Source organism: Sorex araneus, chromosome 3, assembly GCF_027595985.1.
Source record: "Sorex araneus isolate mSorAra2 chromosome 3, mSorAra2.pri, whole genome shotgun sequence".
NCBI classification, from domain to species: domain Eukaryota; kingdom Metazoa; phylum Chordata; class Mammalia; order Eulipotyphla; family Soricidae; genus Sorex; species Sorex araneus.
This window is the reverse complement of record NC_073304.1, coordinates 235,187,393-235,330,385: the sequence shown is the minus strand read 5'-3', so window position 1 is coordinate 235,330,385 and position 142,993 is coordinate 235,187,393. Positions and strand designations below refer to the sequence as shown.

At 52.0% G+C, this 142,993-nt stretch overlaps 1 protein-coding gene across 1 annotated transcript; it reads right to left on the bottom strand.

Moving 5' to 3' along the window:
• Nucleotides 1-1,371: 1,371 nt before the first annotated feature.
• On the bottom strand, nt 1,372-5,562 carry LOC101544060 (CMRF35-like molecule 1). Its single transcript, XM_055132286.1, has 6 exons — nt 5,507-5,562; nt 4,711-4,949; nt 4,297-4,420; nt 3,377-3,483; nt 2,533-2,660; nt 1,372-1,533 (listed from the first exon to the last, which is right to left on the bottom strand). The coding sequence occupies exons 1-6, from the start codon at nt 5,560-5,562 to the stop codon at nt 1,372-1,374; spliced, it is 816 nt and encodes a 271-aa protein (XP_054988261.1).
• Between the last annotated feature and the right edge of the window lie 137,431 nt (nt 5,563-142,993).

Genomic DNA, 142,993 nt, shown 5'->3' with positions numbered 1-142,993 from the left:
TTCTAGCCTGGAAACAGCTGCCCCACGCCCTCTCCCGTCCATCAGTCCCAACCCCCTAGCATCCCTCCCTGTGGCTCCACTCGGCCCCGTTTCTCTGACTCTGCAGAAACTCAGAGGCTCCAGGACGCCCCCAGCTCCTTGTTCCAGCTCCCTGGGGTGTTCGTGACAGACACTCTTGGGGGCTGAGGATCCTCAGGGGAAGAAACCCGGGGCTGATGTGTGAGCCTGAGCTGCCCCCCAGTGCCAGCCCCCAGCCCCCAACTGCTGACCTCCCTGGGGAGGTCCCAGGCCCGGAGGCCCCAGGTGTGGGTTAGTCGGGGCTCCCCCGTTGTTCTCAGGAACCGAGGTCCCTCCTAGCAGCACTTGGTCCTGCAGTACTCAGGGCTGACCCCTGGCTTTGTGCTCAGGGGTCACTTCTGGTGGGATCTGGGGCCCCTGTGCAGTGCTGGGTTGGACTGGGCTCGGCCATGTGTCCGGTGAGCGCCTCGTCCCTGTGCCCCCTCTCCGGCCCTCCTTGAGGTCTCTGTGACTGTTTTCTACATGGAGGGTGACTGGAGCATGACGAGTCTCAGGAATCTGGAGTCCCCATATTCCGAGTGGCGGGGTCCCCCTTAGAGAAGGATCCTGGGTCCTGGGTACAAAGTGAAGGCTTGGTGGAGGGGCAGCTGGGGGAGGGGCTGAGCCCCTGCAGGAGCGAGGGTGCCGGGTCAGCAGCTGGGGAAAAGCCCGTCTCTGTTACCATCAACCCACAATGACCTCTGAGGAGGGAGGGACAGAGGCTGGTGCAGCCTGGATGGGGGCATGGAACCCCAGAGGGACGTTCACACCCCTCCCTCACCGGCTTCTTCTCATGTCCCATGCCCCGTGGGCCCTTTTAAGCCAGAGACCCCCCTTTCCTCAGCGGCGAGAGGGGAAGCTGGGCGGACTCAGCAGGAAGTGAGGCAACTCAGAGGGGGTACAGGTGCTGGCCGTGTTTTGGATGGGGTGTCCTGTCATCTTCAGGATGAGCCTGGCCCCTTCTGCAGCCTGACCTGGGGCGCCAGGCAAAAGTGAGGACCCCACCTAGCAGGTTCATTCCTACCTGCAAAGCACAGAGGTCTCGGGGCTGACGACTTGTAATTGTGCACGTGCCTGCTTAACACTGAGTTGGGCCCTGCACAGATATCTGGGGGCCATTACTCAGCGATGCACCCAGGCAGAAGGACCGTTAGCCGCTGTCAATCTCAGTCTCACCCAATCAGCACCTTGGGGACAAGAACGGCCTCCCAAGTGGTGGGCGGGAGGTGGGGAGTGGGAAGGAACTCCGCCTCCCATCTAACTCCTGGACCCCAGAGCGGGGTCACTCTGGGGGCACGGGCCAGAGATGGGGTCTCAGAGCCCATCTCTGGGCTTCCTGATGCTGCTGTACTCGGTGGCCACCTCGGGGCTCCTGACGGCTCTGGGGTCCTCACCGAAGTCTGCGTTGGTGTAGATGGGCTCCGGGTCATGGGGGCTCAGAGACAGGTGCGCGTAGCTGACCTCCTCCTGGGCATCCTGGACGGACGGGCAGTGCTGAGGGTCTTCTGAAGAGCACCCCGATCCTCTGCCCCTCCCCTTGCTCTGCCAGGCACCCCCGTCTCTCCCAGGATCCCGCCACAAGGCTGTCGGGTCCCCAAGCTCCCACCACACAAGGGCCTTGTATGACTGAGTGCAGGGCTCAGTGCTGAAGTCGGCGGGGGTTACTATCTTGGACCTCACGTCCACGGAGACCGCTGGGCCCAGCACCTATTACCTCCCTCGCCTGCTCAACCCAATCCCACTCCTTCCCGCCCTTTCCAGATCTCACATCCCGTGCTCCATCTCGGGACTCCAAGACCAGGAACGGGAGCTGGGAAAGGGCCAGGCGGAGGCTGCGTGTGACCCCAGGACTCTTACCTGTTCTGAAGGGACCCAGGAGGCTGAAATGCAACAAAGGAACATTAGAAACGAGCTCTGGGTCTGGAATGCTGAGGGTTGGAGCGGCTGCCTGGCACTCAGAAGTCCCGGGTTAATTCCCTGCACTGTGGCATCCCCTAGACACGGCCAGGGGCCCTGGGGACCCCAGCACTGATGGACCCAAACAGCCCTGGGCTGAGTGTCTGGAAGTGGCCCTGGGGCCCTGTCAGCAGGGAAGGAAGGAAGGAATGAAGGAAGGAAAGAGGGAAGAAGGGGGAAAGGAAGAGAAATCTGTCCAGAATCCAGGATCCTCTCTGGTTCCTGTTTCTTCTGCCTTGAACCAGCCCCACCCACCCCCGCCCCCAGCTCTCCCAGGCTTCAGACAGAAAGGACAGAGATGACTCCTGGCTTCATCTTCTGAGTCACTGACCTGAGTGCAGAATGTTCTTGCTGGACCTTGGGTCAGGGGCAGACTCATGGGGAAGGTGAGAAGCATTCGGGGACCCTCCAATTCAGGTTCCCGGCGCAGGCCAGGCCCCTGACATGAGGTGAGGTGGGTCACGGGGTGTGCATCTGTGCACATGCCACTTACATGCATACATGTGTGCACAGCCTTGCGTGCTCTGTGGTCATGTATATGATCATGCATATGGGCGTGAGGTCAAACAGGAAGTACACGGGGCCAGATTGGACACTGGCTGTGGCTGGAAGCCGAGGCCCCTTCACAGAGCAGAGCTGCTCCTGGCCTGAGGGTGAGAGTGCACAGGCAGAAAAGCTCCAGGGAGGAGCCGCAGATCCTGTTCTCACGAGTGTGCGTGAGGTGCGTGAACGTTTGTGTGTGTACAAATGTGTGAGTGTGTGCATTTGTGTGAATGTATGTGTTTGTGTGTGCACATGTGTGTGTGCACAGGCTTGTGTACATGTGTGTACACATGTGTGTTTATGTATGATGTGTGAATGTGTATGTGTGTGCACATGCCTGTAAGTACTGCAAGTATGTGCATGTGTGTATGATATGTGTGCCTGTATGTGCATGTGTGTGTTTGTATGTGTGTGCATGTGTGTACACGTGTGCTTGTATGTGCATGTGTATACATGTGTGTGCACGTGCACTCACTCGTGTGTGTGCATATGTTTGTGTATGCATGTATGTGTGTGTGTGCACTCACTCAGTGTGTTTGTGTGTGTCCTGAACTCCGTGTCATCTGATCCATCCTTGGCCACCAGCAGCCGACAGGAGGTGCTGTGGGCATGTGCTGGCGCCTGCAAGGCTGCCTGAGAACCAGGCAGAAACCAGAGCGGAAGTGGGGGGGAGAGCCGGGCCGCGTCTCCACGGCCAATGGTGGCTCTGCCACCTTCTCCCATGCTGGCCTTAGGGCGGGACCCCCAGCCCTGGGGAGTCACTGTCTGATGGCTGCGGCCCCTGCTGCCATCAGACCCACACACCCACCCCCGCTCTCACCTGTCCTCTGTCGCTTCAGCTTCCTCCAAGCAAGGAGGGCGGCCGCCAGCAGGAGAAGCAGGAACACAGCAGAGATGACGGGGAGGAGCAGGGAGACAGGGAAGCCCCTGGAAACAAGACAGATCCCTCGCACCTGAGCCCCCGGGGCAGGGCCGTAGCCCCCGCTTGGCTGCAGCAGACCCCCCTGCTGGTCAAGGCCAGGACTCTGCTGCCCAAGAGCCCCCCCCCCAAAGATTGTGAAGACGCAGAGGACAGGAGGGGAGGCCAGAGAGAAAATAGGGGAGGGGGGATGAAGGGATGGGAGAGGAGGGGACGGGAGAAGATTGAAAAGGAGTGGTGAGATGAGGAGGGAAAAGTAGAAGGGGAGAGGAGGAAGAGGAGGGAAGCAATGAAGGAGAGGATAGGACTTAAGCGTGAGGGGGGAGAGGAGCAAAGACAGGCATGGTGGGTGCCCACGGCAACTCAGACAGCACATGACAGGCTCCTCTCTGCAGTGCTCCCACCCTGAGAGAAGGGTCCTCCCCCAGGAGCTCAGACTGTCGGCTACTCTTGTGAGACCTCTGGTGCTGCAAACGGGTCTAGCGGAGAGACCTGGGATCCCAACCCAGCGCCAGGGGTGGTCCTTGGAGAGGACACAGGAACGGGGCAGGAATGGAGACAGGGCATGGCGGTGAGGAATTTCGGCAGGGAGACAGCCGGGAAAAGGGCCAGAGACGCGGTCTCTCCTGGGGCCCAGAGGGTGCCTCCCAGCACACCCACGCCTTGGTTTCAAATTCGGGGTAGCTGGGACTGAGGGGGAACTGAGGGGCACCAGCTGGGCCCCTAGAGGAATCTCAGGGTCCAGAGACAAGTCCTGGGGGTCCCCATGGAGCAGTGGGCCCAGAGGGACTTGGCGAGAGCAAAGTATGTGTCCGGCTCACGTGGTGTTGGAGAGGGCCCTGGTCACCCTCGGGGCGTCTGTGGTCTCTTCTGTGGTGACCGCTGTCGTGGCTGCATTGGTGGTTGTGGTGGTCGTGGTGGACACGGTGGTAATGGTGGTCTGGGCTGGGGTTGGAGTTGGACAGAGAGACCAGATCACAGGGGGCTCCGGCTGCCTGGCCAGCCCCGAGCTGGGCAGAGAGCACTGAGCCCAGAGAGAGTGGGAACATCCAGGGTGGGGGAGCCCCAGAGCATCGCAGAAAAGCCCCACCCCCACCCCAGTGCTCAAATAGGCATGAGGCCAGGACTCAGCCCCGGGACAATTCACTCAAAGGGACCGACGAGGACAGGAGAGGGACCTGGGGAGAAGCCAGAGCAGGGCCCGGGGGACTCGTGACACAGACATGGTCACCTACCTGGTATGATGATCACATTGACCGGGAACACCAGATATGGTCCTGCTGTCTCAATCAAACACCAGTATGTCCCCGCGTCATCGTGCCGCAGCTGCTCCATGGTCACGGTGAACCTGCGCTGACTCTGGTCGTCCCTGATGGTCACCCGGTCCTTCCTCACCTCCTGCTCTGTTCCAGAGGGTTTTACCTGGTTCGAACAGCCACTCTGGGCTGCCCCTCGGCACCACGACTTCTGGTACCTCTCATTCCCGGGGGCATAGTGACAGGTCACGGCCAAGGAGCCTCCAATGTGTCCTGTCACTTGTTTCGGTCCCCTGAGAGCAGCTGAGCCTGGAGACAAACGCACGAGCCTGTCACCTCCTAGTGCTCCAGCGCCACCACGGGCACAGGGACTCGCCCCTTCCCTCCCCACCCAGGGACACTCCCCTCCCCAGTCCCCCCTTGTGTCTTCCCCGGATCCCCCAGAGCCCCATATGGGCCTCAGAGACTCAACACCATGACCCTGAGCAGTGAAGGCCCCTGCCTGGCAGTCCAGACCCACTGCACACGGACCCTTCAGCCTGTCCCTTAGCAGCCCCGCGGGACTGGGCTGGCAGGGCCTGGGCCCTGTCTCTGAAGGATGAAGGATGTTGTGGGACGGGTGGTGGGTGACAGATGACGCTTTTGCTCCAGTGACAGGAGCCCCAGCGGCTGCAGCCACACCTCCCTGGGATTGGCGGCTCTTCCCAGTGGTCACAGTGGTCTTTCCTGGGTTGGTGTTAAACCGTCTGCACAGACACTCTTGAAGCCCCCCCACCATGGCTCAGTGCCCACTGCGCCCTGTGCTGTGGAATCCGCCTCCATCAGGGCCATGGTTTCCAGGAACTGCTTTGGCCCCCAGGGGAATCCTCTGTGTGTGTCACTCGGGATGTCCCGGCTCCCTCTGTCCATCTTGATGCTGACCCGTCCCTCCTACAGCGCAGGTGTTATGGGTGCAGAAGCGTCTCCTCCTCTGAAGCTCTTTCTCTCTCTGACTTGTCTGAAGATTCAGTGCCATGGAAATCTTTCCTTTCCAGAATGTTCTGCGGACAGCAGGTCTTGAGACCCTTGTCAGTTGCGGGGCAGCCCTTCCACACAGCCTCTGTCCCTTGCAGGATGTGGGCCCTGCGGGTCCAGGTCATTCTGCTATGCGGGAGTGGCCGGAACTGGGCACTGTGTGGGTTTGTCCACTGGAAACTGAACCAGAAAAGACAACAGTAGCGGAGACGTCAATCTCCCGGCCACGTCATGGGCAAGAACTGGCCCAGCGCCAAGTACTTAAAAGAACATGACTGGTCCGAGCTGAGAATTTGGGGGGCCTCTCCTCTCAGAATAGGGGACGTGAAGATTCCCAGCAGCCCCTCTGACCCATGAACCCCTCCCACCCAGCTCCAGAGCTGACCTGATCAAGCTGACCAGAAATCATATCGTTTCAGAGCTGAAGCTTCTGGACCTCAGAATTCCACAGTGTTGTCGGCCTGCAGGGTCCCAGAGAGGCTGATGGGAAAGTTGCCCAGAAGCCCCAGCTCAGGGGCCTGATCAGTAACCAGAGGCTCAGCCAGCAGCAACCAGCCCGTCACAGCCTTGGATGGTGGCTTTACTAACCTTAGTGTGAGGGGACAATCGTCACAAAGTGACTCCTACCCATCTGAGGTTTGCTCGTTCTTTTGCCTTTGTGTCATAATAAATAATATAAAGTAAATCACTCATGCCTGAAAGGGGCAGACTGGGATGTGGGTGGGAAGCTGGGGACACTGGTGGAGGGCAGGCCACACTGGTGGTGGGTTGGTGTTGGAACATTGAATGCTGAAACAAATGTATTAGGAACCACTTGGTAAATCATGGTGGTATTACTTGTATCACTTGTAGTCCCGTTGATCTTCGATTTGCTCGAGCGGGTGCCAGTAACATCTCCATTTGTCCCTGTCGCGAGCTAGTGTAGCCCAATGATATTTGTTCGTTCGGGGAACAGAAAGAGCCTCAAATCGTTCATTCAGAGATTTGACGAAGAAATCTGACCATCTAGTTGGTGGGCAGCCACGAGGTCTTCTGACGTCCCATGGAATCCAGTCGGTAACAGCTCTAGTCCAGCGGTCATCTCTGAATCGCATTAAATGACCGGCCCATCTGATTTTTGATGCCTTGGCAAATGAGACAGCATCCCTTATTTCTGACCATCGACGGAGGTCAGAACTCCGGATTATTTCTCTCACTTGAGTGAGACATGATATTCCCAGCATAGCTTTTTCGATTTCTCTTTGGGATACCCTAATAGCATTCTCATCCTCAGAGGCCCAGTTCTCTGAGGCATATGTTAGTGCAGGAAGAATGGTGAAATCGAAAAGATGTGCCTGGAGTCGGAGGTTCTTCGTTCTCCCAACCACCTCTTCGACACTCTTGAATGCATTCCATGCTGCTCTCTTCCTCCTGCACAGTTCTGGCACCAAGTCATTCCTCATGTTGATTTCTCGACCCAGGTACACATAGTGCTGCATTCGGAGATGTTCGTTCCATTGAGAGCAAATGGAGCTTCAGGGACCAGTTCGTTTTTCATGAACATCGTCTTGTTGAGATTCAGCTGCAATCCGACCTTTCCACACTCATGGTCGAAGTCGGCCAGCATTTGTGCTGCTTGGCTAATGTTTGGTGTTATAAGAATGATGTCATCAGCGAAGCGGAGGTGGTGGTATTGCCAACCATCTATCTTCACTCCCATTCCTTCCCATTACAGTCGTCGCATGATGTTCTCAAGGGCGGCACTGAGGAGTTTCAGTGAAATGGTATCACCTTGCCGCACCCCTCTCTTTACATCAATGATCACTTCCTTGTAGAATGGTGAGATCCTGGTGGTGAATCCACAGTACAGCTCTCGGAGGATTTTGATATACTGAGTTTGAACGCCCTGTTTGGCCAGGGCTTCGATGACCACCTCAGTCTCAACAGAATCAAAAGCCTTCTTTAAGTCAATGAACATTAGACAGAGCAGCATCTTGAACTCTCGCGAAACTTCAATGAGTTTGGTCACTGTGTGGATATGGTCTATCGTGCTGAATCCTCTTTGGAACCCGGCTTGCTAGCATGGTTGTCCTTTGTCTAATGTTCTGCCTATTCTATTCAGAATGACATGAGTGAACAACTTGTAGATGACAGACAACAGGCAGATTGGGCAATAGTTGCGGATGTTGTGGATGTCTCCCTTCTTGTACAACAGAATGGTCCTACTGGTTTTCAACTGGGACAGAACCTTGCATTCAGACAGGTAGTGTGTGAAGAGTTGAGGCAGTGTATTGATGAGTACTGGTGGCAGATTATTCAGGTGTTCAGGTCTGACCTTGTCCGGACCAGGTGCTGTTCGAGTCTTTACCAGTGAAATGGCGTGTCGGATTTCAGAAGGGAGAACATTGGGAACGACATATCCATCCTGCAGAATTTGGTATGTGGGCAGGTGGACATGGCTGTCAAAGAGATCCGAGTAGAAGTCGTGAATAATTTTCTCCATTGCCTTTCTGGAGGATGTGATAGATCCATTGGGACATCGAAGGGCAGTCATCTTGGTCTTGTAGTTGGAGAAGGACAGGCAGGCATTGCGAATACTTTTCCCGGCTTCTGCTGCACTGGCCAACACCGCTGCTTTTCTCTCTTTGAGGTCTTCTTTTATAGCATCTCTGCACAGCTTTGTGAGCTCAGACATTAGGTTGTGGTTGCCTGAGGCTCACGCCAAACCACCTGAAGGGTGGCGGTGTCTGGGTAGTGCATCATGGTGGTGTAGTAAAAAATTTTTTTTTCTTAGAATTTAAATATCAGGGCTGGAGCAATAGCACAGCGGGGAGGGCATTTGCCTTGCACGCGGCCGACCCAGATTTGATTCCATGCTTCCCATATGGTCCCCTGAGCACAGCCAGGGGTAATTCCTGAGTGCAGAGCTAGGAGTAATTTCGTGCGTGACCCAAAAAGAAAAAAAATTTAAACTACATATACACTTTATTTTAAGATTTTAAAAATGAATGGGTACTAGGCATTTGAGGGGCCACTCAGTCAGCACATGCACCCAGTGGTCAGAACATATCTATCCCTGAGAAAGTCACTCTGTCATTCCCTTCCTCTGTCTTTGTCAAGCTTGGCATTAGAGCTGCTCATTTGCAGCATCCAAAGAAGACGTCCACATAGGCTGGGAGGGCAGATGTCCAGAGAACGGAGGAGTCATTGTTTCCTTAGACCCTTCAGGATTATCCCAGAGCTCTCGGACAAGCTCTTTCTTGCTATCGCTCAACATGGAACCCCGGACCTCATGTCAAGGCAAGTGACATCACTGGCCTCATACCAATTCTTTATTGGGCCAAATTGCTTGATAAGGTCAGTATTTATATTTTCCTATGAATATTAGTACAAAGTGTTTTAGTTGCTGTTAATCCTGGATCTATTGGACTGCTATTGCCTCCCAAGTGTTATCTATTTTATGGAGTATTATTATTGTTACTTGGGCAGGTTATTTTGGGACCACACTCAACTGCACTCAGGGCTTGCTCCTGGCTCTGTGCTCAGGGATCCCTCCTGGCAGGGCTCAGGGAATCACAGGTGGTGCAGAGATTGAACAGAGCCAAGAGTGTTCAAGGTGAGAAACTTACCTGCTGTAACATCTCTCTAGACCTACGTAGACACTTATAAACATAAAATTTTTTAAAACATAACTTGAATAATATTTATAATGAAACTTCTGATCTATTGTAATTCTACATTCTTACTACTTGTACTGATATTATTTTAATCAAAGATTTCTTTCTTTTTTACCTCTTCATACATTCAAGCTGTTTTGAGATTCAGTTGGTAGTATTATCTTTTATCATCTAAACTATTGATTTCTTTCTAATTTAGATTGATTTCTTTTATTTCTTTAAGAATATCTCCTGGGGGGTCCGGAGCGATAGCACAGCGGGTAGGGCGTTTGCCTTGCACGCGGCCGACCCAGGTTCGATCCCCGGCATCCCATATGGTCCCCCCAAGCACCGCCAGGAGTAATTCCTGAGTGCAAAGCCAGGAGTAACCCCTGAGCATCGCTGGGCGTGACCCAAAAAGCAAAATAAATAAATAAATAATTAATTAAAAAAAAAAGAATATCTCCTGGGACCAGTGATGTAGATCGGGGATCATGTTGGCCTTGTATACATCCCACTTGGGTTTGATTCCTGATATCCCACATGGTCCTCCAGCTCTGCCAGGAGTGATTCCTGAGTGAGGAACCCGGAGTAAGCCCTGATAATAGCTGGGTATGATCCACAAAGCCCAGAATGAATGAATGAATAAATAAATAAATAAATAATTTTTTAAAAGAGTAAGCTTTGAGCACCACCATATATGGACGGACGGGAAAAAAAAACAAAAACAAAAAGCCAAAAGCATAAAAAAAGAATTTGTTTATTCCTACTTTTAAAAACTGAGATATCTTTTGCAAAGCACCCAGCACTGCTCAGGGCTTACTCTTGTTCTGTGCTCAGGATTCACTTCTGGTGCTGCTGGGAACATATGGGGTGCCAGGGATCAATCGAAGATTGGCAGTGTGCAGGACAAACACCCTACCTGCTGTGCTATTGCTTCAGACCCTATAACACAGGTATTGTAAGGTTTCTAGGTCATGTGCTAACTTTATTTAAAAGAATTTATTTTTAAATTAAGCTTTGACTTTTACAAACCAGTTTGGATAGGCAAGATTTCCTTCTTTTTTCCCTCCTTCCCTCGAAATTTCCCCCTTCCCTCCGAAAATTCCCCCCCTTCCTTCCTTCCTTCCTTCCTTCCTTCCTTCCTTCCTTCCTTCCTTCCTTCCTTCCTTCCTTCCTTCCTTCCTTCCTCCCTCCCTCCCTTCCTTCCTTCTTTCCTTCCTTCCTTCTTTCATTCCTTCCTTCCTTCCATCCTTCCTTCCCTCCCTCCTTCCATCCTTCCTTCCTTTCTTCCATTATTTTTTCTTTCCTTCCTTCTTTTTCTAATTTATTTATTGCTATGAACCAAATAGTAACCCCAGAACCTCACACATTCAAGGCAAGTACTCTATCACTAAGCTAACCTTCCAAACCTTGGTGTTTTAACTTAAAAATACAAGGCTTTAAACTTTTATATTGTCTATATTTTATATTATCAAATGATAGCAGGTTTTTAAGGGACCTCAAATTAAAACAACTGTAGACCATTTTCATTTCATGTGACTGATTTTCAGATATATTGTTCTTTTTGATATTTAGCTCAAAAGTTTCATGAAATTTGACTAGATACAAATATAATATCAGGACATACCAATAGTAAAAAGTGGAAATGCAAAGATCAGAGTTAAGACATGAATGAATAAAATAAGAAATATTATTGATTCCCCTAATAAAGAGCAAATGATGAAATAATATTATGATTGGGAGGTTCCCACAAACCAACAGCACTACCAGAGACTGTCACCTCAGCACTGAGCCTCAGAGACCCCCCCAACACACCACACACACACACACACACACACACACACAAACACGCACTTTAATTCAACGCTGTGGTTTACAGAGTCGCTCATGAAGATGTGTTTCAAGCATTCAATATTCCAACCCCAACCCCACCACCACTGGCACCTTCCTTCCACCATTGTCTCCATTTACCCAACCAACCCCCAATCCTGTCCCCGCAAAATTTATTTTATATCACTTATTATCTATTAATGTCTAAGAGAATGATAAAAAAAAATTGCCTTAGAAGAAACTTAGTGATTTTTTTGTATCTCATCATGAGATTATTAAGTCCTAGTCTGAGGTTTTACTAAAGTGTTTTTACAAGTTAAAAACAGGTGTTAATGCTTTTGCTAATCAAGAGTGGTTGGGTTCTCATGTCCTCCCATCCTATCTGTGTGTTCCTGCTGAATTGTCAGTGTTGTAGAGTTGGAAGATGTCATGCGGTCTCAAATGTGGCTGCTCACCCAGAAAATCCAGTTTATAACTGGTCAGTCCATCCTGAGTTATATTTTTGCCTGCTGAGCCAAGCTGGTGGTGGAGGTGTTTCTTGGGCTCAGCTGACCAAAATTCTGGAAGTACAGGGAGGTGTGTGTGTGAGGGGATCGCAACACATACACACACACGCCCATCCCTACTGTGAGAAGGCCCACAGTTCTCAGCCTCTGAGGCCTGAGAACCCGAGACTTCTTCCAGGTGATGGTCACCTCACAGAATCTTAACTTGCCCACTCAGGCACACGGGTCTCTGGGGCTGACACCTCAGGCCTTCTCTGAACTTAGATGGATGACCCCCCCACCCAGGTCCTTCAGGCAGCACATCCATGAGCCACCTCAGCTGCCATGTTAGCGCAGCTACCAGAGCCACCTCAGCTTTTCCCAGCCCTTGACCTTCCGCCTGCCCCACCTGCTCCCGGTGGGAGCTCCCTGACTTTCCAGCTCTTTCCCTGCTTTCTGTTCTGAGCCTCGCCCCATCCTTCCAGGACCCCCATCACTGCCCCAGTACAGAGAATCTTGAAGAGTAGTCGTTGGTCTGGGCTCTATCTCTGCTGCTCCATACAAACGGACCAGGGGGTGCTCATCGTCCACCTGGCCACCATCTGGGGGTCAGGAGCTCTACCTCAGGTGGATCCCTGTACAGCCCCTGCAGCTCACTCTTTCTGGGTCCACTGCAGTAAGACCATCCCACCCTCCACAAGACCTAGACTCTCCATGGAAAGGGGGGTGAGCACAGCAGGAGCGAGGCAGATCCCTTCTCCCAGGCCAGGCCCAACTCACCTGAGAGGCTGCAGAGGAGAAACAGGAGCTCGAGTGACCGCATCCTCTCACCCGGGGCTGGGGTGTGGACATAGCTTGTGGACAGACGGAGCCCCTCACCTTTCCTCCTTCGGTTCTCTCTCTCTCTCTCTCATGCTCACTCATGCTTCCTCCTCAGCTACTCCCCGCCCCTGAAGTGTCAGAGAAGGTGGTTTGGGTGGGGGTAGGGAAGGAGCAAGGCCAGATCAGGACCCACTTTTCAGAAATGGCCCCCATGGCCCCTTGAGGGCTCACAAATTGTAACTTAGGGCTCATCCTGAGGCTGGGGAATTTGCAGACCTACCTTTTGTTCAGTTGTCCTTGCTGGGGACCGGGGATCCTGCCACGGCGGACCCTGACAAAGTGCCTGACATCCGGGTTCCAGAGGATCCTCTCTTTGGTTTTGGTTTTGTATTTTCTTTGCTTTTGGCCACACCTGACAGTGCTCAGGCTTATTCCTGGCTATGAGCTGAGGGATCACTCCTGGCGGTCTCGGGGAACATATGGTTTACCAGGAATGGACTATGAGTCAGCTACGTTCAATGCAAGAATATCACTGCTGGATTATCGCTCTGGCCCATGGGAGCCAAGGTTTGGGGTCCAGGCAGTCACAGCGCATAAGCCGGGGTACTTGCCCATGAGTGGAAGAGAGAGATCCGGTGTCAAATGCTCACTGCAGGGAATGGCGTCCCATGATTGGAGTCTTCGTTTGGACACTGTCCATGGGAGGCGTGTCCATGTCAGGAATATGCCTAATGGGCCCCTTTTAGAGCAAACCCATGCTCTGTGTATTGAATCCCCCAAAACTAGTCAGGGTCCTTCCTGGAGAGGCAGAGTGCCGTCCCAAAACTGTCTTCCCACGGTGGTGGGGCACAGCCGGCTGCCAGGAACGGGGTTTCTCCTGTTTGGTCCCAAGCAATGGCTCCCCACAGCCTTTGCCCTTTGGGGGACAGAGACACGAGAGGGATGTGAGCCCCTCAGGCCTCAGCATGACTAGCTCAGTTTGTGGCGGGTTGCAGAGACCCGCAGAGGGGCCGGGGCCTCCCACAGGATGTGGCCAGTGCGTCTACGCTTGACTCATGTCAGAGCCTGCTGTGAGGCCTGTTCTGTCCCCAAGTTCAGTAGCCTCTCACTTGGGGTTGGTGTGCGAGCCTGGGGAAGGGAGAGGCGAGGCTGGGAGAGCGGGTCTGCTCTTGTCCCAGCAGACGGGGGTCTCAGCACATCTGCGCTGCTCAGATCCCTCTCCCACCCCATCACCCTGTGGTTGGCCCAGGAACAGAGAATGACTGCAGGGTTGGGGCTGTGGGACCCTCCCAGAACTGGGTGCCTGACTCCAGGGCCCCTGTGCTCACAGGAATCTTTTTCCAAGAGTTCCTGACTCAACACAATCCTGCCCAAGCAGGGGTCCCCCGGGGCTTCTTGTCCACAATGAGAAAGATGGGGTTGGGTGGATCCTCTGAGCGCCATACACTCTCAGCCCTGGTGCGGGTGTTTGAGTGTGAATATGTGTGAGTGTGTGTGTGTATATGTGTTTGCATGTGTGGTGAGAGTGTGCTCTGTGTGTGTCTGTGTTTGCATGCTTGCGTGTATTGAGTGTGTGTATTGGTGTGTTCTTATGAAGTCCTGTGCTATCTGTTGTATATGGGCATGTGTAGGAGTGTGTGCACACATGTGTAGGGAGTGTGTTGCATGTTTTGGGAGCCCGTGTTTAGTGTGTGTAGTTGTGTGAGTATGCCTAGTGCTCACGCATGCATGTATGTGATTGTGTGAGTGAAGGAGGCAGGACATTCAATCACTGCTGATTCAGGAGAACAGCCTGGACCTGGGGTGCAGCCGAAGAGGGGGAGCTCACGGTCACCTCACATGTTCAGCTCAGTCCTAGGGAGCTTATTCCCCACTCCTCACTCAGGAAGGCACATCCAGCCCCGGGAAACTGGGCTGAGGGGCAGTTGCTGAGAGCCGGATCTGCGTTTCCACAGGAACCGGTCCCTGGACCAGAGATTGAGAAATAGATGCTGAGAATTGGGCATCTGGACTGAGTGAGGTGAGGTTGAGGAAACTTCTGAGGGGAACGTGTGTGAAAAAAGCGTCTGAAACACTGTGCGTGTGTGGTGTTCATGTGTTTGTGGTGTGAGCTGTGTCCCTGGCATGATCTCAGGAGTTTTCACATTGCTGTGTCGTGAGGTTGTGTGATTGTCACACGACACAATATAATATTTGTGCTATGATTTCAGGTTCGAGTGTGGCGTGAGGCATGTATGAGTGTGGTGTGACTTGAGTGTGTTTTTTTCTTATGGTGTAAGATGTATGTTGCATGACATGTTTGGTGTCAGGAAGTCGTGGTCTGTAGCAAGGAGTGTACATCTGAAATGCGGTGTGAGGGGTATGTGTATATAAGTGTGTGAGATGAGTTTTGTCTAGTGTCGGTGTGTTTCTTTGGTGTGAGGTGTATGAGTTTCTGGTATAAGGTGTGCATGTCTCTGGTTTGAGCTGTTTGTATGTCTGAGATAGTAACAGAAATGTGTCTGTGGTGTGATTTGTGTGCGCTGTGAGGTTTGTGTGTGCACATGTTTGTGGTGTGAGGTGTATGTGTGTCTTTGTTGTACGGTATATATGTGTCTGTGGTGTGAGGGGTGTGTGTGTTTATGTGTGTCAGAGATAGTATCATGTGAGGGTTTGGGGTCTTCATCTGCTACTACTCCGTGGGGCCCTGAGACAAATACTCAGGAATCTTCATGATTTACCTTTTTTTTTTTTTTTTGGGGTCACACCCAGCGATGCTCAGGGGTTACTCCTGGCTCTGTACTCAGGAATCACTCCTGGTTGTGGTTGGTGGATCCTATGGGATGCTGGGGATCAAACCCAGATTGGACACAAGGCAATGACCCTCCCTGCTGTAGTATCGCTTCGCCCCCATGATTTACATTTATTAAGAAGCCAAAACAGGGAGCTGGCAGGTAGTCCAATGGGCAGGGCACACGCTCTGCATGCAGGAACCCCAGGGTCACCTCAGGCTCACATGATCCATGAACAAGACCCACAGTGAGTCCTGTGTCTGACCTCCAAGATGAGCACCGACTGAAGGAGTCAGCAAGCACTGCTGGGTGTGGACCCAAACCCAACCCCCAGACAGGCAGAGAACGCTGGGCGCCCCAGTTGTCTAGTGTGTTCCCTGATGATACTCAGGGAAGCTCATTGCGGCCCCCAAAGGAGAAGACGCAGGGATCCTCCCCAGTCCTCTTGCTCCCCAGGAACCCCAGCATCCCATGTCAGTCCCTGAACAGAGAGCTCTTCAGGATGGCAGGACAGTCATTCCAGGTCCCGAGCTGGGCAAGAAAATGTGCGGAGAACAGACACAGCTACTCTCCACAGAAGGCCCAGCAGACAAGGGATCGCGGATGCCCAATGGGTCCTGTCTGTGGAAACTCCTTGGAGAACATGGAAACAGGCTCTAACGGAAGCTCGTCGTGACTCGTGACCTCCTAGATCTGAGACCAGGCAAACAGCTTGGGGCTGGCACCTAACACGTCCCTCAGCGGGTCTTGGGGAAAGGAGGTTCACAGGTTCGAGAGATGGAAGAGGCCTTAAGGCACTTGTTGGCATGCGGCTGACCTGGGTTCAATCCCCGGCATCCCAAGGGAACCCCCGAGCCTTCCAGGAGTGACCCCTGAGCACAGAGCCAGAGGAAGCCCTGAGCACTGCCGGGTGTGGCCACAAAACCAAACCCCAAACTAAGCACCAGGGTAAGAGTCTGTTCAGGGCTAAATGAAGGCGGTGACACCACTGGAACCTGGACAAGGGCTGGACTCATCTGCCCCGGCATGTCCTGCATTACTGTCCAGCCCTGTTGCTCACGAGAGGAGGGGACATTCTCTCCGCATTATCTGGAAGGCCAGTGGGAGCCAGTGCACAGATGGACAAGAAGGCACAGTCCAGTCGGGTGTAGCTGAGGGACAGGCTGGGTGGGGTCACCTCGAGCCCCCCTTTCCACAGAGGCTGCTTTTCCCGGGTGCTGTTTCTCTGGGGGCTGCAGACTTGTTCTGGGGGAAGAGGCCAAACGTTCTCTTCTCTGCGTCCTGCGTGGGGGCCTCCTCCTTCACCCCGTCTCTGAGCACTGCATCCCCCAGTAGGATAATATAGACTCAGGTAGTTTAGCTTTATTGAATTGTTCCCATCACAGTGCTTCCATTCCTCTGTGTTTATTTGTAACTTCTTTCTTTGTGTTCTGTTGACTTGTAAATATTGTTTTTCTCTTCTTGAGTCTTTTGCATACTTATTCAGAGCCATGACCTTTTGTATGGGCACAGGAAGACTTGTAGCAAATGCTATGCTTTGTAACCTGGGAGTCATTTGGCTCTACATGATATTTTCCTCCTAGGCATCTGTGTTTTTAACCTAAGCCTCAGCTGCCCTTACTTCCTAGCACCCCCTAAAACAGGGTCCCGACGAGGGACGTGACGGACTAAGGGCAAGCGGTGAGTTGTGTGCTACCCTGGCATCGAGATGGGCCTGGCCAAAGTGCCTAATGCTTAACTATAAGTTAAGAGCTTGGTCATGGACAAATGCTGTCATGATCCATAAGTAACGACGAGACTAGGAACCTGCTAGGGATAGGAAAAACGAATCTGGCCTGAGCTCTGTAGTCTGAGATCCAGATGACCCCAGGAGAGCAATTCTATAATCTTAATGCATCTCTTACTCTGTCGATACAAAATGATTAATATTATGAATGCTTATATGTTTTCTGGACGAGGAGAGGAGAAACACACTCATGGGACTCTGCCCTTCGGTGGATTGTCCTGCTGAAGGAGAATCTGTCCTAGAAGCTGTGGGGTCCCATCCTGTCCCGCAGGGAGGACCCCTCGTGGGGCTAAGGAGGGGACGTAACCGAATGAACAGACGCAGAGCCAGAAGGAGGAGGAGGAGAGAGAGAGTTTATTCATAGCAGTTACAATACTTATACCTCTTGGTGGGAGGGGGGTGGTATGCATGCTTGGACCCCCATAGGAACAGTAGTAGAATGTTGATCAGGCATGGCCTTTGGCTAGTGAGACAAATGGTGAAATGATAAGATCACAGGAATCCCAAGCAGCCTCCGCTTGACTAGACGATAAGAGCCAAGCTCTGTAAGATGGCTCCCTACATCTCCCCCTGTTTTGTTTTAAATTAAATGTGGTCAGGGGAGGCATTGTCCGGTATCCCTTGTGACACAAACATGAAAGCACGAAAGTACACATCTCAAGGGGGGAGATGCGGGCGACACATGTGCTCGGCCACATGGCACAAGCAGTACATGGACTCAGGTAGCATATGCGCGCACTTCCTTTGTTCAAGGTGGCCTTTATAGGGTTTCTTCAACCTGCCCCCATGTGGAGCTTCTTCCCAGGTAAAAGTCCGTTGCTAAGGAGGTTACCAGGGAGGTTGGGAGTGGTGATGGTCTTCTTTAGGCTGGATCACATTTTAATCAGATTAAGGGAGAGGTTGACGGAATTTGAGGAACTTCATGGGGAGGGGTCCAACCTCCTCAGGGTCCGCTGAAGGTCTTATCAGGTCTGTTTTCTGTATCCACAAGGTGGGTCAGTCTCAGGATTCTCCTTCCCAGAGACTTTATTAATCTGTTTCATTGCCAAGGGCCTTTCCCTATCTACCTGCCTACATCATATTCCCCCCTAGAGATTTCACCACCTTAAATCTTTAAGGGGAAAATGGTCGGTGATCCATCTTCTGAAGCTGCTTCATGCTGACAGAGGGGCGCAGACCCTGCCTGCACAAGGGGTAAAACCTCAAGCTACCTTAGTTTTAGTGGACCCCAGGCAATGAACTGGTTGGGTTCCTGAAGTTATCTGAAAGAAAAGATCAGATCAATTAGACCGAGGGATGGCACTTTGAAATGATTAGACTCTGGAGATGTGGAAGGTCCTTTCTGACCTAGTAAGGACAAAATAGTTTGCTGTCTTAGGAAACATAAGAGTTAAAGCAACAGAACCCAAAGCAACATAATGCCATACCCATTTCTGTCATAAAAACAATGGAAAAGAATAACTGCTCCACCCATGGTTGATAGAAAATGACTTCCTATGTCCAGATTTTTCTAGTGGCCTAGAAGCACCACACCACTTCTCAGGTTGGAAAAGCTACCTATCCACTGAAGCTGTCATTTGGAAGCAGTAGATATTTATACCTAGAATATGAGCATTTGATCATTTACATGATGTCAAGCTGCCAATCCTCTTCTTGGTAAATTCCTTGATGCTGAACAAGTGTTAGGAAAGGAAGCCCAGAATTTCCACTAGATTCATTAATGAAACAGAAAGCATAGTACTGAGTTCCTTCCCATGAAAGATGGCTTTCAGACTAGTGATAGCAAGTTCAACATTGAGTCCCAAAGACTAGGCTGCTTACTTTACAGTCAGCAAAACACATTTTACCTGAATTACCCAGAAGGGATACCTTTTAGATCAAGATTAGAATACATTTACTAGATCACTCTGTAGAATTTTAATCTGATTCTTTAAAAGGCAAGTTACAGAAACATGGTTTTCTCTCCACCTTCATTTTAAAATTTGCCTGATGCCTTATACACCTGACTTGTTCTTTTGCATAAACACAGCAAGATTGGAGAACTCTCCATTTGGGGTACCCCATTATTTACTGAGAAGTCCTGGGGGTTGGCTAAAGACAGGAGGCACACCAATAACGGCATTAATCTTATGTGGCACGTCAGAGTTACCCAGGCAGGCCTGGCCATAAATGTCCCACGATGAACTGGATGGTCTCGAGCTTTCAGGTTGAACTGGAGGTGGCCTTTTCCGTAGATGCATCCTGACAGAAAGGAGTCCATCCCCTCCCTTTTTCAGGGCTGGGAGGGATCCTGGTTTCCAGAGTTTTTCTTGATGCTGAGTAGGCCCAGATTGTGTCAGTCACACAGATTCCCGGATTCCTCATTTCCATAGCAGTGATGATTTCCATTCTTTCCTTAAGCCAACTGGCCTCTAGGGTCTCCCTGAGGTTTGTAGGGTACTTGAAACAGTACCTGTTAAATACCTGCTCCTGTCATTTAGACCAATCCCTTGACTCTTTCCCTGAAAGAGGGCTTTGGGGTCCCATAATTGATTTTCCTGTCTGCATGAGGGGTAGACCCTATACAGAGAGGAAAGACTTTTGTCTGGATTTATGCAAACCAACATAGTGCCATGAAGCGTCAAAAACATACCGAAGGTACAAAGAAGAGAAAAACATTTCACTTTACTCACAGTGAGATACAACACACCCATTTGTTGTGGGTCCTAGTCAAAGACGCTAAAATCTGTAGAGAAAAAGGTGTACAATTTAACATCATATTTAACCCATTCAATCCCATGTTGAAAACGTTGACTTCCCATTGATAAGAGCACTATACTGGGAGTCCAGTGTACAGTTAAACATGTCTAATTCATTTCATCTCATTTGAAAAACCCTCGATTTCTCGCAACTTTTGAAGAATTCAATTATCTAAGAGCACTGTAACAGGAGTCCAGACAATCCATCCAATATCTTTTCCATAGATCCTACCAAAAAACATACTAGAACAATTCTGCATGTGATTTAAAGAGTTTCTTAAAACAGTGATCAGTTTCTTTCCTTCAAACGCAACCTCAAACCTTCTACACATTCCTTTATATTCATTCTGTCCTGTACCTTTCCTTCAACCCATTTCAAAATCAACTTCACTTTAACAGGACTACTTTCCTTTTTCCAACTGATGATATCTGCATCCATTATCTTTCTGACTTAAGACATACATCTATATTCCTTATAGTCATCCCACAAATTTAAACTCTTATTTTACTAAACTCAGTACAACATGATTTCCCAAATTTGGACACTAATTATCAATCATCTCATTTAACACGACAAAACTGCTCTGCCATACCATTTCAAAAGCATTGTCAGTTCTATAGATATTCAAAAAGGTTTAGAAAGTTCTTACAACATATATTCACTTGGCAAAAGTTCACTTCACATTAGAAATTAACCAGGAGACATCTTAGAATTCTGATTTCTAGGAAAACACAAATATAAAGATTAAAACACTCATAGATTACCATAAAACATTAAGGATCTCACACTTGCGTACAAAGTTCTCTGATGGTCCGAGCTAGGTATGATACCTGGTGACAAAGCTTTGCAATGAATAAAGTTATCAGAATTATAACATGCATTTTCATGTACTGGACAGACTGACTTAACAATAGTCAGTAAAAGTTCCCACATCTCAAACTTTAACCAAGGCCCAATACTATGGCTTTAGACTATCAGGCTGACACCTGAGATTAATCTATTATAATTCTTTGCTAAGTATCAATAGAAATTTTAGTTACTGAGTCTCAGATCAAATAAAACACTTGTAGAATAAATTTGCAACCAATTTTATAACTCTAGAAAAACATATTTTAACTAAACCATTACTCTTCGAACCTGTTTTTAACCACAACTATTTCAGCTCACATTCTAACAATCCAATATAGATGCATATGTACATTTACACAACAGCATAAGACCTTTAAACCATCAATTTTTATGAAACATGAGTAAATCTTCTTTGGCTTAAGTTCAATAGTTTTCGTACCTTAGTTAGTTCAAATCACAAGCTTTCTAACTTTATCAATTCCACAATACAAATATGCTTTCAAACACAGAAAAAGCCCTTTGGGTATTTATATATATATATATATTTTTTAACCAAACTTTGATAATAGCATAGAAAGAAAAGCATTTGGACTGTCTAATGTTTATGGAAACACAAGTAAACTTTGTTTATTTTGAGGGTTTCTGTACCTCTGTTGCTTGAAAAACAGCTAAATTCCTCATTAAAATTGGCTGAGGCTTATAAGATAAAGCCTTGTACTCTCTGAATTCTTATTTCACTTTTAGTTTTCTGGCTCTAGCTCTGTAGCTTTTTCTAGATAGTACAGCTACTGGAATTCAAAAGAATTTCAACTGTTAATAACTATTAATGTTCTTCCAATAAGAAATTTAGACTAAAAATTTCAATTTCATTGTAGGCGCCACATTCTAATTAGAAATCTTTGTTTAAACCTGGTCTAACAGGTTCCAAAATCACATAGATCCTTTAAATTGCTGAACTGCATATCACTCTGATCTCTTGAGACGATCCTGTTTTCCCCAGGCCTAATTTTTACCACTGATTTTCACTCTGGCTCCAGCACTCAAGTGTTCCACATAGAGAGACAGACAGACAAACAAACAGACAGACAATAAGTTCACTAAAAACACCACACGTACATGTGCACACATCTGCAGTTGATCTATCGATCTGGCCCTTCAGAAACGGCAAGGAAAAAACTGATAGACTGAGAAAGGAAGGAACAAGTCCCCAGGGCAAAGTTAAGCCCTGTCAGCCGATTGGGAACATTGCTCCCCGTTTCTCTGCCTGACCAGCCCGTTTCCTGCTTGTTAAAAATGGGTCAAGAAAGCGCTTTTGTTGATATAAGCCGGCAAAACCTTTTCAAAATTGTTGAAACCTAAGGTGGTCAGATGCTAGCATTTTTCTTTCTTGGTCAAGACTAGTTCTGAGGCAGGGAACTAGTGACTTCTTATCAGATTTGGGGATAGGCTACCTTAGTGATATACTTTTATTTCCTGATATTATTAAACACTTAACCACATGATCTTGCATTTTCCTGCCTTCTCTGCTGATAATAATAAGCAGAACTAAGAGAAAGATAATGAGACAATTACACACACACTAAAGGCACACGCACAAAGCACACTCCTGCACTCGCTCGGACTGGTCCTTCTTTCACGAGGGTGCGCACCCACTCACCACATTCACACTGAAATTCCTGAACCTGCCCTACGGACGTCCACATTATCTTTGGTCTTATCCCCCTGACAATGGGGTTGCTCCAATGTACATTGGGCTCTTTCTAATTAGAAGCTAGCAAACTAAAGGCAAAGCGGGGGTGATCATCAGGATGCAAGGGAATTGAGAAAAAGCAGTCTTTTAAATCAAGTACTGTCTTATACATTTCTGAAGGAATGGTTGCTGGGGACGGCAGTCCAGGTTGAAGCGCCCCAAAAATGACTATGGTTTTATTTACTGCTCGTAGATCCTGTAGCAGTCGCCAACTGCCGTTTTTCTTTTTAAAGTCTTGGAGGCGCCTCCACTTGGGAGGGCTCAGGTAGGAAAGCAGGATGGTCAGAGTCTATAGTAGTAGAATTTGAGGAGTCAGTTCCGTGCATGGGGGTGGCCTCATCCCCACAGACTGAGGGAGCCTTGGAAACAGAGGATAAGCAGGCCATAAAGCAAGAAGAGAAAAGAAAGGGTCACTGGTAGGCTGTTTCTACCAACTCGACAGAAATGAAAACACAGGACAAAGGGGTTCAAGCCTTCCACCAGTAGCTGCTTCACTGGTAGGCTGTTTCTGCCAACTCGACAGAAATGAAAACACAGGACAAAGGGATTCGACCTTCCACCAGTGACTGTCTACACTGGGAGGTAGTTTCTGCCAACTCGACAGAAATGAAAACACAAAAGACACAAGAAGGGGGCGGGGGGGATGGGGACACTCATAACAAACCACTCAGATGTATGTCTGGCCGGTGAGGAACTTAGCCATAGTGGATCAGCCTGAGAGGTGACTTGCGGCCGGTGTCTAAACCAGCACCACCCTAGACCATATGTTCCTCGTGGAATCGCAGACAGCCCAATCGGACTCCGTAACCTTAAAGGGATCTTAAGGATGCCAAGTCGTGGAGCCACAGACTTAGTACAAGGACGAGGACGTCCAAGACTGCACAATCACTCACACATACACACAAGACAAGGGAATTCAAGCCTTTCCGCCAGTGACCGTCTCGTCCTTAACACGAGACTGTATTCGAGCCCGGTCCCATACCAGGGTGTGCGCCAAGAGAGAGGCGACCCTCAGAGACACTCACTTTTCCGTGAATTCGTCGGCCGACGTGAACTTGACCGGGAGTTCGGTGGTCCCCTAGTGCCCCACGCTGGGCGCCAGATGTGGGGTCCCATCCTGTCCCGCAGGGAGGACCCCTCGTGGGGCTAAGGAGGGGACGTAACCGAATGAACAGACGCAGAGCCAGAAGGAGGAGGAGAGAGAGAGAGAGAGTTTATTCATAGCAGTTACAATACTTATACCTCTTGGTGGGAGGGGGGTGGTATGCATGCTTGGACCCCCATAGGAACAGTAGTTGAATGTTGATCAGGCATGGCCTTTGGCTAGTGAGACAAATGGTGAAATGATAAGATCACAGGAATCCCAAGCAGCCTCCGCTTGACTAGACGATAAGAGCCAAGCTCTGTAAGATGGCTCCCTACAAGAAGCAGCATCCCCTGAAGGAAAGAATTTACCCCTATTGATTGTGACCACACCTATGGTAAGCCCTAACCCTCATGCTGGGGGGATTTAACTAGGTTGGAAGAGTGGGTTGGGGGGCAAGATCCAGAGCCGGGAGAGAAGCGGGGAGAGACAGGCGAATGAAATAAACTACAACTGATCGAGCAACCTGTTTGGCCTTCTTCTTTCCTTCGTCTGCCCTTGGCCAACACCCACACACAGCGGCTCCAGACCACTGAACACGGGCTGTGAGACAGAGCCACCCAGAGAGCCTGTGAACACATGCCTCTGGCGTGCTTAGTTTTTTGCATCCCCCCTCGAGCAGGACCTAGAAATGCTCAGTTCCTGTCAGCTGTGGGCAGACAGTGTTTCGTGGGGGTGCGGACCAGTCCCTGTAGGTGGGGACCTGGGCTCTGTCTGGGACCCTGATTTCTGGGGCACCTCAATGCTCCGTCTTGGGGGTTCATTGTCCATTTCCTAGTACCCCTCTGAGGCCAGCTTGACCAGACGACGGCCCCCATCATGACCAGAAACTGAGATATTTTTTGCAAAGCTCACAGCCCTGCTCAGAGTTTACTCCTGGTCTGTGCTCAGGATTCACTTCTGGTGGTTCAGAGAACATATGGGGTGCCACGGATCAAACCAGGGTTGGCAGTGCACAAGCAAAGCAGCCTACCTGCTGTACTATTGCTTCAGACTCTATAACACAGGTATTGTAAGGTTGCCAGGTCATATGCTAATTTTAACAAGATTTTATTTTTGAATTCAGCTTTGGCTTTTACACCAGGTTTGGGTATGCAGGATTTCCTTCCTTCCTTCCTTCCTTCCTTCCTTCCTTCCTTCCTTCCTTCCTTCCTTCCTTCCTTCCTTCCTTCCTTCCTTCCTTCCTTCCATTATTTTTTATTTTCTTCTTTCTTTTTCTCATTCCTTTATTGCTATGAACTAAATAGTAATCCCAGGACCTCACACATTCAAGGCAAGTACTCCATCACTAAGTGAATTCCCAAACCTTGCAGTCTTTTTTTTTTGCAGTCTGAAGTTAGTACTTTATAAGAACATCAGAGAAGAGATGCCATACTCTTTGGATTCAAAGACCCTCTCCAGCAAGTAAGTAATGAAATTTATACGTAACATTGGTCCCAGGGTCCTGTCTCCATGGTTTCCTTAGGCAGAGATTAGACTGTCCAACACGAAGTGAAGAAGTTGGTCTGACATCTGAACTCAGTGAGAGCAAAGTTGAAAAATGGTTTTGTTTACTCAGATTCTCTTGAGTTCAAGCATTCCTCTGAAACACTGTTTTGAGAGGTTCCTTGGTTGAACGAGGAGGGTGTAAAAGCCTGTGCTGAGTGCCCGGGATAACCAGGAGTACTCTTCTCTGCCCTGGACTCTCTCCAGCCCATGGGTCTTTCATTTTTTACTTTTTTTTTTAATTGAATCACCGTGAGAACAGTTACAAAGCTTTCAGGATTAAGTCTCAGTCATACAATGATCAAACACCCATCCCTTCACCAGTGCACATGTTTCACCACCAAAAACCCCAGTATACCCCCCCTTCCACCATCACCCTGCCTGTGTGGCAGATGATTTTCACTTTACTCTCTCTTTACTTTGATTACATTTAATTTTTAACAGAAAACCCACTATTATTATTTGAAAATTTCCCCCAACAATCAGACCTGCTGAAAAGGCATCATTAGATCATTTGTTTTCTTTTTTTATTTAAATTTTATTGAATCACCATGTGGAGGGTTACATAGTTCTCAGGATTATGTCAGTTATACAATACTCAAACACCCTTCCCTTCACCAGTGCCCATATTCCATCACCAACCACCCCATTATACCTCCTGCCCCCTCCCACCCCCCCAGTCCCTGCCCTTGTAAGTGATAAGTTTCACTTCGTTTACGCTTTATCTTGGTTACATTCCATGTTTCAACACATAACTCACTATTGTTGCTAGGGTTTCCCCCCAAAAAAGAAAAGACAGTCCTACTGTCAAGGAAGCATTTGATAGCTCTCCATTGCTGAGAATGTAGAGATATTAAGTCCCGCTGTTTGTTACATAACTTTTCTATTTTTCCCCTCTCGTCCCGCGCCACCGAGTTCACGCCTGTTTAGTAATCACCACGCTGCCTGACAACGGGAAAAAAACCGAAAAAGATGGTTATTTCCCGTCATCAGCCGGCGTGGAGCTCTGGCTTAGTTGATAGTCTGGTAGAATGTCTGTAAGCAATTTCTGGAACCAAAAGTAATACACTGGTATCGGCCCCGGCTCGAGATTCCACCAGCGTCCCGCTGTTCCACGTACATAATAATTTATTCCCTTGTATCCCATTCCCACGCCACCAGGTCCCTGTCAGCTTAATGGACATCATACTATGTTTAACGCCACGCCGCGTTTCTTCCTGAGAAAGAAGGATATTTCTTCTCAGCCGGCGTGGGGATATTGCTTAGTTCAGTCTATAGAGATGGCTACCACTTTGATTGCCTTCAATATTTCAGCAAAAGACTTACTATTCTTGTTAGGATCTCCCACCAAAGTCCGACCCGTTAAAAAGGAACCATTTCATATTGGTGATGATTAAATGACATTAGGTTGCGCGGCCATGGCAGTGCCCTCGCAGCTTTGAATTTCTGTATAAAGTCCAGGGAAAGTACAGCCAGAAATTACACATCACTACAAACTTTAACCCTATTATGGTCCCCCCAAAGTCCAACCCGTTACAAAGGAACCATTTCATATTGCTGATGATTAGATGACATTAGGTCGCATGGCCGCGGCAGCGGCTGCGCGGTTTTGGGTTTCTGTATAAAGTCCAGGGAAAATTCTGCCTAAAATTCTATCGCTACAATCTTTTACCCTTCAACAAAAAACTCAGTACTATTGTTTGGAGTTTCGCCCCACGGTAAGCCCTGCTAAAAAGGAACATTTACACGTTGCTGACAATCAGGAGATATTAGGTCGCGTGGCTGCGATAGGAGCCACTCGGTTTTGGATTTCTATATGAAGTCCAGGGAAAATTCTTTTGGTAATTGCATCACTCGCTGGCGGCGCCTGGGCCATTAGCTCCGAGCACACCGTTTGGAGGCATTTTGGGGGCGCTGCTCGTGTCCAAAGTGGTTCAGTTGCCTCCGGGGTCGATCTCGCGTGGCGGCAGAAAGGAGCGTACCCACATGGCTCTGTGCCTAAATATTGGCACAGGGCGGATCTGGAAGTCCCGCCCCATCGGCTTTCCCGGGCTTCCTGCATAGTCTAAAAACCGGCTGTTGCCTCCCTGCATTCAAAAAGAAAGAGTTGAGAGAGAAAAAACCATACCCCGCTGGCGGCGCCTGGGCCAGTAGCTCCGAGCACACAGTTTGGAGGCATTTTGGGGGCGCTGCTCGTGTCCAAAGTGGTTCAGTTGCCTCCAGGGTCAATCTCGCGCGGCGGCAGAAAAGATCATTTGTTTTCTATTGCTGATACTGAAGAGCATATGATGTCGCACGGCCGCAATAGCGGCCACACAGTTTTGGGATTCTGGTATTTTAGTAATTAAGTCCAGAGGCATTTATGCCAGCAGCTGCTGCATTCCAAGATTGGTTTGTGTGTCTGGATCATGGCTGTTAGGGGCAGAGGAGCTGTTCGTGGGCTGCCACTCAGGGTCTCATTGGGTGGGGAGCAGTGTCAGTTCTGCCCCCCTCATCACTAGGTTTCCCTCGTGCCCCATCACTGCAAGCTCCTATCTCTCTGTCCAATTGGCTCTGAAAGGTGGCAGTTACCATGTTGCCATAAAGGGGAAAAGGCCGAGGGACAAAAATCCTTCCCCTCCCTGGGCTGCATGGGGCCGTAGCTTAGTTCACAGTCCAGGAGTATATCTGCCAGCAGCGGCTGCATTCTGAGATTGGTTTGTGTGCCTCTAGGATCATGGCCATTCAGGGGCGGAGGAGACGTTCCTGAGCATTTTTTGTATATCACAAAAGGTCATATGTGGCCCCGTGGTTTGGAGAAATAGTCCTGGTCCCCACATATTGGAGCCATGTTAGTAAAAGCTCGGTGTTACCGGGATTCCATATGGAGCAGGTAGGGAGACTGAACCTTCTCCATCTGGGGCACCCTGGTGTTATCGGCTAGGTTTAGGGTCCAGATCATTCTCCAGCCGGGGTTATGTCTTTATACTTTTATATTATCTATATTTTATATTATCAAATGATAGTAGGTTTTTAAGGGACCTCAAATTAAAATGAGTTTAGATCATTTTTATTTCATTGAATGATTGTCATATGCATTGTTCTTTTTTGTATTTAGCTCAATATTTTTATGAAATTTGACTAGATATAAATATAATATCAGGACACACCAATACAAAAAAGTGGAAATGCAAAGAACAGAGTTAAGACCTGAATGAATAAAATAAGAAATACTATTGATTCTCCAGATAAAAAGTGAATGATGAAATAATATTGAGATTGGGAGTTTCCCACAAACCTCAGCACTGAGCCTCAGAGACACCCCCCCATATGCACTTTTCTTCAACATGTGATTTGCAGAGTAGCTCATGAAGATTGTTCTGGACATTAAATATTCCAACACCAACCCCACTTCACTACCACCTTCCTTCCACCATTGTCTCCATTTTCCAAACCAACCCCCAAGCCTGTCCCCACAAAATTTATTTTTATATTACCCATTACTCTCTAACAAAATGATAAAAAATATTCTCTTAGAAGAAAATTAGTGAAATTTTTTTGTATCTCATCATGAGAATATTAAGTCCTAGTCTGATGTTGTATTAAAATGTTTTTACAAGTTAAGCTCGGGTGTTAATACTTTTGCTAATCAAGATTGGTTGGTTCTCCTGACCTCCCATCCTATCTGTGTGCTACTGCTGAATTGTCAGTGTTGTAGAGTTAGAAGATGTCATGCGGCCTCGAATGGGGCAGCTCGCCCAGAAAATCCAATTTATAACTGGTCAGTCCATCCGGAGTTAAATTTTTGACTGCTGAGCTAGGCTGGTGGCTGGAGTGGTTCTTGGGCATAGCTGCGGAGACTTCTGGAAGTACAGGGAGGTGTGTGGGGGTCGCCCATCCCGACTGTGAGGAGGCCCAGAGCTCTCAGCCTCAGGGGACTGAGAACCTGAGACTTCTTCCAAGTGAAGGTCTCCTCACAGAGTCTTAACCTGCCCAGACCCTCAGGCACACGGGTCCCAGGGGCTGACACCTCAGGCCTTCTCTAAACCTGGATGGGTGACCCCCCACCCCCGCGTCCTTCCAGAACACCTGGTAGCCACACCCATGAGGCTCCTGAGCCACCATGTTAGCGCAGCTACCGGAGCCACCTGAGCCATTCCCAGCCCTTGGCCCTCCCGCCTGCCCCACCTGCTCCCGGTGCACAGTCAGGCTCCCTGAGTGACCAGCACTTTCAGGGGACAGAGAGGCGGGGGGAGTGGACGTTGTTCTCTGTGCTATTTCTGCTGCTCTCCTTGACCTGGAGTGACGTGAGCCCCTCAGGCCTCAGCAGGATGAGCTCAGTCTGTGGCGGGTTGCAGAGACCCGCAGAGGGGCCGTGGTCCACCCACAGGATGTGGCCAGCACGTCTGCACTTGATTCATGTCAGAGCCTACCGTGAGGCCTGTTCTGTCCCCAAGACCAGTGGCCTCTCACTTGGGGTTTGTGTGCCACCCTGGGATAGAGACAGGCGAGGCTTGGGACGTGGTGTCCCCTTCTGCTCTTGTCCCAGCAAACAGGCGTCTTACCACACACTTAACTGAATCACAGTGGGATATAGAGTTACAAAGCTGATGGTGGTCAGGTTTCAGTGATACAGTGTTCCAACACCCGTCCCTCCATCAATGTACACTTCATGCCAACTGTGTCCCTTTCTCTCTCAGCTGTCCTGAAGCCCCCACTCCAGATTCCGGCCCACACCCCCCTGGTCCTTCTCTCCCTTTGTCTCCTTGACCTCCTCCGTGTCTCCTCCCTGGAGAACTGGCTGCTTCTCACCTCCTAACAATCTTCCTTCAGGCCTGTGTCTGTCCAGGGGCTCTCCCGAGCATGAGACCTTCTAGCCTGGACACAGCTGCCCCACGCCCTCTCACGTCCATCAGTCCCGACCCCCTTGCATCCCTCCCTGTAGCTCCCACTTGCCCCGTTTCTCTGACTCTGCAGAAGCTCAGAGGCTCCAGGACACCCTTGTTCCGGCTCCTTGTTCCGGCTCCCTGGAGCATTCGTGACAGATGGTCTTTGGACTGGGGCTCCTCGGGGGCAGAAACCCGGGGCTGATGTGTGGGCCTGAACTGCCCCCCAGTGATGGACCCCAGCCCCCACCTGCTGACCTCCCTCGGGAGGTCCCCGGCCCAGAGACCCCAAGTGTGGGTTGGTCGGGGCTCCCCAATTTTCCTCAGGAGCCGGGGTCACTCCTAGCAGCACTTGATCCTGCAGTACTCAGGGCTGACCCCTGGCTCTGTGCTCAGGGGTCACTCCCGGTGGGGCCCCGGGGCCCCTGTGGAGTGATGGGGTGGACTGGGCTCGGCCATGTGCCCGGTGAGCGCCTCGTCCCTATGCCACCTTGCCAGCCCTCGCTGGGGTCTCTGTGACTGTTTTCTACATGGAGGGTGACTGGAGAGTGACGAATCTCAGGAGTCTCCCTCAGAGAAGGATCCTGGGTCTTGGGTAGTAAGTGAAGGCTTGGTGGAGGGGCAGCTGGGGGAGGGACTGAGCCCCTGAAGGAGCGAGGGAGCCGGGGCAGCAGCTGGGGACAAGCCCATCTCTGTTCACATAAGCACACGTTGACCTCTGAGGAGGGAGGGACAGAGGCTGGGGCAGCCTGGATGGGGGCAGGGAGCCCTAGAGGGATGCTCATACCTCCCTCACCAGCTCCTCCCATCTTCCCCGTTCTGTGCACCCTCTTGAGTCAGAGATCCCCCCTTTCCTCAGCGGAGAGAGAGGAAGTGGGGCGGACACAGCAGGAAGTGAGGTAACTCAGGGGGGTTCAGGTGCTGGCTGTGTTTCTGGTGGGGTGTCCTCTTGTCTCCAGGATGGGCCCAGCCTCTTCTGCAGCGTGTCCTGGGGGCCAGGCAGAGGTGAGGACCCCGTCCAGCAGGTTCATCCCCACCTCCAAAGCACAGAGGTCTCAGGGCTGGGTGACTCAGTGGTCGGGCACGTGCCTGTGTAACACTGAGTGGGGCCCCGCACTGAGGTCTGGGGGGCCGTTACTGAGCGACATGCCTGGGCAGAAGAAGGATTGTGCGCCGCTGTCAATTTCAGTTTCACCCAATCAGTGCCTCGAGGACCAGACGGTCTCCCAAGTGGTGGCGGGAGGAGAGGAGCAGGGAGAAGTTCCCCCACCTAACTCCCGGACCCCAGGGCAGGGTCACACTGGGGGCCCAGGCTGAAGAGGGGGTCTCAGAGCCCAGCCCTGGGCTTCCTGATGCTGCTGTACTCGGTGGCCACCTCGGGGGTCCTGCCGGCTCTGGAGTCCTCGCCAGAGTCCGCGTTGGCACAGTTGGGCTCCCGGTCATGGGGGCTCAGAGACAGATGCGCGTAGCTGACCTCCTCCTGGGCATCCTGGAGGGACGGACAGTGCTGAGGGGCTTCTGAAGAGCACCCCGATCCTCTGCCCCTCCCCTTGCTCTGCCAGGCACCCCCGTCTCTCCCAGGATCCCGCCACAAGGCTGTCGGGTCCCCAAACCCCCACCGCACAAGGGTCTCGTATGACTGAGTGCAGGGCTCAGTGCTGAAGTCGGGGCGGGGCTGTCTCAGACCCCATGTAATGGAGACCGCTGGGCCCAGCACCTGCTACCTCCCTCACCTGCCCACCCAGTCCCACTCCTTCCTGCCCTTCCCAGACCCCCCACCCCATGCTCCATCTCAGGGCTCCGAGACCAGGAGCGGGAGCTGGGAAAGGGACAGGCGGAGGCTGGGTGTGACCCCAGGACTCTTACCGGCTCTGGGGGGGCCCCGGGGGCTGAAAGGCAACAAAGGAACATTAGAAACATGCCCCGGGTCGGGAATGCTCGGGGCTGCAGTGGCCACCTGGCACTCAGGTGTCCCGGGCTAACTCCCTGCATTGCGTCGTCCCCCAGATATGACTGGGGGGCCCTGGGGGACCCAAGCACTGATAGACCCAAACACCTTGGGCTAAGTCTCACCGGAAGTTTCCCTGGGGACCGGTCAGCAGGGAAAGAAGGAAGGAATGAGGGAAGAAGGGAGGAAGGAAGAGAAATCTGTCCAGAATCCAGAATCTTCGCTGGTTCCTCTTTCTTCTGCCTTGAACCAGCCCCACCCCCTGCCCCCAGCTCTCCCAGGCTTCAGACAGAACGGATGCAGATGACCCCTGGTTTCATCTTCTGAGTCACTGACCTGAGTGCAGAATGTTCTTGGCTGGACCTTGGGTCAGGGGCAGACTCATGGGGAAGGTGAGAAGCAGACGGGGACCCTCCAATTCAGGTTCCCGGCGCAGGCCAGGCCCCTGACATGAGGTGAGGTGGGTCACAGAGTGTGCATCTGTGCACATGCCACCTACATGCATACATGTGTGCACAGCCTTGCTTGCTCTGTGGTCATGTATCTGATCATGCATAGGGGTGTGAGGTCACACAGGAAGGACATGGGGCCAGATTGGACACTGGGTGTGGCTGGAAGCTGAGGCCCCTTCACAGAGCAGAGCAGCTTCTGGCCCGAGGGTGAGAGTGCACAGGCAGAAAAGCTCCAAGGTTGAGTCGCATACCCTATTCTCACAAGTGGCGTGAGGTGTGTGAATATTTGTGTGTGTGCAAATGTGTGAGTTTATGCATGTGTATGAATGTATGTGTTTGTGTGTGTACATGTGTGTGAGTGTTTACACATGTGTGATTCTGTGCATGAACCTGTGCACATGTGTATACTGTACACATGTGTGCTTATGTATGGTGTGTGAATGTGTATGTGTGTGCACATGTCTGCGAGTGTGTGCATGTGTATGTGATTGATATGTGCGCCTGTGTCCAATTTGTGCATGAATTTGCATGTGTGCATGTATATACATGTATGCTTGCATGTGCGTGTATGGGCACATGTGTGTACATGTGTGTGCATGTGCAGTCACTCTTGTGTGTACATGTGCTTGTGTGTACATGTATGCATGTGTGTGCGCTCACTTATTGTGTTTGTGTGCGTTCTGAGCTCCGTGTCATCCTGGTCCCTTTTTGGCCACCAGCAGCTAATAGGAGGGTACAGTGGGCACGTTCTGGCACCTGCCAAGCCGCCCAAGAACCAGGCAGAAACCAGAACAGAAGTGGGGAAGAGAGCCGGGTAGCATCTCCAAGGCCACCTGCGGCTCTGCTACCTCCCGAACTGGCCTTAGGGCGGTGCCCCCAGCCCTGGGGAGTCGATCTCTGATGGCTCCGGCCCCTGCTGCCATCAGACCCACACACCCACCCCCGCTCTCACCTGTCCTCTGTCGCTTCAGCTTCCTCCAAGCAAGGAGGGCGGCCGCCAGCAGCAGAAGTGGGAACACAGAAGAGATGACGGGGAGAAGCAGGGGGACAGGGAAGCCCCTGGAAACAAGACAGACCCTCACACTGAGCCCCCCAGGACAGGGCCATGCTCCCCGTCTGGCTGCAGCAAACCTGCATTCCGGTCACTGCCAGGCCTCTGCTGCCCAGGAGCCCCCCAAAGACGCAGCAGAGGGGTGGGGGGAGGGGAAGAAAGTGAGAAGGAAGGGAGGAGAAGGGAAAGGAGATGAGGAGAGAGACAGGAAAGGAGAGAAAAGGAAAGGACAGGAGGGGAGGCCAGAGAGAAAATAGAGGAGGGGGAGGAAGGGATGGGAGAGGAGGGGACGGGAGAGGATTGAAAAGGAGTGGTGAGGTGAGGAGGGAAAAACAGAAGGGGAGAGGAGGAGGAGGAGGGAAGTGGTGAGGCAGAGGACAGGACTGAAGCGTGAGGGGGGAGAAGAGCAAAGACAGGCATGGTGAGTGCCCCACAGCATCTCAGACAGCACATGACAGGCTCCTCCCTGCAGTGCTCCCACCCTTGAGAGAAGGGTCCTCCCACAGCGGCTCAGACTGTCTGCTACTCTTAGACCTCTGGTGCTGCCAACGGGTCCAGTGGAGAGAACTGGCCCAGCACCAGGGGTGGTCCTTGGAGAGAACACAGGAATGGGGCAGGACAGGAGACATGGTGGAGGGGGGGTGAGAAATGTCAGCAGGGAGGGATCCAGGAGCAGGGCCGGAAACGTGGTCTCCCAGGGGGCCGAGAGGGTGCCTCCCACCCCACCCATGCCTTGGTTTCAGATTCAAAGTCGCTGGTGCTGAGGGAGAAGTGGGACCCCAGCTGGGCACCTAGAGGAACCTGAGGATCCAGAGGCAAGTTTTGAGGGTCCCCCATGGCGCAGCGGGCCCAGAGGGACATGGCAGAAAACATAGTATGTGTCTGGCTCATGTGGTGTTGGAGAGGGCCCTGGTCACACTTGGGGTGTCTGTGGTCTCTTCTGTGGTGGCCGCTGTCATGGGTGCGTTGGGGGTTGTGGTAGGTACGTTGGTGGTTGTGGTGGTCGTGGTGGACACAGTGGTGGTGGTCTTCAGGGCTGGGGTTGGAGTTGGACAGAGAGACCAGGTCACAGGCGACTCCCGCTGCCCAGCCAGCCCCGAGCTGGGCGGAGAGCGCTGAGCCCAGAGAGGGTGGGAACACCCAGGCTGTGGGGAGCCTCCGAGTATCGCAGAGGAGCCCCACCCCAGAGCCCACATGGGCGTGAGGCCAGGACTCAGCCCCAGGACAATCCCCTCAAAGTGGCTGACAAGGACAGGAGAGGGACCTGGGGAGAAGCCAGAGCAGGGCCCGGGGGACTCATGACACTGACATGGTCACCTCCTGGGTTGACGATCACAGTGACCGGGAACACCAGATATGGTCCTGCTGTCTCAATCCTACACCAGTATGTCCCCGCGTCATCGTGCTTCAGTCTCTCCATGGTCACGGTGAACCTGCGCTGACTCTGCTCGTCCCTGATGGTCACCCGGTCCTTCCTCACCACCTGCTCAGTTCCAGAGGTTTTTACCTGGTTCCAACAGCCATTCTGGTCCAACCCTTGGCACCATGACTTCCAGTACCTCTCATACCCGGCGTCATACTGACAGGTCACGGCCAAGGAGCTTCCAACGTGTCCTGCCACTTGTTTAGGTCCCCTGAGAACAGCAGAGCCTGGAGACAAACGCACGAGCCTGTCACCTCCTAGTGCCGGCTGCGCCACCACGGGCACAGGGACTCGCCCCTTCCCTCCCCACCCAGGGACACTCCCCTCCCCAGTTCCCCCCTTCTGTCTTCTCTGGAACCACGAGGACCACAAATGGGCCTCAGAGACTCAACACCATGACCCTGAGCAGTGACGGCCCCACCCGGTGGCCCAGACCCACTGCACATGGACGCTTCAGCCTGTCCCTTAGCAGCTTGTGAGACTGGGCTGGCAGGGCCTGGGCCGCTGACTCTGAAGGGTGAAGGATGAAGGGTGACGGGTGGTGGTAAGGGATTTGGGGTGACAGATGACGCTTTTGCTCCAGTGACAAGAGCCCCAGGGGCTGCAGCTACACTGCCCTTGGTGGTGGCAGCTCTTCCCAGTGGTCATGGTGGTCTTTTCTGGGTTGGTGATAAATCGTCTGCACAGACACCCTTGAAGCCCCCCATGACTCAGTGCCCACTGCCCCATGTGCTGTGGAATCCGCCTCCCCTAGAGCCAGGGTTTCCTGGGAACTACTTTGACCCCCAGGGGAATCCTCTGTGTGTGTCACTCCGAGTGTCCCGAATCCCTCTGTCCATCTTGATGTCGACCTGTCCCTCCGTCAGCGTGGGCGTTATGGGTGAAGAGGTATCACCTCCTCCGAAGCCCTTTCTCTCTATGACTTGTCTGAAGATTGAGGGCTGCGGAAATCTTTTCTTTCCAGATTGTTCTGCGGACAGCGGGTCCTAAGACCCTTCCACACAGCCTCTATCCCTGGAAGGATGTGGGTCCTGCGGGTCCAGGTCATTCCACTATGCGGGAGTAGCCGGAAGCTGGGCACTGTGTGGGTTTGTCCACTGGAAACTGAACCAGAAAAGACAACAGTAGCGGAGACGTCAATTTCCAGGTCACGTCATGGGCAGAGAACTGACCCAGCGCCATGTCTTTAAAAGAACATGACTGGTCCGAGCTGAGAATTTGGGGGGCTTCTCAGAATGGGGTGTGTGAAGATTCTCAGCAGCCCCTCTGACCCCCGACCCCCTCCCACCCAGCTCCAGAGCTGACCTCATCAAGCTGACCAGAAATCATATCGTTTCTCACCCCTTTTGGAAAACAATATGGACGATTCTCAAAAAATTAGAAACTGAGCTTCCATTTGACCCAGCAATACCACTCCTGGGAATATATCCCGGAGAGACAAAAAGGTATAGTAGAAAAGACATCTGGATTTCTATGTTTATTGCAGCACTGTTTACTGTAGGATATCATTGGTTTGTCCTTTCTCCCTTGCCACAGAGTTTGGGCTTATCTGGTAATAATCTCTAAATATTCTAGACTACATTGGTATGGCCTGCTCTCCCTTGCCACTAGGAGCTTAGGTATACCAGTCACACCCATAAAAATGCTCCTGAGTCACTCCCATTCCTTTGTTTATCTGTAACCACTTCTACCAGTTTATCAACTCTTCCCCTAATCAGATTCTGTTAATTTGTAAGGCCAGACGTTGCTAGGACAGTGAACTTGTATTGTAAGTTAATATTGCCTTTCTCTTCTCCTTATGTCTTTTGGATAGCTTACTTTTAAAAAATGTCCTTTTTGTATGGACAAAGAAAGACAGTTGTTTATATGTTTTGGTAACATGGGATTTAATTGCCTTCAAATATTATTCACTCCCCGCATCTGCTTTCTCAACTTAAGCCTCAGCTGCTTTTACTTCCTAGCACCCCCAAAATCAGGGTCCCGATGATGGACGGGATGGACCCAGGGCAAGCGGTGAGTTATGTGCTACCCTGGCATCGAGATGGGCCTGGCCAAAGTGCCTAATGCTTAATTATATGTTAAGAGCTTGGTCATGGACATGTCATGTCATGATCCGAAAATAACGACGAGACTAGGGCCCTGCTATGGATAGGAAAGACTAATCTGGCCTGAGCACTATAGTCTGAGATCGAGATGACCCCAGGAGAGCAATTCTATAAGCTTAATACATCTCTTGCTATGTCCATACAAAATGATTAATATTATGAATGCTTACATGTTAGTTGGACAAGGAGAGGAGAAACACACTCATGGGATTCCGCTCTTGGGCCTGTCGTCCTGCTGAAAGAGAATCTGTCCTAGAAGAAGCATCCCCTGAGGGAAAGAACTTTACCCCGTATTGATTGTGACCATACCTATGTGTAACCCCCAACCCCTCATGCTGGGGGATTTAACTAGGCTGTGAGAGGGGGCTGGGGCCCAGTCCCAGTGCCAGTCCCAGTGCCAGATCTGGAGAAGCTAGATCGAGATCCAGACCCAGGGGAGAAGGAGAATGAAGTAGGATGGGGGAGGAAGAAGCAGGAGGAGAATTAGAGGAGAATGGAGATGGGAATGGAATAAACTGCAACTGAGACCAACCAGCCTGGCTCCGTTTCTTCCTTCCTTCGCCTGCCTCATCATCACCATCAACCTCCCCGGGGTGGGGGAAGCGGCTGGAGACTACCGAACGTGAGCGCAGGAGAGACAGAGCTCCCCTGCCCTGTGCCCAGTGCCCCCGGTGTGGTGCTCCACATGGCCCTCCTAGCCTTTCCTTTTCTTTTTTGTGTTTTTACACAGTTTACAATAGCCACAATCTGGAAAAAACCAGACTGCCCCCAAACAGATGACTGGTTAAAGAAACTCTGGTACATATACACAATGGAATACTATGCAGCTGTCAGAAAACATGAAGTCATGAAATTTGCATATAAGTGGATCAATATGGAAAGTATCATGTTGAGTGAAATGAGTCAGAAAGAAAGAGACAGACATTGAAAGATTGCACTCATCTGTGGAATATAAAGTAGCAGAGAGGTACAAGCTTGCAATGATGCAATTTCTGGTAGAAACTTCTCTGGACTTAGTTACTAAAATACAGAAATCCAAAACCGTGCAGCCGCTAGTGCGACCGCTCAACCTCATATCTCTTCATTCTCAGCAATGGAAAACAAGTTATCAAATGCTTCCTTTTCAGCAGGTCCGACGTTGGGGAGGAGAAACTCCAAACAATAATAGTGAGTTTTTTGTTGAAATATTGAATGTAATGAAAGTAAAGTGAAATTTATCAGTTACACAGGCGGGGTGGGGGGCTGGGGAGGTGGGGGGTGGGGGGAGGTATACTGTGATTCTTAGTGGTGGAATATGTGCACTGGTGAAGGGATGGGTGTTCAAGCGTTGTATAACTGAGACTTAAAGCTCAAAGCTTTGTAACATTCACATGGTGATTCAATAAAAGAATAAATCAAAAAAGAAGAAATCATATCGTTTCAGAGTGGAAGCTTCTGGACCTCAGAATCCCACAGCGCTGTCAGCTCACAGGGTCCCAGTGAGGCTGATGGGAAAGTTGCCCAGAAGCCCCCAGCTCGGGTCCTGATCAGTAACTAGAGGCTCAGTCAGCAGCAACCAGCCCGGCAGAGACTTGGATGGCGGCTTTACTAACCCCAGTGTGAGGGGACAATCGCCACAAAGTGACTCCTCCCCAACTAAGATCTGCTCATTCCTCTTGCTTTTGTTCCACATAAATGATACAAGTAAATTTACTAATGCCTGCAAGGGGCAGGCTGGGGTGGTGGGTGGGAAACTTGGGGACACTAGTGGAGGGCAGGTCACACTGGTGGGGGGTTGGTGTTGGAACATTGAATGCTGAAACAAATGTATTAGGAACTACTTGGTAAATCATGGTGGTATAGTAAAAATTTTTTTAATAAGTATTTAAATATCAGGGCTGGAGCGATAGCACAGCTAGTAGGGTGTTTGCCTTGCACGAGGCCGACCCAGGTTTGATTCCCAGCATCCCAGCTGGTCCCCTGAGCACCGCCAGGGGTAACTCTTGAGTGCAGAGCTAGGAGTGATTTCGTGCATTGCCAGGTGTGACTCAAAAAAAAAATTAAACTATATAAACACTTTATTTTAAATTTTAAAAATGAATGGGTCACTAGGCATTTGAGGGGCCACTCTGTCAGCACATGCACCCAATGGTCAGACCCCACTCCAGATCTGTTTCTGAGTGAGTCACCCCGTCATTACCTTCCTCTGCCTTTAAAAAGCTTGGCATTAGAGCTGCTCATTTGCAGCATCCAAAGAAGACGTTCGCAGAGGCCGGGAGAGCAGATGTCCAGAGAACGGAGGAGTCATTGTTTCCTTAGACCCTTCAGGATTATCCCAGAGCTCTCAGACAAGCTCTTTCTTGCTATCGCTCGCCATGGAACCCCGGACCTCACATCAAGGCAAATGACATCACTGGCCTCATACCAATTCTTACTGGGCCAAATTCCTTGATTAGGTCATTATTTATATTTTCTCATGAATATTAGTACAAAGTGTTTTAGTTGCTGTTAATCCTGGGTCTATTGGATTGCTACTGCCTCCCACAGTGTTCTCTATTTTACGGAGTATTATTATTGTTACTTGGGGAGGTTATTTTGGGACCACACTCCACTGCACTCAGGGCTTACTCCTGGCTCTGTGCTCAGGGATCCCTCCTGACAGGGCTCAGGGAATCACAGGTGGTGCGGAGAGTGAACAGAGCCAAGAGATATTACCCTCTGTAATATCTCTTTAGACCGTTGTAGACACTTATAAACACAAAAATTTTAAAACATAACTTGAATATTATAATGAAAACTTCTGATCTATTGTAATACTACATTTTTACTACTTATACTGATATTATTTTAATCAAAGATTTCTTTCTTTTTTACCTCTTCATGCCTTCAAGCTGTTTTGAGATTCAGTTGGTAGTACTCTCTTTTATCATCTAAACTATTAATTTCTATCTCATTTAGATTGATTTCTTTTATTTCTTTAAGAATATCTCGTGGGGGGCTGGAGCAATAGCACAGCGGGTAGGGCGTTTGCCTTGCACGCGGCCGACCCGGGTTCGAATCCCAGCATCCCATATGGTTCCCCAAGCACTGCCAAGAGTAATTCCTGAGTGCATGAGCCAGGAGTAACCCCTGTGCATCGCCGGGTGTGACCCAAAATAACAAAAAATAATATCTCCTGGGGCCAGAGTGATGTAGAGCGGGGAACATATTGGCCTTGTACGCAGCCAACTTGGGTTTGATTCCCAGCATCCCATATGGTCCTCTAGCACTACCAGGAGTGATTCCTGAGTGAGGAGCCAGGAGTAAGCCCTGAAAATCGCTGGGTATGATCCACAAAGCCAAGAATAAATGAATAAATAAATACATTTTTTTAAAAAGTAAACTTTGAGCACAACCATATGTGACCAGAGAAAAATAAAACAAAAAGTCAAAAGTGAAAAACAAAAGAGAACTTGTTTATTCCTACTTTTAAAAACAGATATCTTTTGCAAATCACCCAGCACTGCTCAGGGCTTACTCCTGGTCTTTGCTCAGGATTCACTTCTGGTGCTTCTGGGAACATATGGGGTGCCAGGGATCAATCCAGGGTTAGCAGTGTGTAGGACAAACACCCTACCTCTTGTACTATTGCTTCAGACCCTATAACACTTGTTATAGTGTATTGTAAGGTTGCTAGGTCATGTGCTAACTTTATTTAACAAGAAGTTGTTTTTAATTCAGCTTTGCCTTTTATAAACCAGTTTGGATAGGCAAGATTTCCTTCTTTTCTCCCTCCTTCCCTCTGAAATTTTATCCTTCCCTTCGTAATTCCTTCTTTCCTTCCTTCCTTCCTTCCTTCCTTCCTTCCTTCCTTCCTTTCTTCCTTCCTTCCTTCCTTCCTTCCTTCCTTCCTTCCTTCCTTCTTTCCTTCCTTCCTTCCTTCCTTCCTTCCTTCCTTCCTTCCTTCCTTCCTTCCTTCCTTTCTTCCTTCCTTCCTTCCTTCCTTCCTTCCATTATTATTTTCTTTCCTTCCTTCTTTTTCTAATTCATTAATTTCTCTGAACCAAATAGTAATCCCAGGACCTCACACATTCAGGGCAAGTGCTCTATCACTAAGCTAACTTCCCAAACCTTGGTGTTTTAATTTAAAAAAACAAGTCTTTATACTTTTATATCATCTATATTTTACATTATCAAATGATAGCAGGTTTTTAAGGGACCTCAAATTAAAACAACTGTAGACCATTTTCATTTCATGTGACTGATTTTCAGACTCATTGTTCTTTTTGATATTTAGCTCAATAGTTTCATGAAATTTGACTAGATATAAATATAATATCAGGACATACCAATAGTAAAAAGTGGAAATGCAAAGATCAGAGTTAAGACATAAATGAATAAAATAAGAAATATTATTGATTCTCCTAGTAAAGAGCAAAGGATGAAATAATATTATGATGGGGAGGCTCCCACAAACTAATGGCACCACCAGAGTCTGTCACCTCAGCATTGAGCCTCAGAGCTCCCCCCCCAACACATCACACACACACAAACATGCACTTTACTTCAGCGCTGTGGTTTACAGAGTCGCTCATGAAGATTTGTTTCAAGCATTCAATATTCCAACCCCAACCCCACCACCGCTGGCACCTTCCCTCCACCATCGTCTCCATTTTCCCAACTAACCCCCAAGCCTGTCCCGGCAAAATATATTTTATATCACTTATTACCCTTTAATGTCTAACAGAATGATAAAAAAAAGTCCCTTAGAAGAAAATTAGTGAAATTTTTTGTATCTCATCATGAGGATATTAAGTTGTAGTCTGAGGTTGTACTAAAGTGTTTTTACAAGTTAAGAACAGGTGTTAATGCTTTTGCTAATCAATATTGGTTGGATTCTCATGCCCTCCCATCCTATCTGTGTGTTCCTGCTGAACTGTTAGTGTTGTAGAGTCGGAAGATTTCATGCGGCCTTGAATGTGGCGGCTCATCCAGAAAATCCAGTTTGTAACTGGTCAGTCCATTCTGAGTTAAATTTTTGACTGCTGAGCCAAGCTGATATTGGAGGTGGTTCTTGGGCTCAGATGACCAAACTTCTGAAAATACAGGGAGGTGTGTGTGTGAGGGGGTCGCCACATGCACACACTCCCATCCCGATTGTGAGAAGGCCCACAGCTCTCAGTCTCAGAGAGATGAGAACCTGAGACTTCTTCCGGGTGAAGGTCACCTCACAGAATCTTAACCTGCCCAAATCCCCAGGCACATGAGTCCCGGGGCTGACATCTCAGGCCTTTTCTGAAACTGGAAAGGGTGACCCCCCCACCCACCTCTTTCTGGAAGCACACACACGAGCCACCTCAGCTGCCATGTTAGCTCAGCTACCAGAGCCCCTCAGCTGTTCCCAACCCCTGGCCTTCCACCTGCCCTACCTGCTCCCGGTGGGGAGCTCCCTGACTTTCCTGCTCTTTCCCTGCTTTCCTTTCTGAGCCCCGCCCCATCCTTCATGGCCCCCCATCACTGTCCAGGTACAGAGAGGCTTGAAGAGTGGATGTTGGTCAGGGCCCTGTCTTCTCTGCTCCCTCTGAACCAACCCGGGGGTGTTCAGTGTCCACCTGGCCACCTGCTTGGCATCAGGAGCTCTGCCCCAGGTGGATCCCTGCGCAGCCCCCACAGCTCACCCTTCATGGGTCCACTGCACTAAGACTGTGTCACCCTCCACAAGACCTAGACACTCCATGGATAGGGAGGTGAGCACAGCAGGACCGAAGCAGGGCCCTTCTCCCAGGGCAGGCCTGACTCACCTGAGAGGCTGCAGAGAAGAAGTGTGAGTAGCCGCATCCTCTTACCGGGGCCTGGGTGTGGACACAGCCTGTGGACAGACAAAGTCCCTCACCTTCCCTCCTTCCATTATCTCTCTCTCTCTCTCTCTCTCTCTCTCTCTCTCTCTCTCTCTCTCTCTCATGCTTCCTCCTCAGCTACTCCCCTCCCCTGAAGTGTCAGAGAGGTGGCTGGGGCGGGGGTGGGGAAGAGCAAGGCCAGACCAGGACACACTTTTCAGAAATGGCCCCTATGGCCCCTTGAGGGCTCCCAAATTGTAACTCAGGGCTCATCCTAGGACTGGGGAATTCGCAGACCCTCCTTCTGTTCATTTGTCCTTTCTGGAGGCTGGGGATCCTGCCATGGTGGGCTCTGACACAGTGTCCGACACCCGGGTTCCAGGGGAGCCTCTTCTTGGTTTAAATTTTGTATTTTCTTTGCTTTTGGCCAAACCTGACAGTGCTCAGGCTTATTCCTGGCTATGAGCCCAGGGATCACTCCCGGGTGGCTCGGGGAAAATATGGTTTACCAGGGATGGACTATGGGTCAGTCACGTGCAAGGCAAGAATGTTACCTGCTGGATTATCACTCTAGCCCATGGGAGCAATGTTTGGGGTCCAGACAGTCACAGTGCATAAGCCGGTGTACTAGCCCTTGAATGGAAGAGAGAGATCCAGTGTCAAATTCTCGCCCACAGAATGGGGTCTCACGGTTGGAGTCCCAGCTTGGACACTGTCCATGGGAGGCATGTCCATGCCAGGAATATGCCCAACAGACCCCTTTATAGAGCGAGCCCGTGCTCTGTGTACTGAGTCCCCTGAAACTAGTCAGGGTCCTTCCTGGAGAGGCAGCGTCCCGTCCTATGCCCAAAGCTGTCTTCCTGCCCTGGTGGGGCACAGCGGGCTGCCAGGAATGGGGGTTTCTCCTGTTTGGTCCCAAGCATGAGCCCCCCAAAGCCTGTGCCCTTTGGGGGACAGAGTCCCCGGAGGGGTGTGAGCCCCTCAGGCCTCAGCAAGACTAGCTCAGTCTGTGGCGGGTTGCAGAGTTCGCAGAGGGGCCGGGGCCTCCCACAGGATGTGGCCAGTGCGTCTGCGCTTGACTCATGTCAGAGCCTGTCGTGAGGCCTGTTCTGTCCCCAAGGCCAGTAGCCTCTCACGGGGGGTTGATGTGTGAGCCTGGGGAAGTGAGAGGCGAGGCTGGGAGCGCGGGTCTGCTCTTGTCCCTTCAGACGGGGGTCACACCACACCTGGGCTGTGCAGATCCCTTGTCCCACCCCATCACCCTGTGGTTGGTCCAGGAACAGAGAATGACTGCAGGGTTGGGGCGGTGAGACCCTCCCAGAGCTGGGGGCCTGACCCAGGTCCCGTGCGCTCACAGGAATCCTTGTCCCAAGGGTCCCTGACTTGACACAATTCTGCCCAGGCAGGGGTCCCGCGGGGCTTCTGGTCCACAACGGGAAAGATGGGGTTGGATGGATCCTCTGAGCGCCATACACTCTCAGCCCTGGTGCGGGTGTTTGAGTGTGAATATATGTGAGTGTGTGTGTGTGTGTGTGTGTGCATATGTGGTGAGAGTGTGCTCTGTGTGTGTCTGTGTTTGCATGCTTGCGTGTATTGAGTGTGTGTGCTGGTGTGTGCTTATGAAGTCCTGTGCTATGTGTTGTATGTGGGCACGTGTGGAAGTGTGTTCACACATGCATAGGGAGTGTGTTGCATGTCTTGGGGGCAGGGTTGTGATCCCGTGTTTAGTGTGTGTAGTTCTGTGAGTATGCCTAGTGCTCACGCATGCATGTATGTGTTTGTGTAAGTGAAGGATGCAGGACATGCACCCTCTGCCGATGCAGGAGAACAGCTTGGACCTGGGGGTGTAGCCCAAAAGGGGGAGCTCACGGTCACCTCACATGTTCAGCTCAGTCCTAGGGAGCTTATTCCCCACTGTCCACACCTCTTCTGTCTCGTATAATGACCATGCCAGAAAACAAAGTGATTGGTGTATGTACACACATGTGTCTGCACCTGTGTGATGTATGTGCATGAATGGGTATGTGCAATATTTGTATGCAGGTGAATGTGTGTCAGGGCATGCAAGTGCAGGTGTGTGTCTGCCTTTTGGGTTCAGGTGTATGTGTGTATGCTGCTGTGTATGCTGTTGTATGATGCAGGTGCGAATGTGTGCAGGTTTGTGTCTGCCTGCTGGTGTGTTTAAGTGTGTGTAGGTATATGTTTGCAAATTTTTGAGTGTGCATGTATGTATTTTGCAAGTGTTTGTGTGCAGTGTATGTGCGCAGCTGTGTACATGTGTGTATGTGTGTGCAGGTGTGTGTGTTCATGTGCATATAGGTGTGTGCAGCTGTGTGTACATGTGTGCGGGTGTGTGTGCATGTGTGTACATCTGCGTAGGTGTTGTGTAGGTATGCATGAATCCAGGTATGTTTGAAGATATGTGTGTGCGTGTGTCTGTGTGCAGGTGTGTATGTAGGTATGTGTTCAGGTGTGTGTGTACAGGAGCATGTGCCCACATGTGTGCATGCGCCTCTGTGAATTCAGTTGGAACCATTCCCCAGCCCCTCGGGTCCCTCCTGTGCACCTCTCACCCTCTCTCTGCTCCCTTGCAAACCTTCCTGGTGGGGGACGTCAGTGTGGGGAAGACGTCGCTCTTGGTTCAGTTCCACCAGGGCAAGTTCCTCCCGGGCTCCTCCTTGGCAACCGGGGCATCACCTTCATAGTAAGTGACACCAGCTGGGCCGCATGAGCCCCAGGGCTCTGCTGGGCGAGGGCAGGAAACTGGACTTGCGGACAAAGGCCACCTGCCAGGACAGCGGACTATGGGGAAGGGAGGAGGGACTGGGGCTTTCCAGGACCTTCATTCGAGGTGAGTTTTCTCAGGTAAACAAGAGGCCGTGATGTCTCGGGATAAAGAGGGTGTGGTGGGCAGGCTGGTGGCAGGAGCTGCACCCTCAGAGCACCCTCATCTGGGACTGTCATCACCCCCCAGGCTCTTCTCCTGCTTCCTTGTCTCCTGGGGCTCTACCCTGGTGGAATACGACTGAAACCTGAATATCAGAGCCGTGTCCATGCGGGCTGCTCAGGACTGTGTCCAGGGGAGGAACCTGAGAGGCCGAGGCAAGCAGAACATTCTAGACACAGCTATGGCCCCTGGGGGCTGGCCAGGGCCCAGCGGCACTTCAGCCCATGCCAGGACCCAACTAAGAGGCAGCTCCCGGAGGGACATTTCCTGGCCTGCAGACACAGCCCAGAATCCTCTGGTCTCTGCCCCTGCCCCGGACTGTCTCTGCCTTTGTACCTTGCCCTTGGGGGGCAGAAGCAATCTCCCTGAACCCTCCAGGACAATCCACAGGAGCCTCCTAGGGCTGGGAGTTTGAACAAGGACCCCAGTCATGTCTGGGTCCCAGCAAGCACAGTGAGGCCCCACTGGGGCCAGGTGGTGCCCCTGATCGGGGAGATGGGAGAGGGGACTCCCAGGCTCTGGGCATGCCCGTGAGTCCCAGAGAGGAAGGGGAAGGCTCAGGATGACAGGGTCCCTGGAAAACAGGGAGGGGAGGCAGTCAGGTTGAGGGCGGGGCCTGGAGTCAGGCCCCCAGAGATTGTCCCTGAAGCTGAAGGCAGGAGCAGTGTGGTATTGGGGGTAGTGTGTCTCAGGGTATCAGCCAGGCCACCTTAGCCCTGAGTGAAGCTCTCCTCACACCTCTAGCCTGTTGAGGTAGAGTGAGGTGTGTGGGCGGGTGTAACCCTCAGGCTCACAGATTCACAGGTGGGGCTGGGGCCCCATTTCCATGCTGGCCGGCCCTGTAGCCAGAGTTCCCATGCTGACCTGGGTGGGCCCCAACGCTGGGGCGGGCCCTGACACCTGGGCTGTGGCCCCTGCGGGCCCATCTCGCAGGCTGAGCAGGCTGAGGGTGGGTTAATCCCGGGCCTCCAGAAGCCCTTCACCCAGCAGCCCCCCAGCCCAGCCTCTGGGAGAAGCGCTTCCGGCCCAGGGCTCCCAGTGTCTCTCAGCCGCGCCCTCACCCTGGCCTCTGTGTGGGTGGAAAGTTTGCTGGTTGCAGGCACCCCGGGGCTCACACAGTCACTGAGCCTGTCAGCTTCTCCCCCCACCCCCACCCTCAGGTCTACTCGCAGCTTTCTGCCTTGCTTTTCCCAGGTCTCGCTCCTGAAGGGTGAAAAGAACCCGGGTCAGCGACTCTGGCCCATGTGTCGCTTTCTTTCTGAGGACTCACACTGCTGACATTTGTGTGGGGCAGGTCCTCCACTCAGGAAGGCACATCCAGCCCCAGAAAACTGGGCGGAGGGACAGAGAGCTGAGAGCTGAGATCCAGCTGAGAGCTGGATCTGCTTTTCCATAGGAACTGGTCCCCAGTCCACAGGTTGGGAAAGAGGTGCTCAGAATTGGGCATCTGGACTGAGTGAGGTGAGGTCGAGGACATGTCTGAGGGGAACGTGTGTGAGGAGAGCATCTGAGGCACTGTGTGTGTGTGTGTGTGTGTGTGTGTGTGGTGTTCATGTGTTTGTGGTGTGAGCTGTGTCTCTGGGCATGATCTTGGGAGTTTTCACTTTGCTGTGCCGTGAGGTCTGTGTGATGGTCACACGACACAAAATTATATTTGTGCTATGATTTCAGGTTCAAGTGTGGTGTGAAGCATGTATTTGTGTGATTTTACTGGAATGTGTGTTTTTCTTATGGTGTGAAATGTGTGTTGTACGATGTGTTTGGTGTCAAGAAGTCGTGGCCTGTGGTAAGGACTATGCACCTGAGATGCGGTATGAAGAGTGTGCGTGTGTGTTTGTGTGTGTGAGTGTGTGTGAGATGAGTTTTGTGTAATGTCGATGTGTATATTTGGTGTGAGGTGTATGAATCTCTGATACAAGGTGTGTCTGTGTCTGCAACATAGTCTGAAGTGTGCATGTTTGGGGCTTGAGGCATGTGTGTGTGGTACAAGAGTGTGCGTGTGTCTGGTCTGAGCTGTTTGTGTGTCTGAGATAGTAACAGAAATGTCTATGTGATGTGACTTGTGTGCGCTGTGATGTATGTGTGTGCACATGTTTGTGGTGTGAGGTGTATTATGTCTTTTTTGTAAGGTATGTGTGTGTATGTGGTGTGAGGGCTGTGTGTGTTTGTGTGTGTCTGAGATAGTATCACGTGAGGGTTTGGGGTCTTCATCTGCTACCCCTCCATGGGGCCCAGAGACAAATCCTCAGGAATCTTCATGATTTACCTTTTTTTTAAATTTTGAGGTCACACCCAGCGATACTCAGGGATTACTCCTGGCTCTGCAGTCAGGAATCATTCCTGGTGGTGGTCAGTGGATCCTATGGAATATCGGGGATCAAACCCAATTGGACGCAAGGCAATGGCCCTCCCTGATGTACTACCGCACTGCTCCCATGATTTACATTTATCAATAAGCCAAAATGGGGAGCTGGCAGGGGCTCCAATGAGGAGAGCACATGTTCTGCACGTGGGAACCTCAGGGTCAACCCCAGCTCACTTGATCCATGAACAAGTCCAGGAGTGAGTCCTGAGCCTGACCTCCAAGATGAGCACTGACCAAAAGAGTCTGAAAGCACTGCTGGGTGTGGACCCAATCCCCAGACAGGCAGAGAGCACTGGGCGCCACAGTTGTCTGAGTGCGTTCCCTGACGAGACTCATAAATGCTCACAGCGGTCCCCAAGGAACAGACGCAGGGAACCCCCCCAGTCCCTTGCTCCCCAGGAACCCCAGCATCCTGTGTCAGCCCCCGAACAGAGAGCTCTCTCAGGATGGCAGGATGGTCATTCCAGGTCCCGGGCTGGGCAGGAAAAGGTGCTGACGACAGACACAGCTACTCTCCACAGAAGGTCCAGCGGACGAGGGAGCGCAGATGCCCAATGGGTCCTGTCTGTGGAAACTCTCCTTGGGGACATTTAAACAGGCTCTAACGGAAGCTCGTCGTGACTAGTGACCTCCTAGATCTGACACCAGGCAAACAGCTTGGGGCTGACACCTAACACGTCCCTCAGCGGGCCCGGGGAAGGAGGTTCATGAGCTGGAGAGACAGAACAGGGCTTAAGGCACCTGTTTGCATGTGACTGACCTGGGTTAGATCCCTAGCACCCCATGGGATCCCCCGAGCCTTCCAGGAGTGAGCCCTGAGCACAGAGGCAGAGGAAGCCCCGAATTCTGCCGGATGTGGCCACAAAACTAAAACCAAAACTAAACATCAGGGAAAGAGTCTGTTCAGGGCTAAAGGAAGTAGATGAACCTGCTGGAACCTGGACAAGGGCTGGACTCATCTGCCCCAGCGTGTCCTGTATTTACTGTCCAGCCCTGTTGCTCATGAGAGGAGGGGACATTCTCTCTGCAAGTTCTGAAGGCCAGTGGGAGCCAGTTCACAGACGGATGAGAAGTTCAGTCGGGTGTAGCTGAGGGACAGGCTGGGTGGGTCACCTCGAGCCCCCACTTTCACAGAGGCTGTTTTCCCCAGGTGCTGTTTCCTCTGGAAGCTGCGGACTTGTTCCGGGGAAGAGGCCAGACGTTCTCTTCTCTGCATCCTGCGTGGGGGCCTCCTGCTCCTTCACCCATCTCTGACCACTGCCTCCCCCCTCGAGCAGGACCTAGAAATGCTCAGTTTCTGTCAGCTGTGGGCACAGAGTGTTTTGTGGGGTGCTCTGCCTGGCACCCTGATTTCTGTGGCCTCTCAATGCTCTGTGTTGGAGATTCTCTGTCTGTTTCCTAGGACCCCTCTGAGAGCAGCTTGACCAGACGACGGCCCCCATCAGGACCAACAGCAGAGGCACCTTCAGGAAGACCGGGAGCAGGAAGTGGATGCTGCTGAGCAGGGACCTGAGGGGGGACAGTTACAAGAAGTGAGGTCTCTTCCAGGCCCCTCTCTCAAGACCCTGGGCCCCATCACTTGTGTGAGGGTTCCTGAATGTCCCCCAGGACAGCCCCTGGGCCTCAGTCACCCAGGCCCTGCTCAGCCCAATGAACCCATCAGGTAGGAGCATTGATGACCTCTGACCCCCGAGACCCCGGATCTGGCCAGATGTTTTTCCCATGGCCAGAGACCCTCCTGGAGCCTCCAGAGCTGACCCAGAAGAGGAAGAAGGTCTTAGCTCACCTTTTCTGAGTGATTGGTAGGAGGAAATCGCAGAACAAAGACATGTGGAAGGCAACCTAATGATTCTTAGGGGGATCAGATCTCCTGATGGTGTCACCATATCCATAGCCTCAGCAGGAGAGGCTGGTCCTCTCTGCTTCTAGAAGCCTCTGAGTGGCAGAGGCTGGGGGCACCAAGCCTGGAGTCAGTGCCTGCTCTGGGGAATGGGGGTCAGCAGGGATGGCAAGGACAGGAGCTTGGGGCCGAGAGTGCCCCATGGCTGCTGGGCCACCAGCATCGAGAAATAGGACGCCCAAATATCTATGGAGAGGATGGGAGGGGAATGAAAAGAGGAGGGGAGGGGAGGGCAGAGGAGCAAAGAGGAGGGGAAGGGAGAGGAGGGAATGGGGGAGAACAGGATAGGACGGGGGAGGAGACTAGAACGATAAGGGAGACAATTGAAAAGCAGAAGAGAGGTGAGGAAAGAAAAAGAGAAGGGGAGAGGAGGAGGGAGAGGGGAGAAGATAGGACTGGAAGGTAGGGGAGAGGAGGAAAGACCAGCATGGTGGGTGCCCATGGTAGCTCAGACAGCACGTGACTGGCTCCTCCTCGCAGTGCTCCCTCCCTTGAGAGAAGTGACCTCCCCCAGTAGCTGAGATCGTGGGCACCTATTGTGGGACCTTGGGGACTCAGTGCTGCGAACAGGTCTGGGTGGATGGTCCTGGGCTTCAGGCCCTGAGCTAGGGGTGGTCCTTGGAGAGGATACAGGCATGGGGCAGGACAGGAGACAGGATTTTGGTGGGAGGTCTGACAGCAGGGACAGAACCGGGTCAAAGCTGGAGATGCGGTCTCCCGTGGGGCCCAGAAGGTGTCTCCCACCCCACTCACAACTTGGTTTCAGATTCGGGGTCGCTGGTGCTGAGGGTAAAGTGGGGAACACCACCTGGGCCCTTAGAGGAGCCTGAGGGTCCAGAGACAAGTCCTGGGGGTCCCCATGGAGCAGTGGGCCCATAAGGACACGCAGAGACAAGAACATGAGGCTGGCTTACTTGGTGTTGCAGAGGGCCCTAGTCATATTCGGGGCATCTTCGGTCTCTTCTGTGGTGGCCGCTGTCGTGGGTTCGTTGGTGGTTGTGGTGGTCGTGGTGGACACGGTGGTGGTGGTCGGGGCGGGGTTGGAGTTGGACAGAGAGACCAGGTCACAGGGGGCTCCCGCTGCCCGGCCAGCCCCGAGCTGGGCAGAGAGCGCTGAGCCAAGAGAGGGTGGGGGCACCTGGGGTGGGGGGAGTCCCTCAGCATCACAGAGAAGCCCTGACCCCAATATAGTGCCCACATGGTAGTTAGGCCAGGACTCAGAACCCAGGACAATCACCTCAAAGTGACCAACAAGGACAAGAGAGGGACTGGGAGGAAGCCCGAGCAGGGCCTGGGGCCTCATGACACTGACATTGTCACTGACCTGGTCTGACGATCACAATGACTGGGAACACCAGATATGATCCTGCTGTCTCAATCTCACACCAGTATGTCCCCGAGTCATCGTGCTTCAGTCTCTCCATGGTCACGGTGAACCTGCGCTGACTCTGGTCATCCCTGATGGTCACCCGGTCCTTCCTCACCTCCTGCTCTGTTCCAGAGGTTTTTACCCGGTTCCAACAGCCACTCTGGGCCACCTCTTGGCACCACGACTTCTGGTCCCTCTCATACCCGGCATCATACTGACAGGTCACAGCCAAGGAGCCTCCAATGTGTCCTGCCACTTGTTTCGGTCCCCTGAGAGCAGCTGAGCCTGGAGACAAACGCACGAGCCTGTCACCTCCTAGTGCTGGCTACGCCACCATGGGCACAGGGACTCGCCCCTTCCCTCCCCGCCCAGGGACACTCCCCTCCCCAGTCCCCCCATCTGTCTTCCCTGGAAGCCTCAGGACCACATATGGGCCTCAGAGACTCAACACCACGAGCCTGAGCAGTGACAGCCCCTGCCCGGTGGCCCTGACCCACTGCACACAGATGCTTCAGCCTGTCCCTTAGCAGCCCCGCGGGACTGGGCTGGCAGGGCCTGGGCCCCTGTCTCTGAAGGATGAAGGATGGAGGGGGATGAGTGGTGGGTGACAGATGACGCTTTTGCTCCAGTGACAGGAGCGCCAGCAACTGTACCACACCTCCCTGGGGTTGGTGGCTCTTCCCAGAGGTCAAGGTGGTCTTCCCTGGCTTGGTGATAAACTGTCTGCACACAAACTTGAAGCCCCCCTTGGCTCAGTGCCCACTGCCCGTATGATGTGGAATCTGCCTCCCCCAGGGCCATAGTTTCCAAGAACTGCTTTGACCCCCAGAGGAATCCTCTGTGTGTGTCACTCGGGATGTCCCGGCTCTCTCTGTCCATCTTAATGCCGACCCGTCCCTCCGTCAGCGTAGGTGTTATGGGTGCAGAAACGTCTCCTCCTCTGAAGCCCTTTCTCACTCTGACTTGTCTGAAGATTCAGGACCGTGGAAATCTTTCCTTTCCAGAATGATCTGCAAACAACTAGTCCTAAGACCATTATTGGCTGCGAGGCATTGCTGGGGACATCACCTCGGGCTGTGAGGACCCCACAGAGACAGGACCCTTCCACACAGCCTCTGTCCCTTGCAGGATATGGACCTGTGGGTCCAGGTCATTCCACTATGCGCGAGTGGCTGGAAGCTGGGCACTGTGTGGGTCTGTCCACTGGAAACTGAACCAGAAAAGACAACAGTAGCGGAGACGTCAATCTCCTGGCCATGTCATGGGCAGAGAACTGGCCCAGCGCCAAGTCTTTGAAAACACATGACTGGTCTGAGCTGAGAATTTAGAGGGCTTCTCAGGATGGGGGCATGAAGATTCCCAGCAGCCCCTCTGACCCCCAGGCCCTCCCACCCAGATCCAGAGCTGACCTGATCAAGCTGACCAGAAATCATATCGTTCCAGAGTTGAAGCTTCTGGACCTCAGAATCCCACAGCGCTGTCAGCCTGCAGGGTCCCAGCGAGGCTGATGGGAAAGTTGCCCAGAAGCCCCCAGCTCAGGGGCCTGATCAGTAACTAGAGGCTCAGCCAGCAGCAACCAACCAGCAGAGCCTTGGATGGCGACATTACAAACCCCAGTGTGAGGGGACAATTGCCACAAAGTCACTCCTGTCCATCTAAGGTTTCCTCATTCCTTTTGCTTTTGTTTTATAATAAATTATATAACGTAAATTTATTCATGCGACAAGAGGCAGGCTGGGGTGGTGGGTGGGAAACTGGGGGACACTGGTGGAGGGCAGGTCACACTGGTGGGGGGTTGGTGTTGGAACATTGAATGCTGAAACAAATGTATTAGGAACTACTTGATAAATCATGGTGGGATAGTAAAAAAAATTTAATAAAGAATTAAATTACAGGGCGGGAGTGATAGTACAGCGGGTAGGGTGTTTGCCTTGCACGCGGCCAACCTGGGTTCGATTTGCAGCATCCCATATGGTCCCCTGAGCCCACCAGGTGTAACTCCTGAGTGCAGAGCTTGGAGTGACCTCCATGCATTGACAGGGGTTATGCAAAAAGAAAAAAATTAAAATACATATACATTTTATTTTAAGATTTAAAAAATGAATGTGTCACTAGGCATTCGAGGGGCCACTCTGTCAGCACATGCACTCAATGGTCAGACCCTGCTCCAGATCTGACCCCGGTGAGTCACCCTACATGCCCTTTCTGTCTTTGTCAAGCTTGGCATTAGAGCTGCTCATTTGCAGCATCCAAAGAAGACGTCCACATAGGCGGGGATAGCAGATGTGCAGAGAACGGAGGAGTCGTTGTTTCCTTAGACCCTTCAGGATTATCCCAGAGCTCTCAGACAAACTCTTTCTTGCTATCGCTCGCCATGGAACCCCGGACCTCATGTCAAGGCAAGTGACATCATTGGCCTCATACCAATTCTGTACTGGGCCAAATTCCTTGATTATGTCAGTATTTATATTTTCTCATGAATATTAGTATGAAGTGTTTTAGTTGCTGTTGATCCTGGGTCTATTGGACTGCTACTGCCTCCCACAGTGTTATCTATTTTAATGTGTATTGTTATTGCTATTTGTGGAGGTTATTTTGGGACCACACTCCACTGCACTCAGGGCTTACTCCTGATTCTGTGCTCAGGGATCCCTCCTGGTAGGGCTCAGGGAATCACAGGTGTGCGGAGAGTGAACAGAGCCAAGAGTGTTCAAGCTGAGAAACTTACCTGTTGTAATATCTCTCTAGACCTTTGTAGAGGCATATTAGCATGAAATTTTTAAAACAAAATTTGAATATTATTTATAATGAAAACTTCTGATCTATTATAATTCTACATTTTTACTACTTATACCGATTTTATTTTAATCAAAGATTTCTTTCTTTTTCGCCTCTTCCTGGACTCAAGCTGTTTTGAGATTCAGTTAGCAGTACTCTCTTTTATAATCTAAACTATTAATTTCTGTCTCTTTTATATTGATTTCTTTTATTTCTTTAAGAATATCTTCTGGGACTAGAGTGATGTAGAGTGGGGAGCATGCTGGCCTTGTATGCAGCCCTCTTGGGTTTGATTCCCAGCATCCCATATGGTCCTCCGCCACTGCCAGGAGTGATTCCTGAGTGCGGAGCCAGCAGTAACTCCTGAGAATCACTGGTAATGATCCACAAGACCAAGAATAAATAAATAAATAAATTCTTAAAAAGAGTAAACTTTGAGTACAACCATATGCGGCCAGAGAAGAAACAAACAAAAAGCCAAGAGCCAAAAGCAAAAGATCCCTTGATTATTTCTACTTTTAAAACTGAGATATCTTTTGCAAAGCGCTCAGCACTGCTCAGAGCTGGTCTTTGCTCAGGATTCACTTCTGGTGCTGTTGGGAACTTATGGGGTGCCAGGGATCAATCAAGGCTTGGTAGTATGCAGGACAAACACCCTACCTGCTGTACTATTGCTTCAGACCCTATAACACAGGTATTGTAAGGTTGCCAGGTCATGTGCTAACTTTATTTAACAAGAATTTATTTTTAAATTCAGCTTTGGCTTTTACAAACCAGTTTGGATACGCAAGCTTCCCTTCTTCCTTCCTCCCTCCTTCCCTCCTTCCATTGTAATTCCCTCCGTCCTTCCCTCCTTCCTTCTCTCCTTCCTTCCCTCCCTCCATCCTTCCTTCCTTCCTTCCTTCCTTCCTTCCTTCCTTCCTTCCTTCCTTCCTTCCTTCCTTCCTTCCTTCCTTCCTTCCTTCCATTCTTTTTTCTTTCCTTCCTTACTTTTCTCATTCATTTAATGCTATGAACCAAATTATAATCCCAGGACCTCATGAATTCAAGGCAAGTACTCTAGCACTAAGCTAACTTCCCAAACCTTGGTGATTTTATTTAAAAATATGCAAGTCTTTATACTTTTATATGTCTATATTTATATTATCAAATAATAGCAGGATTTTAAGGGTCCTCAAATTAAACGTTAGGCCATTTTCATTCCATGTGAATGATTTTCAGATTCATTGCTCTTCTTGACATTTAGCTCAATAGTTTCATGGCATTTGACTAGATAAAAATATACTATCAAGACATACCAATACAAAAATGTGAAATGCAAAGATCAGAGTTAATACCTGAATGAATAAAATAAGAAATATTATTGATTCTCCTAATAAAGAGCAAATGATGAAATAGTTTTATGATTGGGAGTTTTCCACAAACCAAAGCTACCATCAGAGTCTGTCACCTCAACACTGAGCTTCAGATCCCCCCTCACCCCCCACACTTTACTTCAATGCTGTGGTTTACAGAGTCACTCATGAAGATTTGTTTCAAGCATTCAATATTCCAACCTCAACCCCCCCCACCACTGGAACCTTCCCCCCACCATTGTCTTCATTTTCCAAACCAACCCCAAAGCCTTTCTCCACAAAATTTATTTTATATCACTTATTACTCATTAATGTCTAACAGAATGCTAAAAAATATTCCCTTGGAAGAGAATTAGTGTCTTTTTTAATATCTCATTATGAGATTAAGTTGTAGTCTGAGGTTGTACTAAGTGGTTTTACAAGTTAAGATCTGGTGTTAATGCTTTTGCTAATCAATGTTGGCTGGGTTCTCATGCCCTCCCATCTTATCTGTGTGTTCCTGCTGAATTGTCAGTGTTGTAGAGTCGGAAGATTTCATGCGGCCTAGAATGTGGCCGCTCGCTGAGAAAATCCACTTTATAACTGGTCGAATTATCCAGAGTTAAATTTTTGACTGCTGAGCTAAGCTGGTGGTGGAGGTGGTTCTTGGGCTCAGCTGACCAAACTTCTGGAAGTACAGGGTGTAGGGAGCCATCTTACAGGGCTTGGCTCTTATCGTCTAGTCAAGCGGAGGCTGCTTGGGATTCCTGTGATCTTATCATTTCACCACTTGTCTCACTAGCCAACGGCCATGCCTGATCAACATTTTACTATTGTTCCTGTGGGGGTCCAAGCATGCATACCACCCCCTCCCACCAAGAGGTATAAGTATTGTAACTGCTGTGAATAAACTCTCTCTCTCTCTCCTCCTCCTTCTGGCTCTGCGTCTCTTCGTTTGGTTGTGTCCCCTCCTTAGCCCCACGAAGGGTCCTCCCTGCGGGACAGGATGATGCCCGCAGGGGGGACCCCACAACAGGGAGGTGTGTGTGAGGGGGTGGGATCGCCACACACACATGCCCACCTGAACTGTGAGAAGGCCCACAGTTCTCAGCCTCAACTAACTGAGAACATGAGACTTTTTCCGGGTGAAGGTCACCTCACAGAATCTTAACATGCCCAAACGTTCAGGCACACGGGTCCCTGGGGCTGACAATCAGGCCTTCTCTGAATCTGGCTGGGTGACACCCACACACGTCCTTCCGGAAGCCCTGGCATCAACACCCACGAGCCACCTCAGCCGCCAAGTTAGCGCAGCTACCAGAGCCACCTCAGCCGTTTCCAGCCCTTGGCCCTTCCGCCTGCCCCACCTGCTCACTGACTTTCCAGCTCTTTCCGTGCTTTCCTTCTTGCCACCCGCTCCCTCCTTCCAGGACCCCATCACCGTCCAGGTACAGAGAGACGGGAAGGGTGGACGTTGGTCTGGGCGCTGTCTACGCTGCTCTCTCTGAATCAGCCAGAGGTGCTCACTGTCCACCTGGCCACCTGCTGGGGTCAGGGGCTCTGCCCCAGGTGGATCCTTGGACAGCCCCCGCAGCTCACCCTTTCTGGGTCCACTGCACTAAGACTGCGCCACCCTCCACAAGACCTAGACTCTCCATGGATAGGGGGGTGAGCACAGCAGGACAGAGGCAGGGCCCTTCTCCCAGGGCAGGCCCAACTCACCTGAGAGGCTGCAGAGTAGATGCAGGAGCACAAGTGGTCGCATCCTCTCACCCGGGGCTGGGGTGTGGAAATAGCCTGTGGACAGACGGAGTCCCTCACCTTCCCTCCTTCCGTTCTCTCTCTCCTTAGCTTGAGCTTGCTTCCTCCTCAGCTACTCCCCGCCCCGGAAGTGTCAGAGAAGGTGATTGGGGCGGGGGTGGGGAAGGAGCAAGCCCAGACCAGGACACACTTTTCAGAAATGGCCCCTATGGCCCCTTGAGGGCTCCCAAATTGTAACTCAGGGCTTGTCCTGAGGCTGGGGGATACTCAGACCCTCCTTCTGTTCAGTTGTCCTTGCTGGGGGGCGGGGATCCCACCATGTTGCCTGACACCCGGGTTCCAGGGGGTGGAATTAAAAACCTTTATTGGTTTTGGTTTTGTATTTTCTTTGCTTTTGGCCACACTTGACAGTGCTCAGGTTTATTCCTGGCTCTGAGCTGAGGGATCACTCCTGGCGGGTTAGGGAACCACATGGTTTGCCAGGGTGAAATATGGGCCAGTCGCACAAGGCAAGAATCTCACCTGCTTTACTATTGCTCTGGCTCATGGGAGCAATGTTTGGGGTTCAGGCAGTCACAGTGCATAAGCCGGGGTACCTGCCCATAAGTGGAAGAGAGAGATCCGGTGTCAAATTCTCACCGCAGGGAATGGGGTCCCACGATTGAAGTGCCAGATTGGACACTGTCCCTGGAAGGCGTGTCCATGCCAGGAATATGCCCAACAGGCCCGTTTTTTAGAGTGAGCCCGTGCTCTGTGTACTGAATCCCCAAAACTAGTCAGGGTCCTTCCTGGAGAGGCAGCGTCCCGTCCTATTCCCCGAAACTGTCTTCCCACCCTGGTAGGGCACAGTGGGCTGCCAGGAATGGAGTTTTCTCCTGTTTGGTCCCAAACATGAGTCTCCTACAGCCTGTGCCATTTTGGGGGACAGAGACCCCGGAGAGGTGTGAGCCCCTCAGACCTCAATAAGACTAGCTCAGTCTGTGGCGGGTTGCAGAGACCCGCAGAGGGGCCGTGGACCTCCCACAGGATGTGGCCAGTGCGTCTGCGCTTGACTCATGTCAGAGCCTGTTGTGAGGCCTGTTCTGTCCCCAAGGCCAGTAGCCTCTCACTTGGGGTTGGTGTGCGAGCCTGGGGAAGGGAGAGGCGAGGCTGGGAGCGCGGGTCTGCTCTTGTCCCAGCAGACGGGGGTCTCACCACACCTGCGCTCTTCAGATCCCTCATCCCACCCCATCACCCTGGGGTTGGTCCAGGAACAGAAAATGACTGCAGGGTTGGGGCGGTGAGACCCTGCTGTCCCCACCCACTGCAGTCTGACCCTGGGGAGGGGCTATCTCCCCGGGCACTCCAGGACTATCCACGGGGATCTCCTAGGGCTGGTCTTGAGCAGGGCCCCAGTCATGTCTGGATCCCAGCAAGCACAGTCTGTGAGGCCCCACTGGGGACAGGCGGTGTTCCGATGAGGGAGACAAGAGAAGGGACCCCAGGCTCTGGGCAGGCCCGTGAGGTCCCAGAGAGGAAGGGGAGGGCTCAGGATCACAGGGTCCCTGGAAAACAGGGAGGGGAGCCTGTCAGGGTGAGGGCGGGGCCTGGAGTCTGGGCCCCCAGAGATGGTCCCTGAGGCCCCAAGCAGGAACAGGAGGGTATTGGGGGGAGTGTGGCTCAGGGTCTCAGCCCAAGCCTCCCAGCCCTGAGTGAAACTCTCCTCACACCTCTAGCCTGTTGCAAGCACCCCGGGGCTCACACAGTCACTGTGCCAGTTTCTCCCCCCTCAGGTTTCCCTGTGGCGTCCTGCCTCGCTTTCCCCAAGTCTCGCTCCTGAAGGATGCAAAGAACCCGGGTCAGTGCCTCTGGCCCATCTGTCCCATCCTCCCTGAGGCCTCACACTGCTGACATTTGTGTGGGGGGTCCCCCACTCAGGAAGGCACATCCAGCCCCGGGAAACTGGGCTGAGGGGCAGATGCTGAGAGCCGGATCTGCGTTTCCACAGGAACCGGTCCCTAGATCACAGGTTGGGAAAAAGATGCTGAGAATTGGGCATCTGGACTGAGAGAGGCGAGGTCGAGGACACCTCTGAGGGGAACGTGTGTGAAGAGAGCGTCTGAGGCACTGTGTGTGTGTGGTGTTCATGTGTTTGTGGTGTGAGCTGTGTTTCTGGGCATGATCTCGGGAGTTTTCACTTTGCTGTGCTTGAGGTCTGTGCGATTGTCACATGACACAATATTATATTTGTGCTATGATTTCAGGTTCGAGTGTGGCGTGAGGCATGTATGTGTGTGGTGTGACTTGAGTGTGTGTTTTACTTATTGTGTGAGATGTGTGTAGTATGACGTGTTTGGTGTCAGGAAGTCATGGTCTGTAGCAAGGACTGTGCACCTGAGATGCAGTGTGAGGGGTGTGTGTGTGTGAGTGTGTGATATGAGTTTTGTCTAGTGTCGGTGTGTTTCTTTGGTGTGAGGTGTATGAGTTTCTGGTATAAGGTGTGCGTGTCTCTGGTCTGAGCTGCTTGTGTGTCTGAGATAGTAGCAGAAATGTCTCTGTGGTGTGATTGTGTGTGCACTGTGAGGTTTGTGTGTGCACATGTTTGTGGTGTGAGGTGTATGTATGTCTTTGTTGTACGGCATGTGTGTCTGTGGTGTGAGGGTGTATGTATTTATGTGTGTTTGAGATAGTACCAGGTGAGGGTTTGGGTCTTCATCTGCTACCCCTCCGTGGGGCCCTGAGACTAATACTCAGGAATCTTCGTGATTTACCTTTTTTTAAAAAAAAATTTGGGGGTCACACCCAGCGATGCTCAGGGGTTACTCCTGACTCTGCACTCAGGAATCACTCCTGGTTGTGGCCGGTGGATACTATGGGATGCCAGGGATCAAATCCAGGTTGGAAGCAATGCAATGACCCTCCCTGCTGTAGTATCGCTTCGCCCCCATGATTTACATTTATTAAGAAGCCAAAAGAAGGATTTGGCAGGTGTTCCAATGGGCGGGGTATATGCTCTGCATGCAGGAACCCCTCGGGCTCACATGATCCATGCACAATCCCGTAGTGAGTCCTCTGCCTGACCTCCAAGATGAGCACTGACTGAAGGAGTCAGCAAGCACTGCTGGGTGTACACCCAAACCCAACCCCCACAGGCAGGGAGCGCTAGGCGCCACAGTTGTCTGAGTGTGTTCCCTGACGAGACTCAGGGAAGCTCACAGTGGACCCCAAAGGAGCAGATGCAGGGACCCCCCAGTCCTCTTGCTCCCCAGGAACCCCAGCATCCCGTGTCAGCCCCCGACAGAGAGCTCTCCCAGGATGGCAGGACGGTCATTCCAGGTCCCGGGCTGGGCAGGAAAATGTGCGGAGAAGAGACACAGCTACTCTCCACAGAAGGTCCAGCGGACAAGGGATCACGGATGCCCAATGGGTCCTGTCTGTGGAAACTCCCCTTGGGGACATGGAAACAGGCTCTAACGGAAGCTCCTCGTGACTGGTGACCTCCTAGATCTGAGACCAGGCAAACAGCTTGGGGCTGGCACCTAACACGTCCCTCAGTGGGTCTCGGGGAAAGGAGGTTCAGGGGCTGGGGAGATAGAACAGGGCTTAAGGCACTTGTTCGCATGCGGCTGACCCAGGCTCGATCCCTAGCACCCCATGGGATCCCCCAAGCCTTCCAGGAGTGACCCCTGAGCACAGAGCCAGAGGAAGCCCCAATACTGCCAAGTGTGGCCACGAAACCAAAAGCAAAACTAAACACCAGGGAAAGAGTCTGTTCAGGGCTAAATGAAGGAGGTGAGACCACTGGAACCTGGACAAGGGCTGGACTCATCTGCTCCGGCATGTCCTGCATTTACTGTCCAGCCCTGTTGCTCACGGGAGGAGGAGACATTCTCTCCCAAAGATCTGGAAGACCAGTGGGAGCCAGTTCACAGATGGACAAGAAGGCACAGTTCAGTCGGGTGTAGCTGAGGGACAGGCTGGGTGGGGTCACCTCGAGCCCCCCCCCCCTTTCCACAGAGGCTGCTTTTCCCGGTGCTGTTTCCTCTGGAGGCTGCAGACTTGTTCTGGGGGAAGAGGGCAAACGTTCTCTTCTCTGCATCCTGCGTGGGGGCCTCCTCCTTCACCCTGTCTCTGACCACTGCGTCCCCCTGTAGTATAACATCGCCTCAGGTAGTTTAAATTTATTGGATTGTTCCCATCACAGTGCTCCCATTCCTCTGTGTTTATTTGTAACTTCTTTCTTTGTGTTCTGTTGACTTGTAAATATTGTTTTTCTCTTCCCCTTGAGTCTTTTGCATATTTATTCAGAGCCATGTCCTTTTGTATGGACACAGGAAGACTTAGCAAATGCTATACTTTTTTAACCTAGGAGTCATTTGACTCTACGTGATATTTTCCTCCTGGGCATCTGTTCTCTCGACCTAAGCCTCAGCTGCCCTTACTTCCTAGCACCCCCAAAAGCAAGGTTCCGACGAGGGACGAGACGGACTAAGTGTAAGCCGTGAGTTATGTGCTACCCTGGTATCGAGATGGGCCTGGCCAAAGGTATAATGCTTAACTATAAGTTAAGAGCTTGGTCATGGACAAAGCTGTCATGACCCAAAATCAACAATGATACTAGGACCCTGCTAGGGATTGGAAAGACTAATCTGGCCTGAGCACTGTAGTCTGAGATTGAGATGGCCCCAGGAGAGCAATTCTATAAGCTTAATGCATCTCTTACTCTGTCTATACAAAATGATTAATATTATGAATGCTTATATGTTTGCTGGATGAGGAGAGGAGAGGAGAAACACACTCATGGGTCTCTGCCCTTGGGTGGATTGTCCTGCTGAAGGAGAATCTGTCCTAGAAGCATCATCCCCTGAGGGAAAGAAATTTACCCCTATTGATTGTGACCACACCTATGTGTAAGCCCCAACCCCCTCATGCTGGGGGATTTAACTGGACTGGAAGAGTGGGTTGGGGGGGCGAGATCCAGAGCCGGGAGAGAAGAGACTAGAGAGACAGGAGAATGAAATAAACTACAACTGATCGAGCAACCGGTTTAACCTTCTTTCCTTCATCAGCCCTTGGCCAACAGCCACACACAGCAGCTCCAGAGCACCGAACATGGGAGGTGAGGCAGAGCTGCCCTGCAGCCCACGAACACACGCCCATCGGCGTGCATATTTTTTTACATCCCCCGTCAAGCAGGACCTGGAAATGCTCAGTTCCTGTCAGCTGTGAGCAGACAGTGTTCAGTGGGGTGAGGACCAGGCCCTGCAGGGTGGGGACCTGGGCTCTGTCTGGCACCCTGATTTCTGGGGCCCCTCAATGCTCTGTGTTGGGGGTCCTCTGTCCGTTTCATAGGGCCTCTCTGAGGCCAGCTTGCCCAGACGAAGGCCCCCATCAGGACCAGCAGCAGGGGCACCTTCAGGAAGACCGGGAGCAGGAAGTGGATGCAGCTGAGCAGGGACCTGAGGGTGGACAGTGACAAGAATTGAGGCCTCTCCTAGGCTCCTCCCCAAGACCCTGGGCCCCAAGACCTGTGTGAGGGCACCTCTGTGTACCCCAAGATAGTCCCTGGGCCTTAGTCACCCGGGCCCTGCTCAGCCCAATGAACCCATCAGGTGGGAGCACTGATGGCCTCTGAGCCAAAAGACCCCCGTAGCTGGCCAGATGTTTCCCCCTTGGCCAGAGATACTCATGGGGCCTCCAGGCCTGACCCAGAAGAGGAAGAAGGTCTCAACTAACCTTTACTGAGTGATTGGGAGGAGGAAACCTCAGAACAAGGACATGTGGGAGGGGACCTGAGGGTTCTGAGGGGGATCAGGGTCTCCTCATGGGGTCACCATGTCCAGGGTCACCATGTCCAGGTCCTGAGCAGGAGGGGCCGGGCCTCTCTGCTTCTAGCAGCCTCAGAGTGCCAGAAGCTGGGGGCACCAAGCCTGGAGTCAGTGCCTGCTTTGGGAATGGGGGTAAGCAGAGATGGCAAGGACAGGAGTTCGGGGATTGTGAGTACCCCATGGCTGCTGGGCCACCAGCAGTGAGAAATAGGATGCCCCAATATCCAAGGAGAGGTTGGGAGGGGAAAGAAGAGAGGAGGGAAGGGGAGGGCAGAGGAGCAGAGAGGAGGGGAAGGGAGAGGAGGGGAGGGGAAAACAGGATAGGAAGAGAGAGGAGAGTAGGAGGATAGGGGAGAGGATTGAAAAGGAGAGGAGAGGTGAGCAAAGAAAAAGAGTAGGGGAGAGGAGGAGGAGGAGGGAAGGGGGAAGAAGATAGGACTGGAGGGTAGGGGAGAGGAGCAAATGCCAGCATGGTGGGTGCCCACGGTAGCTCAGACAGCACGTGACAGGCTCCTCCCACAGTGCTCCCACCTATGAGAGAAGTGAAATCTCCCAGCAGCTCAGATCATCGACACTCATTGTGGGACCTTGGGACTCAATGTTCCGAACAAGTCTAGGTGGAGGGTCCTGAGCTTTATGCCCTGAGCCAGGGGTGGCCCTTGGAGAGGACACAGGCATGGGGCAGGACATGAGACAGGGGGTGGGTGGGAGGGCTGGTGGCAGACACAGAGCCTGGTCAGGCTAGAATAGCAGTCTCCTGTGGGGCCCAGAGGGTGTCTCCCACCCCACCCACCGCATGATTTAAGATTTGGGGTCGCTGAGACTGAAGGGGAAGTGGGGGACACCAGAAGGACCCTTAGAGGAGCCTGAGGGTCCAGAGACATGTCCTGGGGGTCCCCATGGAGCAGTGGGCACAGAGGGACACGGCAGAGAGCAGAGTATATGGCCAACTCACGTGGTGTTGGAGAGGGCCCTGGTCACACTCAGGTTATCTGTGGTCTCTTCTGTGGTGGCCACCGTCGTGGGTGCATTGGAGGTTGTGGTGGCCATGGTGGATACAGTGGTGGTGGTCGGGGCTGGGGTTGGAGTTGGACAGAGAGACCAGGTCACTGGGGGCTCCGGCTGCCGGCCAGCCCCGAGCTGGGCAGAGAGCACTGAGCCCAGAAAGAGTGGGAACATCCAGCGTGGGGGGAGCCCCAGAGCATCGCAGAAAAGGCCCTCCCCCACCCCAGTGCCCACATGGGCTTGAGGCCAGGACTCAGCCCCGGGACAATTCACTCAAAGGGACCGACGAGGACAGGAGAGGGACCTGGGGAGAAGCCAGAGCAGGGCCCGGGGGACTCGTGAAACTGACATGGTCACCTACCTGGGGTGATGATCACAATGACCGGGAACACCAGATATGGTCCTGCTGTCTCAATCCCACACCAGTATGTCCCCGCGTCATCGTGCCGCAGCTGCTCCATGGTCACGGTGAACATGCGCTGACTCTGGTCGTCCCTGATGGTCACCCGGTCCTTCCTCACCTCCTGCTCTGTTCCAGAGGTCTTTACCCGGTTCCAACAGCCACTCTGGGCTGACCCTCGACACCACGACTTCCGGTACCTCTCATACCCGGCGTCATACTGACAGGTCACGGCCAAGGAGCCTCCAACGAGTCCTGTCACTCGATGTTTCAGCGCCCTGAGAGCAGCTGAGCCTGGAGACAAACGCACGAGCCTGTCAACTCCAAGTGCTGGCTGCGCCACCACGGGCACAGGGACTCACCCCTTCCCTCCCCGCCCAGGGACACTCCCCTCCCCAGTCCCCCCTTCTGTCTTCTCTGGAAGCCCCAGTACCACATATGGGCCTGAGAGACTCAACACCATGACCCTGAGCAGTGATGGCCCCTCCCTGGTGGCCCTGACCCGCTGCATATGGATGCTTCAGCCTGTCCCTTAGCAGCCCCATGGGACTGGGCTGGCGGGGCCCATGCCCTGTCTCTGAAGGGTGAAGGATGGAGGATGACAGTTGGTGGGTCACGGATGATGCTTTTGCTCCAGCGACAGGAACCCCAGCGGCTGCAGCTACAGTGTTGGAATATAGCTCTAAATATGTTAGACCTGACTTTGGTTTGTCCTTTCTCCCCTTGCCACTAGGAGCTTAGGTATATCAGTCATGCCCATCAAAGTGCTCCGGAGTCACTCCCATTCCTTTGTTTATCTGTAATTACTTCTACCAGTTTATCTGCTCTTCCTCTAATCAAATTCTGTTTATTTGTAAGGTCAGACCTTGCTAGGACAGTGTATTTGTATTGTAAGTTAATATTGTCTTTCTCCTCTCTTATGTCTTTTGAATAGTTTACTTTAAAACAATATCCTTTTTGCATGGACAAATAAAGACATTTATTAATATGCTTTGGTAACATGGGATTTAATTGGCTTCATATATTATTCATTCCTGGGCATCTGCTTTCTGGACTTAAGCCTCAGCTGCCCTTGCTTCCTAGCACCCCCAAAAGCAGGGTCCCAACGAGAGACAGGACGGACCCAGGGCAAGCGGTGAGTTATGCACTACCCTGGCATCGAGATGGGCCTGGTCAAAGCACCTAATGCTTAACTATATGTTAAGAGCTTGGTCATGGGCATGTCATGTCATATGAATAAGCCCCAGCCCGCTGCATCCAGAGCTGGATGCGGGGGGATTTAAAGTGTCTATATGAGGGGGCTGGGGGCGATTTTCAGGGCAGATTCAGGAGAAGCAGAGAGAGAGACGGGAGTGTATAGAGAGAAGATTGGAATAACCGGCGATTGAAACCAACCATCTTGCCTCCATTCCTTCATTTGCCCTGTGCCTAGCTCGGTGCGGTGAGGCGCTCCTCCAGCCCCTGTTCTTTTTCTTTTTGTGTTTTTACACACACAGTACCCTGGGGTTGTCGGTTCTTCCCAGTGGTCACGGTGCTCTTTTCTGGGTTGGTGATAAACTGCCTGCACAGTAACTCTGAAGCCCCCCATGGCTCAGTGCCCACTGCCCCGTGTGCGGTGGAATCCGCCTCCCCCAGGGCCGTGGTTTCCAGGAACTGCTTTGGCCCCCAGGGGAATCCTCTGTGTGTGTCACTCGAGATGTCCCGGCTCCCTCTGTCCGCCTTGATGATGACCCATCCCTCTGTTACCGCAGGTGTTATGGGTAAAGAGGTATCTCCACCTCCGAAGAACTTTTTCTCTCTGACTTGTCTGAAGATTCAGGGCCGCGGAAATCTTTCCTTTCCAGAATGTTCGCAGATAGCGGGTCCTGAGACCCTTGTCGGCTGTGAGGTAGTGCTGGGGACACCACCTCTGGCCGTGAGGACCCCACAGAGACAGGCCCCTTCCACACAGACTCTGTCCCTTATAGGATGTGGGCTGTGGGGGTCCAGGTCATTCCAGTATGCGGGAGTGGCCATAACTGGGCACTGTGAGGGTTTGTCCACTGGAAACTGAACCAGAAAAGACAACAGTAGCGAAGACGTCAACCTCCCGGCCACGTCATGGGCAGAGAACTGGCCCAGCGCCAAGTCTTTAAAAGAACATGACTGGTTCGAGCTGGGAATTTGGGGGTCTTCTCAGGATGGGGGCATGAAGATTCCCAGCAGTCCCTCTCACCCCCAACCTTCTCTCAGCCATCTCCAGAGCTGACCTCATCAAGCTGACTAGAAACCATATCGTTTCAGAGCTGAAGCTTCTGGACCTCAGAATTCCACAGCGCTGTCGGCTCACAGGGTCCCAGTGAGGATGATGGAAAAGTTGCCCAGAAGCCCCAGCTCAGGGGCCTGATCAGTAACTATAGGCTCAGTCAGCAGCAACCAGCCCGCAATAGCCTCGGATGGCGGCTTTACTAACCCGAGTGTGAGGAGACAATCACCACAAAGTCACTCCTACACATCTAAGATTTGCCTATTCCTTTTGCCTTAGTGTCATAATCAATTATATAACGTAAATTTACTAATGCCTGCAAGGGGCAGGCTGGGATGGTGGGTGGGAAACTGGGGGACACTGGTGGAGGGCAGGTCACACTGGTGGGGGGGTTGGTGTTGGAACATTGAATGCTGAAACAGATGTATTAGGAACGACTTGGTAAATCATGTGATATAGTGTAGGATGACATTGCTGTGTCATCCCTTGCCACAAGGAGCTTAGGTTTATGCCGGTCACACCCATCAAGGTGCTCCCAAATCACTCCCATTCCTTTGTTTATCTGTAACCACTACTCTATGCTCTCTTCCCCAGTTAATCAGCTTTTCCCCCAATGAAACTGTTAATTTGTAAGGTCAGATCTTTCTAGGACACTGAACTTATATAGTAAGTTAATACTGCCTTCCTCCTCGCATTATGTCTTTTGAATTTACTTTAAAGCAATGTCCTTTTCGTATAGACACAAAAAGACAATATTATGCTTTAGTAACTTGGGATTTAATTGGCTTCGAATATTATTCATTCCCGGGCATCTGCTTTCTCCACTTACCCTCAGTTCTTAGCACCCCAAAAGCAGGGTGCCGATGAGGGACGGGACAGACCCAGGGCAAGCGGTGAGTTATGTACTACCCTGGCATCGAGATGGGCCTGGCTAAAATGCTGTCATGATCTAAAAGCAGCAATGATATTAGGACCCTGCTAGGGATAGGAAAGACTAATCTGGCCTGAGCACTGTAGTTGGAGATTGAGATGGCCCCAGCAGAGCAATTCTATAAGCCTAATGCATTTCTTACTGTGTCCATACAAAATGATTAAATATTATGAATGTTTATATATTTTCTGGCCAAGGAGAGGAGAAACACACTCATGGGACTCTGCCCTGTCCTAGAAGCAGCATCCCCTGAGGAAAAGAACTTCAACCCTGTTGATTGTGACCACACCTGTGTGTGAGCCACAACCCCCTCATGCTGGGGGGATTTAACTAGGCTGGGTTAGGAGTTAAGAGTGGGTTAGGGGGCGAGATCCAGGGAGAGATCCAGAGCCGGGAGAGAAGCCGAGAGAGAGACAGGAGAATGGAATAAACAGCAACTGATGGATCAACCGGCTTGGCCCTCATTTCCTCTTCCGTCTGCCCAATGGCCTGGGCTGCTCCGGCTGGGCGAGCGGCCCGGGATGACACCCCAAAACCCGGGGGTGGCCGGCGGGAAGAGCTGTCGGGGCTCTCCCCCCGTCGCCCCCTGGCAGATGTTTCTTACAGTATAGTAAAAATTTTTTAATAAAAATTTAAATTACAGGGCTGGAGCGATAGCACAGCGGGTAGGGCGTTTGCCTTGCATGCGGCCGACCCGGATTTGATTCCCAGCATCCCATATGGTCCCCTGAGCACCGCCAGGAGTAACTCCTGAGTGCAGAGCTAGGAGTGACCTCCATGCATTTCCAGGTGTGACAACCAAAAAAATTTAAATTACATTTTATTTTAAGATTTTAAAAATGAATGTGTCACTAGGCATTCGAGGGGCCACTCTGTCAGCACATGCACTCAATGGTCAGACCCCACTCCAGACCTGTTCCTGAGTGAGTCACCTCGTCATTCCCTTCCTCTGTCTTTGTCAAGCTGGGCATTAGAGCTGCTCATTTTGCAGCATCCTAAGAAGACGTCTGCATAGGCTGGGAGAGCAGATATCCAGAGAACGAAGGAGTCGTTGTTTCCTTAAACCCTTCAGGATTATCCCAGAACTCTCAGACAAGGTCTTTCTTGCTATCGATTGACATGGAACCCCGGACCTCATGTCAAGGCAAGTGACATCACTGGCCTCATACCAATTCTTTACTGGGCCAAATTCCTTGATAAGGTCAGTATTTATATTTTCCTATGAATATTAGTACGAAGTGTTTTAGTTGCGGTTGATCCTGGGTCTATTTCACGGCTACTGCCTCCCCCAGTGTTATCTTTTTTATGGAGTATTATTATTGTTTTTTGGGGAGGTTATTTTGGAACCATGATCAACTGTACTCAGGGCTTACTCTTGACTCTGTGCTCAGGTTTCCCTTCAGGCAGGGCTCAGTAAATCACAGGTGGTGCAGAGATCGAACAGAGCCAACAGTGTTCAAGGGGAGCAACGTACCCGCTGTAATAATCTCTTTAGACCTTTGTAGACACTTATTAACACAAAATTTTTAAAACATAACTTGTATATTATTTATAATGAAAACTTTTAATCTATTGTATTTCTACATTTTTACTACTTGTACTGATTTTATTTTAATCAAAGATTTCTTTCTTTTTTACCTCTTCATGGATTCAAGCTGTTTTGAGATACAGTTGGTAGCACTCTCTTTTATAATCCACACTATTAATTTCTGTCTCATTTAGATTGATTTCTTTTATTTCTTTAAGAATATCTCCTGGAACCAGAGTGATGTAGAGCGGGGAATATGTTGGCCTTATATGCAGCCAACTTGGGTTTGATACCCGGCATCCCATATGGTCCTTCAGCACTGCCAGGAGTGATTCCTGAGTGTGGATCCTGGAGTAAGCCCTGAGTATCACTGGGTATGACCCACAAAGCCTAGAATAAATAAATAAATAAATTTTTAAAAAGAGTACATTTTGAGCACAACCATGTGTGGACAGAGGGAAAAAAAAAGCCGAAACCCAAAAAGAAAAAAGAGAGAACTTGTTTATTCCTACTTTTAAAAACTGAGGTGTCTTTTGCAAATCACCCAGCACTGCTCAGGGCTTATGACTGGTCTGTGCTCAGGGTTCACTTCTGGTGGTGCTGGGAACATATGAGGTGCCAGGGATCAATCAAGGGTTAGCAGTGTGCAGGACAAACACCCACCTGTACTATTGCTTCAGACCCTATAACATAGTTATTGTAAGGTTTCCAGGTTATGTGCTAACTTTTTTAGCAAGAATTTATTTTTAAATTCAGCTTTGGCTCTTAAAACTAGTTTGAATATGAAAGATTTCCTTCTTTTTTCCTTCCGTCACTCCTTAACTTCCTCCTTCCCTACCTAATTCTATTCCTTCCTTCCTTCCTTCCTTCCTTCCTTCCTTCCTTCCTTCCTTCCTTCCTTCCTTGCTTTCTTCCTTCCTCAATTCATTCCTTTCTTCCTTCCACATTTTTTTCTTTCCTTCCTTCTTTTTCTCATTCATTTGTTTATATGAAACAAATTGTAACCCCAGGACCACACCTTCAGGGCAAGTATTCTATCACTAAGCTAACTTACCAAACCTTCGTGTTTTTATTAAAAAAGGAAGTCTTTATACTTTTATATTGTCTATATTTTATATTATCAAATGATAGCAGGTTTTTAAGGACCTCAAATTAAAATGACTGTAGACCATTTTCATTTCATGTGAATGATTTTCAGATGCATTGTTCTTTTTGATATTTAGCTCCAATAGTTCTATGAAATTTGACTAGATACAAATATAACATCAGGACATACCAATACAAAAAAGTGGAAACGCAAAGAACAGAGATAAGACCTGAATGGATAAAATAAGAAATATTATTGATTCTCCTAATAAAGAGCAAATGATGAAATAATATTAAGCCTCAGGGAAATTAGAACCCGAGACTTCTTCCAGGTGAAAGTCCCAAACCCAAACCCTCAGGCACACGGGTCCCTGGGGCTGACACCTCAGGCCTTCTCTGAACCTGGATGGGCGACCCCCCCCCTCACACACACACACACTTCCTTCCGGCAGCACACCCCACGAGCCACCTCAGCCGCCATGTTAGCACAGCTACCAGAGCCACCTCAGCTGTTCCCTGCCCTTGGCCTTCCACCAGCCCCACCTGCTCCCAGTGGGGAGCTCCCTCACTTTTTAGCACTTTCCCTGCTTTCCTTCCTGCACCCCGCCCCATCCTTCCAGACCCCCACCACCGTCCAGATACAGAGAGGCAGAGGAGTGGACGTTGGTCTCTGCACTGTATCTTCTGCTCCCTCCGAACTGACCCGGGGGTGCTCACTGTCCACCTAGCCACCTGCTGGGCGCCAGGAGCTCTGCCCCAGGTGGATCCCTGCACAGCCCCCGAAGCTCACCCTTTCTGGGTCCACTGCACTAAGACTGTCCCACCCTCAACAAGACCTAGACTCTCCATAGATAGGGGGGTGAGCACAGCAGGACCGAGGCAGGGCCCTTCTCCCAGGGCAGGCCCGACTCACCTGAGAGGCAGCAGAGAAGAAGCAGGAGCATGAGTGACCGCATCCTCCCACCAGAGTCCAAGGTGTGGACATAGCCTGTACAGACAGAGTCCCTCACCTTCCCTCCTTCCGTGTTCTCTCTCTCTCTCTCTCTCGCTCGCTCGTGCTTCCTCCTCAGCCTCTCCCCGCCCCTGAAGTGTCAGAGCAGGTGGCTGGGGTGGGGGTGGGGAAAGAGCAAGGCCAGACCAGGACGCACTTTTCAGAAATGGCTCCGTAGGGCTCCCAAATTGTGACTCAAGGCTCGTCCTGCGGCTGCGGAATTCACAGACCCTCCTGTTTAGTTGTCCCTGCTGGGGGCCGGGGATCCTGCCATGGTGAGCCCTGACAGAGTGCCTGACACCCAGGTTCCAGGGGAGCCCATGTTTGGTTTTGGTTTTGTATTTTCTTTGCTTTTGGACACCCTGCCAGTGCTCAGGCTTATTCCTGGCTATGAGCTGAGGGATCACTCCTGGCGGTCTCAGGTAACACATGGTTTACCAGGGATGGACTATGGGTCAGCCGCGTGCAAGGCAAGAATCTCACCTGCTGTACTATCGCTCTGGCCCATGGGAGCCAATGGTTGGGGTCCAGCAGTCACAGTGCATAAGCCGGGGTACCTGCCCGTGAGTGGAAGTGAGAGATCCGGTGTCAAATGCTCACTGAGGGAATGGGGTCCCACGGTTGGACTCCCCGTTTGGGCACTGTCCATGGGAGGCGTGTCCATGCCAGGAATATGCCCAACGGGTATCTTTTAGAGTGAGCCCGTGCTCTGTGTACTGAATCCCCCAAAACTAGTCAGGGTCCTTCCTGGAGAGGCAGCGTCCCGTCCTATGCCCCAAAGCTGTCTTCCCGCCCTGGTGGGGCACAGTCGGCTGCCAGGAACGGGATATTCTCCTGTTTGGTCCCAAGCATGAGCCTCCTACAGCCTGTGCCCTTTGGGGGACAGAGACCCCGAGGGGTGTGAGCCCCTCAGGCCTCAGCAAGACTAGCTCAGTCTGTGATGGGTTGCAGAGACCCGCAGAGGGGCCGGGGCCTCCCACAGGATGTGGCCAGTGCGTCTGCGCTTGACTCATGTCAGAGCCTGTCGTGAGGCCTGTTCTGTCCCCAAGGCCAGTAGCCTCTCACTTGGGGTTGGTGTGCGAGCCTGGGGAAGGGAGAGGCGAGGCTGGGAGAGCGGGTCTGCTCTTGTCCCAGCAGACAGGGGTCTCACCACACCTGTGCTCTTTAGATCCTTCATCCCACCCCATCACCCTGGGGTCAGCCAGGAACAGAGAATGACTGAAGAGTGGTGGCGGTGAAACGCTCCTAGAGCTGGGGCCTGAATCTGGGGCCCGTGAGCCCACAGGAATCCTTGTCCCAAGGGTTCCTGACTTGACACCATGCTGCCCAGGCAGGGGTCCCGTGGGGCTTCTGGTCCACAACGGGAAAGATGGGGTTGTATGGATCCCCTGAGCGCCATACACTCTCAGTCCTGGTGCGGGTGTTTGAGTGCCAATAAGTGTGAATGTGTGAATGTGTGTGTGTGTGCGTGCATGTGTGGTGAGAGTGTGCTCTGTGTGTGTCTGTGTTTGCATGCTTGCGTGTATTGAGTGTGTGTGTTGGTGTTTGCTTATAAAGTCCTGTTCTATGTGTTGTGTGTGGGCATGTGTGGAGAGTGTGCACACATGTGAAGGTAGTGTGTTGCATGTTTTGGGAGCAGGGCTGTGAGCCCATATTTAGTGTGTGTAGTTGTGTAACTATGCCTAGTGCTCATGCATGCATGTGTGTGTTTGTGTGAGTGAAGGATGCAGGACATGCACCCACTGCCGATGCAGGAGAACAGCCTGGTCCTGGGGTGTAGCCGGAGAGGGGGAGCTCACGGTCACCTCACAGGTTTAGCTCAGTCCAAGGGAGCTTTCCCCCCATCCCCCACACCTCTTCTGCCTCGTATAATGGCCGTGACAGGAAACAAAGTGTTTGGTGTATGCACGCACATGTGTCTGCACCTATGTGATGTATGTGCATGAATGGGTGTGTGCATTATGTGTAAGCGGTGAATGTGTGTCAGGGCATGCAAGTGCAGGTGTGTGTCTGCCTGTGTGGGTGCAGGTGCATGTGTGTACGCTGCTGTGTAGGCTGTTGTGTGATGCAGGTGCAATTGTGTGCAGGTGTATGTCTGTCTGCTGGTGTGTTTAAGTGTGTGTGTAGGTATATGTTTGCAAATTTTTGAGTGTGCAGGTGTGATTTTTGCAAACATTTGTGTGCAGGTGTATGTGCGCAGGGTGAACATGTTTATATGTGTGTGCAGGTATGTGTACATGTGCATTTAGTGTGTGCAGCTGTGTGTCCATGTGTGTAGGTATGTGCATGTGCATACATGTGTGTAGGTGTGTGTGTGCAGGTATGTGTGCATGCAGGTATGTTTGCAGGTGTGTGTTTGCATGTGTCTGTGTGCAGGTGTGTGTGTAGGTATGTGTTCAGGTGTGTGTTGCAGGAGCATGTGCCCACATGTGTGCAATTGATCTGTGTGCTCAGTTGGAACCCCTCCCCAGCCCCTCAGGCCCCCTTTTTCACACCTCTCACCCTCTCTCTGCTCCCTCCAATCCTTCCTGGTGGGGGACAGCAGTGTGGGGAAGACATCACTGTTGTTTCAGTTCCACCAGGGAAAGTTCCTCCTAAGCTCCGTCTTGGCCACCGGGGCATCATCTCCATAGTAAGTGACACCAGCCGGGCCACACGAACCCTGGGGTTCTGCTGTGTGCAGGCAGGAAACTGGACTGGTGGACGAAGGCCACCTGCCAGGACAGCGGGCTATGGGGAAGAGAGGAGGGACTGGGGCTGTCCAGGACTTTCATTCGAGGTGTGTTTCAGCAGGTAAACGAGAGACCGTGATGTCGGGATAAAGAGGTGTCATGGGCAGGCTGGTGGCAGGATCTGAGCCCTCAGGGCACCCACACCTTGGACAGTCATCCCCCTCACACCCTGCACAGTCTCTCCTCCTGCTTCCTTGTCTCCTGGGGCTCTCCCTGGTGGACACGACTGAAACCTCCTGAATATCAGAGCCATGTCCACGCAGGCTGCTCAGGACTGTGTCCAAGGGAGGAGCCTGAGAGACCGAGGCAAGCAGAACATTCTGGACATATCTCTCAGCTATGCCCCCTGGGGGCCGGCTAGGGCCCAGCTCCACTTCAGCCCTTGCCAGGACCCAGTTGAGAGGCAGCTCACGGCGGGATATTTCCCAGCCTGCAGACACAGCCCAGAACCCTCCTGGTCTCTGCCCCTGCCCCGGACTATCCCACCCCTGCAGCTTGGCCCTGGGGAGGGGCCTATCTCCCCGAGCCTCAAGGACTGTCCACAGGGGCCTCCTAGGGCTGGGGGTTGAGCAAGGGCCCCAGTCATGTCTGGGTCCCAGCAAGCACAGGCCCGTGAAGCACCACTTGGGGACAGGCGGTGCCCCAATGGGGTTAGATGGGAGGGGGACGCCCAGGCTCCGGGGCGTGCCCATAGGGTCCCAGTGAGGAAGGCGAGGGCTCAGGATGACAGGGTCCCTGGAGAATAGGGAGAGGGTGGGGCCTGGAGTCTGGGCCCCCAGATATGGTCCCTGAGGCCCAAGGCATGAGCAGAAGGGTATTGGGGGGAGAGTGGCTCAGGGTCTCAGCCCAGGCCCCCCAGCCCTGAGTGAAGCTCTCCTCACACCTCTAGCCTGTCAGAGGTAGAGTGAAGTGTGTGGGCGGGTGTAACCCTCAGGCTCATAGATGCACGGGTGGGGGTGGGGCCCCCATTTCCATGCTGGCCTGTTGCCAGAGTTCCCAGGCAGGCCTGGGAGGCCACAACCCTGGGGAGGGCCCAGAGTCCTGGACTGTGGCTCCTGTGGGCCCAGCTTACAGGCTAAGGAGGCTGAGGGGAAGGTTAATCCCTGGCCTCCAGAAGCCCCTCACCCAGCAGCCCCCAGGCCCAGCCTTCTGGGAGAAGCATTTCCGGTCCAGGGCTTCCAGCGCCTCTCAGCCGCTCCCTCACATTGTCCACTGTGTGGGTGGAGAGTTTGCTGGCTGCCGGCACCCCAGGATTCACACAGTCACTGTGCAGGTCAGCCTCTCCCCCCTCAGGTCTCGCCGCAGCTTCCTGCCTCGCTTTCCCCAGGTCTCGCTCCTGAAAGGTGCAAAGAACCCGGGTCAGCGACTCTGGCCCATCTGTCGCTCCTCCCTGAGGACTCACACTGTTGACATTTGTGTGGGGGGTCCCCCACTCAGGAAGGCACATCCAGCCCCGGGAACCTGGGGTGTGGGGCAGATGCTGAGAGCCCGATCTGCATCTCCACAGGAACTGGTCCCCAGACGACAGGTTGGGAAATAGGTGCTGAGAATTGGGCATCTGGACTGAGAGAGGCGAGGTCGAGGACATGACTAAGGAGAAGGTGTGTGTAGAGAGCATCTGAGGCATTGTGTGTGTGTGTGGTGTTCATGTGTTTGTGGTGTGAGCTGTGTTTCTGGGCATGATCTCGGGAGTTTTCACTTTGCTGTGCCGTGAGGTCTGTGTGATTGTCACACGACACAAAATTATATTTGTGCTATGATTTCAGGTTCGAGTGTGGCGTAAGGCATTTATGTGTGTGGTGACTGTAGTGTGTGCTTTTCTTATGGTGTGAGATGTGTGTTGTATGACGTCTTTGGTGTCAGGAAGTCGTGGTCTGTGGTGAGGACTGTGCACCTGAGATGCAGTGTGAAGGGTGTGTGTGTGTGTGTGTGTGTGTGTGTGTGTGTGTGAGTGTGTGAGAAGTGTTTGTGTAGTGTCAGTGTGTTTCTTTGGTGTGAGGTGTATGAGTCTGCTATAAGGTGTGTCTGTGTTTGCAACATAGTCTGAATTGTGAGTGTCTGTGGCCTGAGGCATATATGTGTGTGTGGTACAAGGGTGTCTGTGTCTCTGGTCTGAGCTGTGTGTGTCTGAGATAGTAACAGAAAGGTCTCTGTGGTGTGACTGTGTGTGCACTATGAGGTATGTGTGCACATGTTTGTGGTGTGAGGTGTGTGTATGTATGTCTTTGTTGTAAGGTATGTGTGTGTCTCTGGTGTGAAGGGTGTTGTGTTTGTGTGTGTCTGAGATAGTATCAATGAGGGTTTGGGGTCTTCATCTGCTACTCCTCCATAGTGCCCTGAGACAAATACTCCGGAATCTTCATGATTTACCTTTTGTTTCTTTTTTTGGATTTTGGGATCACACCCAGCGATGCTCAGGGGTTACTCCTGGATCTGCACGGAGGAATCATTCCTGGTGGTGGTCAGTGGACCCTATGGGATGCCGGGGATCAAACCCAGATTGGACGCAAGGCAATGGCCCTCCCTGCTGTACTATCATCAGGCCCCCATGATTTACATTTGTTAAGAAGCCAAAATAGGAAACTGGCTTGTGGTCCAATGGGCGGGACACACGCTCTCAGTGTGGGAACCCCAGGGTCAACCCTGGCTCACATGATCCATGAATAAGTCCAGGATTGAGTCCTGAGCCTGACCTCCAAGATGAGCACTGACTGAAGGAGTCTGCAAGCACTGCTGGGTGTGGACCCAAACCCAACCCACAGTCAGGCAGAGAGCACTGTGTGCCACAGTTGTCTGAGTGTGTTCACTAACGAGACTCAGGGAAGCTCACAGCGGCCCCCCCAAGGAGCAGATGCAGGGACCCTTCCCAGTCCTCTTGCTCCCCAGAAACCCCAGCAACCCGTGTCAGCCCCCGAACAGAGAGCTCTCCCAGGATGGCAGGATGGTCATTCCAGGTCCCGGGCTGGGCAGGAAAAGGTTCGGAGAACAGACACAGCTACTCTTCACAGAAGGTCCAGCGGACGAGGGAGCGCGGATACCCAATGGGTCCTGTCTGTGGAAACTCTCCTTGGGGACATGGAAATAGGCTCTAACGGAAGCTTGTCATGACTAGTGACCTCCTAGATCTGAAAAGAGGCAAATAGTTTGGGGCTGGCACCTAACATGTCCCTCAGTGGGTCTTGGGGAAAGGAGGTTTCGGGGCTAGAGAGACAGAACAGGCTTAAGGCACTTGTTTGAATGTGGCTGACCTGGGTTCAATTCCTAGCACCCAAGGGATCCCCCGAGCCTTCCAGGAGTGACCCCTGAGCGCAGAGCCAGAGGAAGCCCCGAATACTGCCGGGTGTGGCCACAAAACCAAAACCAAAACTAAACACCAGGGAAAGAGTCTCTTCAGGTCTAAATGAAGGCTGTGAGACCGCCGGAACCTGGACAAGGGCTGGACTCATCTGCCCGCATATCCTGCATTTACTGTCCAGCCCTGTTGCTCATGGGAAGAGGGGACATTCTCTTCGCATTCTGGAAGGCCATCGGGAGCCAGTTCACAGACAGATGAGAAGGCACAGTTCAGTTGGGCGTAGCTGAGGGACAGGCTGGGTGGGGTCACCTTGAGACCCCTTTCCACAGAGGCTGCTTTTCCCAGGTGCTGTTTCCTCAGGAGGCTACGGACTTGTTCTGGGTGAAGACGCCAGACGTTCTCTTCTATGCGTTCTGTGTGGGAGCCTCCTGTTACTTCACCCCATCTCTGACCACTGTGTCTGCCCTCAAGAAGAACCTGGAAATGCTCAGTTCCTGTCAGCTGTGGGCAATCATTGTTTCTTTGGGTGAGAACCAGGTCCTGCAGGGTGGGGACCCAGGCTCTGCCTGGCTTCCTGATTTTTGCGGCCTCTCAATGCTCTGTGTTAGGGATTCTCTGTCCATTTCCTAGGGCCCCTCTGAGACCAGCTTGCCCAGACGACGGCCCCCATCAGGAACAGCAGCAGGGGCACCTTCAGGAAGACCGGGAACAGGAGGTGGATGCTGCTGAGCAAGGACCTGAGGGGGGACAGTGACAAAATATGAGGTACCTTCCAGGCCCCTCTCCCATACCCTGGGCCCCAAGACCTGTGTGAGGGCACCTGAGTGTCCCCCAGGACAGCCCCTGGGCCTCAATCACCCGGGCCCTGCTCAGCCCAATGAACTCATCCGGTGTGAGCACTGATGACCTCTGAGCCCCAAGACCCATGTAGCTGGTCAGATGTTTCCTCCATGGCCAAAGATACTTATGGAGCCTCCAGGGCTGACCCGGAAGAGGAAGCAGGTCTCAGCTCACCTTTTCTGAGTGATTGGGGGGAGGAAACCTCAGAACAAGGATATGTGGCAGGGGACCTGAGTGTTCTGAGGGGAATCAGGGTCTCCTCATGGGGTGACCATGTCCAGGGCCTGAGCAGGAGGGGCCGGGCCTCTCTGCTTCTAGAATCCTCAGAGTGGCAGGGGCTGGGAGCACCAAGCCTGGAGTCAGTGCCTGTTCTGAAGAGTGGGGGTCAGCAGGGATGGCAAGGACAGGAGCTCGGGGATTGTGAGTGCCCCACAGCTGCTAGGCCACCAGCAGAACAAATAGGATGCCCCAATATCCAAGGAGATGATGGGAGGGGAAAGAAAAGAGGAGGGGAAGGAGGGCAGAGGAGCGAAGAGGAGGAGAAGGGAGAGGAGAGTAGGAGGATAGGGGAGAGGAATTAAAAGGAGAGGAGAAGTGAGGAAAGAAAAAGAGAAGGGGAGAGGAAGAGGAGGAGGGAGGGCAGGAGAAGATAGGACTGGAAGGTAGGGGAGAGGAGCAAAGACCAGCATGGTGGGTGTCCATGGTATCTCAGACAGCACGCGATAGGCTCCTCTTGTAGTGCTCCCACCCTTGAGAGAAGTGTGCTCCCCCAGCAGCTCAGACTATCGGCACCTACTGTGGGACCTGGGGATTCAGTGCTGCCAACAGGTCTAGGTGGAGGGTCCTGGGCTTCAGACCCTGATCCAGGGATGGTCCTTGGGGAGAACACGGACATGGGGCAAGAATGGAGACTGGGGGTTGGGGGAGGGATGACGCAGACGCAGAGCCAAGTCGGGCTGGAGACGCGGTCTCTCGTGGGGCAGAAAGAGTGCCTTGGTTTCAGATTTGGGTCGCTGGGACTAAGGAGGAAGGGGGACACCAGCTGGGACCCTAGAGGAGTCTGAAGGTCGAGAGATAAGTCCTGGGAGTCCCCAAGGATCAGTGGGCCCAGAGGGACGTGGCAGAGAGCAGAGTATGCGGCCAGCTCACGTGGTGTTGGAGAGGGCCCTGGTCACCCTCAGGGCCGTCTGTGGTCTCTTCTGTGGTCGCCACCATTGCGGGTGAGTTGGTGTTTGTGGTGGTCATGGTGGACAGGGTGGTGGTCTTCGGGGCTGGGGTTGGAATTGGACAGAGAGACCAGGTCACAGGCGGCTCCCACTGCCCGTCCATCCCCAAGCTGTGCAGAGAGCACTGAGCCCAGAGATGGCGGGGGAACCTGGGAAGAAGGGAGCCCCCGAGCATCGCAGAGAAGCCCCTCTCCCACCAAAGTGCCCACATGGGCGTGAGGCCAGGACTCAGCCCCAGGACAATCTCATCAAAGTGAGCAGCAAAGACAGGAGAGGGACCCTCGGAGAAGCCAGAGCAAGGCCTAGGGGACTTGTGACACTGACATGGTGGTCGTTGGGGCTGGGGTTGGAGTTGGACAGAGAGAGACCAGGTCACAGGCGGCTCCCACTGCCCAGCCAGCCCCGAGCTGGGCGGAGAGCGCTGAGCCCAGAGAGGGTGGGAACACCCAGGCTGGGGGGAGCCCCGAGCATCGCAGAGGAGCCCCACCCCAGTGCCCACATGGGCATGAGGCCAGGACTCAGCCCCAGGAAAATCCCCTCAAAGTGACTGAAGAGGACAGGAGAGGGACTGGGGAGAAGCCAGAGCAGGGCCCGGGGGACTCGTGACACTGACATGGTCACCTACCTGGGTTGACGATCACAGTGACCGGGAACACCAGATATGGTCCTGCTGTCTCAAACCCACACCAGTATGTCCCCGCGTCATCGTGCTTCAGCCTCTCCATGGTCACGGTGAACCTGCGCTGACTCTGGTCATCCCTGATGGTCACCCGGTCCTTCCTCACCACCTGCTCTGTTCCAGAGGTTTTTACCAGGTTCGAACAGCCACTCTGGGCTGCCCCTCGACACCACCACTTCCGGTACCTCTCATACCCGGCGTCATACTGACAGGTCACGGCCAAGGAGCCTCCAACGTGTCCTATCACTTGTTTTGGTCCCCTGAGAGCAGCTGAGCCTGGAGACAAACGCACGAGCCTGTCACCTCCTAGTGCTCCAGCGCCACCACGGGCACAGGGACTCGCCCCTAACCTCTCCACCCAGGGACACTCCCCTCCCCAGGACCTCCCCCCCCTCTGTCTTCCCAGGAACCATGAGGACCATATAGGGGCCTCAGAGATTCAACACCGTGACCCTGAGTAGTGACGGCCCCTGCCTGGCAGCCCAGACCTGCTGCACACGGACGCTTCAGCCTGTCCCTTAGCAGCCCCGCGGGACTGGGCTGGCGGGGCCTGGGCCCCTGTCTCTGAAGGATGAAGGATGGAGGGTGATGGGTGGTGAGTGACAGATGATGCTTTTGTTCCAGTTACAGGAGCCCCAGTGGCTGCAGCCACACCTCCCTGGGGTTGGTGGCTCTTCCCAGTGGTCAAGGTGGTCTTTCCTGAGGTGGTGATAAACCATCTGCACAGACATTTGAAACCCCCCATGGCTCGGTGCCCACTTAACCGTGTGCTGTGGAATCCGCCTCCCCCAGGGCGGTGGTTTCCTGGGAACTGCTTTGCCCCCCAGGGGAATCCTCTGTGTGTGTCATTCGGGTTGTCCTGGCTCCCTCTGTCCATCTTGATGCCGACCCGACCCCCTGTCAGTGCAGGTGTTACAGGTGCAGAAGCATCTCTTCGAAGTCCTTTCTCTCTCTGACTTGTCTGAAGATTCAGGACCTTGGAAATCTTTCCTTTCCAGAATGATCTTCAGACAGTGCGTCCTGAGACCCTTGTCGGCTGGGGGGCATTGCTGGGGACACCACCTGGGCTGTGAAGACCCCACAGAGACAGGCCCTTTCACACAGCCTCTGTCCCTTATAGGATGTGGGCCCTGCGGGTCCACGTCATTCCAACATGCGGGAGTGGCTGGAAGCTGGGCACTGTGTAGGTTTGTCCACTGGAAACTGAACCAGAAAAGACAACAGTAGCGGAGATGTCAATCTTCAGGTCACGTCATGGGCAGAGAACTGGCCCAGCGCCAAGTCTTTGAAAGAACGTGACTGGTCCGAGCTGAGAATTTGGGGGGCTTCTCAGGATGGGGGCATGAAGATTCCCAGCAGTCCTTCTAAACCCAAACCACTCCCACCCAGCTCCAGAGCTGACCTCATTAAGCTGACCAGAAATCATATAGTCCAGAGCTGAAGCTTCTGTACCTCAGAATCCCACAGCGCTATCGGCCTGCAGGGTCCCACAGAGGCTGATGGGAAAGTTACCCAGAAGCCCCCAGCTCAGGGGCCTGCTCAGAAACTAGAGGCTCAGTCAGAGCCTCGGATGGCGACTTTACTAACCCCAGTGTGAGGGGAAAATTGCCACAGTCACTCCTGTCCATCTAAGGTTTGCTCATTCCTTTTGCCTTTGTGTTATAATAAATTATATAAAGTAAATTTATTCATGCCACAAGAGGCAGGCTGGGGTGGTGGGTGGGAAACGGGGGGACACTGGTGGAGGGCAGGTCACACTGGTGGGGGGTTGGTGTTGGAACATTGAATGCTGAAACAAATGCTTTAGGAACTACTTGGTAAATCATGGTGGGATAGTAAAAAAAATTTAATAAAAAATTAAATTACAGGGCTGGAGTGATAGCACAGCAGGTAGGGTGTTTGCCTTGCACGCGGCCAACCTGGGTTCGATTCCCAGCATCCCATATGGTCCCCATTCAGGTGTAACTCCTGAATATTAGTATGAAGTGTTTTAGTTGCTGTTGATCCTGGGTCTATTGGACTGCTACTGCCTCCCACAGTGTTATCTATTTTAATGTGTATTGTTATTGCTATCTGTGGAGGTTATTTTGGGACCACACTCCACTGCACTCAGGGCTTACTCCTGACTCTGTGCTCAGGGATCCCTCCTGGTAGGGCTCAGGGAATCACAGGTGTGCGGAGAGTGAACAGAGCCAAGAGTGTTCAAGCTGAGAAACTTACCTGCTGTAACATCTCTCTAGACCTTTGTAGAGGCATATTAGCATGAAATTTTTAAAACATAACTTGAATATTATTTATAATAAAAACTTCTGATCTATTGTAATTCTACATTTTTACTACTTTTACTGATTTTATTTAAATCAAATATATCTTTCTTTTTCCTGGATTCAAGGTGTTTTGAGATTCAGTTGGTAGTACTCTCTTTTATAATCTAAACTATTAATTTCTGTCTCACTTAGATTCATTTCTTTTATTTCTTTAAGAATATCTCCTGGGACCAGAGTGATGTAGAGCGGGGAGCATGCTGGCCTTGTATGCATCCCTCTTGGGTTTGATTCCCAGCATCCCATATGGTCCTCCAGCACTGCCAGGAGTGATTCCTGAGTGCGGAGCCAGAAGTAAATCCTGAGAACCACTGGGAATGATCCACAAAACCAAGAATAAATAAATAAATAAATAAATAAATTTTAAAAAAGAGTAAACTTTGAGCACAACCATATGTGGCCAGAGAAGAAAAAAACAAAAAGCAAAAAGCAAAAAACAAAAGAGAACTTGTTTATTCCTAGTTTTAAAAACTGAGATATCTTTTGCAAAGCACCCAGCACTGCTCAGGGCTTACTCCTGGTCTTTGCTCAGGATTCACTTCTGGTGCTGCTGGAAACATATGGGGTGCCAGGGATCAATCAAGGCTTGGCAGTGTGCAGGACAAACACCCTACCTGCTGTACTATTGCTCCAGACACTATAACACAGGTATTGTAAGGTTGCCAGGTCATGTGCTAACATTATTTAACAAGAATTTAATTTTAAATTCAGCTTTGGCTTTTACAAACCAGTTTGGATACACAAGCTTTCCTAAATCCTTCCTCCTTCCTTCCCTCCTTCCATTGTAATTCCCTCCTTCCTTGCCTCCTTCCTTGCTTCCTTCCTTCTTTCCTTCCTTCCTTCCTTACTTCCTTCCATTCTTTTTTCTCTCCTTCCTTACTTTTCTCATTCATTTATTGCTATGAACCAAATTATAATCCCAGGACCTCATACATTCAAAGCAACTACTCTATCACTAAGCTAACTTCCCAAACCTTGGTGCTTTTATTTAAAAATATGCAATTCTTTATACTTTTATATGTCTATATTTATATTATCAAATAATAGCAGGTTTTTAAGAGTCCTCAAATTAAAACGTTAGGCTATTTTCATTTCATGTGAATGATTTTCAGATGCATTGTTCTTCTTGATATTTAGCTCAATAGTTTCATGGCATTTGACTAGATAAAAATATACTATCAAGACATACCAATACAAAAAAATGAAATGCAAAGATCAGAGTTAATAACTTAATGAATAAAATAAGAAATATTGTTGATTCTCCTAATAAAGAGCAAATGATGAAATAGTATTACGATTGGGAGTTTTCCAAAAACCAAAGCCACCACCAGAGTCTGTCACCTCAACACTGAGCTTCAGATGCCCCCTCACCCCCCACACACACTTTACTTCAAGGCTGTGGTTTACAGAGTTGCTCATGAAGATTTGTTTCAAGCATTCAATATTCCAACCTCAATCCCCCCACCACTGGAACCTTCCCCCCACCATTGTCTTCATTTTCCAAACCAACCCATAGCCTTTTTCCACAAAATTTATTTTATATCACTTATTACACATTAATGTCTAAGAGAATGCTAAAAAAATTCCCTTGGAAGAAAATTAGTGTCTTTTTTTATATCTCATCAAGATATTAAGTTGTAGTCTGAGGTTGTACTAAAGTGTTTTTACAAGTTAAGATCTGGTGTTAATGCTTTTGCTAATCAATGTTGGTTGGGTTCTCATGCCCTCCCATCCTATCTGTAAGTTCCTGCTGAATTGTCAGTGTTGTAGAGTCGGAAGATTTCATGCGGCCTAGAATGTGGCCGCTTGCCCAGAAAATCCAGTTTATAACTGGTCGAATTATCCAGAGTTAAATTTTTGACTGCTGAGCCAAGCTGGTAGTGGAGGTGGATCTTGGGCTCAGCTGACCAAACTTCTGGAAGTACAGGGAGGTGTGTATGTGAGGGGGTGGGATCGCCACACACACATGGCCACCTGAACTGTGAGAAGGCCCACAGTTCTCAGCCTCAGGGAACTGAGAACCTGAGACTTTTTCCAGGTGAAGGTCACCTCACAGAATCTTAACATGCCCAAACGTTCAGGCACACGGGTCCCTGGGGCTGACATCTCAGGCCTTCTCTGAATCTGGCTGGGTGACACCCACCGACATCCTTTCGGAAGCCCTGGCATCAACACCCACGAGCCACCTCAGATGCCATGTTATCGCAGCTACCAGAGCCACCTCAGCCGTTTCCAGCCCTCGGCCCTTCCGCCTGCCCCACCTGGTCCCGATGGAGAGCTCACTGACTTTCCAGCACTTTCCCTGCTTTCCTTCTTGCCACCCGCTCCCTCCTTCCAGGACCCCATCACTGTCTAGGTACAGAGAGGCGGGAAGGTTGAACGTTGATCTGGGTGCTGTCTCTGCTGCTCCCTCTGAATCAACCCAGAGGTGCTCACTGTCCACCTGGCCACCTGCTGGGGTCAGGGGCTCTGCCCCAGGTGGATCCTTGGACAGCCCCCGCAGCTCACCCTTTATGGGTCCACTGCACTGAGACTGCGCCACCCTCCACAAGACCTAGACTCTCCATGGATAGGGGAGTGAGCGCAGCAGGAGAGAGGCAGGACCCTTCTCCCAGGGCAGACCCAACTCACCTGAGAAGCTGCAGAGTAGATACAGGAGCACAAGTGGTCGCATCCTCTCACCCGGGGCTGGGGTGTGGAAATAGCCTGTGGACAGACGGAGTCCCTCACCTTCCCTCCTTCCGTTCTCTCTCTCTTTAGCTTAAGCTTGCTTCCTCCTCAGCTACTCCCCGCCCCTGAAGTGTCAGAGAAGGTGATTGGGGCGGGGGTGGGGAAGGAGCAAGCCCAGACCAGGACACACTTTTCAGAAATGGCCCCTATGGCCCCTTGAGGGCTCCCAAATTGTAACTCAGGGCTTGTCCTGAGGCTGGGGGATACTCAGACCCTCCTTCTGTTCAGTTGTCCTTGCTGGGAGGCAGGGATCCCACCATGTTGCCTGACACCCGGGTTCCAGGGGGGCCCTTTTTGGTTTTGGTTTTGGTTTTGTATTTTCTTTGCTTTTGGCCACACTTGACAGTGCTCAGGTTTATTCCTGGCTCTGAGATGAGGGATCACTCCTGGCGGGTTAGGGAACCACATGGTTTGCCAGGGTGGAATATGGGCCAGTCGCACAAGGCAAGAATCTCACCTGCTTTACTACTGCTCTGGCCCATCGGAGCAATGTTTGGGGTCCAGGAGTCACAGTGCATAAGCCGGGGTACCTGCCCATAAGTGGAAGAGAGAGGTCCGGTGTCAAATTCTCACCGCAGGGAATGGGGTCCCACGATTGGAGTGCCAGCTTGGGCACTGTCCCTGGAAGGCGTGTCCATGCCAGGAATATGCCCAGCAGGCCCGTTTTTAGAGTGAGCCCGTGCTCTGTGTACTGAATCCCCAAAACTAGTCAGGGTCCCTCCTGGAGAGGCAGCGTCCCGTCCTATTCCCCGAAACTGTCTTCCCACCCTGGTGGGGCACAGGGGGCTGCCAGGAATGGAGTTTTCTACTGTTTGGTCCCAAGCATGAGCCTCCTACAGCCTGTGCCCTTTGGGGGACAGAGACCCCGGAGAGGTGTGAGCCCCTCACACCTCAACAAGACTAGCTCAGTCTGTGGCGGGTTGCAGAGACCCGCAGAGGGGCCGTGGACCTCCCACAGGATGTGGTCAGTTCGTCTACGCTTGACTCACGTCAGAGCCTGCCATGAGGTCTGCTCTGTCCCCAAGGCCAGTAGCCTCTCACTTGAGGTTGGTGTGCGAGCCTGGGGAAGGGAGAGGCGAGGCTGGGAGCGCGGGTCTGCTCTTGTCCGAGCAGACAGGGGTCTCACCACACCTGTGTTCTTCAGATCCCTCATCCCACCCCATCACCCTGGGATTGGTCCAGGAACAGAGAATGACTGCAGGGTTGGGGCGGTGAGACTCTCCTAGAGTTGGGGGCCGAACCCAGGTCCCATGTGCTCACAGGAATCCTCGTCCAAGGGTCCCTGACTTGACACAATCCTGCCCAGGCAGGGGTCCCCCGGGGCTTCTGGTCCACAACGGGAAAGATTGGTTGGATGGATCCTCTGAGCGCCATAAACTCTAAGTCCTGGTGCGGGTGTTTGAGTGTCAATATGTGTGAGTGTGTGTGTGTGCATGTGTGGTGAGAGTGTGCTCTGTGTGTGTCTGTGTTTGCACGCTTGCGTGTATTGAGTGTGTGTGCTGGTATGTGCTTATCAAGTCCTGTGCTATGTATTATATGTGGGCATGTGTGGGAGTGTGTGCACTCATGTGTAGGGAGTGTGTTGCATGTTTTGGGAGCCCATGTTTAGTGTGTGTAGTTGTGTGAGTATGTCTAATGCTCAAGCCCGCATGTGTGTGTTTGTGTGATTGAAGGATGCAGGACATTCCATCACTGCTGATGCAGAAGAACAGCCTGGACTTGAGGGTATAGCCTAAGAGGGGGAGCTCACGGTCACCTCACATGTTCAGCTCAGTCCAAGGAGTTTATCCCCCACTCCCTATGCCTCTTCTGTGTCGTATAGTGGCTGTGACAGGAAACAAAGTGTTTCGTGAATACATGCACATGTGTCTGTACCTGTGTGATATATGTGCATAAATGGTTGTGTGCATTATGTGTATGCAGGTGAATGTGTGTCAGGGCATGAAAGTGCAGATGTGTGTCTGCCTGTGTGGGTGCAGGTGTATGTGTGTATACTGCTGTGTATACTCATTCGTGTGATGCATGTGCGAATATGCGCATGTGTGTGTCTGCCTGCTGGTGTGTGTTTAGGTGTGTGTAGGTATATGTTTTTGAGCATGTAAGTGTGTATTTTGCGAATGTTTGTGTGTGCCTGTGTGTGAGCAGCTGTGCATATGTGTGTATGTGTGTGCAGGTGTGTGTACATGTTCATGTAGGTGTGTACAGCTGTGTACACATGTGTGTGGGTTTGTGTACATGTGTGTACATGTGTGTAGGTGTGTGTGCAGATATGCATGCGTGCAGGTATGTTTGCAGGTGTGTGTTTGTGTGTGTCTGTGTGCAGGTGTGTGTGTAGGTATGTGTTCAGGAGTGTGTGTGCAGGAGCATGTGCCTACATATGTGCACCCGCCTCTGCATGCTTAGTTGGACCCCCTCCTCAGCCCCTCGGGCCCCCTCCTGTGCACCTCTCACCCTCTCTCTGCTCCCTCGCAAGCCTTCCTGGTTGGGGACAGCAGTTTGCTGAAGACTTTGCTGTTGGTTCAGTTCAACCAGGGTAAGTTCTACCGGGCTCCGTGTTGGCCACTGGGGCATCATCTCCATAGTAAGTGACACCAACCGGGCCGCACGAGCCCCGGGGGCTCTGCTGGGTGCGGGCAGGAAAGTGGACTTGTGGACAAAGGCCACCTGCCAGGACAGCAGGCTACGGGGAAGAGAGGAGGGACTGGGGCTTTCCAGGACCTTCATTCCAGGTGGCCGTGATGTCTCAGGATAAAGAGGGTGTCGTGGGCAGGCTAGTGGCAGGAACTGCGCCCTCAGAGCACCCGCACCTGGCACCGTCACCCCCCCCAGGCTCTCCTCCTGCTTCCTTGTCTCCTGGGGCTCTCCCTGGTGGACATGACAGAAACCTCCTTGATATCAGAGCCGTGTCCACGCAGGCTGCTCAGGACTGTGTCCAGGGGAGGAGATGAGAGACCGAGGGAAGCAGAACATTCTAGACACAGCCCTCAGCCATGGCCCCTGAGGGCAGTTTAGGGCCCAGCTCCACTTCAGCCTTGCCAGGACCCAGCTGAGAGGCAACTCCTGGCGGAACATTTCCCGGCCTGCAGACACAGCCCAGAGCCCTCCTGGGCCCCGTCCTGCCCCTGCTGTCCCCACCCACTGCAGTCTGACCCTGGGGAGGGGCGTATCTCCCCGGGCACTCCAGGACTATCCACGGGGCCCTCCTAGGGCTGGGCTTGAGCAAGGGCCCCAGTCATGTCTGGATCCCAGCAAGCACAGTCCATGACGCCCCATTGGGGACAGGCAGTGCTCCCATGGGGGAGACGGTAGAAGGGACCCCAGGCTCTGGGCATGCCCGTGAGGTCCTAGAGAGGAAGGGGAGGGCTCAGGATCACAGGGTCCCTGGAAAACAGGGAGGGGAGCCTGTCAGGGTGAGGGCGGGGCCTGGAGTCTGGGTCCCCAGAGATTGTCCCTGAGGCCCCAAGCAGGAGCAGGAGGGTATTGGGGGGACTGTGGCTCAGGGTCTCAGCCCAAGCCTCCCAGCCCTGAGTGAAACTCTCCTCACACCTCTAACCTGTTGCAAGCACCCCGGGGCTCACACAGTCACTGTGCCAGTCAGTTTCTCCCCCCTCAGGTTTCCCTATGGCGTCCTGCCTCGCTTTACCCAGGTCTCGCTCCTGAAGGATGCAAAGAACCCGGGTCAGTGCCTCTGGCCCATCTGTCTCTTCCTCCCTGAGGCCTCACACTGCTGACATTTGTGTGGGGGGTCCCCCACTCAGGAAGGCACATCCAGCCCCGGGAAACTGGGCTGAGGGGCAGATGCTGAGAGCCGGATCTGCGTTTCCACAGGAACCGGTCCCCGGACCACAGGTTGGGAAAAAGATGCTGAGAATTGGGCATCTGGACTGAGTGAGCGAGGTCGAGGACACCTCTGAGGGGAACGTGTGTGAAGAGAGCGTCTGAGGCACTGTGTGTGTGTGGTGTTCATGTGTTTGTGGTGTGAGCTGTGAACCTGGGCATGATCTCAGGAGTTTTCACTTTGCTGTGCCCTGAGGTCTGTGCGATTGTCACATGACACAATATTATATTTGTGCTATGATTTCAGGTTCGAGTGTGGCGTGAGGCATGTATGTGTGTGGTGTGACTTGAGTGTGTGTTTTTCTTATTGTGTGAGATGTGTGTAGTATGACGTGTTTGGTGTCAGGAAGTCTTGTTCTGTAGCGAGGAGTGTGCACCTGAGATGGGTGTGAGGGGTGTGTGTGTGTGAGTGTGTGAGATGAGTTTTGCCTAGTGTCGGTGTGTTTCTTTGGTGTGAGGTGTATGAGTTTCAGGTATAAGGTGTGCGTGTCTCTGGTTTGAGCTGTTTGTGTGTCTGAGATAGTAACAGAAATGTTTCTGTGGTGTGACTGTGTGTGCGCTGTGAGGTTTGTGTGAGCACATGTTGTGGTGTGAGGTGTATGTATGTCTTTGTTGCATGGTATGTGTGTGTCTGTGGTGTGAGGGGTGTGTGGGTTTATGTGTGATTGAGATAGTACCAGGTGAGGGTTTGGGTCTTCATCTGCTACCCCTCCGTGGGGCCCTGAGACAAATACTCAGGAATCTTCGTGATTTACCTTTTTTTAAAAAAAATTTTGGGGTCACACCCAGCGATGCTCAGCGGCTACTCCTGACTCTGCACTCAGGAATCACTCCTGGTGGTGGTCGTGGACCCTATGGGATGCCAGGGATCCAACCCAGGTTGGATGCAAGGCAATGACCCTCCCTACTGTAGTATCGCTTCTCCCCCATGATTTACATTTATTAAGAAGTCAAAACAGGGAGGTGGCAGGTGTTCCAATGGACGAGGCATATGCTCTGCATGCAGGAACCGCTCGGGGTCACATGATCCATGAACAAGTCCCGGATTGAGTCCTGTGCCTGACCTCCAAATGAGCACTGACTGAAGGAGTCTGCAAGCACTGCTGGGTGTGGACCCAAACCCAACCCCAGACAGGCAGGGAGCGCTGGGCGCCACAGTTGTCTAAGAGTGTTCCCTGACGAGACTCAGGGAAGCTCACAGTGGACCCCAAAGGAGCAGATGCAGGGACCCCCCAGTCCTCTTGCTCCCCAGGAACCCCAGCATCCTGTGTCAGACCCGAACAGAGAGCTCTCCCAGGATGGCAGGACGGTCATTCCAGGTCCCGGGCTGGACAGGAAAATGTGCGGAGAAGAGACAGAGCTCTTCCAGGAGTAACCCCTGAGAACTTGGGATCCCCCAAGCCTTCCAGGAGTGACCCCTGAGCACAGAGCCAGAGGAAGCCCCGAATACTGCCAAGTGTGGCCACAAAACCAAAACTAAAACTAAACACCAGGGAAAGAGTCTGTTCAGGGCTAAATGAAGGCGGTGAGACCACTGGAGCCTGGAAAAGGGCTGGACTCATCTGCCCCGGTATGTCCTGCATTTACTGTCCAGCCCTGTTGCTCACGAGAGGAGGGGACATTCTCTCCACATTATCTGGAAGGCCAGCGGGAGCCAGTTCACAGATGGATAAGAAGGCACAGTTCAGTCGGGTGTAGCTGAGGGACAGGCTGGGTGGGGTCACCTCGAGCCCCACTTTCCACAGAGGCTGCTTTTCCCAGGTGCTGTTTCCTCTGGGGGCTGCAGACTTGTTCTGGGGGAAAAGGCCAAACGTTCTCTTCTCTGCATTCTGTGTGGGGGCCTCCTCCTTCACCCCGTCTCTGACCACTACATCCCCCAGTAGGATAATATAGACTCAGGTAGTTTAGCTTTATTGGATTGTCCCCATCACAGTGCTCCCACCCCTCTGTGTTCATTTGTAACTTCTTTCTTTGTGTTCTGTTGACTTGTAAATATTGTTTTTCTCTTCTCCTTGAGTCTTTTGCATATTTATTCAGAGCCAAGTCCTTTTGTATGAGCACAGGAAGACTTGTAGCAAATGCTATGCTTTGTAACCTGGGAGTCATTTGGCTCTACATGATATTTTCCTCCTAGGCATCTGTGTTCTCAACCTAAGCTTCAGCTGCCCTTACTTCCTACACCCCCCAAAAACAGGGTCCTGACCTGGGACGAGATGGACTAAGGGCAAGCGGTGAGTTATGTGTTACCCTGGCATCGAGATGGGCCTGGCCAAAATGCCTAATGCTTAACTGTAAGTTAAGAGCTTGATCATGGACAAATGCTGTCATGATCCAAAAGTAATGACGAGACTAGGACCCTGCTAGGGATAGGAAAAACGAATCTGGCCTGAGCACTGTAGTCTGAGATCAAGAGACCCCAGGAGAGCAATTCTATAAGCTTAATGCATCTCTTACTCTGTGTATACAAAATGATTAATATTATGAATGCTTATATGTTTTCTGGACGAGGAGAGGAGAAAAACACTCATGGGGCTCCGCCCTTGTGTGGATTGTCCTGCTGAAGGAGAATCTGTCCTAGAAGCAGCATCTCCTGAGGGAAAGAACTTTACCCCTATTGACTGTGACCACACCTATATGTACACCCCAACACCTTCATGCTGGGGGGATTTAACTAGGCTGTAAGAGTGGGTTGGGGGGAATGATCCAGAGCAGGGAGAGAAGCAGAGAGAGACACAGGAGAATGAAATAAAGGACAACTGATCGAGCAACCGGTTTAACCTTCTTTTTTCCGTCATCTGTCCTTGGCCAACAGCCACAAACAGCAGCTCCAGACCACTGAACACTGGCAGTGAGACAGAGCCACCCGGAGAGCCCACGAAAACATGCCCCTCGGCGTGCTTAGTTTTTTACATCCCCCTTCAGCAGGACCTGGAAATGCTCAGTTCCTGTCAGCTGCGGGCAGGCAATGTTTCGTGGGGTGAGGACCAGGCCATGCAGGGTGGAGACCTGGGCTCTGTCTGGAACCCCGATTTCTGGGGCCCCTCATGCTCTGTGTTGGGGGCCCTCTGTCCATTTCCTAGGACCCCTATTGGGCAGCTTGCCCAGAAGACGGCCCCCATCATGACGAAAAAGAGGGGAACCTTCAGGAAGACCAGGAGCAGGAAGTGGATGCTGCTGAGCAGTGACCTGAGGGAGACAGTGACAAGAAATGAGGCCCCTCCCAGGCCCCTCTTTGAAAACCTGTTGAGGTCACCTGAGTGTCCCCCAGGACAGCCCCTGGGCCTCAGTCACCCGGGCCCTGCTCAGCCCAATGAACCCATCAGGTGGGAGCACTGATGACCTGAGTCCCAAGACCCCTGTAGTTGGCCAGATGTTTTCCCCATGGCCAGAGTATCTCATGGAGCCTTCAGGGCTGACCCAGAAGAGGAAACAGGTCTCAGCTCACCTTTTCTGAGCGATTGGAAGAAGGAAACCTTAGAACAAGGACATGTGGGAGGGGACCTGATGGTTCTGAGAAGGATCAGGGTCTCCTCATGGGGTCACCATGTCCAGGCCTGAGCAGGAGGGGCCGGGACTCTCTGCTTCTAGAAGCCTCAGGTGCAAGAAGCTGGGGGCACCAACCGTGGACTCTGTGCCCACTCTGGGGAATGGGGGTCAGCAGGGATGGCAAGGACAGGAGCTCAGGGGCTAAGAGTGCCCCAGGACTTGTGGGCCATCAGCAGGGAGAAATAGGATGCCCCAATATCCAAGGAGAGGTTAGGAGGGGAAAGAAAGGAGGAGGGAAGGGGAGGGCAGAAGAGCAAAGAGGAGGGGAAGGGAGAGGAGAGAAGGGGGAGAACAGGATAGGAAGAGAGAGGAGAGTAGGAGGATAGGGGAGAGGATTGAAAAGGAGAGGAGAGGTGAGCAAAGAAAAAGAGAAGGGGAGAGGAGGAGGAGGAGGAGGAGGAGGGAAGGGGAAAGAAGATAGGACTGGAGGGTAAGGGAGAGGAGCAAAGACCAGCATGCTGGGTGTCCACAGTAGCTCAGACAGCATGTGACAGGCTCCTCCCACAGTGCTCCCATCTATGAGAAAAGTGAAAACTCCCAGAAGCTCAGATCATCAACACCCATGTGTGACCTTGGGACTCAATGTTTCAAACAGGTCTAGGTATAGGGTCCTGAGCTTTTTGCCCTGAGCCAGGGGTGGCCCTTGGAGAGGACACAGGCTTGGGGCAGGACATGAGACAGGGGGTGGGTGGGAGGGATGGTGGCAGACACAGAGCCGAGTCAGGCTAGAATAGCAGTCTCCTGTGGGGCCCAGAGGGTGTCTCCCACCCCCCCATGCCTGGGTTTTAGATTTGGGGTCGCTGGGACTGAAGGGGAATTGGGGAACACCAGCAGGGCCCCTAGAGGAGCCTCAGGGTCCAGAGACAAGTCTTGGGGTTCCCCATGGAGCAGTGGGCACAGAGGGACACGGCAGAGAGCAGAGTATATGGCCAACTCACGTGGTGTTGGAGAGGGCCCTGGTCACCCTTGGGGCATCTGTGGTCTCTTCTGTGGTGACCGCTGTCGTGGCTGCGTTGGTGGTTGTGGTGGTCGTGGTGGATGTGGTGGTGGTGGTCGGGGCGGGGTTGATGTTGGACAGAGAGTCCAGGTCACAGGGGGCTCCGGCTGCCTGGCCAGCCCCGAGCTGAGCATAGAGTGCGGAGCCCAGAGAGAGTGGGAACATCCAGGGTGGGGGGAGCCCCAGAGCATCGCAGAAAAGCCCCACACCCACCCCAGTGCTCAAATGGGCTTGAGGCCAGGACTCAGCTCTGGGACAATTCACTCAAAGGGACCGACGAGGACAGGAGAGGGACCTGGGGAGAAGCCAGAGCAGGGCCCGGGGGACTCATGACACTGACATGGTCACCTACCTGGGTTGATGATCACAGTGACCTGGAACACCAGATATGGTCCTGCTGTCTCAATCAAACACAAGTATGTCCCCGCGTCATCGTGCCGCAGCTGCTCCATGGTCACGGTGAACCTGCGCTGACTCTGGTCGTCCCTGATGGTCATCCTGTCCTTCCTCACCTCCTGCTCAGTTACAGAGGTCTTTACCCGGTTCCAACAGCCACTCTGGGCCACCTCTTGGCACCACGACTTCTGGTACCTCTCATTCCCGGGGGCATACTGACAGGTCACGGCCAAGGAGCCTCCAACGTGTCCTGTCACTTGTTTCGGTCCCCTGAGAGCAGCTGAGCCTGGAGACAAACGCATGAGCCTGTCACCTCCTAGTGCTGGCTGTGGCACCACGGGCACAGGGACTCGCCCCTTCCCTCCCCACCCAGGGACACTCCCCTCCCCAGTCCCCCCTTCTGTCTTCCCTGAAACCCCAGGACCACATATGGGCCTCAGAGACTCAACAACATGACCCTGAGCAGTGACAGCCCCTGCCCGGTGGCCCTGACCTGCTGCACACGGACGCTTCACCCTGTCCCTTAGCAGCCTCACGGGACTGGGCTGGCAGGGCCTGGGCCCTGTCTCTGAAGGATGAAGGATGGAGGGTGACGGGTGGTGGGTGACAGATGACGCTTTTTCTCCAGTGACAGGAGCCCCAGCGGCTGCAGCCACACCTCCCTGGGGTTGGCGACTCTTCCCAATGGTCAAGGTGGTCTTTCCTGGGTTGGTGCTAAACCGTCTGCACAGACACTCTTGAAGCTCCCCCTGCCCAGGGCTCAGTGCCCACTGCCCCATGTTCTGTGGAATCCGCCTCCATCAGGGCCATGGTTTCCAGGAACTGCTTTGGCCCCCAGAGAAATCCTCTGTGTGTGTCACTCGGGATGTCCCGGCTCTCTCTGTCCATCTTGATGCTGACCCGTCCCTCCTACAGCGCAGTGTTATGGGTGCAGAAGCGTCTCCTCCTCTGAACCCCTTTCTCTCTCTGACTTGTCTGAAGATTCAGTGTCATGGAAATCTTTCCATTCCAGAATGTTCTGCAGACAGCAGGTCTTGAGACCCTTGTTAGTTGCGGGGCAGCCCCTTCCACACAGCCTCTGTCCCTTGCAGGATGTGGGCCCTGCGGGTCCAGGTCATTCTGCTATGCGGGAGTGGCCGGAAACTGGGCACTGTGTGGGTTTGTCCACTGGAAACTGAACCAGAAAAGACAACAGTAGCCGAGACGTCAATCTCTGGGCCACGCCATGGGCAAGAACTGGCCCAGCGCCAAGTCTTTGAAAGCACATGACTGGTCCGAGCTGAGAATTTGGAGGGCTTCTCAGGATGGGGGCATGAAGATTCTCAGCAGCCCCTCTGACCCCCAGCCCCCTCCCACCCAGATCCAGAGCTGACCTGATCAAGCTGACCAGAAATCATATCGTTCCAGAGCTGAAGCTTCTGGACCTCAGAATCCCACAGCGCTGTCAGCCTGCAGGGTCCCAGCGAGGCTGATGGGAAAGTTGCCCAGAAGCCCCCAGCTCAGGGGCCTGATCAGTAACTAGAGGCTCAGCCAGCAGCAACCAACCAGCAGAGCCTTGGATGGCGACATTACAAACTCCAGTGTGAGGGGACAATTGCCACAAAGTCACTCCTGTCCATCTAAGGTTCCTCATTCCTTTTGCCTTTGTGTTATAATAAATTATATAACGTAAATTTATTCATGTGACAAGAGGCAGGCTGGGGTGGTGGGTGGGAAACTGGGGGACACTGGTGGAGGGCAGGTCACACTGGTGTGGGGTTGGTGTTGGAACACTGAATGCTGAAACAAATGTATTAGGAACTACTTGGTAAATCATGGTAGGATAGTAAAAAAAATTTTAATAAAAAATTAAATTACAGGGCGGGAGTGATAGCACAGCGGGTAGGGTGTTTGCCTTGCACTCGGCCAACCTGGGTTCGATTTGCAGCATCCCATATGGTCCCCTGAGCACCACCAGGTGTAACTCCTGAGTGCAGAGCTTGGAGTGACCTCCATGCATTGACAGGGGTTATGCAAAAAGAAAAAAATTAAAATACATATACATTTTATTTTAAGATTTAAAAAATGAATGTGTCACTAGGCATTCGAGGGGCCACTCTGTCAGCACATGCACTCAATGGTCAGACCCTGCCCCAGATCTGACCCCGAGTGAGTCACCCTGTCATTCCCTTTCTGTCTTTGTCAAGCTTGGCATTAGAGCTGCTCATTTGCAGCATCCAAAGAAAATGTCTGCAGAGGCCGGGAGAGCAGATGTCCAGAGAACAGAGGAGTCGTTGTTTCCTTAGACCCTTCAGGATTATCCCAGAGCTCTCAGACAAACTCTTTCTTGGTATCACTCGCCATGGAACCCCGGACCTCATGTCAAGGCAAGTGACATCATTGGCCTTATACCAATTCTGTACTGGGCCAAATTCCTTGATTATGTCAGTATTTATATTTTCTCATGAACATTAGTATGAAGTGTTTTAGTTGCTGTTGATCCTGGGTCTATTGGACTGCTACTGCCTCCCACAGTGTTATCTATTTTAATGTGTATTGTTATTGCTATCTGTGGAGGTTATTTTGGGACCACACTCCACTGCACTCAGGGCTTACTCCTAGCTCTGTGCTCAGGGATCCCACCTGGCAGGGCTCAGGGAATCACAGGTGGTGCGGAGAGTGAACAGAGCCAAGAGTGTTCAAGGCGAGAAACTTACCTGTTGTAATATCTCTCTAGACCTTTGTAGAGGCATATTAGCATGAAATTTTTAAAACAAAACTTGAATATTATTTATAATGAAAACTTCTGATCTATTATAATTCTACATTTTTACTACTTATACTGATTTTATTTTAATCAAAGATTTCTTTCTTTTTCGCCTCTTCCTGGACTCAAGCTGTTTTGAGATTCAGTTGGTAGTATTATCTTTTATCATCTAAACTATTGATTTCTGTCTCATTTAGATTGATTTCTTTTATTTCTTTAAGAATATCTCCTGGGACCAGTGATGTAGAGCGGGGAGAATTGGTCTTGTATGCAGCCCACTTGGGTTTGATTCCTGATATCCCACATGATCCTCCAGCACTGCCAGGAGTGATTCCTGAGTGAGGAGCCCGGAGTAAGCCACAAGACTACAGGACCAAGAATAAATAAATAAATAAATAAATAAATAAATAAATTCTTAAAAAGAGTAAACTTTGAGTACAACCATATGCGGCCAGAGAAGCAACAAACAAAAAGCCAAGAGCCAAAAGCAAAAGATCCCTTGTTTATTTCTACTTTTAAAACTGAGATATCTTTTGCAAAGCACTCAGCACTGCTCAGAGCTGGTCTTTGCTCAGGATTCACTTCTGGTGCTGTTGGGAACTTATGGGGTGCCAGGGATCAATCAAGGCTTGGCAGTGTGCAGGACAAATACCCTACCTGCTGTACTATTGCTCCAGACCCTATAACACAGGTATTGTAAGGTTGCCAGGTCATGTGCTAACTTTATTTAACAAGAATTTATTTTTAAATTCAGCTTTGGCTTTTACAAACCAGTTTGGATACGCAAGCTTCCCTTCTTCCTTCCTCCCTCCTTCCCTCCTTCCATTGTAATTCCCTCCCTCCTTCCCTCCTTCCTCCCTCCCTCCCTCCCTCCCTCCTTCCTTCCTTCCTTCCTTCCTTCCTTCCTTCCTTCCTTCCTTCCTTCCTTCCTTCCTTCCTTCCTTCCATTCTTTTTTCTTTCCTTCCTTACTTTTCTCATTAATTTAATGCTATGAACCAAATTATAATCCCAGGACCTCATGCATTCAAGGCAAGTACGCTAGCACTACGCTAACTTCCCAAACCTTGGTGATTTTATTTAAAAATATGCAAGTCTTTATACTTTTATATGTCTACATTAATATTATCAAATAATAGCAGGTCTTTAAGGGTCCTCAAATTAAACGTTAGGCCATTTTCATTCCATGTGAATGATTTTCAGATTCATTGCTCTTCTTGATATTTACCTCAATAGTTTCATGGCATTTAATTAGATACAAATATTCTATCAAGACATACCAATACAAAAATGTGAAATGCAAAGATCAGAGTTAATACCTGAATGAATAAAATAAGAAATATTATTGATTCTCCTAATAAAGAGCAAATGATGAAATAGTATTATGATTGGGAGTTTTTCACAAACCAAAGCTACCATCAGAGTCTGTCACCTCAACACTGAGCTTCAGATCCCCTCTCACCCCCCACACTTTACTTCAATGCTGTGGTTTACAGAGTCACTCATGAAGATTTGTTTCAAGCATTCAATATTCCAACCTCAACCCCCCCACCACTGGAACCTTCCCCCCACCATTGTCTTCATTTTCCAAACCAACCCCAAAGCCTTTCTCCACAAAATTTATTTTATATCACTTATTACTCATTAATGTCTAACAGAATGCTAAAAATATTCCCTTGGAAGAAAATTAGTGTCTTTTTTTATATCTCATTATGAGATTAAGTTGTAGTCTGAGGTTGTACTAAAGTGTTTTTACAAGTTAAGATCTGGTGTTAATGCTTTTGCTAATCAATATTGGTTGGGTTCTCATGCCCTCCCATCTTATCTGTGTGTTCCTGCTGAATTGTCAGTGTTGTAGAGTCGGAAGATTTCATGCGGCCTAGAATGTGGCCGCTCGCAGAGAAAATCCACTTTATAACTGGTCGAATTATCCAGAGTTAAATTTTTGACTGCTGAGCTAAGCTGGTGGTGGAGGTGGTTCTTGGGCTCAGCTGACCAAACTTCTGGAAGTACAGGGTGTAGGGAGCCATCTTACAGAGCTTGGCTCTTATCGTCTAGTCAAGCGGAGGCTGCTTGGGATTCCTGTGATCTTATCATTTCACCACTTGTCTCACTAGCCAACGGCCATGCCTGATCAACATTTTACTATTGTTCCTGTGGGGGTCCAAGCATGCATACCACCCCCTCCCACCAAGAGGTATAAGTATTGTAACTGCTGTGAATAAACTCTCTCTCTCTCTCCTCCTCCTCCTTCTGGCTCTGCGTCTCTTCGTTTGGTTGTGTCCCCTCCTTAGCCCCACGAAGGGTCCTCCCTGCGGGACAGGATGATGCCCGCAGGGGGGACCCCACAACAGGGAGGTGTGTGTGTGAGGGGGTGGGATCGCCACACACACTTGCCCACCTGAACTGTGAGAAGGCCCAGAGTTCTCAGCCTCAATTAACTGAGAACATGAGACATTTTCCGGGTGAAGGTCACCTCACAGAATCTTTACATGCCCAAACGTTCAGGCACACGGGTCCCTGGGGCTGACAATCAGGCCTTCTCTGAATCTGGCTGGGTGACACCCACCCACGTCCTTCTGGAAGCCCTGGCATCAACACCCACGAGCCACCTCAGCCGCCATGTTAGCGCAGCTACCAGAGCCACCTCAGCCGTTTCCAGCCCTTGGCCCTTCCGCCTGCCCCACCTGCTCACTGACTTTCCAGCTCTTTCCGTGCTTTCCTTCTTGCCACCCGCTCCCTCCTTCCATGAACCCATCACCGTCCAGGTACAGAGAGACGGGAAGGGTGGACGTGTGGACGTTGGTCTGGGCGCTGTCTCCGCTGCTCTCTCTGAATCAGCCAGAGGTGCTCACAGTCCACCTGGCCACCTGCTGGGGTCAGGGGCTCTGCCCCAGGTGGATCCTTGGACAGCCCCCGCAGCTCACCCTTTCTGGGTCCACTGCACTAAGACTGCGCCACCCTCCGCAAGACCTAGACTCTCCATGGATAGGGGGTGAACACAGCAGGAGAGAGGCAGGACCCTTCTCCCAGGGCAGGCCCGACTCACATGAGAGGCTGCAGAGTAGATGCAGGAGCACAAGTGGTCGCATCCTCTCACCCGGGGCTGGGGTGTGGAAATAGCCTGTGGACAGACGGAGTCCCTCACCTTCCCTCCTTCCGTTCTCTCTCTCTTTAGCTTGAGCTTGCTTCCTCCTCAGCTACTCCCCGCCCCTGAAGTGTCAGAGAAGGTGATTGGGGCGGGGGTGAGAAAGGAGCAGGGCCAGACCAGGACACACTTTTCAGAAATGGCCCCTATGGCCCCTTGAGGGCTCCCGAATTGTAACTCAGGGCTCGTCCTGAGGCTGGGGGATTCTCAGACCCTCCTTCTGTTCAGTTGTCCTTGCTGGGGGGCGGGGATCCCGCCATGTTGCCTGACACCCGGGTTCCAGAGGGTGGAATACAAAACCCTTTTTGGTTTTGGTTTTGTATTTTCTTTGCTTTTGGCCACACTTGACAGTGCTCAGGTTTATTCCTGGCTCTGAGCTGAGGGATCACTCCTGGTGGGTTAGGGAACCACATGGTTTGCCAGTGTGGAATATGGGCCAGTCGCACAAGGAAGAATCTCACCTTCTTTACTATTGCTCTGGCCCATGGGAGCAATGTTTGGGGTCCAGACAGTCACAGTGCATAAGCCGGGGTACCTGCCCATAAGTGGAAGAGAGAGGTCCAGTGTCAAATTCTCACCGCAGGGAATGGGGTCTCATGATTGGAGTGCCAGCTTGGGCACTGTCCCTGGAAGGCGTGTCCATGCCAGGAATATGCCCAACAGGCCCGTTTTTTTTTTTTAATTTTTATTTATTTTTTTAAATTTAATTTTATTTTATTAAATCACCCTGTGGAAGATTACAATGCTTTCAGGCTTAGGTCTCAGTTATACAATGCTGAAACAACCATCCCTTCACCAGTGCCCATATACCACCACCAAAAAAAAAAACAAAAACCCCACACAGTACACCTCCCATCCCGCCCCCCACCCCCTACCTTGTAACTGATAAGTTTCATTTTACATTCTGTTCACTTTGGTTACATTCAATATTTCAACACAAACCTCACTATTGTTGTTAGGAGTACCCCACTAGATTCAGACCTACTGTGAAGACAAATAAGGTTTTGAATTTCTGTACTTTAACAAGAAGTCCAGGGAGATTTCTTACAGATATTAGATAATTGCAGGCTTGAAAACCCAATCTGTGGTCGTCTTAATATGGTGGCCACCGCGCCCTTCATCCCTGGAGAGAAAGAGGCGAGAGAGAGAAATACCTTTCCCCTCCCAGGCGGGCACGGGGCCGAGGCTTAGTTCTCAGGCGGGAGACATTCTGCGAGGAGTTGCTCACACCGAAAGAGGTTTTTCTGGGTCTGGATTCATGCTTGTACAGCTGCGGAGGGGCCGCACATACATGCGGCCCCCGGGATCACATCTCGGCGGTGGGAGGGGCCGGTGCCTCCCACCTTCCCAAGAGCACCCTCGTGTCCTTTTGCTGCAGTTTTTGTCGTAAATCCCCTCCAACAGGCCCGTTTTTAGAGTGAGCCCATGCTCTGTGTACTGAATCCCCAAAACTAGTTAGGGTCCTTCCTGGAGAGGCAGCGTCCCGTCCTATTCCCCGAAACTGTCTTCCCACCCTGGTGAGGCACAGAGGGATGCCAGGAACGGGGTTTTCTCCTGTTTGGTCCCAAGCATGAGCCTCCTACAGCCTGTGCCCTTTGGGGGACAGAGACCGGGAGAGGTGTGAGCCCCTCAGACCTCAGCAAGACTAGCTCAGTCTGTGGCGGGTTGCAGAGACTTGCAGAGGGGCCGGGGCCTCCCACAGGATGTGGCCAGTGCATCTGCGCTTGACTCATGTCAGAGCCTGTCGTGAGGCCTGTTCTGTCCCCAAGACCAGTAGCCTCTCACTTGGGATTGGTGTGCGAGCCTGGGGAAGGGAGAGGCGAGGCTGGGAGCGCAGGGTCTGCTCTTGTCCCATAAGACAGGGGTCTCACCACACCTGTGCTCTTCAGATCCCTCGTCCCACCCCATCACCCTGGGGTTTGTCCAGGAACAGAGAATGATTGCAGGGTTGTGCAGGGTGGGGGCGGTGGGACCCTCCCAGAGCTGGGGCCTGACCCAGGTCCCATTTGCTCACAGGAATCCTTGTCCCAAGGGTTCCTGACTTGACACAATCCTGCCCAGGCAGGGGTCCCCCTGGGCTTCTGGTCCACAACAGGAAAGATGGGTTGGATGGATCCTCTGAGCACCATAAACTCTAAGTCCTGGTGCGGGTGTTTGAGTGTCAATATGTGTGAGTGTGTATGTGCTTGTGTGGTGAGAGTGTGCTCTGTGTGTGTCTGTGTTTGCACGCTTGCGTGTATTGAGTGTGTGTGCTGGTATGTGCTTATCAAGTCCTGTGCTATGTATTATATGTGGGCATGTGTGGGAGTGTGTGCACTCATGTGTAGGGAGTGTGTTGCATGTTTTGGGAGCCCATGTTTAGTGTGTGTAGTTGTGTGAGTATGTCTAATGCTCATGCCTGCATGTGTGTTTGTGTGATTGAAGGATGCAGGACATTCCAACACTGCTGATGCAGAAGAACAGCCTGGACTTGAGGGTATAGCCTAAGAGGGGGAGCTCACAGTCACCTCACATGTTCAGCTCAGTCCAAGGAGTTTATCCCCCACTCCCTATGCCTCTTCTGTCTCATATAGTGGCCGTGACAGGAAACAAAGTGTTTCGTGTATACATGCACATGTGTCTGTACCTGTGTGATGCAGGTGCATAAGTGGGTGTGTGCATTATGTGTATGCAGGTGAATGTGTGTCAGGGCATGCAAGTGCAGATGTGTGTCTGCCTGTGTGGGTGCAGGTATATGTGTGTATACTGCTGTGTATACTCATTTGTGTGATGCATGTGCGAATATGCGCAGGTGTGTGTCTGCCTGCTGGTGTGTGTTTAGGTGTGTGTAGGTATATGTATATGTCTCCAAATCTTTGAGCATGTAAGTGTGTATTTTGCGAATGTTTGTGTGTGCCTGTGTGTGAGCAGCTGTGCACATGTGTGTATGTGTGTGCAGGTGTGTGTACATGTTCATGTAGGTGTGTGCAGCTGTGTACACATGTGTGTGGGTTTGTGTACATGTGTGTACATGTGTGTAGGTGTGTGTGCAGATATGCGTGCGTGCAGGTATGTTTGCAGGTGTGTGTTTGTGTGTGTCTGTGTGCAGGTGTGTGTGTAGGTATGTGTTCAGGAGTGTGTGTGCAGGAGCGTGTGCCCACATATGTGCACCCGCCTCTGCATGCTCAGTTGGACCCCCTCCCCAGCCCCTCGGGCCCCTCCTGTGCACCTCTCACCCTCTCTCTGCTCCCTCGCAAGCCTTCCTGGTTGGGGACAGCAGTTTGCTGAAGACGTCGCTGTTGGTTCAGTTCAACCAGGGTAATTTCTACCGGGCTCCGTGTTGGCCACTGGGGCATCATCTTCATAGTAAGTGACACCAGCCGGGCCGCACGAGCCCCGGGGGCTCTGCTGGGTGCGGGCAGGAAAGTGGACTTGTGGACAAAGGCCACCTGCCAGGACAGCAGGCTACGGGGAAGAGAGGAGGGACTGGGGCTTTCCAGGACCTTCATTCCAGGTGGCCGGGATGTCTCAGGATAAAGAGGGTGTCGTGGGCAGGCTGGTGGCAGGAACTACGCCCTCAAAGCACCCGCACCAGGGCCGGTCACCCCCCCCCAGGCTCTCCTCCTGCTTCCTTGTCTCCTGGGGCTCTCCCTGGTGGACATGACTGAAACCTCCTTCATATCAGAGCCTTGTCCACGCAGGCTGCTCAGGACTGTGTCCAGGGGAGGAGCCTGAGAGACCGAGGCAAGCAGAACATTCTAGACACAGCCCTCAGCTATGTCCCCTGGGGGCAGGTTAGGGCCCAGCTCCACTTCAGCCTTGCCAGGACCCAGCTGAGAGGCAGCTCCTGGCAGGACATTTCCCGGCCTGCAGACACAGCCCAGAGCCCTCCTGGGCCCGGTCCTGCCCCTGTTGTCCCCACCCCCTGCAATCTGACCCAGGGGAGGGGCGTATCTCCCCGGGCTCTCCAGGACAATCCACGGGGGTGGGGGGGCCTCCTAGGGCTGGGCTTGAGCAAGGGCCCCAGTCATGTCTGGATCCCAGCAAGCACAGTCCGTGAGGCCCCATTGGGGACAGGCAATGCCCCGATGGGGGAGACGGAAGAAGGGACCCCCAGGCTCTGGGCATGCCCAAGAAGTCCCAGCGAGGAAGGCTAGGGCTCAGGATGACAGGTTCACTGGAAAACAGGGAGGGGATCCTGTCAGGGTGAGGGCAGGGCCTGGGGTCAGGGCCCCCGGAGATGGCCCCTGAGGCCCCAAGAAGGAGCAGGAGGGTACTGGGGGGAGTGTGGCTCAGGATCTCAATGCAGGCCCCTTAGCCCTGAGTGAAGCTCTCCTCACACCTCTAGCCTGTTGCAGGCACCCCGGGGCTCACACAGTCACTGTGCCAGTCAGCTATTTCCCCCTCAGGTCTCCCTGCAGCTTCCTGCCTCGCTTTCCCCAAGTCTCGCTCCTGAAGGATGCAAAGAACCTGGTTCAGCGCCTCTGGCCCATCTGTCCCTTCCTCCCTGAGGCCTCACACTGCTGACATTTGTGTGGGGGGTCCCCCACTCAGGAAGGCACATCCAGTCCCGGGAAACTGGGCTGAGGGGCAGATGCTGAGAGCCGGATCTGCGTTTCCACAGGAACCGGTCCCCGGACCACAGGTTGGGAAAAAGAGGCTGAGAATTGGGCATCTGGACTGAGTGAGGCGAGGTCGAGGACACCTCTGAGGGGAACATGTGTGAAGAGAGCGTCTGAGGCACTGTGTGTGTGTGGTGTTCATGTGTTTGTGGTGTGAGCTGTGACCCTGGGCATGATCTCAGGAGTTTTCACTTTGCTGTGCCGTGAGGTCTGTGTGATTGTCACATGACACAATATTATATTTGTGCTATGGTTTCAGGTTCAAGTGTGGCGTGAAACATGTATGTGTGTGGTGTGATTTGAGTGTGTGTTTTTCTTGTGGTGTGAGATGTGTGTTGTATGACATGTTTGGTATCAGGAAGTCGTGGTCTGTAGTGAGGAGTGTGCACCTGAGATGCGATGTGAGGGGTGTGTGTGTGTGTGTGAGTGTGTGATATGAGTTTTGTCTAGTGTCAGTGTATTTCTTTGGTGTGAGATGTATGAGTTTCTGGTATAAGGTCTGCGTGTCTCTGGTCTGAGCTGTTTGTGTGTCTGAGATAGTAACAGAAATGTCTGTGGTGTGATTGTGTGTGTGCTGTGAGGTTTGTGTGTGCACATGTTTGTGGTGTGAGGTGTATGTCTTTGTTGTAAGGTATGTGTGTGTCTGTGGTGTGAGCGTGATTGTGTTTGTGTGTCTGAGATAGTATCAGGTGAGGGTTTGGGGGTCTTCATCTGCTAATCCTAAGTGGGGCCCTGAGACATATACTCAGGAATCTTCGTGATTTACCTTTTTTAAAACGAAAATGGGGGGTCACACCCAGCGATGCGCAGGGGTTACTCCTGGCTCTGCACTCAGGCATCATTCCTGGTGGTGGTCGGTGGATCCTATGGGATGCTGGGGATCAAACCCAGATTGGACGCAAGGCAATGACCCTCCCTGCTGTAGTATCGCTTAGCCCCCATGATTTACATTTATTAAGAAGCCAAAACAGGGAGCTGGCAGGTAGTCCAATGGGCAGGGCACACGTTCTGCATGCAGGAACCCCCCAGGGTCACCTCAGGCTCACATAATCCATGAAAAAGTCCCGTATTGAGTCCTGTGACTGACCTCCAAGATGAGCACTGACTGAAGGAGTCTGCAAGCACTGCTGTGTGTGGACCCAAACCCAACCCCCTGACAGGCAGGGAGCGCTGGGTGTCACAGTTGTCTGAGTGTGTTTCCTGACGAGACTCAGGGAAGCTCACAGTGGACCCCAAAGGAGCAGGCGCAGGGACCCTCCCCAGTCCTCTTGCCCCCAAGGAAACCCCAGCATCCTGTGTCAGCCCCTGAACAGAGAGCTCTCCCAGGATGGCAGGACGGTCATTCCAGGTCCCGGCCTGGGCAGGAAAATGTGCGGAGAACAGACACAGCTACTCTCCACAGAAGGTCCAGCGGACGAGGGATGCGGATGCCCAATGGGTCCTGTCTGTGGAAACTCTCCTTGGGGAACAGGGATACAGGCTCTAACGGAAGCTCGTCGTGACTAGTGACCTCCTAGATCTGACACCAGGCAAACAGCTTGGGGCTGGCATCTAACTCATCCCTCCGCGGGTCTTGGGGAAAGGAGGTTCAGGGGCTGGGGAGATAGAACAGGGCTTAAGGCACTTGTTTGCATGAGGCTGACCCAGGATCAATCCCTAGCACCACATGGGATCCCCCAAGCCTTCCAGGAGTGACCCCTGAGCACAGAGCCAGAGGAAGCCCCGAATACTGCCAAGTGTGGCCACAAAACCAAAAGCAAAACTAAACACCAGGGAAAGAGTCTGTTCAGGGCTAAATGAAGGCGGTGAGACCACTGGAACCTGCACAAGGGCTGGACTCATCTGCCCCCGCATGTCCTGCATTTACTGTCCAGCCCTGTTGTAGCTCACGAGAGGAGGGGACATTCTCTCCGCAAGATCTGGAAGGCCAGTGGGAGCCAGTTCACAGATGGACAAGAAGGCACAGTTCAGTCGGGTGTAGCTGAGGGACAGGCTGGGTGGGGTCACCTCGAGTGAGCCCCCCTTTCCACAGAGGCTGCTTTCCCGGGTGCTGTTTCCTCTGGGGGCTGCAGACTTGTTCTGGGGGAAGAGGCAAAACGTTTTCTTCTCTGCGTCCTGAGTGGAGGCCTCCTCCTTCATCCCGTCTCTGACCACTACATCCCCCAGTAGGATAATATAGACTCAGGTAGTTTAGCTTTATTGGATTGTTCCCATCACAGTGCTCCCACCCCTCTGTTTTTATTTGTAACTTCTTTCTTTGTGTTCTGTTGACTTGTAAATATTGTTTTTCTCTTCTCCTGAGTCTTTTGCATACTTATTCAGAGCCACGTTCTTTTTATGGGCACAGGAAGACTTGTAGCAAATGCTATGCTTTGTAACCTGGGAGTCATTTGGCTCTACATGATATTTTCCTCCTAGGCATCTGTGTTCTCAACCTAAGCTTCAGCTGCCCTTACTTCCTAGCACCCCCTAAAGCAGGGTCCCGACGAGGGACGAGATGGACTAAGGGCAAGCGGTGAGTTATGTGCTACCCTGGCATCGAGATGGGCCTGGTCAAAGTGCCTAATGCTTAACTATAAGTTAAGAGCTTGATCATGGACAAATGCTGTCATGATCCAGAAGTAACGACGAGACTAGGACCCTGCTAGGGATAGGAAAAACGAATCTGGCCTGAGCACTGTAGTCTGAGATCAAGATGACCCCAGGAGAGCAATTTTATAAGCTTAATGCATCTCTTACTCTGTGTATACAAAATGATTAATATTATGAATGCTTATATGTTTTCTGGACGAGGAGAGGAGAAAAACACCTGTTGAGGGCACCTGAGTGTCCCCCAGGACAGCCCCTGGGCCTCAGTCACCCGGACCCTGCTCAGCCCAATGAACCCATCAGGTGGGAGCACTGATGACCTCTGAGTCCCAAGACCCCCGTAGCTGGCCAGATGTTTCCCCCATGGCCAGAGAATCTCATGGAGCCTCCAGGGCTGACCCGGAAGAGGAAGCAGGTCTCAGCTCACCTTTTCTGGGCAATTGGAAGAAAGAAACATTAGAACAAGGACATGTGGGTGGGGACCTGAGGGTTCTGAGAGGGATCAGGGTCTCCTCATGGGGTCACTATGTCCAGGCCTGAGCAGGAGGGGCCGGGCCTCTCTGCTTCTAGAAGCCTCAGAGTGACAGAAGCTGGGGGCACCAAGCCTGGACTCTGTGCCCACTCTGGGGAATGGGGGTCAGCAGGGATGGCAAGGACAGGAGGTTGGGGACTGAGAGTGCCCCAGGGCTGGTGGGCCACCAGCAGTGAGAAATAGGACGCCCCAATATCCAAGGAGAGGTTGGGAGGGGAAAGAAAAGAGGAGGAAAGGGGAGGGCAGAGGAGTGAAGAGGTGGGGAAGGGAGAGGAGGTAAAAGGGAGAACAGGATAGGAAGAGAGAGGAGAGTAGGAGGATAGGGGAGAGGATTGAAAAGGAGAGGAGAGGTGAGCAAAGAAAAAGAGTAGGGGAAGAGGAGGAGGAGGAGGAGGAGGAGGAGGAGGAGGAGGAGGGAAGGGGAAAGAAGATAGGACTGGAGGGTAAGGGAGAGGAGCAAAGACCAGCATGCTAGGTGTCCACGGTATCTCAGACAGCACGTGACAGGCTCCTCCCACAGTGCTCCCACCTATGAGAAAAGTGAAATCTCCCAGCAGCTCAGATCATCGACACCCATTGTTGGACCTTGGGACTCAGTGTTGCAAATAGGTCTAGGTAGAGGGTCCTGAGCTTTATGCCCTGAGCCAGGGGTGGTCCTTAGAGAAGACACAGGCATGGGGCAGGTCATGAGACAGGGGGTGGGTGGGAGGGATGGTGGCAGACACAGAACCAAGTCAGGCTAGAATAGAAGTCTCCTGTGGGGCCCAGAGGGTGTCTCTCACCCCACCCATGCCTTGGTTTCAGATTGGGGTCGCTAAGGGTGAGGGGGAAGTGGGGGACACCAGCAGGGCCCCTCGAGGAGCCTGAGGGGCCAGAGACAAGTCCTGGGGGTCCCCAGGGAGCAGTGGGCCCAGAGGGACGTGGCAGAGAGCAGAGTATATGGCCGGCTCACGTGGTGTTGCATAGGGCCCTGGTCACACTCGGGGTGTCTGTGGTCTCTTCTGTGGTGACCGCTGTCGTGGCTGCGTTGGTGGTTTGGGTGGTCGTGGTGGACACGGTGGTGGTGGTCGGGGCTGAGGTTGGAGTTGGACAGAGAGACCAGGTCACAGGGGGCTCCAGCTGCCTGGCCAGCCCCGAGCTGGGCAGAGACCACTGAGTCCAGAGAAAGTGGGAACATCCGGGGTGGGGGGGAGCCTCAGAGCATCCCAGAAAAGCCCCTCCCCCACCCCAGTGCCCAAATGGGCGTGTGGCCAGGACTCAGCCCCGGGACAATCACCTCAGAGTGGCTGACAAGGACAGGAGAGGGACCTCGGGAGAAGCCAGAGCAGGGCCCGGTGGACTCGTGACACTGACATGGTCACCTACCTGGGTTGACGATCACAGTGACCGGGAACACCAGATATGGTCCTGCTGTCTCAATCCCACACCAGTATGTCCCCGCTTCATCGTGCCACAGGTGATCCATCGTCACGGTGAACCTGCGCTGATTCTGGTCGTCCCTGATGGTCACCTGGTCCTTCCTCACAACCTGCTCTGTTCCAAGGTTTTTACCAGGTTCGAACAGCCACTCTGGGCCGCTCCTCGGCACCACGACTTCCGGTACCTCTCATTCCCGGCGTCATACAGACAGGTCAAGGCCAAGGAGCCTCCAACGTGTCCTGTCACTTGTTTTGGTCCCCAGAAAGCAGCTGAGCCTGGAGACAAACACACGAGCCTGTCACCTCCTAGTGCTGGCTGCGCCACCACGGGCACAGGGACTCGCCCCTTCCCTCCCCCTCCCGCCCAGGGACACTCCCCTCCCCAGTCCCCCCTTCTATCTTCCCTGGATCTCCCAGAACCCCATATGGGCCTCAGAGACTCAAGACTGTGACCCTGAGTAGTGACGGCCCCTGCTTGGCAGTCCAGACCCGCTGCACACGGACGCTTCAGCCTGCCCCTTAGCAGCCCCGCGGGACTGGGCTGGCAGCGCCCGGGCCCCTGTCTCTAAGGGTGAAGGATGGAGGGTGACGGGTGGTGGGTCACGGATATGCTTTTGCTCTGGTGACAGGAGCCCCAGCCACATTGCCCTGGGATTGGCGGCTCTTCCCAGTGGTCACAGTGGTCTTTCCTGGGTTGGTGATAAACCATCTGCACAGACACTTGAAGCCCCCCATAGCTTGGTTCCCACTGCCCCGTGTTCTGTGGAATCTGCCTCCCCCTGGGCTATGGTTTCCAGGAACTGCTTTGGCCCCCAGGGGAATCCTCTGTGTGTGTCACTCAGGTGTCCCGGCTCCCTCTGTCCATCTTGATGCCGACCCGACCCTCTGTCATCGAAGGTGTTATGGATGAAAAGGTATCTCCACCTCCGAAGAACTTTTTCTCTCTGACTTGTCTGAAGATTCAGGGCCTTGGAAATCTTTCCTTTCCAGAATGCTCTGCAGACAGCGGGTACTGAGACCCTCATTGGCAGCGAGGCAGTGCTGGGGACACCACCTGGGGCCGTGAGGACCCCACAGAGACAGGCCCCTTCCACACAGCCTCTGTTCCTGGCAGGATGTGGGCCTGTGGGTCCCGGTCATTCCACTATGCGTGAGTGGCCGGAAGCTGGGCACTGTGTGGGTCTGTCCACTGGAAACTGAACCAGAAAAGACAACAGTAGCGGAGACGTCAATCTCCCGGCCACGTCATGGGCAGAGAACTGGCCCAGCGCCAAGTCTTTGAAAGAACATGACTGGTCCGAGCTGGGAATTTGCCCGGCTTCTCAGAATGGGGGCACGAAAATTCCCAGCAGCACCTCTGACCCCCGACCCCATCCCACCCAGCTCAGAGCTGACCTGATCAAGCTGACCAGAAATCATATGGTCCAGAGCTGAAGCTTCTGGACCTCAGAATCCCACAGCGCTGTCAGCTCACAGGGTCCCAGCGAGGCTGATGGGAAAGTTGCCCAGAAGCCCCAGCTCAGGGGCCTGATCAGTAACTAGAGGCTCAGCCAGCAGCAACCAGATGGCAGAGCCTTGGGTGGCAGCTTTACTAATCCTAGTGTGAGGGGACAATCGCCACAAAGTGACTCCTACCCATCTACAGTTTGCTCGTTCCTTTGCCTTTGTGTCATAATAAATGATATAAAGCAAATTTACTAATGCCTGCAAAGGGCAGGCTGGGGTGGTGGGTGGGAAACTGGGGGACACTGGTGGAGGGCAGGCCACACTGGTGTTGAATGAATGCTGAAACAAATGTCTTAGGAACTACTTGGTAAATCATGGTGGTATACTAAAAATTTTTTAATAAAAATATAAATTACAGGGCTGGAGCGATAGCACAGCAGGGAGGGCTTTTGCATTGCATGTGGCTGACCCGGCTTCGATTCTGAGCATCTCATATGGTCCCCTGAGCACCGCCAGGAGTAACTCCTGAGTGCACAGCTAGGAGTGACCTCCGTGCATTGCCAGGTATGACCCAAAAAGAAAAAAAAATTAAATTACATTTTATTTTATGATTTGAAAATGAATGGGTCACTAGGCATTCGAGGGGTCATTCAGTCAGCACATGCAGCCAATGGTCAGACCCCACTCCAGACCCTGAGCGAGTCACCTCGTCATTCCCTTCCTCTGTCTTTGTCAAGCTTGGCATTAGAGCTGTTCATTTTGCAGCATCCTAAGAAGACGTCCGCATAGGCTGGGAGAGCAGATGTCCAGAGAATGGAGGAGTCATTGCTTCCTTAAATCCTTCAGGATTATCCCAGAGCTCTTAGACAAGCTATTTTTTGCTATCGCTCGACATGGAACCCTGGACCTCACGTCAAGGCAAGTGACATCACTGGCCTCATACCAATTCTTTACTGGGCCAAATTCCTTGATAAGGTCAGTATTTATATTTTCCTATGAATATTAGTACAAAGTGTTTTGTTGCTGTTGATTCTGGGTCTATTTCGCTGCTACTGCCTCCCCCAGTGTTATCTATTTTATGGAGTATTATTATTGTTATTTGGGGAGGTTATTTTGGAACCATGATCAACTGCACTCAGGGCTTACTCTTGACTCTGTGCTCAGGTTTCCCTCCGGGCAGGGCTCAGGGAATCACAGGTGGTGCGGAGATTGAACAGAGCCAAGAGTGTTCAAGGGGAGAAACTTACCCACTGTAATATCTCTGTAGACCTTTGTAGACACTTATTAGCACAAAATTTTTAAAACATAACTTGTATATTATTTATAATGAAAACTTTTAATCTATTGTATTTCTACATTTTTACTACTCGTACTGATATTATTTTAATCAAAGATTTCTTTCTTTTTTACCTCTTCATACATTCAAGCTGTTTTGAGATTCGGTTGGTAGTATTATCTTTTATCATCTAAACTATTGATTTCTGTCTCATATAGATTGATTTCTTTTATTTTTTTAAGAATATCTCCTGGAATCAATGTTGTCAAAATGGCAATACTCCCTAAAGCATTATACAGATTCAATGCAATCCCTATAAGTATACCCATGACATTCTTCAAAGAAATGGATCAAGCAATCCTAAATTTCATATGGAATAACAAACGTCCAAGGATAGCTAAAACAATTCTTGGGAAAAAGATGATGGGAGGCATCACCCTCCCCAACCTCAATCTTTACTACAAAGCAGTAACAATTAAAACAGCATGGTACTGGAACAAAGGCAGAGCTGTAGACCAATGGAACAGGGTGGAATATCCCTACACACAACCCCAAATGTATGATCATCTAATCTTTGATAAGGGAGCAAGAGATGTGAAGTGGAGCAAGGAAAGCCTCTTTAACAAATGGTGCTGGCACAACTGGACAACCACATGCAAAAAAATGGGTTTAGACCTTGACCTGACACCATGCACAAAAGTCAGATCAAAATGGATTAAAGACCTCAACATTAGACCACAAACCATAAGGTACATTGAAGACAAGGTCGGCAAAACCCTCCACGATATTGAAGATAAAGGTATCTTCAAAGGTGACACGGAACTAAGCAATCTAGTAAAAACAGAGATCAACAAATGGGACTACATTAAACTAAAAAGCTTCTGCACCGCAAGAGATACAGTGACCAGAATACAAAGACTATCCACAGAATGGGAAAGGATATTTACACAATACCCATCAGATAAGGGGTTGATATCAATGGTATATAAAGCACTGGTTGAACTCTACAAGAAGAAAACATCCAACCCCATCAAAAAATGGGGCGAAGAAATGAACAGAAACTTTACCAAGGAAGAAATACGAATGGCCAAAAGGCACATGAAAAAGTGCTCTGCATCACTAATCATCAGAGAGATGCAGATCAAAACAACCATGAGATACCACCTCACACCACAGAGATTAGCACACATCCAAAAGAACAAAAGCAACCACTGTTGGAGAGGATGTGGGGAGAAAGGGACCCTTCTTCACTGCTGGTGGGAATGCCGACTGGTTCAGCCCTTCTGGAAAACAATTTGGACGATTCTCAAAAAATTAGATATTGAATTCCCATTTGACCCAGCAATACCACTGCTGGGAATATATCCCAGAGAGGCAAAAAAGTACAATAGAAACAACATCTGCACATGTATTTTCATCGCAGCACTGTTTACAATAGCCAGAATCTGGAAAAAACCCGAATGCCCCAAAACGGATGACTGGTTGAGGAAACTTTGGTACATCTATACAATGGAATACTATGCAGCTGTTAGAAAAAAGGAAGTCAAGAATTTTGTAGTTAAGTGGATGGGCATGAAAAGTTTCATGCTGAGTGAAATGAGTCAGAAAGAGAGAGACAGACATAGAAAGACTGCACTCATCTATGGTATATAGAATATCAGAGTGGGAGACTAATACCCAAGAACTGTAGAAATAAGTACCAGGAGCTTGGTTCCATGGCTTCGAGGCTGGCCTCACGTTCCGGGGAAAGGGCAACTCAGAGAAGCGATCACCAACTACATTGTAGTCGAAGGCCATGTGGGGGAAGGGAGTTGCGGGCTGAATGAGGGCTAGAGACTGAGCACAGCGGCCACTCAACACCTTTATTGCAAACCACAACAGCTAATTAGAGAGAGAGAACAGAAGGGAATGCCCTGCCACAGTGGCAGGGTGGGTTGGGGGGGAGATGGGATTGGGGAGGGTGGGAGGGACGCTGGGTTTACGGGTGGTGGAGAATGGGCACTGGTGAAGGAATGGGTTCCCGAACTTTGTATGAGGGAAGTATAAGCACAAAAGTGTATAAATCTGTAACTGTACCCTCACGGTGATTCTCTAATTAAAAATAAATAAATTATTAAAAAAAAAAGAATATCTCCTGGAACCAGAGTGATGTAGAGCGGGGAGCATGTTGGCCTTATATGCAGCCAACTTGGGTTTGATACCCGGCATCCCATATGGTCCTTCCGCGCTGCCAGGAGTGATTCCTGAATGTGGAGCCTGGAGTAAGCCCTGAGAATCGCTGGGTATGACACACAAAGCCTAGAATAAATAAATAAATAAATAAATAAATAAATAAATTTTTAAAAAGAGTAAAAATTGAGCACAACCATGTGTGGACAGAGGGAAAAAAAAGCAAAAAACCAAAAAGAAAAAAGAGAGAACTTGTTTATTCCTACTTTTAAAAACTGAGGTGTCTTTTGCAAATCACCCAGCACTGCTCAGGGCTTATGACTGGTCTGTGCTCAGGATTCACTTCTGGTGGTGCTGGGAACATATGAGGTGCCAATGATCAATCGAGGGTTCGCAGTGTGCAGGACAAACACCTACCTGCTATACTATTGCTTCAGACCCTATAACATAGGTATTGTAAGGTTTCCAGGCTATGTGCTAACTTTTTTAGCAAGAATTTATTTTTAAATTCAGCTTTGGCTCTTAAAACTAGTTTGGATATGAAAGATTTCCTTCTTTTTTCCCTCCTTCACTCCTTAACTTCCTCCTTCCCTCCCTAATTCTCTCCTTCCTTCCTTCCTTCCTTGCTTCCTTCCTTCCTTCCTTGCTTCCTTCCTTCCTTCCTTGCTTTTTTCCTTCCATCATTCATTCCTTTCTTCCTTCCACAATTTTTTTCTTTCCTTCCTTCTTTTTCTCATTCATTTATTTCCATGAAACAAATCGTAACCCCAGGACCACACCTTCAAGGCAAGTATTCTATCACTAAGCTAGCTTACCAAACCTTCGTGTTTTTATTAAAAAAGAAAGTCTTTATACTTTTATATTGTCTATATTTTATATTATCAAATGATAGCAGGTTTTTAAGGACCCCAAATTAAAATGACTGTAGACCATTTTCATTTCATGTGAATGATTTTCAGATGCATTGTTCTTTTTGATATTTAGCTCCAATAGTTCTATGAAATTTGACTAGATACAAATATAACATCAGGACATACCAATACAAAAAAGTGGAAACGCAAAGAACAGAGATAAGACCTGAATGGATAAAATAAGAAATATTATTGATTCTCCTAATAAATAGCAAATGATGAAATAATATTAAGCCTCAGGGAACTTAGAACCCGAGACTTCTTCCAGGTGAAAGTCCCAAACCCAAACCCTCAGGTACACGGGTCCCTGGGGCTGACACCTCAGGCCTTCTCTGAACCTGGATGGGGGACCCCACACACACACACACACATGTCCTTCTGGCAGCACACCCCACGAGCCATCTCAGCCGCCATGTCATCACAGCTACCAGAGCCACCTCAGCTGTTCCCTGCCCTTGGCCCTTCCAACCAGCCCCACCTGCTCCCGGTGGGGATCTCCCTTACTTTTTAGCACTTTCCCTGCTTTCCTTCCTGCACCCCGCCCCATCCTTCCAGACCCCCACCAACGTCCAGGTACAGAGAGGCAGAGGAGTGGACGTTGGTCTCTGCGCTGTCTCTTCTGCTCCCTCCGAACTGACCCGGGGGTGCTCACTGTCCACCTAGCCACCTGCTGGGCGCCAGGTGCTCTGCCCCAGGTGGATCCCTGCACAGCCCCCGCAGCTCACCCTTTCTGGGTCCACTGCACTAAGACCGTCCCACCCTCAACAAGACATAGACTCTCCATGGATAGGAGGGTGAGCACAGCAGGACCGAGGCAGGGCCCTTCTCCCAGGGCAGGCCCGACTCACCTGAGAGGCAGCAGAGAAGAAGCAGGAGCACGAGTGACCGCATCCTCCCACCAGTGTCCAAGGTGTGGACATAGCCTGTACAGACAGAGCCCCTCATCTTCCCTCCTTCCGTTCTCTCTCTCGCTCGCTCGTGCTTCCTCCTCAGCCTCTCCCCGCCCCTGAAGTGTCAGAGCAGGTGGCTGGGGTGGGGGTGGGGAAAGAGCAAGGCCAGACCAGGACGCACTTTTCAGAAATGGCTCCGTAGGGCTCCCAAATTGTGACTCAAGGCTCGTCCTGCGGCTGCGGAATTCACAGACCCTCCTGTTTAGTTGTCCCTGCTGGGGGCCGGGGATCCTGCCATGGTGAGCCCTGACAGAGTGCCTGACACCCAGGTTCCAGGGGAGCCCATGTTTGGTTTTGGTTTTGTATTTTCTTTGCTTTTGGCCACACCTGACAGGCCTCAGGCTTATTCCTGGCTCTGAGCTGAGGGATCACTCCAGGCGGTCTCAGGTAACACACAGTTTACCAGGGATGGACTATGGGTCAGCCGCGTGCAAGGCAAGAATCTCACCTGCTGTACTATCGCTCTGGCCCATGGGAGCAATGTTTGGGGTCCAGCAGTCACAGTGCATAAGCCGGGGTACCTGCCCGAGAGTGGAAGAGAGAGGTCCGGTGTCAAATTCTCACCAAACAGAATGGGGTCCCACGGTTGGAGTCCCAGCTTGGGCACTGTCCATGGGAGGCGTGTCCATGCCAGGAATATACCCAACAGGCCCGTTTTTAGAGTGAGCCTGTGCTCTGTGTACTGAATCCCCAAAACTAGTCAGGGTCCTTCCTGGAGAGGCCGCGTCCCGTCCTATGCCCCAAAGCTGTCTTCCCGCCCTGGTGGGGCACAGTCGGCTGCCAGGAACGGGTTTCTCCTGTTTGGTCCCAAGCATGAGACCCCCAGAGCCTGTGCCCTTTGGGGGACAGAGACCCCGGAGGGATGTGAGTCCCTCAGGCCTCAGCAAGACTAGCTCAGTCTGTGATGGGTTGCAGAGACCCGCAGAGGGGCCGGGGCCTCCCACAGGATGTGGCCAGTGCGTCTGCGCTTGACTCATGTCAGAGCCTGCTGTGAGGCCTGTTCTGTCCCCAAGGCCAGTAGCCTCTCACTTGGGGTTGGTGTGCGAGCCTGGGGAAGGGAGAGGCGAGGCTGGGAGAGCGGGTCTGCTCTTGTCCCAGCAGACGGGGGTCTCACCACACCTGGGCTGTTCAGATCCCTCGTCCCACCCCATCACCCTGTGGTTGGCCCAGGAACAGAGAATGACTGCAGGGTTGGGGCTGTGGGACCCTCTCAGAACTGGGTGCCTGACTCCGGGGCCCCTGTGCTCACAGGAATCTTTTTCCAAGAGTTCCTGACTCAACACAATCCTGCCCAAGCAGGGGTCCCGCGGGGCTTCTTGTCCACAATGAGAAAGATGGGATTAGGTGGATCCTCTGAGCGCCATACACTCTAAGTCCTGGTGCGTGTGTTTGAGTATGCATATGTGTGGGTGTGTGTGTGTATGTGTGTGTGCATATGTGGTGAGAGTGTGCTCTGTGTGTCTGTGTTTGCATGCTTGCGTGTATTGAGTGTGTGCATTGGTGTGTGCTTATGAAGTCCTGTGCTATGTGTTGTATATGGGCATGTGTAGGAGTGTGTGCACACATGTGTAGGGAGTGTGTTGCATGTTTTGGGAGCCCATGTTTAGTGTGTGTAGTTGTGTGAGTATGCCTAGTGCTCACGCATGCATGTATGTGATTGTGTAAGTGAAGGAGGCAGGACATTCAATCACTGCTGATTCAGGAGAACAGCCTGGACCTGGGGTGAGGTGAGGCCCTCCCAGGAATGTGTTGGGCCTGTGTTCTCACAGGAATCCTTGTCCCAAGGGTCCCTGACTTGACAGAATCCTTCCCAGGCAGGGGTCCCCCGGGGCTTCTTGTCCACAATGAGAAAGATGGGGTTGGATGGATCCTCTGAGCGCCATACACTCTCAGCCCTGGTGTGGGTGTTTGAGTGTGAATATGTGTGAGTGTGTGTGTGTGTGTGTGCATTGTGGTGGGAGTGTGCTCTGTATATGTCTGTGTTTTCATGCTTGCGTGTATTGAGTTTGTGTGCTGGTGTGTGCTTATGAAGTCCTCTGCTATGTGTTGTATGTGGGCATGTGTGGAAGTGTGTGCACACATTTGTAGGGAGTGTGTTGTATGTTTTGGGAGCAGGGCTGTGAGCCCATGTTTAGTGTGTATAGGTGTGTGATTATACCTAGTGCTCATGCATGTATGTGTATGTGTGTATGTGTGTGTGTGAGTGAAGGATGCAAATACTTGAGACATGCACCCACTGCAGATTTAGGAGAACAGCCTGTGAACAGGAGTTTGTCACCTGTGCCCCACCCTGCTTCCATCTCATATAATGGCCGTGACAGGAAACAAAGTGTTTGGTGTATGTACGAACAGGTGTCTGCACCTGTGTAATGTGTGTGCATGAGTGAGCATGTGCATGAGTGGGCATGTGCATTTTGTATATGCAGGTGAGTGTGTGTGTGTCAGGGCATGCAAGTGCAGGTGTGTGTCTGCCTGTGTGGGTGCAGGAGTATGTGTGTATGCTGCTGTGTATACTCTGTTGTGTGATGCAGGTGCGAGTGTGAACAGGTGTGTGTCTGCCTGCTGGTGTGTTTTGGTGTGTGTGTCGGTATATGTTTGCAAATTTTTGAGTGTGCAGATGTGTATTTTCCAAATGTTTGTGTGCAGGTGTGTGTGTGCAGGGGTGTACGTGTGGGTATGTGCGTGCAGCTGTGTGTACATGTGCATATAGGTGTGTGCAGCTGTGTGTACATGTGTGTGGGTGTGTGTGCACATGTGTGCATGTGTGTAGCTGTGTGTGCAGGTATGTGTGCGTGCAGATATGTTTGCAGGTGTGTGTGTGTGTGCAGGTGTGTGTGTGTGGGTATGTGTTCTGGTGTCTGTGCAGTAGCCTCTGCGTGCTCAGTTTAAACCCCTCCTCAGCCCTTAGGCCCCCTGCCTGTGCACCTCTCATCCTCTCTCTGCTCCCTCGCAAACCTTCCTGGAGCCACACTCCTCCCTCTCCCCTTCCCCCACTCCTGCCTGGGTCCTCAGGGACAAGCGCTGGGGCCCTCGTCCTCGCTTCCCGGGGACCCTGTCATCCTGAGCCCTCACCTTCCTCGTGGGGCCCCACAGGCATGCCCAGAGCCTGGAGGTTCCCTCTTCCATCTCCCCCGTGTCCCCGAGTGGGCCCTCACGGGCCTGTGCTTGCTGGGACCCAAACGTGACCATGGCCCTTGCTCAACTACCATCCCTAGGATGCTCCAGCGGATGGGCCCGGAGGGCCTGGGGGATAAGGGGCCCCCCAGGGCCAGGCTGCAGGGGACGGGGACAGGCTGGCACAGGGGCCGGGTGCAGCAGGCCAGGGAATGTCCCACGGGGAGCTGCCTCTCAGCTGGGCCCGGGCATGGGTTGAAGTGGAGCTGGGCTCTGAACAGCCCCTGGGCAGCAGAGCTGATGGCTCTGTCTAGAATGTTCTGCCTTGGATCCTCTTCTGGAGGAATCTCTTGGATTCTTCCCCTGGACATGGCCCTGAGCAGCCTACATGGACATGGCTCTGATATCCAGGAAGTTTCAGTCGTGTTCAGCCAGGATGAGCCCCAGGAGACAGGGGAGCAGGAGGAGAGCCTGGGAAGGGTGTCACCTGGGTGCAGGTTCCCTGAGGGCAAGGCTCCTGCCACCAGCCTGCCCTTGAGACCCCCTTTATCCCAAGGGATCATGACCTTGGTTTACCTGCTGACACAGAACTTGCATGAAGAATGAAGATTCTGGAAGCTCCCAGTCCCTCCTCTCTTCTTCGCAGCCAGCTGTCCTGGCAGGTGGCCTTTGTTTGCAAGTTCCTGAAGGACCGTGGAAGGGGGGGTGGTGGACCTGTTTCCTGCCAAACGTGGGCTGACATGGAGCCCGGGAGGAACTTGCCCTGACCTATCTGCATCAGCAGCGATGTCTTCCCCCCGCCGCTGTTGCCCACCAGGATGGTCTGCGAGGGAGCAGAGAAAGCGTGAGGGGTGCGTGGAAGGGGTTCAGGGGCTTGGGAGGGGTTCCAGCTGAGCACGCAGAGGTGACTGCACACACACAGGCATAAATACCTGCACGTTCACCTGCCGAGACACACACCTCCACACACATACCTGCACACACACCTGCAAAATACACACCTTCACACAATCCTGCATACACACACCTACACACACCTGCACACACACCTGAAACACACACACACACTTGAAGACCTGCAGACACACACCTGCACACACTAGCACACATACACCCGCACATACACCTGCACACACACTGCTGCACACACACCTGTACATACACACACCTGCAAACACACCTGCACGCACACACACCTGCACACACACACTTGCACACATATGCCTGCACACAGACCTGCAGACACACACCTAGATACACACAGCTGTACACACACAGCAGCACCCAGATCTGTACGTACACACCTGTGCACACACACTTGCCCACTGAGACCTGCACACACACCTACACACACATGCAGATACACACCTGTACTAGCATGCCCTGATGCACCCACTCACCTGCACACACATAATGCACACTCCCACTCATGCACATATATTACACAGGTGCAGACACAGGTGCGTGCACACATAAAACCTTTTTTTTCTGGTCATGGCCATTATAGAAGACGGGAGTGGGGTGGGGCATGGGGGACAATCCCCCTTGGACTGAGCTGAACATGTGAGGTGGCCGTGAGCTCCCCCGCTTAGGCTACACCCCCATCCCAGCCAGTCATCCCTGCATCGGCAGTGGGGGCATGTCCTGAGGACTTTCGTCCTTTGACACTCACACACACACATATACACACACATGCATAAAAACTAGGCATAATCACATACAATACACACACTAAACAAGGAGTGCAAACACTAAACATGGGCTCACAGGCCTGCACCTAAGACGTGCAGCATACTTGCTACACATGTGTGCACAAACTCCCCCACATGACCACATACAACATAGAGCACAGGACTTTATAGGCACATACCAGCACACACACACACATACGCAAAATCTTTAAAAATTTTTTTAAATTAATTAGTGAGTCACCATGAGCGTACAGTAACAGATTTACACATTTTCATACTTGAGATTCCCTCATACAATTTTCGAGCACCCCTTCCTCCACCAATGTCCATTTCCCACCACAGTGAACCCAGTATCCCTCCCACCTCCCAATCTCATCTCCCCTCCCCCTGCCCTTCCCACCTGCCTCTGTGGCAGGGCATTCCCTTTTGTTCTCTCTCTCTCTCTCTCTCTCTCTCTCTCTCTCTCTCTCTCTCTCTCTCTCTCTCTCCTTTTGGGTGTTGTGGTCTGTAATAGGGGTATTGAGTGGCCATCGTGTTCAATCTATAGTCTACTTTCAGCACGCATCTCCCCTCTCGAGCGGGTCCTCCAACCAGAGCTTACTTTATGTTCCCTTCTCTATCTGAACTGCCTTTTCCCCCAGCATGTGAGGCCAGCTTCCAAGCCATGGAACCAACCTCCTGGTACTTATTTCTACTATTCTTGGGTGTTAGTCTCCTACTCTGTTATTTTATATTCCACAGATGAGCGCAATCTTTCTATGTCTGTCTCTCTCTTTCTGACTCATTTCACTTAGCATGATACTTTCCATGTTGATCCACTTATATGCAAAATTCATTACTTCATCTTTTCTAACAGCTGTATAGTATTCCATTGTATAGATGTACCAAAGTTTCTTTAATCAGTCATCTGTTCTCGGGCACTCGGGTTTTTTCCAGGTTCTGGCTATTGTAAACAGTGCTGCTATGAACATATAAGTGCAGATGTCATTTCGACTATACTTTTTTGCTTCTCCGGGATATATTCCCAGAAGTGGTATTGCTGAGTCGAATGGGAGCTCAATTTCTAATTTTTTGAGCAGCGTCCATATTGTTTTCCAGAAGGACTAAACAAGTCGGCATTCCCACCAACAGTGTAGAAGGGTCCCTTTCTCCCCACCTCCCCTCCAACAGTGGTTGCTTTTGTTCTCTTGGATGTGTGCCATTCTCTGTGGTGTGAGGTGGTATCTCATAGTTGTTTTGATCTGTATCTCCCTGATAATTAGTGATGCAGAGCATTTTTTCATGACATACGCACAATCTTAAGCAACCATATATACACACATGCACATAACACTCACACATATTCATACTTACATACCCACACCAGGGCTTGAGAGGATGGTGCTCAGAGGATTCATCCAATCCCATATTTCTCGGTGTGGGCAGAAGCCCTGAAGGACCCTTGCCTGGGCAGGATCATGTCAGGGTCCTGTGGTACAAGGATTCCTGTGAGCATGTGGTTCCCAAAGTCAGGTCCCATGGGGGCTCTGGGAGTGTCTGGTGGCCCCATCTCTGCAGTTATTCTCCATTTCTGGTCCAAACCCAAGGAGACGGGGCGGTAAAGGGGGATCTGAACAAGTCAGGTGAGGTCAGACCCCCGTCTGCTGGGACAAGAGCAAAAAAGGACCCTGCTCTCCCAGCCTCACTTTTCTCTACCCCAGGCCTCCACCCCCACCCCCACCCCCATGTGCGGGCCGCTGGCTCTGGGGACTGGACAGGCCTCGTGGCAGACTCTGACATCAGTTAAGTGCAGACACACTGGCCACATCCTGTGGGCGGCCCCTCTGCGGATCTCTGCACCCACCAGAGTCTGCGCTCGTCCTGTTGAGGCCTGAGGGGCTCACGTCTCTCAGGGTTGCTGTCCCACAACAGGCACAGGCTCTGGGGGCTCATGCAGAGGTGGTCTCAGACCAAACAGAAGAAAACCCCGTTACTGGCGGTGCACTGTGCCTTACTGGGGTGGGGGGGAACAGTTAAGGGGTATAGGACAGGCCGTCACCTTTCCAGAAAGGCCCCTGACTAGTTTTTGGGGATTAAGAACAAGAGCACAGGCTCACCCAGAAATGGACCTGTTGGACATATTCCTGGCATGGACCCACCCCACCCTTGGCCAGTGCCCCGGCTGGGACTCTCTTCCCTGGACCCCCTTTCCCAACAGTGCACGTTTGACCCCGCCATAGAAGCTTCCTTCCACTCATGGGCAGGTACCCCCGGCTTTTTCACTGTGACTGCCTGGACCCCAGCATTGGCTCTCATGGGCCAGAGTGATAGCCCAGCAGGTGGGTGCTTGCCTTGAATGCGGCTGACCCATAGTCCATCCCTGGTAGACCATATGGTCCCCCAAGGCCGCCATGAATGATCCTTGAGCTCAGAGCCAGGAAAAAGCCTGACCACTGCCAGGATGGACAAAAGCAAAGAAAATTTAAAATACCAAAACCGAACGTGGGCGCCCCTGGAACCCCGGTGTCGGGTACTGTATCAGGGTACATGGCAGGATCACTGGCCCCCAAGCAGGGACAACAAACAGAAAGGGGGGGGGGGTCTGCGAATCTCCCAGTCCCAGGATGAGCACCGAGTTTTCATTCCAGGAGCTCTCAAGGTTCGCTCCATAGGGGCCATTTCTGAAAAGTGGATCCTGGTCTGGCCTTGCTCCTTCCTCACCCCCACCCCAGCCACCTGCTCTGACACTTCAGGGTTGGGGAGTGGCTGAGGAGACACAAGCGAGTGAGCATGAGAGAGAGTGAGAGAGAAAGAGAAACAGAAGCAGAAATGAAGAGAGAGAACAGACGGAGGGAAGGTGAGGGGCTCCGTGTGTCCCACAGGCTGTGCCCACACCCCAGGCCCGGGTGAGAGGATGCGGCCGCTCGCACTCCTGCTCCTCCTTTGTGGCCTCCCAGGTGAGTCGGGCCTGGCTCGGACAAGGGACACTGCCCGGGGTCCCACTGGGCCCACCCCCTTTCCATGGAGTGTAGGTCTTCTGGAGGGCAGGCTGGTCTGAGTGTGGTGGACCCAGAAGGGGTGAGTTGTGGGGGCTGCACAGGGAACCACCTGTGGCAGAGCTCCTGACCCCCAGAGGGTGGCCAGGTGGACAGTGACCACCCCCGGGTCGGGTTGGGGGGAGCAGCAGAGACAGCGCCCAGACCAAGGTCCACTCCTCTAGCCTCTCTGTCCCCAGAGGGTGGCAAGGCCTGGAAGGAGGGAATGAGGTGCAAAAAGAAAGCAGGGAAAGTGCTGGCCACTCAGGGAGCCTGCACTGGGCACCGGGAGCAGGTGGGGCAGGCGGAAGGGCCGAGGGCTGGAAACGGCTGAGGTGGCCCTGGTAGCTGCGCTAACATGGTGGCTGAGGTGGCTCGTGGGTGTGTCTGCCGGGTCTTCCGGAAGGACATGGGGGTGGAAGGTCGCCCATCCAGGTTCAGAGTAGGCCTGAGGTGTCAGCCCCATGGACCTGTGTGGCTGAGGGTCTGGGCAGGTTAAGACTCTGTGAAGTGACCTTAACCCAGAAGAAGTCTCGGGTTCTCAGTTCCCTGAGGCTGAGAGCTCTGGGCCTCCTCCCAGTCGGGATGGGCGACCCCCACACACCTCCTTGTACTTCCAGAAGTCTCGGCACCTATGCCTAGGACCACCCCCACCACCAGCTTAGCTCAGCTATCAAAAATTTAACTCCGGATGAACTGATTAGTTAAAAAGTGGATTTTCTGGGTGAGTGGCCACCTTCAAGGCCACATGACATCTCCAGACTCTCCAACACAGACACGCCAGCAGGAGCACACAGATGGGATGGGAGCGCGTGAGAACCAACCAATCTCAAGTAGCAAAAGAATTAAAACCGGAGTTTAACTTGTAAAAACATTTCAGGATGCAGCAAAATAGCAGCTCTAATGGCAACCTTCACAAAGATAAGGAAGGGAATGACAGGCTGAGACACTCAGGGACAGATCCGGAGTAAGGGTATGACAGCTGGGTGCAAGCACTGACGGAGTGGCCCTTTGGCTGCATAGTTGTAAAAACTTCTGGCAGGGGGCTTGGCCGGGGGAGAGCCCCCCCACCGGCGGCTCTCCCCTTCAGCCACCCCTGGGTTAGGGGGGGTGGTCCCAGGCCGCTCGCCCAACCCAAGTGGCCCAGGCCATGGGGCAGACATAGGAGGAAACAAGGGCCAAGTCGGTTGATTGATCAGTTGCCATTTATTCCATCCACTCCTGTCTCTCTCTCTCCGCTTCTCTCCAGGCTCTCAATCTCTCCCCCCAACCCACTCTTCCAGCCTAGTTAAATCCCTCAGCATGAGGGAGTTGGGGCTTACACATAGGTGTGTTCACAATCAATAGGGTTAAAGTTCTTTCCCTCAGGGGATGTTGCTTCTAGAACAGATTCTCTTTCAGCAGGACAACCGCCCAAGGGCGGAATCCCATGGGTATGTCTCGCCTCTCCTTGGCCAACAAACATGTAAGCATTCATAATATTAATCATTTTGTATGGACACAGTAAGAGATGTATTAAGCTTATAAAATTGCTCTCCTGGGGTCATTTCGATCTCAGACTACAGTGCTCAGGCCAGATTTGTTTTTCTTATACCTAGCAGGGTCCTAGTCTCGTCGTTACTTTTGGATCATGACAGCATTTGTCCATGATCAAGCTCTTAACTTATAGTTAAGAATTAGGAACTTTGGCTAGGCCTATCTCAATGCCAGGGTAGCACATAACTCACCACTTGTCCTGGGTCCATCCCATCCCTCGTCGGGACCCTGATTTTGGGGTGCTAGGAACTGAGGGCAACTGAGGCTTAAGTGGAGAAAGCAGATACCAAGGAATGAATAATATTCAAAGCCAATTAAATCTCAAGTTACAAAAGCATAATATTGTCTTCTTGTGTCTATACAAAAGGGACATTGCTTTAAAGCAAACTATTCAAAAGACACAAGGAGAGGAGAAAGGCAATATAAACTTACAATATAAGTTCAGTGTCCTAGAAAGATCTGACCTTACAAATTAACAGAGTCTGATTAGGGGGAAAAGCTGATTAACTGTTTGGGGAAGAGAGCATAGAGAAGTGGTTACAGATAGACAAAGGAATGGGAGTGACTCAGGAGCACCTTGATGGGTGTGACCGGGATAAAGCTAAGCTCCTTGTGGCTATGTTATTCTACACATAGTGACCCATTCATTTTTAAAATCTTAAAATAAAATGCATATAAAATTTAAAAAGTTTATTAAGAAATTTGTTTTTTACTCTCCACCATGGTTTACCAAGGAGTTCCTTGTTGCATGAACGTTTGTTCAGTTGGAGGCGCTGAGGTAAGGGACGCGAAAGAAATTTATGTCATGGAGGGTTCAGGTTCTCTCAAACTCTGTGACCAAGGTAGAGAGCCCCGTAATCTCCTTTTATGATCATGGTACCTCTAAAGGGCGCAATACAGCGCCGTCAAAGACATCAAAAGAAGTTACAAAAAGAACATTGAGAAAGTGAAACATGTTTCCTTGCATCTGCAGGCCAGTAGCCTCCGGGAAAAGATACAAATCCAAAACCGAAACCTTTCTTAGGCTACAAGCACTTGGATTTACACCCCATGGATTCACATCCCAAAGACAAGGCCGGGCTGCCCGCTGAAATCTACATTCCATAGGCTAGGCTGGGCCAGAGCCTGCAATCTACAGTCTCAAAGATCAGGCCTGGCTATTACCTGAGATCTGCATGTCGAAGACCAGCCAGGCTTCTGTGAGAAAAGGGAAACTGCCCCTTTCAATATACTGAAATTATTTTCTGAAGGCAGCTTGAAGAGGAAAAATGTTCAGCTTCATCCAAACCAGTCAGGACACATGAGAAATCTCGCCAATTTTCATGGGTCCCTGTGTTCCTGTCCGTGGTATGGTACAGTCTACATGGGCTCGCCCTGATAGCTCAGGCCAGCCCCAACAGTTCCCAATGCAGTTATTTCGGGCATTCAACGTTCCAACACCAATCCCACCACCAGTGTGATCTGCCCTCCACTAGTGTCCCCCAGTTTCCCACCCACCACCCCAGTCTGCCCATTGTGGCATGAGTAAATTTGCTTCATATCATTAATGGCAACACAAAGGCAAGAGGAATGAGCAAACCACAGATGGGTAAGAGTCACTTTGTGGCGATTGTCCCCTCACAATGCCACAATGCGGTTAGTAAAGCCACCCTCTGAGACGCTGCAAGGCTGATTGCTGTTGACTGAGCCTCTAGGTACTGATCAGGCCCCTGAGCTGGGGGCTTCTGGGAAACTTTCACATCAGCTTTGGTGGGACCCTGCGGGCCGACAACGCTGTGGAATTCTGAGGTCCAGGAGCTTCACTGTGGAGCAATGTGGGGGCTGGGCAGCTTGATGAGGGTCAGCTCTGGAACTGGGTGGGAGGGGGTCAGTTGGGCAGAGCTGTTGGGACTTCAGGCAGAAAAGGGGAATCTTCATGCCCCCATTACGAAAAACCCCCAAGTTCTCACCCCAGACTGGTCATGTTCTTTCAAATATTTGGCACTGGGCCAGTTCTCTGCCCTAGACGTGGCCCAGAGTGACCCATTCACATCAACGCTACTGGTGTCATTTCTGGTTAAGTTTCCAGCGGACAGACCCACACAACGCCCAACATCCGGCCACTCCAGCACAGTGCAATTACCTGGAACCACGGGGCCCACATCCTGCAAAGCAACAGAGGCTGTGTGGGAGGGGCCTGTCTCCGTGGGGTCCTCACGCCCCCAGGTGGTGGCCCCAGCACTGCCCCACTGCCGAGAGGGCGTCTCAGGACCCCGCTGTCTGAGAGCATTTGGAAAGGAAAGAAGCTTTTCCGCGGCCCTGAATCTTCAGACGAGTCAGAGAGAGAAAGGGCTTCAAAGGAGACGCCTCTGCACCCGTAAGGCCCGCTCTGATGGAGGGAGGGGTCAGCGTCAAGATGGACAGAGGGAGCCAGGACACCCCGAATGACACACACAAAGGATTCCCCTGGGGGCCAAAGCAGTTCCCGGAAACCATGGCCCTGGGGGAGGCAGATTCCACCCACACGGGGCAGTGGGAACCGAGCCAGGGGGGCTTCAAGGGTGTCTGTGCAGACGGTTTATCACCAACCCAGGAAAAACCACTGTGACCACTGGGAAGAGCTGCCAACCCCAGGGCAATGTGGCTGCAGCTGCTGGGGCTCCTGTCACTGGAGCAAAAGCATCTTTTGTCAACCACCACCAGTCACCCTCCATCCTTCATCGTTCAGAGACAGGGGCCCAGGCCCCGCCAGCCCAGTCCCACGGGGCTGCTAAGGGACAGGCTGAAGTGTCCGTGTGCAGCAGATCTGAGCCACTAGGCAGGGGTCGTCACTGCTCAGGGTCTCGGTATTGAGTCTCTGAGGCCCATATGTGGTCCTGGGGGTCTGGGGAAGACAGAAGGGGGGACTGGGGAGGGGAGTGTCCCTGGGTGGGGAGGGAAGGGGCGAGTCCCTGTGCCTGTGGTGGCACTGCTTGCACTGGGAGGTGACAGGCTCGTGCATTTGTCTCCAGGCTCAGCTGCTCTCAGCGGATACAGAGAAATTTCTGGTCAGGCTGGAAGCTCCTTGGTCGTGTCCTGTCAGTATGAAGCCAGATATGAGAGGTACCGGAAGTGGTGGTGCCGAGGGACGACTTACAGTCAACGTCGGAAACACATAAAAACCGCTGGAACAGAGCAGGTGGTGAGGAAGGGCCGGGTGACCATCAGGGATTTCCATAGTCAGCACAGGTTCATCGTGACCATGGAGCAGCTCAGGCACGACGACATGGGCACATACTGGTGCGGGATTCAGAGACTGGCACCTGATCTGAGGTTCCTGATCAGAGTGACTGTCGTCCCAGGTAGGCCACTGTGTCCCTGTCATCTCTGCCTTCTCCTCGGGTCCCTCTCCTGTCCTTGTCGGTCACTCTGAGTGGACAGTCCTGGGATTGAGTCCTGGGCTCACACCCATGTGGGCACTGGGGTGGGGGAGGGGCTTCTGTGCAATTTCTCAGGGGCTCTCCCACCCCGGGTGCTCCTGCACTCTCTGGGCTCAGCGCTCTCTGCACAGCTCAGGGCTGGCCGGGCTTGGAGCCAGGGGAAGCTCAAGGCTACACAGGGACACGGGGATCCTCCTCCAGAGATGGGGCCCAGGACCTGTCAATGCTGCTGGAACGTCGTTGCTGGGTCTCTTTCCTGAGACGTAATTGACTCTCTCTGGATTGGGTTTTCCGGGGGGGGGTCCTGCAGAGTTTGTAGGTCGGGGCTCCCGGAGGTCTGGAGGAGGCATTGTGGGGGCTGAGTTGGGGGTTCATGTGTGTTGGCCTCTGCATGAGCCATGTTGTCCCGGGGCCACCCAGGGTTTGGACCCCTGTGCGGGCAGCAGAGCCCCAGTCTGGGACCTGGGGAGAGGCTAGAGCAAAGGGGGCTCCCCGGGGTCTCTAGTCCACAAACCCGTGCTGAGCCTCCCCTGCAGCAGCCGACAGTGTCCCTGAGGGAGGCCCTGCCCAGCACGGGGCCCCTGGCTGAGACTCAGGGGACGGGCACAGCCTGGGGTTGAGGAGTCTGGGAGGCGTCAGCCAGAGGCAGCAGCAGCGGGAGGGCAGGACGTTGGGGGGTCTGGCTAGCCCGGCCCAAGCCCCCCTCACTCGCAGTTCCTGATCCTGAGTCCAGTACACCTGCTTCCTGGAGGGCCAGGAGGTGGGGGTGAGGCTGGTCGCCCCTTCCAGGCTCAGGCCTGAGCCCACAGCCCCTGCGGCCACGGGCGGGGGAGAAACCAAGCCTGTCTGTGCCAGCTGGTCTGTCTGTCCACAGCAAACACAGGACCGACCAGCATGGCCACTTTCTCCAGCCATGGTCCCCCAGGACCCGACTCCCCGGAGGAGACCTGTCACCCCAATATGTCTGGGTAAGCCCCCTCAGATCCTGCAGCTCCTGCACCCAACTCTGCCCATCGGCGCGGCTTTGTAGCCGGGTCCAGGCCAGAGTTTATCCCCATCCTGAGACTCCCACAGAGTCTGGGCAGCCCCCCCACACTTCTTGCTGCTGAATGTCTTGGGGCCCACAGACACCCCCATGACCTCGTGGGTGTCTGAGTGCTGTGATCGCACCTTTCCCGAGGTCTTTGCCCCTCCCAGCTCTGGGGGGAGCCTGAGACAGACTGGGGACCCTGGAGAAGCACCTGAAGAGGGGCCAGTTACTCAGGGTCCTGGGATCACCAAGGCTGACCTGGTTCCCAACAGGAAGACCATAGAGATGGGGCATCCTGGTCACCCGGCCCTGGTGTCCAGCAGCCATGGGGTGCTGTCCCGTCTCCAGGCTTCCATCCTTGGCCATCCCTGCTACCCCCATTCCCCAGAGCAGGCACAGAGTCCATGCCTGGTGTCCCCAGCCTCTGCCAATCTGAAGCTTCTAGAAGCAGAGAGGCCCAGACCCTCCTGTTCAGGGTCTGGATATGGTGACCCCATGAGGAGACCCTGACCCCCCCTCAGAACCCTCAGGTCCCCACCCCACATGTCCTCGTTCTGAGATTTCCTCTGCCCAATCACTCAGAAAAGGTGAGCTGAGACCTGCTTCCTCTTCCGGGTCAGCACTGAAGGCTCCATGAGGGTCTCTGGGCATGGAGTGAGCATCCGGCCAGCTGCGGGGTTCTGGGACTCAGAAGTCATCAATGTTACCACCATGATCAGTTCATTGGGCTGAGCAGGGTCCGGGTGACTGAGGCCCAGGGGTTGTCCTCGGGGACACTCAGGTGCCCTCACACAACTGATGGGCCCAGGGTCTTGGGAGACGGGCCTGGGAGGGACCTCATTTCTTGTCACTGTCCCCCTCAGGTCCCTGCTCAGCAGTGTCCACTTCCTTCTCCTGGTCTTCCTGAAGGTGCCCCTGCTGCTGATGATGGTGGGGGCCGTCGTCTGGGCAAGCTGGCCTCAGAAGGGCCCTAGGAATGGACAGAGACCCTCCAATCACAGAGCACTGAGGGGCCACAGAAATCAGGGTTCCAGGCAGATCCGGGGTCCTCACCCTGAAGAGTCCAGTCCCCACCCTCCGAAACATGGCCTGCCCATAGCTGAGCATTTCCAGGCCCTGCTTGAGGAGGGACGCAGTGGCCAGACACGGGGTGAAGGAGCAGGAGGCTCCCATGCAGGACTCAAAGAAGAGAACGTCTGACCTCTTCCCCCAGAAAAAGTCCACAGCTTCCAGCGGAAACAGCACCCGGGAAATGCAGCCTCTGTGGAAAGGGGGGACTCGTGGTGACCCCCACCCAGCATGTCCCTCAGCTACGCCCAACTGAACTGTGCCATCTCGTCCGTCTGTGAACTGGCTCCCGCTGAAACTTCAAGAACATGTAGAGAGAATGTCCCCTCCTCTCGAGAGCAACAGAGCTGGACAATAAATGCTGGACACTCTGGGGCAGATGAGCCCAGCCTGTGTCCATGTTCCAGCGGTCTCGCCTCCTTAATTTAGCCCTGAGCAGACTCTTTTTCCCTGGTATTTAGTTTTGGTTTTGATTTTGCAGCCACACCCGGCAGTGCTCAGGGCTTCCTCTGCCTCAGCCTGGCAGGCTTGGGGGATCCCTTGGGATGCCAGGGATCAAACACGGGTCAGCTGCATGCAAACAAGTGCCTCAAACTGTTCCATCTCTCCAGCCCGTCAACCTTCTTTCCTCAATACCGGCTGAGGAACGTGTCAGGAAACACTCAGACCACTGTGGCGCCCACTGCTCTCTGCCTGACTGGGGGTTGGGTTTGGGTCCACACCCAGCAGTGCTTGTGGACTCCTCCAGATCAGTGCTCATCTTGGCCATCAGGCTCAGGGGTCGCTGCTGGAGGTGTTCAGGGACAATGTGAACCGGGGTTGACACTGGGGTTCCCGCACTCAGAGCATGTGCCCTGCCCATCGGATCATCTCCCCAGCTCCCTCTTTTGGCTTTATAATAAATGTTAATCATGGGAGCAGATCTATAGTACCACAAGAAGGGTGTTTTCCTTGCACTCGGTCGACCCGGGTTCAATACCCGGCATCCCATAGAGTCCTCCAGCATTAACAGGAGTGATTTCTGAGTGCAGAGCCAGGAGTAACCCCTGTGCATCACCGGATGTGAAGAAAGAAAGAAAGAAAGAAAGAAAGAAAGAAAGAAAGAAAGAAAGAAAGAAAGAAAGAAAGAAAGAAAGAAAGAAGAAAGGAAGAAAAGAAAAGAAAAGAAAAGAAAAGAAAAGAAAAGAAAGAAAAGAAAAGAAAAGAAAAGAAAAGAAAAGAAAAGAAAAGAAAAGAGAACCATAAAGATACTTGAGTATTTGTCTCAGGGCCCCACGGAGGAGTAGCAGATGAAGACCCCAAATACTCACCTGATACTATCTCAGACACACAAACACACACCACACACACACCTCATACCACACATTCATAAACACACCACAGAAACACCTCAAACACAGACACACACAATCTCACACCACACACGCACATACCTTACAACAAAGACACATGTACACCTCACACCACAAACATGCACACATATACCTCACAGCACACGTATAGTTCACAGCAGGGACACACTTAAACATACCTCACAATACATAGTTGACACCACAAACATGCACACATACATACCTCACAGTGCACACACAACTCACACCACAGGGACATTTCTGTTACTTCCTCAGACACACACAGCTCAGACCAGAGACACACACACCCTGTACCACAGACGCATTTGCCTCAGGCCACAGACATGCATACTTCAGATTATGTTTCAGACACAGACACACCTTATTTCAGAGACTCATACACCTCACACCAAATAAACACATTGACACTAACAAAACTCATCTCACACACTCACACACACACACACACACACACACCCCTCACACCGCATCTCAGGTGCACACTCCTCACTATAGACCACGACTTTCTGACACCACACACGTCACACAAAATATATCTCACACCATAAGAAAAACACACTCCAGTCACACCACACACATACATGCCTCACGTCACACCGGAACCTGAACTCATAGCACAAAAATATAATTTATGTCGTGTGGCGATCACACAGACCTCATGGCACACCAAAGTGCAAACTCCTGAGATCAAGCCCAGGGACACAGCTCACACCACAAACTCAGGCACCATGCACAGTGCTCAGACACTCTCATCACAGGCATCCCCCTCAGATATAAGATATAAGATATCACTTCTGGGAGCTTGCTTTTAAGTCTCTGGATGTTGGCCATTGATGGGATTACACGCACCTGGGTTCCTCTGTTAGGGTTGGCAGATCTCTGCCCGGGGGAGGCTCGGAGAGACAAAAGAACAAAACCAAGACAACTCTTTCTGCAAATGCATGGGGTTTATTTAAGCCAATATAGCTATATTGGGACCTTCAATTGTGCCTCAATAGCGTGGCATAACTGAAGGCCCCGACCTCCAAAAAGCAGGCTGTATTTATACCCTTTCGGGGGGAGAAATGAAAATCTCACATATCAAAGGGAATCACATAGGTCACTTAATTTGCATATCTAAACATTTGTTGACAAATGAAAATCTCACATATCAAAGGGAATCACATCTATATATCAAAGGGGATCACACATATTGGGGGAAAATTACATGTATTGAATCAAAGGAGAATCATACATATCAAAGAAAATCACAGGTATTGGATCAATAGGAAAACCATAGGAAACCATAGGAAAACCATACAAAAGGGAAAACCACACCTATTTCACTTAATATGCTAATTTCAACATTTGTTGACCATTCAGAGCAGATGTTTGTTTACAGTTCCTCGGGGCAGTTTGTTGGCCCATTTGGTGACAGAGTCCTGCCCAGCGGAAGGTCCTGAAGACATCTTTCAAAGCAGTCAAGTAGTTACAAAGGGCAACTTCAGCGGTTAACCCTTAACCTGCCCTTCAGTTCTTGACTCTTAACTTGCCCTCCTCTTCACCTCTGCCAGTACCTTCATGCGTGAGGCTTGTGCAAACGTGTGGAGAGGGGCCTTGAGCATGGCTGTGGCTAAGTTCCGGAGGTCTTTGGCCGCTGGGAGCTCTGCTCGGGGAGGGAGGGAAGCTGGAGCCCATCCCCTCTGAGGGGCCCCAGGGAAGACAGCCAGGTGCGCAGGCAAGAGACTGCATTCTCATGATGAGAAACAAAAAAAAAAATTCACTAGTTTTCTTCTAAGGGAATATTTTTTTAACATTCTGTTAGACATTAATGGGTAATAAGTAATGTTGGGACTGAACTGAGCTGTGAGGATGAGCCCATGTAGACTGCATTCGCACAATAAGCAGGAACAGAGGGATCCATGAAAATGGGCGCGATTTCTTGTGTGTCCTGACTGGTTTGGATGAAGCTGAACATTTTTTCCTTTAAGCTGCCTTCAGGAAATAATTTCCTAAATTTCAGTATATTGAAAGAGGCCATTTTCCTTTTCTCACAGAAGCCTGGTTGGTCTTTGACATGCAGACCTCAGGTGCTAGCCCAGCCTGATCTTTGACATGTAGATTCCTGGTTCCAGCCCAGCCTAGTCTTTGGGATGCAAATTTCAGATGCTTGCCCAGCTTGTCTTTGGGATGTAGATTTCAGGTGCCAACTCAACTTGTCTTTGGGATTCAAACTCAAATGCTTATAGCCCAAGACAGGTTTCATTTTGGTTTTGTATCTCTTTCCTGAGGCCAAAATCCACTGGCCTGCAGACACAAAGAAACAATATATGCTTTGCTGCCTCAATGTTCTTTCTGTAACTTCTTTTGATGATGTCACTGTATTGAGCCCTTTAGAGATATGATGATCTCTAAAAGGGGACCTCAGGGTGCTCTGCCTTTTGTCACTGGATCAGAGAGGGTCCAGTAATCCTCCACGAAAATAATTTCTCTCTTGCATTCCTTGTTTCAGCGCCTCTGACTGAATGAACATTCATGCAAAAAAGTATCACTGTATCCATTGTTCATCAATTCACTCGAGCAGGTGCCAGTAATGTCTCCATTCATCCCAGCCCTGAGATTTTAACAGTCTCTCCTTACTCGTTTTTCCCAACAATTCGGGCTATTTTCAGGGTCAGGGGAATGAGACCTGTTATTGTTACTATATTTGGCATATCGAATACGCCACAGGGAGCTTGCCTGGAGCTTGCCAGGCTCTTCTGTGCAGACAGGATACTCTTGGTAGCTTGCTGGGCTCTCCAAGAGGCACACACACACAAACACACACAACAGGAAATCCTGTTGCTCATCAATTTGCTCGAGCGGGCACCAGTAACACCACCATTGGGAGACTTGTTATTGCTTTGGCGTATCAAATACGCCACGGGTAGCTTGCCAGGCTCTGCCGTATATTTCCCTTTATGATGATGTGCCTCATGGCTGCTTTGCGGCCACGCAGTCCAGGAATATGTTCACTCATGCGTGAGGCTCGACCCAAGCCTGTGGAAAGCGACCTGGAGCATAGAGGGGGTTGGGTAGTGGAGGTAGGCTGCTGGGGCTGGGTCCCTTGGGGTGGGGAGAGCTCTCACCTGTCCCACTCTGGGGCACCCTTGGCACGGTGTATGGTGGCATGGTTTGGGGGGCCTCATTTTATGCTCCCTTTCGGAAGAAGCAGCCGTGAGTCCTGGAGGGTGGCCGATAAGGATATTATCTGGCGCCACAGGAGGTGGCTTATGGGAGTGACCCTTGGGTCGCCGGAGATTAGGGGAAGCAGGCAGAAGATCTGTGCCCCTGGGTCCAAGATCACAAAGTTCCGTGTTACCTGAGTTCCCGTGGACTTTGCTCATGCATGAGGCTCGGGCAGAGCATGTAGAAAGTAGCCTGGAGTATGGCGTCAGTTGAGTAGTGGAGGTGGGCTCCAGGGCTGGGTCCCTTGGGTGGGGAGGGCTCTCACCCGCCCCCCTCTGGGGTGTTCCTGGTGCAGAGTCTCAATAAAGTAATATAAAATAAATTTTGTGGGGACGGTCTTGGGGCTTGGTTGGAAAATGGAGACAATGGTTGAGGGAAGGTGGCAGTGGTGGTGGGGTTGGTGTTGGAATATTGAATGCCCCAAACAAATCTTCATGAGTGACTCTGTAAACCACAGCATTGAAGTAAAGTGCATGTGTGTGTTGGGGGTGGAAGGGGGTAGGGGGTCTCCTCTGAGGCTCAGTGCTGAGGTAACAGACTCTGTTGGTGGCTTTGGTTTGTGGGAAATCCCAATGTTAATATTATCCGATCATTCCTTTTTATTAGGAGAAACAATAATATTTATTATTTTATTCATCCAGATCTTCACTCTGTTCGTTGCATTTTCACTTTTTTGTATTGGTATGTCCTGATATTGTATGTATCTAGTCAAATTTCATGAATATATTGAACTAACTATCAAAAAGAACAATATCTGAAAATCATTAGCAGGAAATGAAAATGATCTAGAGTCATTTTAATTTGAGGTCCCTAAAAACCTACCATCATTTGATAATTTAACATACAGACAATATAAAACCATAAAGAATTGTAATTTTTTATATAAAGGTTTGGGAATTTAGCTTAGTGATAGAGTACTTGCCTTGAATGTGTGTGGTCCAGGGATTAGTGTTTGTCTCATAGCAATAAAGGAATGATAAAAAAGAAGGAAAGGAAAAAAGAATGGAATGAAGGGAGGAAGGAGGGAAGAAGTAAGGGAGGGAGAGAGGAGTAGAGGGAGGGAGAGGGATAGGAAGGAAGCACTACATATCGAAACTGGTATGTAAAAGACAAATCTGAATTCAAAAATAAATTCTTGTTAAATAAAGTTAGCACATGACCCTGCAACCTTACAGTACCTCTATTATAGGGTCTGAAGCAATAATACAGCAGGTAGGGTGTTTGTCCTGCACACTGCCAACTCTGGTTTGGTTCCTGGCACCCCATACCACCAGGAGTGAATCCTGAGCACAGAGCCAGGAGTTAAGTGTTGAGCAGTGCTGGGTGCTTTGCAAAAGATATCTCCGTTTTTAAAAGTATTAATAAACAAGTGCTCTTTAGTTTTTTGCTTTTTGTTTGTTTTTTTTCCCTCTGGTCACACAGGGTTGTGCTCAGAGTTTACTCTGTCTTTTAAAAAATTCATTCGTTCATTCATTCATTTCTTCTTGACATTTTGAGTCACACGCAGAGATGCTCAGAGAATACTCCTGGCTGTGCACTCAGGGTCACTCCTGGCAATGCTGGGGGACCGTATAGGGGGGCAGGAATCAAACCCAAGTCGGCCCCATGCAAGGCCAATGCCCTCCCTTCTCTAAATCACTTCGACCCCAGGAGATATTCTTTTTTTTTTCTTTTTGTTTTTGCTTTTTGGGTCACACCCGGCGATGCACAGGGGTTACTTCTGGCTCTGCACTCAGGAATTATCCCTCGCGGTGCTCAGGGTACCATATGGGATGCTAGGATTTGAACCTCGGTCGGTTGGGTGTAAGGCAAACACCCTACCCGCTGTGCTATCACTCCAGCCCCCCCCCACCAGGAGATATTCTTAAAGAAATAAAATGAATTACTTTAAATGTAAGAGTATTAACAGCTTAGATAACAAAAGATAGCAATACCAACTGAATTTCAAAGCAGCTTGATTGCATGAAGAGATAAAAAGGAAAGAAATCTTTGATCAAAATAATATCAGTGCAAGTAGTAAAAATGTAGAATTACAATAGATCAGAATTTTTCATTATAAATAATATTCAAGCTATATTTTAACATTTTTGTGCTAATGAGAGTCTATGAAAGGTCTAGAGAGATATTACAGCGGGTAAGTTGCTCTCCTTGAACACTCTTGGCTCTGTTCACTCTCCGCACCACCTGTGATTCCCCGAGCCCTGCCAGGAGGGATCCCTGAGCACAGAGCCAGGAGTAAGCCCTGAGCGCCATTGGGTGTGGCCCCAATATAACCTCCCAAATAATAATAATAATACTCCTCCATAAAATAGATAACACTGCGGGAGGTAATAGTAGAATAGACTCAGGATCAACAATATCTAAAATACATCAATACCAATAGTCATGGATAAAAATTTAAATACTGATCTAATCAAGGAATTTGACCCCGTAAAGAATTTGTATGAGGGCAGTGACGTCGTTCAGTGGCAGAGATCTGCTTTGACATGAGGTCTTGGGTTTCATGGCGAGTGATAGCAAGAAAGAGCTTTTCCGAGAGCTCTGGGATAATCCTGAAGTTTCTAAGGAAACAATGACTCCTCCGTTCTCTGGACATCTGGGCTCCCGGCCTATGCGGATGTCTTCTTGGGATGCTGCAAAATGAACAGCTCTAATACCAACCTTGATAAAGCCAGTGGAAGAGAATGACAGGCTGAGGTCACTCAGGGACAGATCTGGAGTGGGGTCTGTCCGCTGGGTGCAAGCACTGGCGGAGTGGCTTCTCAAATGCATAGTGACCCATTCGAGTTAAAATAAATTTTTATTAAGAACATTTTTTTTACTATACCATGATGATTCACCAAGGAGTTCCTAATACAGTTGTTTCGGACATTCAATATTCCAACACCAATCCCACTGCCAGTGTGACCTGCCCTCCACCAGTGTCCCCCAGTGTGACTCACTGCCCCAGCCTGCCCCTTGTGGGCACGAGTAAATTTACTTCATATCATTTATTATGACACAAAGGCAAGAGGAATGAAGTAACCTTAGATGGGTAGGAGTCACTTTGTGGCGCTTGTCCGCCCCACACTTGGGTTAGTAAAGCCACCTTCTGAGGCTGTCCCGGGCTGGTTGCTCCTGGCTGAACCCCTAGTTACTGATCAGGCTCCTGAGCTGGGGGCTTCTGGGCAACTTTCCCATCAGCTTCAGTGACTCTGTGAGCCGACAGTGTTGTGTAATTCTGAGGTCCAGGAGCTTCAGTATGGAGCAATATGGTGTCTGGGCAACTTTATGAGGTTCAGCTCTGGAGCTGGGTGGGAGGGGGTCAGGGTGGGCGGGGCTGCTGGACCTTCAGGCAGAAAGGGGAATCTTTGGCCGCCATTCGAAGACAACCCCAAGTTCTCAGCCCGGACCAGTCAAGGTCTTTTGGAGAGTCGGCGCTGGGAAAGCTCTCTCCCGGCGGCATGGCCCAGAGTGACCCACTCACATCTCCGCTGCTGTTGTCCTTCCTGGTTAAGTTTCCAGCGGACAGACCCACATAACGCCCAGCTTCTGGCCACTCCAGCACAGTGGAATGACCTGGAACCACAGAACCCACATCCTGCAAGGGACACAGGCTGTGTGTGAGGGGCCTGCCTTCGTGGGGTTCTCACGCCTGGGGGTGGCGGCCTCAGCGCTGCACTGAGGCTGACAGGGCGTCTCAGGATCCCTCTCTCTGCAGAGCGTTTCCACGGCCCTGAATCTTCAGACGAATAAGAGAGAGAAAGGGCTTCAGAGGAGACGCTTCTTCACCTGTGACGCCCACACTGAGGGAGGGATGGGCCGGCGTCAAGAGGAACAGAGGGAGCCAGGACACCCCGAGTGACACACACAGAGATTCCCCTGAGGGCCAAAACAGAAACAAGGCCCTGGGGAAGACAGATTCCACAGCACACGGGGCAGTGGGCACCGAGCCATGGGGGGCTTTAAGAGTGTCTGTGGAGACGGTTTATAACCAACACGGGAAAGACCACCGTAGGCACTGGGAAAAGCCACCACTTTCAGGGGGCTGTGCCAGCAGCTGCTGGGGTTCCTGTCACTGTAGCAAAAGCATCATCTGTCACCCACCACCCATCACCCTAAATCCTTCATCTTTCAGAGACAGGGGCCCAGGCCCCGCCAGCCCAGTCCCGCGGGGCTGCTAAGGGACAGGCTGAAGTGTCCGTGTGCAGCGGGTCTGCACCGCCGGGCAGCAGTCTTCACTTCTCGGTCACTGTCTTGAGTATCCGAGGCCCGTTTGGGGTCCTAGGAGTTCCAGGGAGGACAGAAGGGGGGACTGGTTGAGGCGTGTGTCCCTGGGCAGGGGGGGGATGGGGCGAGTCCCCGTGCCCGGTGGTGGTGCTGCCCGTGCTGCGAGGTGACAGGCTAGTGTGTTTGTCTCCAGGCTCAGCTGCCCACAGAGGACGCAGAGAAATTTTCAATCAAGCTAGAAACTCACTGGCCGTGACCTGTCAGTATGACGCCGGTTATGAGAGGCACCAGAAGTTGTGGTGTCAATGGTCAGCTCAGAGAAGCTGCTGGAACCGGGTGAAAACCTCTGGAACTGAGCAGGTAGTGAGGAAGGACCGAGTGACCATCAGGGACGACCAGAGTCAGCGCAGGTTCACTGTGACCGTGGAGCAGCTCAGGGACGATGATGCGGGCATGTACTGCTGTGGGATTGAGACAGATAAACTTGATCTGGGGATCCCGGTCAGAGTGACCATCAGACAAGGTAGGCGACCAGGTCCATGTCACGAGTCCCCCAGGCCCTGCTCTGGCTTCTCCCCAGGTCCCTCTCCTGTCTTCGTCTGTCACTCAAGGGACTGTCCCGGGGGTGAGTCCTGGTATCATGTCCACATGGGCACTGGGGAGGGGAGGGGCTCAGCACTCTCTGCCCAGCTAGGGACTGGCCGGGCAGCTGGAGCTGCCTGTGACCTGGTCTCTTTGTCCAACTCATTCCCAGCCCTGTCCTCCACCACCGGGTCCAACACGACCACCACAACCACCAACCCACCCACAACAGTGGCCACCACAGAAGAGAACACAGATGCCCCGAGTGTGACCAGGGCCCTCTCCAGCACCACGTGAGCTGGACGCATGCTCTGCTCTCTGCCGCATCCCCCTGGGCCCACTGCTCTATGTGCGACCCCAATATTAGCCCTGGACCCTCAGGCTCCTCTAGGGGCCCAGCTACAGCCCCCCACGTCTCCCTCAGCCCCAGCAACCCTGAATCTGGAACCAAGGCGTGAGTGGGGTGGGAGAAACTTTCTGGGCTCCAGCCCCTCCCCCAACTCTGTCCCTACAGTAATCCCTCGCCCCCTGTGCCCATGTCTCCTGTCCTGCCCCCTGCCCATGTCCTCTCCCAGGACCACAACTGGCCAGGGCCCGGAGCCCACGACTCTACACCTGGACCCGTTGTAAGTACAGAGTCCCAAGTACCACAGGAGGAGCCAATGGTCTGAGCTGCTTGGGGGAGGACACTTCTCTCAAGGGTGGGAGCACTGCAGGAAGGAGCCTGTCACGTGCTGTCTGAGCTGCTGTGGGCACCCAGCATGCCTGTCTTTGCTCCTTTCCCCTCCCCTCCCTTCCAGTCCTGTCCTCTTCCTCCTCCCCTCCCTCCTTCTCCTTCTCCTTCTCCTCTCTCCTCTTTTTCCTCCTCATGGCTCTTCTATTTTTTAATCCTCTCCTCTGCCGTGCCCTCCTTTACTCTATCCTCCTCCTCCTTATTCTCCTCTCCCTTCCACTCCTCTTCTCTCCCCTTTCCTCCCCTCTTCTCCCCTCCCATTCTCCCCTCTTCCCTACCTTCCTCTTCTCTCCCCTCCCCTCCTCTTTTCTTTCTCCTCCTCTCTTATCTATGGAGATTGGGGCATCCTCGACCTCCTGGCCCTGGTGACCCAGCAGCCGTGGGGTGCTGTCCCATCTCTGGGCTTCTGTCCTTGGCCACCCCTGCTGCCCCCTATTCTCCAGAGTGGAGACTGAGTCCAGGCTTGGTGCCCTCAGCCCCTGCCTCTCTGAGGCTTCTAGAGGCAGAGAAGCCCGGCCCCTCCTCCCCGGGCCTGGACATGGTGACCCCATGAAGAGACCTGATCCTCCTCGGAACCCTCAGGTCCCCTCCCCTACATGTCATTGTTCTGAGGTTTCTTCCTCTCAATCGCTCAGAAAATGTGAATTGAGACCTGCTTCCTCTCTGCGTCAGCCATGGAGGCTCCATGAGGGTCTTTGGCCACGGGTGGAGGGGAGCAGACGGTCAGGTATGGAGTTCTGGGGTTCAGAGGTCATCAGTGCTCCCATCCTGATGGGCTCATTGGACTGAGTGGGGACTGGGTGACTAAGGCCCAGGGGCTGTCCTGGGGGAAACTCAGGTGCCCTCACACAGGTGATGGGGCCCAGGGGCTTGGGAGAAGGGCCTGGGAGGTGCCTCATTTCGTGTCACTGTCTCCTCTTTAGGTCCCTGCTCAGCAGCGTCCACTTCCTGCTCCTGGTCTTCCTGAAGGTGCCCCTGTTTCTGGTCATGATGGGGGCTGTCGTCTGGGCAAGCTGGCCTCAGAGGGGCCCTAGGAAACGGACAGAGAACCGCCAATCACAGAGCATTGAGGGGCCGCAGAAATTGGGGTGCCAGGAAGAGCCGGGGTCACCATCCTGCAGTGCCCAGTCCCCACTTCCTGAAACACTGCCCATCCACAGCTGAACGTTTCCAGGTCCTGCTTGAGGGGGGACGCTGTGGTCAGAGATGGGGTGAAGGAGCAGGAGGCCCCCAGGCAGGATGTAGTGAAGAGAACATCTGGCCTTTTCTCCCGGGACAAGTCCACAGCTTCCAGCGGAAACAGCACCCTGGAGAACCTGCCTCTGTGGAAATGGTCAGGGGAGGGGTTTCAAATACTCACTGCAGGGAAAAAGGGTCCAGGAAGGGAGTCCCGGCTGGGACACTGGTCATGGGTGTGGGTGTTTTTGCCGGGAATATGCCCAACAGTCCCATTTCAGGGCAGCGGACTTCCAGGAACAGTTTTCTCCTATTCGTTCCCAAGTATGAGAGTCCACAGCGTGTTCCCATTGGGGGACAGAGACCATGGAAAGATGTGAGCCCCTCAGGCCTCGGCAGGATGAGCACAGGCTGTGGCAGGTGCGGAGACCCTTAGAAGGGCCGTGGGCCGCCATAGGATGTGGCCAGCGCGTCTGCACTTGACCTGATGTGAGGCCTGTCCAGTCCTCAGAGCCAGCAGCCTCTGCACACAAAGGGTGGGCGGACTGGAGAAGAGAGAAGTGAGGCTGGGGGCACGGGGACCCCTTCTGCTCTTGCCCAATCAGACGGGGGTCTAACCTCACCTGAGCTGCTCAGATCCCCCTTCCCACCCCGTTCCCATGCGGTTGCACCAGGATCAGAGAATGACTGCAAGGCAGAGGAAGTGAGACACTCCCCGAGCTGGGGCCCAACTCTGGGGACCCATGTGCTCCCAGGAATCCTCGTCTCCTGGGACCCTGACTTGACAGGATCCTGCCCAGGCAGGGTCCCCCAGGGCTTCTTCCCACAGTGGGAAAGATAAGGTTGGATGGATCCTCTGATCACCATTTACTCTCAAGTCTTGGTGCGGGTGTGTGAGCGTAATATGTCTTAGTATGTGTGCATGTGTGTGTGCATTTGTGTGTGTGAGTGTATGCCTATGAAGTCCTGTGCTATGTGTGCAAGTGGGAATATGTGGGAGTGTGTGCACACATGTTTAGGGAGTGTGTTACATGTCTAAGGTGCAGGACTGTGAGTCCATGTTTAGTGTGTGCAGTTGTGTGAGTATGCCTAGTACTCGTGTGTGTGTGTGTGTGTGTGTGTGAAGGATGCAAGTCCTAGGCACATGCCCCCACTGCCTATGCAGTAGAACAGCCTTGACCTGGGGGTGTAGCTGAAAAGGGGGAGCTCACGGTCACTCACAGGTTTAGTTCAGTCCCAGGGAGCTTGTCCTTCAAGCCCCACCCCACTCCCATTTGTATAATGGTCATGACAGGAAACAAAGGGTTTGATGTATGCACACACATGTGTCTGCACCTGTGTGATAT

What these genes read in the sequence shown, in the direction of transcription:
- LOC101544060 (XM_055132286.1), bottom strand. Translation starts at nt 5,562, where the DNA reads ATGGCCCTGATGGAGGCGGATTCCACAGCACAGGGCGCAGTGGGCACT. An exon ending in CAATGTGATCATCATACCAG is followed by an intron (nt 4,421 to 4,710) that starts GTAGGTGACCAT and finishes CTCCAACCCCAG; the next exon opens with CCCAGACCACCATTACCACC. An exon ending in TATACATGACCACAGAGCAC is followed by an intron (nt 1,534 to 2,532) that starts GCAAGGCTGTGC and finishes CCGTCCGTCCAG; the next exon opens with GATGCCCAGGAGGAGGTCAG.